Below are 135810 nucleotides of genomic sequence, written 5' to 3'. Positions count from 1 at the left end.
AGAATCGAGCTCCATCACCTACCAGTTGATGGGCAATCCTCTCTGGGCCTCAGTTTCCCCATCTGTAAAGTGGAGCTCGTGATAGACTACCTCCTAGGGTTGTTGTCAAGGTTGAGTACATTAATCTACATGAAGCACTAAGAACAATCGGTGCCTAGTAGCACGTTAGCATTCCACAACCGTGAAGTTCGGGGCGCCTGGCGGGTGCAGTGTGTAGAGCGTGCGACTCTTGGTCTTGGGGTCTTGAGTTCATAGAGTTTACTCTAAAAAAAAAAAAAAAAAAATTAAAGAAATGTGAACTTCTTTCAAAGAGCCAGGTGATCAGAGGACGTGTTAGGACTTTGGATTTCCTCCTGTGAGCGGGGGATTTCGAACAGGGTCTTCTCTAACCATGGAGAGGAGGAAGCACAAAGTGAAAGGCAGGGCTCTTTCAGGTTGCTGGCCTCCTGGATTCTGTCCCAATCCTCCCTCCCTCCCTCCCTGTGGGAAGGGAGCCCAGGATGGCTGCAAAGGCCAAGGGGGTTCTGAAGATGGAAAGCAGATGAGAGCCAATCAGAAGCAACTCTGAGGGGCTCCTGCGTAGCTCAGTGGATTGAGGGTCGGAATCTTGGTTTCAGCTCAGGTCATGGTCTCAGGGTCCTGGGATCGAGCCCCGCATGGGGCTCCCCGCTCAGTGCGGAGTCTGCTTAAGACTCTCTCTTCCTCTACCCCTCCGCCCCCCAAATAAATAAATCTTTTTTTTTTAAGATTTTATTTATTTATATGAGAGAGAACACAAGTAGGGGGAGTAGCAGAGGGAGAGGGAGAAGCAGGCCTCCTGCCGAGCAGAGAGCCCGATGTGGGGCTCGATCCCAGGACCCTGGGATCATGACCTGAGCCGAAGGCAGCCGCTTAACCGACTGAGCCACCCAGGCGCCCCATAAATAAATCTTTAAAAAAAAAAAAAAAAAAAAAAGGAAGCAACTCAGAAAGTTCTCCTGGCACCTGGGGGGTGAGCAGCTTCAGAGGCAGGCTGAGACCCTGAGAGAGCGCTGGAAGGCTGTGGGGGTCCAGGCTAGACCTCAGGGGCTCCCACACTGTGGGGGGAGGGGAGCAGCAGAGGAAACAAGGGGAGGAACCCAGCCCAGGCTGGAGGTTCTTCAGCTTTTAGGGTTACACGTGTCTTTGAAACTTTGAAAGCTGTGGAGACTCTCCCAGAAACGCATGATATGGTGCTGCACACGCGTGTGCATGCAGACACACGTATCCACGCGCACATACATACACACAGAGTTTTGCAGACAGGTTTGGGCACTTTTCGGACCCCTTGAAGCCCCACCTGGTCTGTACACCCAGGTTCTGGGGCAGAGAGCTCAGAAAAGATGGGGGTAGGCACATTGGGGGAGACAGGGTGTAGCAGAGTATGATTTGCCCAAATGTGTGGGTTTCTGACCCAGATCAAATGGCATCTGGGTCCTGGGGGCACTTCTCCCTTCTTTGACACCTAAGGCTTCTGGAACCAGGAAAACGGCCAAAGTTCCCAGGACATAAGCCCATCGGAAATAGACTAAAAGTTTCCCTGTTGGAAACTAACCCACAGTTTAGTCCTGATCCCTCCTTCCACAGGTGGGTAAACTGAGGTCTAAAGAGAGGCAGGGCTAAAAAATATAATAATAATAAAAATAAAGGGAGGTGGGGATTTATCCAGGGCGCAGGGTCTTGCCTGCTGGGATGCACCTGAGTTCACTTGGGTCTGTCCAGGTTCAGCCACCCACCTCCTGCCTTCCACCCACCCCTGATCCCCCCCAAAGCCCCCTCCCTCACTGACAGCCCCCAGCATTATTCAGACCAACGGTGCACACAGGTCCTGGCTTTCCCTTCCCTGGGCTCCATGGGCGGAGCTGCAAAGGGGCAAACTCACCTGCCAGGCTCCTTCTAGGTGAGAAAAGAGAGCTCTGTCTTGTGGAAGCTTGGATTGGGGTTTTCTGCTTCCTGCCGCTAAATGGTAGATGTAGAGGGCGGAGCTGGGCATGATGCCCCAGGGCATCAGGCCTGGGGAGGGGCAGATGGTGGGGGTGAGAACCAGGGGAGGAGAGCCCTCCCAGCTGACCTCTCACCCAGGGCTTTGTCTCCACCGAAAGTGCGCTGATCTGGCCATTTTCTTGCTGACACTGGTCCTGCCTGGCAGCCCCACAGAAAGCCAGTGGTGGGGGGGGGCTTTCATGGGAATCACGGGGGGCCTGGCAGAGGAGGCCTGGGGAGGGGCAACCACGGGAGAGGCCTGGCTGCCCTGCAGGTTGCTGCCTCCCTGGTATACTTTTTATTGTCGTATTTTATTTTTTAGGACCAACAGGACATCGGCGTGATGGAATATTTTATAGCCTCTGAATTGCTTTTTACAAGAAATTTGTAATAACATGGGGAAACAGGGGCACCTGGGTGGCTCAGTCAGTTAAGCACCTGCCTTCGGCTCAGGTCATGATCTCAGGGTCCCGGCATCGGGCTCCCTGCTCAGCAGGAAGTCTGCTTCTCCCTTTTGCTCTGTGCTCCCCGCCCCGCCCTGGCTTGTGCTCTCTCTCAAATAAATAAATAGAATCTTTAAAAAAAAAAAAAGAAAACATGGGGAAACAGCCCTGTATTTATGTCAATTGAAAAATGCCCATCACATACACCTAAAACTAAGATAACATGGTTATGTTAATTATACTTCAATTAAAAAAATGCACATCATAAAACTGTGGGTACGGTAGACTCTCAACCTTGTAAACTACAGAGGGGAAAAAAAACTGGTAACGGTGGTGGGCTTTGGGTGGAGGGAATCCTTGCGATTTTTCTCTGCTCTTTTACTGCATTTTTCCACCATCAACATATGTGTTACTTAACCAACAAAAGAAATTTAAACCCAAACCCGTTTCTGTTAAGATGATTGTTCCGATGTTATGTTTCTGTTCAAAACACAAAAAAATGATTGTTTGGATGTGGTTGCGGGCTGGGGCTGGGAGTGACATCACCATGGAGATATCAGCTGAGGCCATCACTCTGAAGGCCACACCCTTCCTTGCAAACACGTGGACCTTGCCTTCCCTCCCAGATCGGATCAGATCGAGAGGGTGGAGGATGGGGAGGATCGTGGCACCTCCCTCCGGGGTGATACAGCCCACAGGGTAATGAGCCCCAGCAGTGAAGGAAGGGCTCTGTTACTGCTTCTCTCTGTCAGGGGTTTTCAAGGTCCTGGGGGTTTTGTCCGAGTGGCTCCCCGGTTTCCTAAGGTCAGATGGTAAACTGAGGCTGGCCAAGTGAACCGAAAGCTGGCATTGCTGAGTACTTACTTATTACAGGGTAGGTTTCAAGCTAAGAACTGTGTATGGGTTGCAGAAATAAATGAAGACCACTTAGATGAGAAGAAGCAAAGGGAGTCTATCCAGACCTGGCTATAGAACAAGGGAGTCAGCCACATCACTTGCATTTTGCAGAGACTCCAGGCTGGCCAGGGATCGGGCAAGCCTCTGAGGGGGCCAAAGGGAAGGTGCTGGACGGCAGGCTGCAGACTGTGGGTCCGTTGTTTTTATATGTGGTCTGGCCCTTGTGTTTCAGAGAGGAGGGAACCGAATCATGGAGAGGTTAAGGGACATGCCCAAGGTCACACAGCTCATGAGGGCAAGGTGCTGGGCATAGAGAGAGCAGGGAGATGCCCCCTTGAACTCCAATCTGAGCTCCGCCCCCTTCCAGCTTTGTGACTGGGAGCAGGTAACATTGGGAAACCTGCTCCCTCCGCAGGACGACCACCAGAGCCACTGAGAGGAGCCTCTGCGTGCAGTGTGCCATGTCCCACATGCACCTGTTGAGCACCTACTGTATGCTGCATGTATTCTTTACTGTGTGCTGGGCATGGTTCTAAGCAATCGAGAGTCTATAAACTCATGTGATCCTCAGGATGCCGCGTTTGCGGGTGAGGGTCTGACACAGGTTCACGGGGCAGGTAGGGAGTGGGGAACCCAGGGTCCCCCCCTCCCCCAGGCAGTCCCTTTGTTTCCAACCTTCACAGCTGCTAGTCCTCATTCTTCTCTCCCTGTCCCCAAGTTTGCACATCTGTGCATTGCGTCACTCGGGCCGGAGTGGAGACACACCCTGGGGAGCGTGTTTATCCTGTGTGTCTGTGAGCCTCTTGCCCGGGGAGACCGCCAGTGTCTTTCTCCCCAGGATACTGCCCACTGGCCTTTTCTTCCCCAGGGCTGCCCACCCCCTTCCAGGTGGCCCAGGTGCACAGGGACATCTCTTTGGGGTCTTGGAGTCCTTCAGAGAAGTCACACCCATCACCCCCACCAAAAACACACAAGTAGAGACCCGCAGAAAGGTTCCCAGTCTGTTATTTTACCAGGAGAAGTCACTGGAAAAATGACTCCACCCGCACCATTTCCTACAAGAAGGGATCTTTTGGCACCAGGAATAGGTAAGGGCATCCTTTGGAATCAAGGACAGCCCTTTAAATTGAGCACGTCTAGCTTTCTGGAAAGCTCTTGTTTTGCTCACTTTGCTGCGGAGGGAGGAACACTTGGTCGAAGTCGACAGCTGTTCCTGGAGCATTTGGGACCGGTGTCCTGCCAAGGCTCTCTCTGGCTTTGAGGCCCAGGGTGGTGACTTTCCTGGTCCCCGCCTCCCCCCACCCCCCTCACCATCCTGGTGTCCTAAGCCACCTTGGTTTCCTAACTGAATGACACTGCCCAGTCTGGCTTTTCTTGGACCAGCTCAAGCATCCTTCCATCCCCCACTGCCTGCTGGGGCCCTTGGAGCCTTGGATGTCATTACCCCACCAGGATCTGTGGGCCAGATGTTTGGGGAGAAGCGAGGAGGTCATTTGTCCAACCCCTGTTCCTTTTCAGTGGCAAAGATAAAGTGCCATGAGGCCAAGCACCATCAGGAAAGCTCCCAGCCCTCTCAAATATAACAGCAGCCTCCTTCTCTACAGCTAGAGCTCATATTCAAACTGCTGTTGTCCCAGCCACAAAACCCCTTTAACTGCCTTAAAGCCTTCAGCCCCTTTTCTGCCCAGTGTGTGGCTACAGAATTGCTTTGCAAAAGCATAAGCAGGTGTCCACAGTATAAAGCAAGAAGGGCTCTGATGGAGGTATGGGCTGGGTGGTTTGGGGCCCGTCTAATGCTCAATGGCCGCTTCCTGGAGGAGGTGACAGCCCGGATGTGTCTTGAAGGATAAGTGTGTGGCAGGCAGAGGGGGCAGCCTGAAGGGCACTTTGGGAGGAATCTCGAGCTCAGGTGGCAGGAACACAGGGAACCAGGGCTTACTTAGATGCGGGCGGAGGGGTGGCTCGCCTGTCAGCGAGGGCCTCACATGGCAGGGCTGCAGAGTGGACTTTTTCTTTTCCTTTCTTTTCTTTTTTAAGATTTTATTTATTTATTTGACCGGTGGGGGGGAAGAGCATGAGCAGGGGGGAGGGGCAGGGGGAGAAGTAGACTCCCTGCCGAGCGGGGAGCCCAATGCGGGGCTCGATCCCAGGACCCTGGGATCATGACCTGAGCTGAAGGCAGACGCTTCACCAACTGAGCCACCCAGGCGCCCCGAGGTGGGCTTTTTTCCAAGGACAACAGGGAGCCCTGCAGGGTTCTAAGCAGGGGAGGGACATGAATTTTAGAACTGAAGCCTGGCTCCCTAGGCCATGCGGGGCCAGCGCAGTGACAGGTGGACAGGCAGGAGGAACAGGGGGGTCAGGACAAGGGGCTGGGGCAGTGGCTGGGTGGACAGAGAGGCATGGCCGCTCAGCTGCCCGGGGCCTCAACCCCTGGCCGGGACTGGGCTGAGAAAGCACATCATTGAGGACGGGACCCCCCTCAACTCTGGGCTCCCTGCTCCTCCCAGCCAGAGGAGACACCCCAGCCCCCCATGCCTCTGAGCAGGGGAGGGTTTTGCTCCCTGCAGTTGGGGCGCAGGGTGGGCCCCCGCTGCCTGCCTAAGAAAGCTCCCAGGGGCCTGGGCAGTCATGAGCCCAGCCTGGCGGGCAGGGACAAGGCCACACTTGTTTTTGCAGACCTGCTGCCCCACCGTGACAATCCCCATCCTCCCCAGCTCTTGAAGGGATGCTGTGTTAGAATCCCACTCTCTACGGACAGAGCTCCCTGTGGCCCTCAGGACCGGAGGCTGGACCCAAAGAAAAGTGGTGCCCCAAACAGGGATGCCTCCGGGGGGTCCCGACCAGGGTGATCAGGGTGGGGAGCACCTGGCCAGGTATCCCCAATACATCCTTCACTTTGAGAAGCAGCCCTGGGGCGGGGTATGCAATGGAGGACAGAGGCACAGGCCTGGGAGTCCGCAGGACCCGAGGGACCTCGACCTGCAGGCAGCTCACCAGCTGCATGACCCTGGATGAGAGACACATGGCCCAGCCTCAGTCTCCTGGTCTGCAAAATGGGAATGACTGCCTCTTCCTCCCCACAGACAGACAGACTCAGTCCAAAGCCATGAGCACTCCGCTGGAGACACGGCCCGGGTGCTCGGGGCTCACTCTCCACCGTGGGGCTAAGTAAGGGGGCACCAGTGCCAGGCAGGGCCGCGGGGCTGTCTCCCGGCAGAGCGTCGTCACTCCTGTCCTTTCACGTTGGTGGGGCGAGGAGGGGCAGGAGCAGAGATGGGGGCTGAAATGGTCAGCTCTGAGCAAGGATGCGGCAAAGGAGAGGGGAAGGGGCCAAAACGAGCCTCCTCCTCTTTGGCAGGAGGGAGGGTGTCTGTGAATGTCATCAGCAAGCTGCTTCCTCTCCTCCCCCAGCCTGGAGAGCTGGAAGCGGCCTCTGCATAAAACTTCCATGGGGCTCTGTGCAAGACATGAAATCGCCCCTGACTCAGTTTCCCTGTCACGGCACTGCGTCTCCTTTTCCTCTTTCAGTCAAGCTCCACGGGGTCTCAGGGCTGGTGCCCTGTGCGGCTAAGGGGGGTGCTTCCGCTTCAGCCCAGTGCAGGGGGGGATGCTGACGTGGAGCCAAGGACCCACAGCTCCCCCGCACACCCCCTTCCCCTCTACACCTCAGACCTCCCCTCTGGCCAACCAACACTGAACTGAAATTTCCAGAGGCCCCGGAGCAAGTCGGAGGGGCTGCCACAATTTTGGACGGTATTATCTACCAAAGGACCCCCACCTGTTGAATCATGGGGTGCCTCCCTGCCCACCCCTAGCCTGCAGCCAGGTTTCTTGTCCACCGGGATCTCTGTCTGAGGCCCGGAGAAGAAAGCCAGGTGGCCTCTTCCCACATTTGTGCCTGACGACTCGCCACAAGTAAGGGACCGTTCACCAGCTGGAGTCTGATTTGCCCCCTGGCCTTTTCACCCTGGGTTTGGGGTCAGCGCATTGACCTGGTCTCCCCACTGGAGCCTCCTGGAAACATTTGAGACCAGAGTCACAGTGGAGCTTCTAGATCGGGGGGGGGTCCCTAGGTCAGGATGGGCTGGGGTGGGGGTCCCTAGATCAGGGTTGGGTGGGGGTCCTTAGTTCAGGGGGTGGGGTGGGGGTCCCTAGATCAGGGTGGGAGTGGGGTGGGGCCCCCTGGGTCAGGGTGGGAGTGGGGTGGGGGTCCCTAGGTCAGGGTGGGCTGGGGTGGGGTCCCTAGATCAGGGTGGGGCTGAGGTGGAGTCCCTCCATCAGGGTGGGGATGAGGTGGGGGTCTTTAGATCAGGGTGGGGCTGGAGGTAGAATCCTGGGCTCTACCCCCAACTCCCTGTGTGATTTTGGTCAGGTTTCTCCCCCCACCATCCTGGTCCTTGGTTCCTAAGATGAAGGAAAGTGTATGGGGGGTAAATTGTCTTCAGTTTTGATGATATATAAAGCACGTTTATAGGCATGACTTAAAGGTAACAGAATGAATGCTTATGTTAAAAACGCCTGGCTTTTTTGGGGCGCCTGGGTGGCTCAGTCGTTAAGCGTCTGCCTTCGGCTCGGGTCATGATCCCGGGGTCCTGGGATCGAGTCCCGCGTCGGGCTCCCTGCTTGGTGGGAAGCCTGCTTCTCCCTCTCCCACTCCCCCTGCTTATGTTCCCTCTCTCGCTGTGTCTCTCTCTGTCAAATAAATAAAATCTTAAAAAAAAAAAAAAAAACGCCTGGCTTTTTTTTTTTTTTTAAGATTTTATTTATTCATTTGAGAGAGAGAGCATGAGCAGGGGGCAGAAGGCAGAGGGAGAGGGAGAAGCACAGGGCTCGATCCCAGGACCTGAGATCATGACCTGAGCTGAAGGCAGACGTTCAACCGACTGAGCCACCCAAGCCAAGAACGCCTGGCTTAAGAAATGAAATGTTCTCATTCCCTTTGAATCCTCTACAGGCACCTCTCCATCCCGGCCACTCCGGAAGGCAGGGCTTTCCAGAATTCTAGTCCCTCCCTTTGCTTTGCCTTTCTTTATATGTATATATACCCCTCAACAACGCTGTTAGTTTTGCAGGCTTTCAACCTGAGTGTAAATACTGGAGGTATTCTTTTCATTTGGTGGGTCTGGCCATTGTAAAAACCAAACCAAACCAAAACAAAACAAAGCGTGATCACGGATGGGGTTAGGCATCTTTTAAAAGTCCATGGGCCGTGGGAGTCTCCCCTTCCGTGAAATAGGTCTCCACGGATTTGTCCGTTTTCTATCCGGTGGCTTGTCTCCTTCCTTAAGGATCTGTAGGCTTATTTAAATATCCTAGACGCTCTTCCTCTGTCGGTTGGAAGGATGACCAGGACCTCTCCTGGTTTGTGACTCATCATTTAACGTTGTTGATTGCGTCTGTGAACGGACAGAAGTTTTTAATATGAACACAGTCACGTTCATCATAATTTTCTTTTTTTTTTTTTTAAGATTTTATTTATTTGAGGGGCACCTGGGTGGCTCAGTCGTTAAGCGTCTGCCTTCTGCTCAGGTCACGATCCCAGGGTCCTGGGATCGAGCCCCGCATCGGGCTCCCTGCTCGGCGGGGAGCCTGTTTCTCCCTCTCCCACTCCCCTTGCTTGTGTTCCTTCTCTCACTGTGTCTCTCTCTGTCAAATAAATAAATAAAAATCTTAAAAACAAAACAAAACAAAATTTTATTTATTTGAGAGAGAGATAATGAGAGACAGAGAGCATGAGAGGGAGGAGGGTCAGAGGGAGGAGACTCCCCGCTGAGCAGGGAGCCCGATGCAGGACTCGATCCCAGGACTCCAGGATCATGACCTGAGCTGAAGGCAGATGCTTAACCAACTGAGCCACCCAGGCACCCCCATCTTAATTTTCTTCACTCTTTAAATCAGAGATGTTTGGTTGACTTTTTAGCAATGTGGCTCTTTGTTTAAAAGAAGCCACGTATGTACTCCATTACAGAACGTTCCTTAAAGAAAATTAATTGCCATGGAGATTAATGTTACCTATATATATTTTAATGTTACATATTTTTTAAATAGTGAACAAAATAAACACATAATGTTCGGTGTTTAAATAATCAAATCTTGGGGCGCCTGGCTGGCTCAGTCTGATGAGCGTGCGACTCTGGATCTCGGGGTCGTGAGTTCAAGCCCCAAGTCGGGTGTAGAGATTACCTAAATAAACAAAACTTCAAGTGAATGAATGAATGAATGCATGAATGATGAATGAATGAATCTTCATTGCAACAACAATCCCAGACAGGTAAAGCCGAAAGAAATCAATGAGGACCACAAACTCTGCCCATGGTCACCCAGTATTCTTTCTGGCAAAGCCGGCGCTACCCAATCCAGGCCAGGCTCTAGGCCCCCTGTCCTCTTGGGCCACTTTTATTGTTTTTTTTTAATAAAATTAAGTTAATTCACTTTACAAAATAATTTTTTTGCTTTGCAAAGTAATTTCAGAATATTGATAAATAACCAACTCTGCTTACACATTTAAAATATACATTTTGGGGGGTGCCTGGGTGGCTCAGTCGTTAAGCGTCTGCCTTCGGCTCAGGTCATGATCCCAGGGTCCTGGGATCGAGCCCTGCATTGGGCTCCCTGCTCCGCAGGGAGCCTGCTTCTCTCTCTTCCACTCCCCCGCTTGTGTTCTCCCTCTCACTGTGTCTCTCTCTGTCAAATAAATAAATAAAAATCTTAAAAAAATAAAAATAAAAATAAAATATACATTTTTTTAAAGTAATCTTTACGCCCAATGTGGAGCTCAAACTCACGATCCCGAGATCCAGAGTAGTGCGTTCTACCAACTGAGCCAGCCAGGCTCCCCTAGATTTATTTTTAATTCATGCTTTCAGGAAAAGTAACTTTGGAAAGCTTAAAAGGACAAATGTATAAATAACACAAAATCACACTCTTTGGGAATGTTCTAGACCTTGGAATATTTTGACCCAATTTCCTTATTTTATGAAATTGGGGACTAAAGTTCATCTTCTGAGAATCTTGATGGGCAAGAAACCAAGATGAAGAGTTGCCTGGGGGCGCCAGCCTGGCTCAGTCACTTTTCGATGTCTGGGTCGTGAGTTCAAGCCCCACAGTGGGTGTAGAGATGACTAAAAAAATAAATAAACTTAAAAAAAAAAAAAGAAAGAGTTGCCTGGAAGTGAGGGGGAGGTTGGTAAAAGTGAAGCCCCTCCATTTGGATGGGCTCCTCGGACATGGGCCGCATGAATTGACCCCAGCTTTGCTTGAGGGAAGCAACCAGCTCAGCCTAGACCATCCTTCCACCTGGGTCACACTCCAGCTGTCTGTTAAAACGTGGGTACGGCCGTTTGTCTTCCCGCAGGATGGCTCAGCCTCCCTGTGCTGCTTGCCAGGGGGTGGGGGCCGAGGGGGTGGAGAGGGCACCTGCCCACTGGGCCCCCTCAGCTTTTCAGCCTTGAAGCCCCAGCCCAGGGAACAGGGAAAGAATCCGTGAACCCTATTTCCCCAGGAAGCGCCCTCCCATGGTTCTCCAGAGTACTCCTGCCTACAGTTGAACCAGATGGAGGCCCCAGACATTTGGGGACCCTCACCCCTGCTCCCCCACTTTTGCCTCAGGTAGGGGATGACACCCCAGACCCAAGTCCTGGGGTGTTTCCTGGAAAAGCAGACACATAGGGGGTCCACGGGGGTCTTTCTAAAGATGAAGGCCATAAGGTGGGTCGTGCAGCCTCTGGGGATCAGCCTCCCTGGTGTAGAATCCTGGTGCTGCCATTTACTGCTGTTCATGGCTCTGGGCCTCAGTTTCCCTCTCTGGGGGAGCAAACTGAGATAGCATTTTATCTAGAGTTCACAGGGCACCTGGCATGCTGTGAGTACTCTGCAGGAGCAGTAACTGTGCTCTCTCCGAGTGGGGGATCGCCAGGGATTTACACCAGAGGCAGGGAACCAAGGGGCAGGGCTCCCTGAGACAGAACATTCCAGTGCATGGCAAGTGCTTACCAGCCCCGGCCAGGCAGGCTGTCCAAACACCCCCAGGTTGATTCACCCACCCTCGGGGGCCTGATGTCAGCCCCCACCCCGAGCACTGGTGCCCATTAGCACCGTGGCTGCGTCCTCAGCTCCTCCCTCCCTGGCTTCTCTCTCTCCTGTGCCCTGCGCTCCGGTCCGAATGTCACCCCCACCCCTCACCCCCACGACCTCCAGCCGCTGGGAGGGCAGATGGGCCAGTGCTGTGTGGAGTCTTGAGCTCTACTCCTCTCTCCTGTGAGCCCAGGCTGAAGCAAACTGCCAGGCCCCCGGCAGGACTGATTCTAGTAGATTCCCAGATGGTCCATTGAAGCCGGGAATGCTCGACTTCCTGTTTGGTTTTAGGTCAGCGTTCCTAAACCAGAACTCTCTTTCCCATAAAAAGTATTTCTTCAGGTTACTGACACTGTTACGCCACTGTGGAAACCAGGGAAATGTGGGACGGTTTTTTTTAAATTTGGATCAAAATGAAAACGAAGGCCTGCCCAAGGAAGGGGTAGAGGCTTAGAGCTCTGGTCTGGCCTGGTGACCTGGGTTCAAATCCCCCCTTCCCCCAAGGCACTTGCTGGCTGCCTAGCTTTGGGCAAATGGTTCACGGCCTCGATGCGATGCTCTTGTGTATTAAACATAGGAATAAGGATTTCTTCACTAATGACTTGTAGAGATCAAATGAAATGTCACAGGAAATGGCTTCTAGCATACACCTGGCAGAGAAAAAACACTCAACGTGCAAAGAAACAGAATTTCTCCCTGACCCAGGGCCACTCAGCTAATCACCAGTGAGAACCGTCAGGGTTCCCCGCCATCTGGTCCAACATTCTCTCCAATGGAGGTTGTACACAGTGGTCAGAAGAGAGGATAAGACCAAGTGAGAGGCAAACAGTCATGAGAAAAACGGTTGGCGAAGAAATGGTTTGAAGAGAAGGCATCAGAAGGACTAAGGAAAAAAAAAATCTCAGAATGTCCAAGAAGCAACGCCAGGCATCAACCTGAATCCTTCCCTAATTATAATTAAGAAAGAAATTTAGGGGCGCCTGGGTGGCTCAGTCGTTAAGCGTCTGTCTGCCTTCGGCTCAGGTCATGGTCCCAGGCTCCTGGGATTGAGCCCCCGCATCGGGCTCCCTGCTCCACGGGAAGCCTGCTTCTTCCTCTCCCACTCCCCCTGCTTGTGTTCCCTCTCTCGCTGTGTGTCTCTCTCTGTCAAATAAATAAATTAAATCTTTAAAAATAATAATAATAATTAAGAAAGAAATTTGTGTCGTTTTCCAGGAATTTCCACACCTTTGGAAGGCGTGCGATTGGACAAAGGAGGTGAAATATTCAACCAACCTATAAGGTCCCCATTACTCATGATGGAAATTTCTATGGGTTCTCGAAAAACATGTGTAATGCATTTTGCTAAGTGAAAGAAGCCAGTCTGAAAAGGCCACATACTGTTTGATTCTAACCCTATGACATTCTGGAAAAGGCAAAACCGTGGAGAACATACAAAGATTAGTGGTTGCTTGGGGCTGCGTAGTGAGGAGGAGGTAGGAGGGATGCATAGGTGGAGCGCAGGTGATTTTTAGGGAGGGGAAACTATTCTGTATGATACCGAAATGGGGGGATACACGACATTATGCATTTGTCAAGACCCATACAAGTGAACATAAAGGGGGAACCTTAATGTAAACAACAGGCTTTAGTTAATACTAATGTACTGATACTGGTTCATTAATTGTAATAAATGGGGGCACCTGGGTGGCTCAGTTGGTTAAGCACCTGACTCTTATTTTTTTTAAAGATTTTATTTATTTATTGGAGAGAGAGCACACAAGCAGGGGGGAGGGGCAGAGGGAGAGGGAGAAACAGACTCCCTGCTCGATCCCAGGACCCCAGGATCACCACCTGAGCCAAAGGCAGAGGCTTTAACTGACTGAGCCACCCAGGAGCCCAAGACGTCTGACTCTTGATCTCAGCTCAGGTCTTGATCTTAGGGTCATGAGTTCAAGCCCCGCACTGGGCTCCACACCCAGTGGAGCCTACTTTAAAAAAATAAATAAAATAAACCAAAGCATTTATTTAAAACAAAAAATTGTAATAAATGTTCCACATTCACCTAAGATGTTACTAATAGGGGAAACTGTGTGCCAGGGAAGGGGGTATATGGGAATTCTCTGTACTATCTGCTTAATTTTCTGAAAACCCAAAACCATTCTGTAATATACCATCTATGAATTCCAAAATTTTGTACTTGCCGAAAGTGTGATGTGGTGGAGAGAATATTGGACCAGGTGACAGGGAACCCTGACAGATTATCACTGATCAGCCTAAGTGGTCCCGGGCAAGCCCCTTGCCCACTGAGCCTGAGTTTTCTCTTCCTGAAAGGGCAGCTCAGTCAGTTAAGTGTCTGCCTTCGAGGGGCTTGGGATCAAGCCAGTCGTTGGTTGGGCTCCCTGCTGGGGAGGGGGGTGTCTGCTTTTCCCTCTCCCTCTGCCCCTCCTGCTAATGCTGTCTCTCTCTCAAATTAATAAATAAAATTTAAAAAAAATTTTTTTTAAGGAGGGCATTGGGCTGTATTATCTATGAAATAATCCTATGAAAAGCCTGGACTTTAACAACATTTCAGAAGGATAAAAGAGTGACAGTCTGGGTGTCTCAGGAAACAGCCCTATGAATAAAGTTCAGGGGATGTGCACCGCCACTGGTTTAGTTCCTAGAACCCCCAGAAGGTATAGAAAATGCCAAATCTCCCGCCCTGGGTCACCTTGATCGGCCAATTCAAATTTCCTCCAAATACTACGCGGGAGGCGACAGCAACCGAAACACGAAACTACCTCTGGTCCCTACCAGCTGGCGGGGGTTTCTTCCCTCCTTGGCTCGGCCTAGAAACTCATATTTTATTCATGAAAATTTGAGGCCCTGGGAGGCCTCCGCGTAAACAGGATGTAAATATTTGCGGGTGGTGGGGGAGAGGTGGTATTTGAGCAGGGGCTGTCCTAAGCGGGGGACCTCCGGGGCGCTGCTTACTTGGGACCCGCCCACCTCTATCTCCCCTATAGGTTGGGCGTGGGGGGCATGTGCAGGCTGTACCCCTGATTGGAGACCGAGTTTGGGACTCCAGTACCCTCCAAGTGAGACGGGGTGTGCCTTACCCTTCTGATGTCCCCCCCCCACACACACCATCTCCCTAATCATCAGCGTTCCTTCATCCCGCCTTTCTCAGTTTGAGGCTTAGGACTGGCTTTCTGGCACTTGCAGGGGTGCGTGGCCCCCTCTCCAGCCCCTCACCTGCCCTACCTGCACCTGGACACCCTTTGTCTCAGCTGTGTGGGGTTCCCGCCACCCCCCGGGCTGTACCTTTGCTATCACTGGTTGCTCGTCCTGCAGTGAACTTACCTCTTTGAGCTTTGACTTGTCCCGGAGACCCCCTCCCCGTGTTTGCACGGACTACACCCTTTTCTGGCACCTGGGGCCGCCCCACCTCTTGGGCTCCTGCTCCGTTCTCAGGGCCTGGCCCTGGGCATCACTTCCTCCAAGAAACTGTCCCTGATGCTTCTCCTCCAGGCCTGGGCTCAGAGTGGCTCTCCTCCACCCAAGGCATCTGCCCTGCTGAGCTGAAGCCCTTCCTCATCTGCATCCCACACTCAGATAGGGCCCTGACTTTCGTCCTGTTCGCTAAATAAATACCTGTTGAATAGATGAACGGGTGCATGGATGGGTGGATGGATAAAGGCATGGCCCCATTACCACCTGTGTCTCTGGCCATTTGTCTCTTGCTGGAGTCCCCCACCCCCACGCCACCCCACAGCCTGTGCACTACATCCCCGCACCTAGGACACTTCCTGGGGCATAATAAGCCGCAGTCTTGGTGGAATCTTGCAAGGGTATCGAGGATTGCCAAAGTTACACCCTGCACGCCACCACCTTTGGTAGGAGGCAAACATTTCAATCTGGGTGACGCACCTTCTTGGAATTGACGCCCTCGGGGCTTCCCCGGAAGAATGCAGTGTGTGCGCAAGCGCACATGAGTGGGCACGCTCGGGCTAGGCTTCCCTTCGAATGTTCGTGATGCCTTCTTCAGATAGTGAGACCCATGCCTGGCTATCTCTGAGATTCGGGAAAACAAAATACACCCCCAAATTGGACCCAAGAGGAGCACCCTGTTTCCGGTGGAGGTGGTATTGAAATGGTGGGCGTGACCAATGTCCTGGGGAGATTGGTACAGAAAGAAAGGTCAGACTGCCTAGGTGAGGTTTTAAAAATGCAGCGAGTCAACCCCTAATTGATCCTGTGTGGACATGTAGTTTTTCTCAATTATAGGGCTTCTTAGCTTAAAGTGGGCTCCCTGATCTAGCTGTCCAAATGTTCCATGCCGCAGAGAAGCCAATAGGAAGCAAAAGAAAGAAAGAAAAAGTCCCACAGAGCAGCCTAAAGGGCCTGGGCTGACGCTCACGTTCCTGCCGGGAGAGTCCCCACACCCGCAGTCACACTGCGGTCCCTGCGTCTATCCTTTTATCCGGGTCTTAGGGCAGAGGTTCATTCCTGCTGCGTGCCCAGGCCCCCAGACCTACATCAGAACCTCATGGTGGCCCCCCAGCCTCAGCATTTGTGTTGAACCCTCTGGGTGATTCTGTGCAGCCAGGCTTGAGAACCCTTGACCACTGCTTCCTCAGACCGCATTTGTGTCCTGCTCCCAGCTCATACCCATGTCGTTCTGCCGCACCTGACATAGCAAGACTTTAGAACAGTTTTTACTTCAGGGGCGAGCCCAGCTGGCTCAGTCAGTGGAACGTGGGACTCTTGATCTCAGGGTTGTGAGTTTGAGCCCCATGTTGGGCGTAGAGACGACTTAAAAATAAAATCTGAGGGGCGCCTGGGTGGCTCAGTCAGTTAAGCGTCTGCCTTCGGCTCAGGTCATGATCCCAGGGTCCTGGGATCGAGCCCCGTGTCTGGCTCCCTGCTCAGCGGGGAATCTGCTTCTCCCTCTTCCTGTGCCCCTCCCCCCGGTCACACTCCCTATCTCTTTCTCAAATCAAATCAATAAAATAAAATAAAATAAAATAAAATAAAATCTTTAAAATAAAATAAAATAAAAAACTTAAAAAGAAAGTGACAAAGCAGTAATGATATACACATACATGTAATATGTTACATATACTATGTATGTTACAGGTAATGTGCATATGTGTATATAGATTTGTACACCACATTGACAATCAAGCAGAAATATGCACTCCTGGGGAGCTTGGCTGGCTCCATGGGTGGAGCGTGCAATTCTTGATCTTGGGGTTGTGAGTTCGAGCCCCACGATGGGCGCAGAGGTGACTTAAAAATAATAAAAAATCTTAAAAAATAGAAATCGGCACTCCTATCTCGCACCAGCCACTGCCAGAGGGATAACTGGACAGAACTGGAATGAGCTGGGTGCTCTGGTCCCCCCGTCCCTCAGAGATGAAGAAACAGCCACAGGAAGGCCAGGGTGGACATGCTGACCGAGAACAGGAAGAAGGGCCAGCTTGGATGAATAAACAACCGGAACAAAATTAGAAGTAAGGAATCCAGACAGCCTAGCGGTCCAGGCTCCACAGTGTGGGGCCAACAGTCCATCGGTGCTGCTCGTAGCCCGGGGATCAAGCCCACATCGCAGCACACAGATCCCACGGCCCCAAAGCGCTAGGAAAAATTCTGTACCTTTTGTTTCTCCCCAAGAAGGCAAGGAAGTGTGTGGAAGCGGCTTTCAAAGTTTCCCAATTGTTAAAATTTAACAAAACAGTTAAAACAAAAAACTTTGCATACAAAAGGCCCTTAACCGGAACGTGTACTTCCGTAGAACAACCTGTCCTCTGAGGTGTTATTAGAGCATTGCTACTCCAAATGTGCTTACAGCAGGCAGGATCTCCTTGAAATCACCAGGCTTACCCACCCTAAAATGCCACCTTGGGAGGAAAAGTCAAGGTCTTTTTTTTTTAAAGATTTTATTTATTTGACAGAGAGAGACACAGTGAGAGAGGGAACACAAGCAGGGGGAGTGGGAGAGGGAGAAGCAGGTTTCCCGCAGAGCAGGGAGCCGGATGCGGGGCTCGATCCCAGGACCCTGGGACCATGACCTGAGCCGAAGGCAGATGCTTAACGACTGAGCCACCCAGGCGCCCCAAGTCAAGGCCTTTTAAAAGATGCATCTCAGGGGCACCTGGGTGGCTCAGATGGTTAAGTGTCTGCCCTTCGGTTCAGGTCATGATCTCAGGGTCCTGGGATCAAGCCCCGCATCGGGCTCCCTGCTTGGTGGGGAGCCTGTTTCTCCCTCTCCCTCTACTGTTCCCCCTGCTCGTGCTCTCTTGCGCTCTCTGTCAAATAAATAAAAAATGTTAAAAAAAAAAAAAAAAGATGCATCTCAGGGTCAGGTGTAGATATCTGCCCCCGCCCCTCAAAGTCCAGGGGATCAGACTGGAGCTTTCCTGCTGAGGGGTGTAAACATTTAAAAATCAAGAGTCCTGGGATGCCTGGGTGGCTCAGATGGTTAAGCGTCTGCCTTCGGCTCAGGTCATGATCCCAGGGTCCTGGGGTCGAGCCCCGCGTCGGGCTCCTGGCTCAGCGGGGAGCCTGCTTCTCCCTCTCCCACTCCCCCTGCTTGTGTTTCCTCTCTCGCTATGCCTCTCTCTGTCAAATAAATAAATATAATCTTAAAAAAAAAAAAAATAAATAAATAAATAAATGAGCAGAAGAGAGAATTAGTGATATAGAAGACCAAATGATGGAAAATAAAGAAGCTGAGGGGCGCCTGGGTGGCTCAGATGGTTAAGCATCTGCCTTCGGCTCAGGTCATGATCCCAGGGTCCTGGGGTCGAGCCCCGCGTCGGGCTCCTGGCTCAGCGGGGAGCCCGCTTCTCCCTCTCCCTCTGCCTCTCCCCCTGCTCATGCTCTCTCTCTATCTCTGTGTCTCAAATGAATAAATAAAATCTTTGAAAAAAAAAAAAATCAAGAGTCCTCTCTGGACACGTTTGCTCAGGTGTGGCGGATTTCCTTTGAAGACCTAGCTCACAGGGCATCTCCCTGGGGGGCCACCCCATCAGGTCTCCAGGTGTCGCCTGCAGCTTGGGGGACACCTGTACACCTGCCGGGGCGCTCGGACCATGAAGCTCCCGTCAAACTCCCTTTGCATGAGCCGCTGTGGTCAGAAGAGCGCTCACACGGGGCTGGTCCTTGTGGACTTTCCGCACGAGAGTCGCATCCTGGCTCCACAGTGAGGACTGTCATTGTCAAAGGGGCTGCCTTCTCTGGGATGCCTGTGGAGAGAGGCCAGCCAGAGGTTACCCTGTGACCTTGTTAACCAGAATGACAGGAGCAAGTCACACACTCAGTGACACACACCAGACTTGGGGGGAGACTCCGGGAGAGGCAGAGACGGGCACAGAGGGAGGGCCTTTCAGGTAGTAGGTGGGCCTCCTCTGTGGCCTCCTTCATGGACAGAGTGACCTTAACCAAGGCCCCCAGGAAGCTCCTGGAGAGGCCAAGATGTCCTCAGAGGGGCAGAATGGGAGCAGCTGCTCAGACACAGTGAGGAGCACTCTGGGTCAGACCACCGGGCTGGATCCAGGCTCCACCTCCCACTCACCAAAAGACCTGGGGTACCAGGTGCCTCAGTTTCCCCGTTTGTAATGGGAAGGACAATAGCCTCAGAGAGGGTTGTATGGAGTCAGCGTCACGCCCTTTACTCAGGCCAATTGCTAGTTACTATTACTGAACCTCAGTGGGGCCTGAAGACTGTCACCGGCCCCCCACACACTGCGGGGACTGCAGGGACAGCAGGCGGAGAGACGGCTGTCCAAGGTGGAAGGAGCAAGGCCAAGTGGGGAGCTGGGACGCTTAAGTGGCCATTTGTGGCCCAGGCTCACAGCATCTCAGCAGCCCGGGATTTTCTCATCTGTAATAACAATAGTACTTGACCATGGAGTAGCACTTTACTTTTTATTTTTATTTATTTATTTATTTTTGACAGAGAGAGACACAGCGAGAGAGGGAACACAGGCAGGGGGAGTGGGAGAGGGAGAAGCAGGCTTCCCTGCTGAGCAAGGAGCCCGATGTGGGGCTCGATCCCAGGACCCTGGGATCATGACCTGAGCCGAAGGCAGACGCTAAACGGCTGAGCCACCCAGGCGCCCCTACTTTTTATTCTTCTTTTAAAGATTTTTTATTTATTTGAGAGAAGAAAGAGCATGAACGGGAAGAGGGGCAGAGGGAGAGGGACAAGCAGGCCCCCCATTGAGCAGGGAGCCTGGCAGACACAGGGCTCGATCCCAGGACCCCGAAATCATGACCTGAGCCGAAGGCAGACGCTTAACCTACTGAGCCACCCAGGCATCCCTACATGTATTTATTTATTTATATTATTATTATTAAGTAATCTCGACACCCAACATGGGGCTTGAACTCACGACCCTGAGATCAAGAGTTGCATGCCCTTCTGACAGAGCCAGCCAGGTGCCCTTTGATACTTTTAAAGGTCTTTTTAGATACAGTATAATTAAAATCTCTTAAACATTTTAAACTACATTTATAAATTTAATATGTTTGATTTCCTTTAAGTATCTCAGTTTTCTGACAAACCTAAGTTCTTAAATGTATCTCAGAAGTCTATTAAACTTATATGTTGAATCTCAAGTTCCCTTAAATATTCTAATACTGTGCTCGCTTCGGCAGCACATATACTAAATATTCTAATACCATTTATAAGTTTAGTAAGATTTTAACCTAAAATCACAAGTTTAACTTAATTCAATTTTACATTTTATTTTATTTTTAAAGATTTTATTTACTCGAGGGAGAGAAAGAGGGCACGCGCGCGAGCGTATTGGGGGGTGGGGAGGAGCAGAGGGAGAGGGACAAGCAGACTCCATGATGAGCAGGGAGCACGATTCGAGGCTCCATCCCATGACCCTGAGACCTCGACCTAAGCTAAAACCAAGAGTCGGGCGCTTAACCGACTGAGCCACCCAGGTACCCCTCAATTTTCCATTTTAAATGATAATCATAAAGTTCCCTTGGTAGACACTAGTATGCCAAGTTCTCTTAAGCATTTCAAATCCTTAAAATACCAAATATGTAATGATTATACATGAGTGCTACGGAAAAAGACTAATGTAAAATTTTGACTTACCTCATCATGTCTGTATTTCTGAAACACCCTGGGATTATTCATTTATTCAAAAAACATTTATCAGGCGCCTGGGTGGCTCAGTTGTTGAGCATCTGCCTTCGGCTCAGGTTATGATCCCAGGGTCCTGGGATCGAGCCCCGCATCGGGCTCCCTGCTCCGCGGGAAGCCTGCTTCTCCCTCTCCCACTCCCCCTGCTTGTGTTCTCTCTCTGGCTGTGTCTCTCTGTCAAATAAATAAATGAAATCTTAAAAAAAATATTTATCAATGACTCCTGAAACTAAAGGAACATTGTGCATCAACTATACTCAAAAAAAAAAAAAAAAAAGGAAAGAAAACTTATTCTTATTGCCAAAAATTATCTATCATCTATCTATCTATCTATCTATCTATCTATCTATCTATCTATCTATCTATCTCAAAGTCTGCTAAATGCCTGGCATTGTTCAAGACACTGACAATAGCAGTGGCTAATATGGAGAAAACCCTTGCCATCATGAAACATACTCTAATGGGGGATGCAATACACAAAACATGTTTGATACGTATTTATCAACTAGAGTTATATGTTATAGAAGAAAAAGGAGAGCAGGGTAGGGAAAGGGACTGGTGGGAAGAAGGGAACAGGGAAGCCTCAATGAATAGATAACATGGAGAAGAGACCAGAATGAGGCAAGGGAGTAAGCCATGTGCACATCTGAGGGAAGAGCATTCTAGGCCAAGGGAATAGCAAGTGCAAAGGTCCTGAGGTAGGGATGTGCTAAGCCCTTCTCATTTACAGCAAGGAGGCCCTTGTGCCTGGAATAGTGTATGAGGGCAAGGGTGGTAGAAAGGAAGGTCAGGAAGATGGCCTTGTGGAGGTAAAACATATAAGGCCCTGTAGGGTTTGGGTTTTTCCCTCTACCTTGACCCTGATTATTCTGTGAGGATTTGTCTGGAGATCTACTTCGTAAGGTCATTCTAATGACCCTTATTAAATTGCTCTTGCTTGGGACCCAGCAATTCCATTTCTATCTATGCTGCTAGAGAAATTATCTCAGAAACACAATGGAGGGACACCTGGGTGCCTCAGTCTGCTAAGTGTCTGAGTCTTCATTTCTGCTCAGGTCATGATATCAGGGTTGTGAGCCTGCTTAAGATTCTCTCTCTCCCTCTTCCTCTGCCCCTCCCCACCCCTGCCTGCTTGCGTGCACTCTTAAAAAAAAAAAAAAAGTACAAAGCATATAAAACATACAGGCTCGGGGCTCAGACCTAGTATAGATCCAGACTCCCCGCTACTCGCCAAAAGACCTTGAGGACAAAGCTTGACCTCTCTGCCTCGGGTTCCTCTTCTGTAAAGTGGGGGTAGAAGAGAGAAAAGGAAAGAATGGGGCAGAGAACTTTAGCAGTATCCATAATGTTTTCTTTTTAAAAAAGAGGCAAAATTTTAACATCTGTCTTGGTGGATGAGTACATGAATGTTGGTATTATTTTCAGTATGTTTCATATGTCTTGTAATTTTAAATTTAGAGATTAAAAGATCACAAAACAAAACAAAGCCTTCGACACACACTTTTCTTTCCTTTTTTATTAAGTTTTTAGTTTTAATTCCAATGTAGTGAACACAGTGTTATATTAGTTTCAGGTATACAATATTGATTCAACAATTCTGTACATTACTCAGTGCTCATCATGATAAGCGACTCACACTTTTCCCTACAAGCACCCTTACCTCCCTCCACGCCACTTACCACATGGCAACCAGAGACCTGAAACATAAACTAGGCCTTGTTGGGGTGCTTGCGTGGCTCAGTTGGTTGAGCACTCGACTCTTGGTTTCGGCTCAGGTGTTGATCTCAGGGTCCTGGAATCGAGGTCCGTGTCGGGCTCCGTGCTCAGCAGGGAGTCCGCTTGAGGCATCTCTCTCTCTCTCCCTCTGCCCTTCCCCCTGCTCGCATTCTCCTTCTCTAAAATAAATAAATCTTTAAACAAAACAAAAACTGGGCCTTGTTGCTTTTACCTATATCCTGCACAGTCTGGCCCCCACAGGCCTCCTTCCTTTCCAACCCTGACTCGCACTCACCCTGGATCCTCCAGCCACTGTGTGCTCGTCATGTCTGTCAGGCCTTGTCAGGCCACAGGGATGCAGGCGTGACCAGGACGGAGGGAGCTCCTGTTCTTTTTTTTTTTTTTCTCTTTTAAAGATTTTATTTATTTATTTGAGAGAGAGAGAGAGCAAGAGAGAGAGCGCAAGAGGGGGTAGGGTTAGAGGGAGAAGCAGACTCCCCGCCGAGCAGGGAGCCCGATGTGGGACTCGATCCCGGGACTCCGGGATCATGACCTGAGCCGAAGGCAGTCGCTTAACCAACTGAGCCACCCAGGCGCCCGGGGGAGCTCCTGTTCTCAAAGAGCTGCTATGCTGGGGGGAAACAAACAATAAGCAAGGCAATAAATCCAGACAGTTGTGAGTAAGGACAATACAGAAATAAACAGGTTCTTGAGGGAGAGAGAGCAATGGAAGACAGGGAGGGCATTGGGGGGGCACCTTCCAGGCAAAGCCAATGGGCACCCAGCTCTCAGATTCAGGTTCAGATCTCAGGTCAAATGCTCCCTCCCCAGCAAAGGCCTTCCTGACCTCTCAGGTGGGATGGTACCTTATCGATGCTATACTAACAGTCATTCATTCTAACACTTAACCATGGTTATAATTAAATATATGATTGGCTGCTTGGTGTCTGTTTCCCTCCCTACAATTTAAGCTCCTCGAGGGTGGAAGCTTGCCCTGTCCACGCATCCCGTGCCCATCACGGTGGTTGCAGGCACTCAGTCAATATTTGTTTTTTTTTTTAAAGATTTTATTTATTTATCTGAGAGAGAGAATGGGAGACAGAGAGCATGAGAGGGGCAGGATCAGAGGGAGAAGCAGACTCCCCGCTGAGCAGGGAGCCCGATGCGGGACTCGATCCCGGGACTCCAGGATCATGACCTGAGCCGAAGGCAGTTGCTTAACCAACTGAGCCACCCAGGCGCCCTCAGTCAATATTTGTTAAAGATGGAAACCCACAGTCGGGCTCTATGATTTCTACCAGATTCCAAATTCCGCAAATGTAATCAGAGCAATTCCTGAGGACAAATGTTACCCAAATAACAAACCCTTATACTGTAGGTATGTTTTCGGATACATGCTTTTTCACTACATAATAAGCCTTTTAATATTGAAAATGTTAATGAGAATGTTAGAAAAATTCTAAGGGTGATGGAACATGGTAGCATCTGAGAGCAAACAATTATTTCAGTGGTAGTATCACCACTTAAAAAAAAACAAAAAACAGCTATAATTCATCCAGAAACCCACTGGAAAACAACACATGAATTTTTAAAACTTCAGTGTAAGCAGGGCAAACAGCAGCAAGTAGGTTTGCTATTCCTGGCCAGTGGAGGCTACCAGTGGGTGAAAAGCAGGTGTCTCTGGTACTCCTGGTCTTCAGACGCCACCCCATTTTCAACTCTACAACCTGCACTGTGACTTGAGAAATGGGCTGCACTCTAGTGGTCAAAGTCAAGGTGTCATTCTAACCAAGATTTGTTGCCTGTCCCATCTGATAATTTGATGGGAATGCTCTGGCTTTTGGTAAAAGACTTTTTTTTTTTTTTTAAGAGAGGGAGAGAGCAGGGAGAGGGGCGGAGGGAATCTCAAGCAGATTTGATGGTCAGCACGGAGCCCGACACAGACATCAATCTCACGACCCTGAGATCATGACCTGAGCTGAAATCAAGAGTCAGAGGCTTAACTGAGTTAGCTACCCAGGTGCCCCAAGGATTTTTTTTTAAGATTGATTTTATCTTTTTTTTATGTATGTATGTATGTATGTATGTATTTATTTATTTATATGATAGTGAGAGAGAGAGCACAAGCAGGGGGAGCAGCAGACAGAGGGAGAAAAAGGCTCCCAGCTGAGCAGGGAACTCGACACGGGGCTCAATCCCATGACCCTGGGATCATGACCCGAGCCAAAGGCATATGCTTAATGACTGAGCCACCCAGGCATCCCAAGGATTTTGTCTTCTGTTTTCTCTCCTTTCCATGTCCTTCCTCTTTTGCATAACTAATTGCCCTCGTGAGGTGAGAGTCAGGGGGCTTAGCCTAGGTGCAGATTCCATTTCCTAGGATTTCGCAGATTTGTTAGGAGAGAAGAGGAGGAATTCACTTTGGGTTGTCCTTGACCTTTCCTTTGGTTTGTTCCTTGACCTGTGGTTTCCCCAACATATCTGAGGGTCCCCCAATGTGGCTGTTGTGTGGCTCTATAGGAATGGCTGGAGTTTTTAAGCTCTGAGCTCTCTCTGGGACCAACTCAAACAAGGCACAGAAGGCTCAATATAAAAAAGCCCTGTTATTAAAAAAAAAAAAACAAAAAACAGACAAGCCCTGTTATGCAGTTCTGCCCCAAAGGTCACCTCCTTCTCTGATTCTCCTGGCATTCCAAGTGCATCAGTGAACACAGAGTCCTGGGTGCACCAACAAGCCTCCTGTAGAATGGGATTTTGGGAAAAGAACCACAAAAGGGTTAAGAATTATATACTGTTTTCTGTATTTATTGAAAATATTTTGTTTTTAAGCTGTGTATGTGGTGGAAGGGGGTGCGTGTATGTGATAGCTGACTATAAGGAAAATATTAATATTGCCACATGGAAAACATTCCAAGGGAAAACCAAGAAAAAGACATTTCCAGAAGAGTTTATGTTTCAAGAAAATTTGCATCTTCTCCTCCAGAGAAATAAAGGATCTGTGAACAGTGATTTTCGAAACATGCAAGACAGCTCTTTTAGTTCAAAGGAAAATGGAAGGAGAGTCAACTTCAAGCATCCCCCCGCCCCCAAATCATACAAAAGGGGAAAAGAAAACCACTGAGTAACTTCTGAACCTGGAGACTTTAGGAACTACCACCAGGAGGACAAACTGCTTCAGAATTTGAGTCATTTGTGGTTCCTGCTCAACTGGCAGTAAGTTAAACAGAATGAGAAATCACGTGTTCCCGTCCAGTTCACAGAAGACAATTATAAATTGTGCCCACTGCTTCGAGCTCACTAGCCTGGCTGCAGAACTGGGATGAGCACTTAGCAGACACGAACTCTGCGTCTAAAGTGTGCAAGGGAAGGAACCAGGCATTAGGCGGCAGGCACCTCGTTCTCAAGGAGCTGACCACTCAGGTTGGGAAGATGACGCACAGTCCTTACACAAGAAAAATGAATATAACAGCAATACCGTCTTCCCCAGTAAATATCTGTAACTGGGGAAAGAAAACTGAAAGGTAAGGATAAAAAAAACTGAACACAATCACTTGCGATATAGATTTTGGAGCCCATGTTTACCTGAATGACTAATCAATCAATCACCTGGAAGACGAGGTCTTCAACCTAAAATATATAGAGAATTTAACTGGTGATGGAAGGAAAACAGCCAATGGGGTTCTGAAACGTCTTCTGGTGAAAGCAACCCAGTTCCTCACAGCGGACCCAAACTGTTCTGGAAACATGGATCCTCACTGTTCATTAAAGACACTCAACTGGAGTATTTACAGCGCCCCAGGCCTTGTGCTAAGCAATAAGGACAGAGACTAACGGGTCCCAATTCTTACCTTCGATTTGGACATGAAAGCCAGTTTTTAACCCGAAATTATGATGCAATACGGTAAGTGCAATACAGCAGAATTTTATACGAATTGCTTTGGCAGCCTGGTGGGGAATGAATCCTGGCTCCACCACTTACAGCCTAAATGACATTGGACAAATGATTCAATCATTCTCAAGGCTGTTTCTGCGGATAATCATGAGTATCTGCCTCAGGTCTCGTGCACAGTAAATGACAGTCATGGTTTATTATTTTTATTTATTATTCACATTATGACGTTTGGGCTATGCGAGGAAAGCTTAGTTCAATAGGGAGAAAACGAGCCCAAAACAATGCTCAAAGCACTTGTCAATATGGAGTACCTATCTTTCCGGAACGAAACCGAGTCACATCTTCCAGAGGGACAGTAGCCTCCTCTGCCAAACCGGAGTAATCCCCACTGTACAGCATCGTGAGAACTTCCTGACCGCAAGCACCAAGTTCCAGGGCGTAGGAGGTGCCCACCCCACGGGAGCCGGCGTTGCCACCCGGACACCTGAGCGATCCGGACAACTGGGCACGGTCAGGTCCTAGATGTCACCGCCCAGGCGCCAGTCCCTGTCCGAGTCCGCCGTCGGTCCCGCACCTGGGCGGCGGCGGGATGCTCCAAACCGCCCCCAGAGCCGCCCGGGCGCCGCCGCCCCTCCAGACCCGCCGCGCCGCGAGGGCTTCCCACACAAATCACACAAAGACGAAAACCGTCCAACGTCCCTTCCTGGAGCGACCTGCCTTCTCGGAAGTCGATGCGGTCGGGCCTCGCTTTCCTCTCGCTGGCCCGGCTGGACGCCAGGCCTTCCACGACAACCGGCGTTCCCCCAACCTCTGGCCAGGTCGGTGCCTTCTGCGCAGGCGCGAAAGGGGGCTGGCCCACCGCTTCCGCTTACGGCCGGCGTCCCCCGGGTGCTAGGGGCGGGCTCTGCGTGATGGCGTCGCGGGGCGGGGCCTCCGGCGCGGGAAGAGACGGCGGGAGAATGGAGGTGCGGGAGAGCGGTGGTGGCGTCGGCGAGCGCGGGGCCCAGGACCCTGCCCCCGCCTCCAGCAAAGTCTCGGGCAGCGCCGGCCACTACGAGCTGCCGTGGTGAGGGCCCAGGCCATGAATGATGGGTGCTCTGGACGTGTGGGTGGGCGAGTTGGCGGGCCGTGTCCCGGGGGACCCTAGGGCGGGAGCTCGTTCTAGGGGGTCCTTAGCGGAGCAGGAAGCCTCGGGGTGGCATCGAGTAGATTAGTATTTGGAGAGGGCGAGGGACGCGCGTCGTTGACCCCCCCGGGCTCAAGAGTGGCGGGTCTGAACTCTGGAAGCGGGATCATGGTCAGAACAGTGCTAATTCTGATCATAGCTGCCCGCTGTGACCACCCACTCGGCGCCTGGCGCTGTGCCTGGGGCTACTCTGATGGCGGGAAGCGTCGGACGCAGGTTCGGAACTCGGGGTTGTGCGCAGAAGGCGCATCCTGGGTAGCTGAGAGGAGCTGGTGACGTGGAAAGTCACCTGGCGCGGGCACAGGTGTGGTGTGGGCGATCCGCTCTGGTCCCACTCCCTCTGCGCGCGGTTATGGTTTACTCTCCGTCCTCCGTGCATGCCCATCCCTCCAGCCCACCCCTCTCCTGAGCAGATACCTAAATGGAGCGCAGTACAGCTTACTGGAACATCCACAGCAGCACTGGTCAGTCCCCCAGCTACTAGCCCCTTGAGTCCATTGACAGCCCTGGAAATGAGGCTGGTCCCAATTGAGATGGGCTGTAAGTGCACAAAATACACCGGATTTCCAGGACTTAGTATATAAAAAAAATCTCATTCGTAATTGTTATATTGATGACATGTTGAGAATGATAATATTAGGTTCAATAAATTCTTAGGAAAATTAACTTTCACCTATTTTCTTTTTACTTTTTTTTAAACATTTTTACTCATTTATTTGAGAGAGAGAAAGCATGTGCGCACGAACAGGGTGGGGGGTGCTCAATCCCAGGATCCTGAGATTATGACCTGAGCCGAAGGCAGACGCCTAACGGACTGACCCACCCAGGCGCCCCTCTTTTTACATTTTAATGTGGCCACCAGCAAGTGTAAAATTACATATGTGGCTTGCGTTACATTTTTTATGTATGACACTACTTTAAATGCTTAGGATATTTTATTATACAAAACACACTCTGGTGTCATGAGCTTCCATTTGATAGGGAAAGACTAAAGAACAAACCAGGAGATAAGTAGTATATTTGATGATGACAGGTGGCATCGGGTAAATGACTCTGGTGGTCAGGGAAGGCCTTTGATGAGATGATATTTCAACAAAGACGGCAACTCAGGGAGTGAGCCAAGTGGCAATGTGGAGAAAGCTTTCAGGCAGGGGGAGCCCCTATGGAGGCCCTGGAGGAGGAGCATGTTTGCCATGTTCAAAGTCTAGCTCAAATTTCAGCGCCTGACATTCCTAGGTGCTGATTCCACAGCCCTTGGTTTATATAACCAGTTTAGCACTGTAGGAGGATTTGCTAAGCTCTCTGTGCTTGCTGATAAGGAAGGCCTTTAGAACAAGAACCATGTCTTGCTCCTTTCTGTACCTTCCACTTTCCTCCCCCTAAGATCTCAAACTCCTTATACAGTGCTCGGCACCTGGAAAGGACTAAGTATGAACAGGAAATGAGTAGCAACAAGCATGCTCCATCTGCTGGTCTTGGAGGAGAACTCTATTTACTGTAGGATGTGGCAAACAAGCTTCTTTGCATGTAGCTGCTTCTGGAGCAGAACCAGGCCCTGTAGAGCGTGCAAGCTGAGGGTAACTCAGAGAGTATAATAAAGGGCAGAGGAAGTGCTGATTGCAAATCTGCTGCCACTTCTGTTTTCAGCTAAAGAAAGTCATTTGCTCACAGCATCGCTTGCTTTTATTCATTTAAAAAGAGAGAAGTATTGGGGCGCCTGGGTGGCCCAGTCGATTGAGCGTCTGACTCATGGTTTTGGCTCAGGTCGTGATGTCAGGGTCATGGCATCGGGCCCCGAGTTGGGCTGTGCGCTCAGCGGGGAGTCTGCTTGAAGGTTCTCTCCCTCTGAGAGAGAGAAGTATTCATCTGAGTAAGCCACTAGCCTGTCCACACTTCCCATAGCCTCATAGGATCACAGGGCAGGCCTGTGGTTTCTGTCTAGCCAGCCCTGCGGTGCACCTGGCACCAGTCATAGAAACTGGCAGGTAAGGGACAAGAAGGGGGCTCGGTTGCACTCGTGTCTGTCAGATCAGACATCAGTGCCTCGTGTGCTGAGCTTCTGTTGTGACGGGCAGACCGTGCGGCCGCCCAGCGTCACAGCGCTCCAGATGGCCCGCTCTGGCCCCTCTCCAGCAACAACAGGTGCATCTCGGCTGTGGCCGGTTTAAAGCCCTCGGTGTACAGTTCTTAAGCGCTTAACTTTTCAAATGGCCCTTGGGTTACCTCTTCGAATTTAAAACCTGCAACATTTACTATATTTAAATTGCCTGTATATAATTTTCTGACAGAGCTCTCGGGATTGCCCTTTAGGGCTTGCTCTTGGGAGCGTGAAAATAGTTACGTCACCGTCTTTATGCGTTTTCTTAAAAACAGGGTTGAAAAATATAGGCCAGTAAAGTTGAATGAAATTGTCGGGAATGAAGACACGGTGAGCAGGCTGGAGGTGAGTGATTTTTTTTTTTTTAATATTTTATTTATTTGTGACAGAGAGCGAGTACAAGCAGGGGGAGCAGCAGGCAGAGGGAGGGGGAGAAGCAGGCTCTCCGCTGAGCAGGGAGCCTGACGCGGGACTCAATCTCAGGATCCTGGGATCATGGCCTGAGCCGAAGGCAGACGCTTAACCGACTGAGCCACCCAGGCGCCCCTGATTTTTTTTTTTTTTAAGAGATGATCCTATGTCACATTATGTGGTTTTGACAAGCTCGAGGGAGGCATTTGGAGGAAGCCGGCCAAGATAGTGAGGGGTGGAGTGAGCCATGAATTCCGAAGAATTGAGGGATTGAGAGCCAGTCAGTTTGGAGAAGACTAGAAACTGTAGTGGTTAACTTCACATGTTTGAGGCGCTGGCTTATTGGAGAGGGGTTCTCTGACCTATGATTCTAGAGCTGGGATGGCAAACCTTTTCTGTAAAGGCCGACTAGTAGATACCTTAGGCTTTGTAAACTGTATAATGTCTTTGTCCAATATTCTTAATTTTTTAAACAATCCTTTAGAATCATAAAAATCATTCTTAGCTAGGGGGCTTATAAAAACAGGCCCCAAGGCGCCTGGGTGGCACAGTCCGTTGAACATCCGACTCTCGGTTTTGGCTCAGATCATGATCTCAGGGTCATGGGAAATCTGCTTGGGATTTTCTCCCTCTCCCTCTGCCCCTCCCGCTTGTATTCTCTCTCTCTCAAATAAATAAATCTTAAAAAAAAAAAAAAAAAAAACAGGACTCAGGCTGGATTACCCCCCCTCTTCCCGCCAACACCCCTCCACCATGGTTTGCCAACCCCCGCCTAGAGGGACTGAGTGACAGGGCACAGCCGTCTTCAGGACAACAGGACCAGGAGTGAGTAGAAGTGTGCACCATATGGCAAGCTTTGGAATCCTAGCCCTAGAGGTCTTTAGGCAGAATCTAGAAGCCCAGCTATTTGAGACATGATGGAGGCAGTCTCTGCAGTAATGGGGACTTAGACTCTAACAGCTACCAAGGTATTTGTTTATTTTACAAATCAGTTCATTTTACAAATATTTGCGGGCCAGATATGGTGCGGTGTTAGGAGCTGTTGATGTAACGGTGAACAAAATAGACACGACCCCTGCCTGTGTGGGCTTTAGTCTTACAGGGGCCAAAGTCAACAGGTCGTGTGATGAGCACTGTGACAGAGGCAGAACGGGGTGCTGTGGAAGCACATGGGGGGGTCGTGTTAACGTGCTCACAGTATCTTAGTTCTCAGATGGAAGAAGGGACAGCAAAGCTAAGTAAGTGGGAGTTAGCCAGACTTGGGGGGCCAGGAGCGGAGGGAGGGAAGGCAGCAGGAATAGCATGTGCAAAGGCCCAGAGGTGAGAGGGCTTAGCTTGTTGGCGGGGGCGGGGGGCGCGCAAGGGTTATGCCATCTGATTGGAATACAGAGTAGGGCTTTCCAGACATTAATATGTGTATGAATTGCCTGGGGATCTTGTTAAAAATGCAGATCCTGATCCAGGGAGTGGGGCCAGAGTCTGCATCTCTGCCTCGCTCCCGGGGGATGCCGATGCTGCGGGTCCATGGAGCCCACAGCGTAACAAGGCTGTAGAGTGTGTGTATTGGGGTGTGAGAAATGAGCTGGTGAGGTGGGCAGGGCCTCCTGAGCCCTGTTTGAGTTGGGGCTCACAGGGCAGGAAGGAGTCTTCCAAGGGCTTCATCAGGTGCAAATGTTTTAATAGCTGGGGCGTTCTAGAAAGTTGGTTGTGGTTACAGTAGGGAAAATACATGGGTATGGGGCAGGATTAGAGGCCAGGAGACCAGTTAATGGCCAGGGTAGGGTTGATGGCATCAAGGGCCCAAGTGAGGGGAAGCATGGGTGGACCCTTGGGTGGGTATGAGGGGGAATGAGGAATTCGGTTCGGAATATGCGAAGGGGAGAGTTCCGTGGGGCATCCACATGGAGAAATCTGTGGCCACCTCACCACATGGGCCTGTGTGGCTGGGGAGGAGGCTTGGCGCCTCGGGTCTGCAAATTAACCAGTTCTGATGCCCCTTTCTTCCTCCAGGTCTTTGCAAGAGAAGGGAACGTGCCCAATATTATCATTGCTGTAAGTCCCTGGTCCTGGCCCCGTTGGAGGTCTTGGAGCCTCACTTTCCCTCCCTCCCAAGAGCTTAAGTGCTCAGAGCTTCCTCGTCAGAGAGGCCCATGGTCACCAGAGCCCTTGCTGCTCCCCTTGGCAGAGGGAAGCATTCTGCCCCAGTTGGTCGGGAGGCCTCTGGGTGGGTGGCTGTGTTGATTCGATGTGTGCTGTGGGTTGCAGAGGAGGTTCGAAGGGGAGGTGAGCGCAAACAGTGGGGAGCAGGAACTCAGGAGCTAAGGGCAAGCTCATTCTGTCGGCCTCAAGCCCTTGCCGTCTCCTCCCTAGGGTCCCCCTGGAACCGGCAAGACTACAAGCATCCTGTGTTTGGCACGCGCCCTGCTGGGCCCAGCATTCAAGGATGCTGTTTTGGAGCTCAATGCCTCCAATGACAGGTACACCTGGGAATTTGGACTGTGTGAAGGGTGGCGAGTGTTTGAAGTTTGAGTTGTCATAGAAACCGCCTTTTTGCAATTCTGTGTTGTACTTGGGGTTTGTCTCGCCAGCTTTGTGTTTTCCTTTGATCCTTCCCCTTGAACGAGAATGGGCGTCACTTCCCTGTCGGAGTGGCAGCGTAAGCACTGACTTGCTGGTTTCCTTTTTTTTTTTAAATGAAGGTGTTTTTTTGTTTTTTTAAAGATTTATTTATTTTAAAGACAGAGATAGAGTGCATATGCACACGTGCGCAGGAGAGGGGCAGATGGAGAGAGAATCTTAAGCAGACTCCCCGCCGAGCGTGGAGCCTGATGCGGGGCTTGATCCCACCACCGTGACACCACAACCTAAGCCGAAACCAAGAATTGGACGCTCAACTGACTGCGCCACCCAGGCACCCCTTTAATGAAAATTTTAAAAATTATTTTTAATTGTGGTAAAATACACATACCATAAGATGTACCATCTTCAGCATTTTTAAGTGCACTGTTCAGCGGTGTCACACGCATTCCCATTTCATTTGCGGAACTGAAACTGCATATCCACGAAAAGATAACTTTCTGTTTCCCCCTCTCCCCAGCCCCGGCAACCACCATCCTACTTTCTATTTCTATGAATCTGACTCCTCTAGGGACCTCACCTAAGTGGAATCGTCCAGTATTTGTCTTCTTGTAACTGGCCTACTTCACGCAGCATAATGCTCTCAAAGTTCCTCATGTTGGAGCAGGTGTCAGAATGCCCTTCCTTCCTAAGGCTGAATCGTGTCCCCCTGTGTGGAGAGACCACCACAGTTTGCTTATCTGTTCATCTGTTTTGGACCCTTGCGTTGCTTTCATCTTTTGGCTGCTGTGAATCGTGAATCATGCTCATATGAACAGGGCTGTACAAATAGCTCTTTGAGACCCTGCTTCACGTATCTCGGACACATACTCAGGAATGGGATGGCTGGATTATTTTTGGTAATTCTGTTTAATTTTCTGAGGAAGCGCTGTCTTCCCCGGCGGCTGTGCCACTTGACGGGCTCACCAACAGTGCGTGATTTCCCCACATCCGCACCAGCACTTGTTTTCTGTGTTTGCTGGCAGTGGTGGGCATCCTGATGGGCAGGAGGTGCTGTTCCCTCTTCAGATAAAACCAGCAGAGGACTAGGAAATGAGGAACCGTTGAATAAAATGTCTGCAGAGTCTGCCTTCGGTGATCCCTTAAGGATGTGGGTCTCGGCGCCTTACTGTTTTCCTGGTTTCGAAGAGCCACACAGACCTGAAACAGACAACGCCCTTCGTAGGCAACTCCCTGCCCATCCGCTGTCATGGACGAGCCTGGGAGCGACCCATTTTGTAAACGCTGATTCCAGACGTCAAATACAAATAGGTTCTAGCTTATTGTTACTTCTTGTTATACTCACCCTTGACTCATCAAACTATTTATTTATTTGAGATAGAGAGTGTGCGTGAGCGTACACACGAGATGGCGGGTGGGGGGCAGCAGAGCGAGAGGGATAAACCGACTCCACACTGAGCATGGAGCCCACTGAGTGGCTCGATCTCATGACCCCAAGATCATGACCTGAGCCAAAATCAAGAGTCAGATGCTCAACCAGCTGAGCCACCCAGGGGCCCCCAAAGCACCCAGGTGCTTTTTTTTTTTTTTTTTTAAAGAGGGAGAGAGAACCCGCTCGAGGCGAGAGGAGGGGCAGAGGGAGGAGGGAGAGAATCTTAAGCAGGCTCCATGCCCAGTGTGGAGCCTGATGCGGGGCTCGATCTCACCACACTGAGATCATGACCTGAGCCAAAATCAAGAGTCAGAGTCTTAACTGACTGAGCCACCCAGGTGCCTCCAAATTCACTACTTTTTTTTTTTTTTAAGATTTTATTTATTTATTTGACAGAGAGAGACACAGCGAGAGAGGGAACACAAGCAGGGGGAGTGGGAGAGGGAGAAGTAGGCTTCCTGTGGAGCAGGGATCCCGATGCGGGGCTCGATCCCAGGACCCTGAACTCATGACCTGGGCTGAAGGCAGACACTTAACGACTGAGCCACCCAGGCGCCCCTGCCTTCAGCTTTTGATCACTTCCAACTCCCCTGTAAATGTTGATGGGCCAGCAAGCATCTTAACAGACGAGAGAATACTGTCACATGAACTTCTAGCAAAACAGGGCGGTCCACGTTCTGGTCAGAAGATACTGGGAAATGAAGTCCTTCCTGTTGAGTGACCAACCGCATGGAAATGTATTTATTTTTTGTCCTTAGGTATATATTGTTCACTCCTTGATGCTAAAGTTTGAGAAAATTCACCCACGATTTTGGCATTGGAGGACCCCGTAGTCTGAGACAGTCTGACTGTGGTCGGTCTCACTGTCCTCGTTAGCGTCATTTTCTGATTTGTCTAATAGTATGGAATGTTCTCTGTCATTTGTTTTCATCTTTTGTGAGTGGAAAATGAAAAAGTTTTGAATTTTCAGCTGCGATCGATGAATGCTTTAAAAAACAACAAAGGTGGTGTATTTGAACTTATATCTTCTAGAGAGAGAATGCAGGGCTCCTAGCGACACAAAACATTGTCGGACGGGGCAGTAGGGACAGTTTTCCCTCCCTTCACACCATCAGAGGCAAGTGAGACGAGTCTTGCATTTTCTTAGGACTTTAACGTTTTGTGTTTTTTTTTAGCATAGTTGGGAATAATTGAGAAGGAACAAGGAAATGGTCACTAGGATGATGACATTGCCATTTCGTTTCAAGACACAGGAAGAATAAGGTCACTCAGACCTCGTGATGTATTTCAGATTATCCAAGGGTCCAGTGAACTCGCAGGGTAATTGCTAGATAAAATGACTCTCATGCTGTCAGGAGGAATAAGTACATTTTATCTTTTTTTGGGGGGGGGAGGACCTCCACGAAGGAATAAAAGTAATGCAACGTCAATCCTTATACATAGTTAGAATTGCCCCGAAAACCTAAAAACTAAAATTGTGTGTGTGGTGGTGTTCCGGGGGTTAGAAGCCCCCCGAAGGTACGTGGATGTGTCTGGGAAGGTGACAGTACAGTGACACCTTGTCGTTTCAGGGGCATCGATGTGGTGAGGAACAAAATCAAAATGTTTGCCCAGCAGAAGGTCACGCTTCCCAAAGGGCGGCACAAGATCATCATCCTGGATGAAGCAGACAGGTAGAGCACTTTGCCAAGCACACACTGACCTCGATTTCTCAGTCTCTTGTCAGGCTTTGTTAAAGCAAAAGCTCTCTCCCCTCTGCACTTTTGTGCCAGACCAGCTTATCACATCTTCCAAAAGCAATTTAACAGGCACCTGAGTCTTACACCTTATCTTTATTAAGTAACTTACAAACATTTGTAGAAGACAGTGTCGGTTAATGGGTTCGTTCCAGCTTCCTGTGGATGACTTAAATGATATCTCTTTATTGTGGTGAAATACACACGACATAAAATTTACCATTTTAGGGACGCCTGGGTGGCTCAGTCGTTAGGCGTCTGCCTTCGGCTCAGGTCGTGATCCCAGGGTCCTGGGATCGAGCCCCACGTCGGGCTCCCTGCTCTGCGGGAAGCCTGCTTCTCCCTCTCCCACTCCCCCTGCTTGTGTTCCCTCTCTCGCTGTGTCTCTCTCTGTCAAATAAATAAATAAAATCTTTAAAAAAAAAAAAAAAATTTACCATTTTAGCCATTTCTTTAAAAAAATATTTTATTTATTAGAGAGAGAGGGAGGGAGGGAAGGAGCACGAGTGGGGGGAGGGGTGGAGGGCGAGGGAGAAGCAGACTCCCCGCTGAGCAGAGAACCCCACAGATGCAGGGCTCGGTCCCGGGGCCCCAGGACCATGACCTGGACTCGAGGGTGCCCAGGCTCTCTGGGGGAGGGATTTGTGTCCAGGGGGCCCTGGGTTCCAGTTGCAAACTGCCCCCATGTGTTTTTCTTTTCTCAGCATGACTGATGGAGCCCAGCAGGCCTTGAGGAGAACCATGGAAATCTACTCCAAAACGACTCGCTTTGCTCTTGCTTGTAATGCTTCAGATAAAATCATAGGTGAGAGTCAGCTCTAGGTGGCTTGGGGTCCACCCGTGGTGCTCACATTGGCTCTTTAGCCACAGAAGAGTAGGGGCTTTTTGATTGCCTACCACGGGCTGAGCACTACAGAATCTACTTTTTCTTTCAATCTTATATAATTCTACGTGAAGGTATTCTTAGCTCCACATTAGAGAGGAGAAAACTGGAGCCCAGAGAGGTTGAGTAGTTTGCCCAGGGTCACACAGCACATGGAAGAGCTGGGACTGGAACCCCGATTCTGTCGGACTCTTGCTCCGTCGCGGGCACATGTGACATTTCGATGTCCTTTGTACAGTGTCATGGTCACGGCCTTGCACTTTGTGTGCGCGCTGGGCATTTGGCACACACTCCGTCTGTACACGGGGCTTTGTCGTCACCAGGGACTGCCTCCCCTGTTGCAGGCTCACCCGTCAGTCCACTTGGACCCGGCACCTGTCCCTCCGTCCCCTGAAGTCTTGTCTGCTTCCTCACTCCTTTGCCCCCCTCCTGTCTCAGCTTCCTGCTGGTTTGCACTTTCTTCCCTTTTCGATACCCACGGCAGACCCAGTCCCGCTTTGTTTCTTTTTTTTTTTAATGAGATTGGAGAATGATTTCTTTTTTCTTTCTTTTTAAAGATTTTTATTTTTTTTTATTTATTCATGAGAGGCAGAGAGAGAGAGAGGCAGAGGGAGAAGCAGGCTTCCCGTGGCGCAGGGAGCCCGATGCGGGACTCGATCCCGGGACCCCGGGATCATGACCTGAGCCGAAGGCAGACGCCCAATCGACTGAGCCACCCAAGCGCCCTCCCACTTTGTTTCCTTCTCACTGTTCCTCACCCCTCTCTTGCATCACACCCACACTGCTAACCCCCAGCCTGTGTGAGCTCAGCCCTGGGACTCGCCCTTCCGCACCCAAGCCACAGTCGCAGCTGCAGACCGGCGTGTGGCCAGCCACACTGCGCCGCGTGGTCCCAGTTCCCAGCCTCGGCGGGCTGGCCGTGGCACCAGGAACCCTTCGTGTCCTTCCACCTGCACCAGATGCTCATTTCTTCATTAATCTGTTCAGCTATCACTCAGCAAACATTTACTCTTGTTCTGTACGGTCCTGGTGGGGAACATATGGTGTTGAATGAGAACATTCTTGACCTTCAAGATGGCACCAGTGTGGTAACACTTCTTTGAGGGCAGGAGTGGCATCCTACTTAGAGACCCCCTCCCCAGATGCATTTCGCATAGGGCTGTGCATCCACGAGGTCCTTTAGTGATTTGACACAGCAGCTGTGGGCAGAAAAAGGGCCGGCCCTCCCTTGTCAATTTTTCTGATCCATATAGTACCCTGACTTTTTTTTTTAATTTCTAAAGAGCAACAACAGATATGTAAATGGAATCACTAAAGAAATTTATTTCTGGGGCGCCTGGGTGGCTCAGTCGTTAAGCGTCTGCCTTTGGCTCAGGTCATGACCCCAGGGTCCTGGGATCGAGCCCCGCATCGGGCTGCCTGCTCAGCGGGAAGCCTACTTCTCCCTCTCCCACTCCCCCTGCTTGTGTTTCTGCTCTCGCTAGCTCTCTCTCTGTCAAATAGATAAATCTTTAAATAATAATAATAATAATAATAATAATAAACTCTGCGAACTTAGCTTCCGGTGTTCTGCACAAGAAGAAAATCTGCTAAAGGAAACATCTAGTGTAGCTGGAACATTAATTGCTTTTATCTTATCTTGTGCTGATAAGCCAAATACGTAATTAAGGGTCTTGGTGGAGATTCCTGATTTCAGATAAGTTGAAATGGACTAACTCTTAGGACTCCCCGGTTTCTTTAATGCACATAAACTTAGAGGAGTGCATTCCTTGAAAGTGCGTGTGAGCACAGAGGATGGAACACAGAGCAGATGGGGGCTTGGAGATCCAGAAGAAGCTGTTGTCACAGTCTAAAAGGAGGGTCAGGGGCAGCTTCCAGAATTCTGCATCCGTCTCTCTAGTGGCTCTCCGCCCAGGCTGTGGTCAGAATGTCCTGTGGAGCCTCAGAGAAACCCCGCACACGTCCCTGCTCACCCTGGACCGGCCGGGTGGGGACACCCAGCACACACGGTGACCGGGAGCCCAGCACCGACTCACCTGCGGGCTGTGGCACGTGGGTGTCTCGATCCTGGAGGGTCTTTTCCCCTTCTGGAAGCTGAGGCTAGCCAAGGCCATCGGGGCAGTGCTGGGCAGGCTTACTGGTTGAGGCTTTGAGCTAGCGGAGGGCACCTGCTGGGGAGGGAGCTGTCGGTGCCATCATGGCCGGTGCGTGTCCCGCGCAGCGGCTTCCTAGCACGAGGGGCTGTCGGGGATGCGCCGGCCTCTGCGCGGCGCCTCACCCTTCTGTCCCCGTCAGAGCCCATTCAGTCCCGCTGCGCAGTCCTCCGCTACACGAAGCTGAGCGACGCCCAGGTCCTCGCCCGGCTGCTGACGGTGCTGGAGCAAGAGAAGGTGCCCTACACCGACGACGGCCTGGAAGCTGTCATCTTCACGGCGCAGGGGGACATGCGGCAGGTGCGTGCCGTCGGGGCCCCTCGGCGCCCACCTCCTGGGCCGCGTGCGCCTCGTTCTGGGGGGGGAGGCTGCGCAGAGACCGTGGACCCCGCTCACTGGGGCCTTGGGCTGGCCGAGGACAGACCCGGGAGGAGGGGGCTCCGCTTGGACTCGGGGGGTGGGGGTGGGGTGCTCAGGACTGAAAATCGCCCCCAACGCGCACTTGATTCTCCACAGGCGCTGAACAACGTGCAGTCGACTTTCTCGGGGTTCGGCTTTATTAACAGCGAGAACGTGTTCAAGGTACAGGAGCCGCCGGGGCCCCTGCGCCCCGCGCAGAATTGGGAGGGTCTCGGGAGCGCCCCCGCGCGTGGGGAAGTGGAAGTGCTCGCGCGCCCCAAAGGGCCTCACGCCGCGCCGCACCCCAGGGCTCTCCGATCTGGTGGCAGAGGACGCAGGCTCCCCGCTGCCCCCTCCCCGGGATGGTCCCACTGCTGGGAGGCAGGAGGGGACGCTGAGCCCCTGCTCCCTGCCTCCCACACCCACCAAGCTGAAGGACGAAGTTTCCCACTCTCCCACATTGGCCAAGGCTTTTTCTCCTGGGAACGCTTTTGAAAAGGGGCTGCCCCATCCTAACAACTTGGCTCTTTTGGAGGCCAGTTAGTTTCCCCCTTATTTGGGGGTAAAAACTGGATAGGGCTGTCCATGCGTTCAGACCATAGCTGTTTCTTAGCAGGTTTGTTTGGGTAAAGAAAGCTGTGTGGAAAGCCTGTTTCGGCCCTGGTGGTGACTGTGTTTTCAGGGATACTCCAGGAACTTGCTTAGTTTCCTCTGGATAGTTCAGGCTCTGAGCCATCCTGGAGCAGACCTTCCAGGGCTCTGGAAAGCAGGATTTCTGGGGGAAGTTAACTGAGCTGGGAAGAGAAGTTCTAGGGCACTTGGGGCTGTGGGAAAGAGCAGAAGGCTCCTTCAGAAGTTGTAAACGTGGTTGGGGGCACCTGGGTGGCTCAGTAGAGTGCCGACTCTTGATCTCAGGTCTTGATAGGGTTGTGAGTTCGAGCCCAGCGTCGGGCATGGACACTACTTAAAAAAAAGAAGAAGTCGAAGTTTTAAATGTGGGTCCCGGGGTGGAGGATGGAGTGCGGACTCCAGGCCAGTGGAGGGAGGGGCCGGGGGGGCAGCCCCAGGCTCGGGGACACCTGTTCCTCTTCACGCTGACATGCTGGGGTCGGGGGGAGTCTGTCCCTGGAAAGCCAGTTTCTATTCCAGGTGGGAGGCTGGTCGAGTTCGTAAGTGGATTGTGAGTGGTTCTGAGCAAGCGGTCCTCCAAGTGTGGGGCTAACAGCTTTTCAGAAGACAAGAGATTCCCGTGGGCCCTTGTTCACTCCGCTCGTGCTTGGGCAATCTGTAACCGCGGTGTCCGAACTTCCTCCCCAGTGAGGAAGGTTGACGCCACACTCTGGTGACGCGTTTGGTAGTGAGGGGGGCGTTCCCAAACCTGGTTCTGTTTGCCGGGGAGTTCGATGGGAAAAGCCCGCTGAGCGGTTGGTTCCGCTGGTGTGTCGGGGCTCCTCCTCAGGTGGGCCCCCTCAGCTGCTGACAGGCCTCTCTTTCCGGTTTGCTCAGGTCTGCGACGAGCCTCACCCCTTGCTGGTGAAGGAGATGATCCAGCACTGCGTGAACGCGAACATCGATGACGCCTACAAGGTTTGCGTCCCTCCTCCTCCCTGACTCGGGGGGAGACTGTGCTTCTTCGGCAGTGCAGAGGGGGCCTGTCTGTGTGCTGGGGACTTCGCTCACAGGCACGGCTCCCCTCGATTCTTGCTTGGAATGAGGCCAGGAGCTAGGTGCACACCAGAGGAAGGAACGGATTCCGGGAGACTGGATTCCTTGGTCTGAATCACACTGCTGACAAGCACTCAACCTGCAATTCAGAGTCATGTCCTTGTCCTATAATTATATCCTCCACAGGGGAACTTTGTCCACCCAAGAGCTGAGGAAAGACCAGGCCAACTCCTTACGTTTCCGTGATGCCATCTGTGTCCGCCAAGGGACACTTTGCCCTCCGTCCCCCTGAGGAACATGGCAATGGCGTTCAGGGACCCAGTGGTCCCTGGTCATCTGGGAGAAGCAGGACACAGGGCTTCCAGCCTCGTTATGGAGCCTGGTCCCATGTGCGCATTCCAGGGGGCATCATCACAGTTCAGGTGACCCTCAGGTCCACAAGGGTGGCAATGGTATGATTTAAGGCCACTGGCCTGGTCCCAGCCAGTTTCCCTCCCCCTGCTCCCACCAAACTAGGCCAGAAGTGGGCTGGGTTTAGGGCAGGGCCAGATGTAACTCGAAACCAAAGGGCAAGGCGGGGAGACCAAGGCAGAGACCCAGACACAGGGCCCAAAGGTAGCCTTCAGATTTAGGGACACAGAGCTTCCGTGCCCCCTGCATCCGCCGCGAGATGCTATAGCAAAGGCAAAACAACTGGCCCCAGACCCCGCTGTCTGAGTGGGCTGGGTGGGATTGGAACTGGGGCCTGTGCTTGAGACCCGGCAGGAGGCTGAGAGGACTCTGCTCGGTGGAGATCTGGTGGAGGCTAGGCCTGCAGGGGGGCCTCTTCCCCTTGGGTGCTCACTGGGATGATTAATAGTTTTTTTAGGAGCCTTGGATAAAGACACTACATGGGTGTCATAGGAGACCATGCAAAACATTTTAAAGATTTTGTTTTTATTTATGAGAGAGAGAGAGAGAAAGAGGGCGCGAGCGGGCAGGGGGAAGAGCAGAGGGAGAGGGACAAGCAGACTCTGCGCTGAGCTCAGAGCCTGACACGGGGCTTGATCTCAGAACCCTGCGATCATGATCTGAGCCGAAACCCAGAGTCTGGCGCTTAACTGACTGCGCCCCCCCGGGTGCCCCTTACCACGCAGTACATTTTAAAACATTTGCGATGTTGGGGCACTTGGCTGGCTCATCAGCCCGTAGCGCATGTGACTCTTAATCTCAGGATCCTGAGTTCAAGCACCACATTGGGCATGGGGCCTGCTGTAGTAAAAAAAAATTAAAAAAAAAAAAAGAATAAATAAAAAAATAAAACATTTGTGATGTAATCTCTCCCTGGTGGGAAACTCCAGTGACCCCCAGGCAGGCTGGATGGCTGGGTCGCCAAGGGTGATCTGTCTGCTCCCTGCTGTGTGACAGACCCAAGACTGGTGTGGCTTCAGCCTCGTCCCTGCTCCACCCCCCCACCCCCCCGGACCCTTGTCACCCAGTGTATCTTCCTCTGTCTAGATTCTCGCTCATCTGTGGCATCTCGGCTATTCGCCGGAAGACATCATTGGCAACATTTTTCGAGTGTGTAAAACCTTCCAAATGGCAGAGTACTTGAAACTGGAGTTTATCAAGGTCAGTGAGGGTATAACAATGTCTCTCCTGGGGAGCGTGGGCCACGCCACGGTCTCTTCGTGTGGCTCCCGGGCCCGGCCCCCGGAAGGTGCTCAGTGAGTGTCCCACCGCCGGATCGTCCTGGGGCTGGGAGTTGGTCTCAGCTCTGCCAGTCAGCGGCCTGGAGTTCCTCAGGGCGGCTCTCTTCACTCAAGATTTGTTTGTTTGTTTACCCTTAAGTTCAGGTTAATTGAGGTATAATCTACAGAGAGTAAAATGCCTTCTGCTGACTGGTGTTCAGTCCTGTCAAGGTCGGAACAGCTCCGTAATTCCCCCGCCCCCTAAATGCATGTGCCCCTTGGTAGTCGGTCAGCTCCTCCCCCAGCAGCCAGAAACCACCGCTTTGTTTTCTCTTTGGGGGGACACAATTTTCCGGAAGGTTGTCCTGTGGGCATGACAGCGGAATCAAGGAGAAGGTAGCCTTTTGAGTCCGCCTAGCTTAATGCACTTGGGCTTTGTTCGTGCCGTCGCATCTGTTGGTGGGTCGTTCCTCTTCTTTGCTGAGCAGCGAACCACGGTTTGTGTGTTCACCACCTGAAGGACGCCGGGGGGGAGGGTCTCGGTTTTGGTGACGATTAGTGAGGCCACTATAAACATTTGCGCATGCGAATCGGTGTGAACGTGAACGTAAGTTTTTATTTTTCTCGGGCAACTTCCCAGGAGGTAGGATGGCTTGTTCTAATGGTCAGGGTATGTTTAACTTTATAAGAAACTGCCAAACCGATTTCTGAAGCGGCTGTAGATTGTGCATTTCTCCCAGCAGTGTGTGAGCATTCCAGATGCCCCCCAAGCCTAGCCAGCACTTGCAATGTTCGGTTGATTCTTTTTTTTTTTTTTAGATTTTATTAGAGAGAGAGTCGGGGGGAGGGGCAGGGCAGAGGGAGAGGGCATCTCAAGCAGGCTCCATGCCCAGCGCAGAGCCTGATGCGGGGCTCGATCTCACAACCCTGGGACCACGACCTGAGCGGAAACCAAGAGGTGGACGCTCAACATACAGAGCCACCCCGGGCGTCCCCTCAGTTGATTCTGTTAAAGCCATTCTAATAGGTGTGTCATAGCATCTTCTCCTGGCTTTAACGTGCATTTCCCAACAGCTGATGGCGTCGGGCACTTTCGCATGTGCCGATTTGCCATCCGTTATCTTTAACGAAGCATCTGTTCAAATCTACCGATTTCTTAATTGGGTCATTTTCTTCTTACTGAGTTTTGAGACTTACTTATATACCCTGGCTTCAGGTCCTTTATCAGACATGTGTTTTATAAGTATTTTAATATTTTCTCCAAGCCTGGCTTTTTGTTCTTTTTTTTTGTTGTTATTTTCTTAACAGTACCTTACAGGGAAATAGCCAAATAAACTGAACTCTAAACACAACTCATGACAACTTAGAGTTCCTTTTCCAGCTGAAGTTTGAGTTCATTGCGTCCATTTTAAGTAAACTGCTAGTTTAAGTTAAAAAACATAAAGTCCTCCCTCACTTATTCTTTTTTTAAAGATTTTATTTATTTATTTGACAGAGAGACACACAGCGAGAGAGGGAAGACAAGCAGGGGGAGTGGGAGAGGGAGAAGCAGGCTTCCCCTGAGCAGGGAGCCCGATGCGGGGCTCGATCCCAGGACCCTGGGATCGTGACCTGAGCCGAAGACAGACCTTAACCGACTGAGCCACCCCGGCGCCCCCCTCCCTCACTTATTAACCAGCTTGACATGTGCTTTGCTTTTCAGGAAATCGGATACACGCATATGAAGATAGCAGAAGGCGTGAACTCCCTCCTGCAGATGGCAGGGCTCCTGGCCAGGCTGTGCCAGAAGACAATGGCCCCGGTGGCCAGTTAGGGGGGAGAACTCGTTGCTCGGGGTGACAGGGGTCCTGAGAGTCCTCGTCCAGGAGAGACAGGAGTCAGCGCCTTCTGATTTGGAAAAAAGGCCGCCCTCGACCGGCATGGGGACACGCCTTCCCCTGACACGACCGTGGTCTTCACGCCGCTCCCACGCGTGTCTGCAGTCAGCTTCAGCCTCACGGACATGGTGGCAGGGTGACAGGGCCCCAGAGAACCTCAGGGCTTGGCACCCGATCTGGGCACGTGTGGCATCTTAGTTAATAAAAACGTTGTACGGTTTGGTCGGCGCTAAGCTGGCGTCGCCCGGCCACAAGGAAAGCCAGCGTCCCGTCTCTGAGCGTCCCCAGCGTCTGACAAGTAGAACAGGTGATGGGGATAGTAGACCGATGAAGCTGATCTCAGTGCTTCTAGAAGCCTGGAGGACAGTTCCATGGGGTAAGGGATGGAGAACAGCCTGGGACAGTAAGGACTTCAGAGAGGACCGGCAGGAGTCACCTGCCGGGGACAGTGGTGTGACGCCTGCCCACTGACCGGCCTTTTCTGTACAACCGTGTATGCGTGTTGCTTTAGAATTCCCCAGTGAATTTTCTATTACTTTGTATGATCGTTCCTCCCCCACAAGGTACTATTTTTTCCCCATTTTCTTAAATTATAAAAAAATATCAGTGTACATAAAAGAAAGAATAGGGCGCACCTGGGTGGCTCAGTCAGGTGAGCATCCAACTCTTGGTTTCGGCTCAGGTCATGATCTCAGGGTCCTGGGGATCGAGCCCCGCATCGGGCTCCCTGCTCAGTGGGGAGCCTGCTTCTCCCTCTGCCCCTCCCCCTGCTCATGCTCGCTCACTCTCTCCCTCTCTCTCCAATAAATAAAATCTCTTAAAAAGGGGGGAGGGGGGGAAAAAGAATTAAGGTCCTCAAAAACGGCAATGTGAGGTTTTAAAAAACATTTTAACAAACATATTTCCTCAATCTTATTCTTCATCTGGAGCCTCATGATCGTGGTGAGGTTTGCAGGGGAGGACCAGGGCCCAGAGGCGTGTGTCTGTGCCACACACCCCAGAACCGTGTTGCAGGACTCCTCCCGCCTGGAGCCCCCACCACAGCCCCACTGCACCCCGCTCCGTCTCTGAGCCTGAGGTCGGGACTCCCGGGGCTGAAGGAACAAGTGGCCAGCAGCTGTGTTCTGGTTTTCCTTCTCATTTCCTAACTGATGGCATTAAGTTGGAAAGTTAGTGTGGCATCCTGGAAAGTGTGGACTCCAGGACCAGGTTCCTGTCCGCAGCTTGCTCTCTCCTTTCTCTCTGTCTCTCTCCCCCTCTCTTGGGGCCTCAGGGTCTTTTCCCATTAAGCAAGAGGCTTGACTTCCACTCCCTTGGAAGGTTTTGCATGAAGCAGGAAAAACAGACATGAGAATTGCTAGTCTTAGAAAATGCTTTATTGAGATGTTTCAGTTGAAGGAAACATCTTGCCTCTCCAGCTGTGGCTTTTCTGGCTCAGAAGGTCCCTTTGGGCCCCTGGGCTTCCCATGACACAGCTGTGTCCCTGCTCAGTCAGCTCAGCCGAGTCCAGTCCTGGGGCTGGGGAGGATTTGGGGACGACAGGGGCGCCACTCAGCCACTCCTTGCTGCTCCTTCTCCAGAAACGGTGTGCTCTGCCCGCAGCAGACGTTCCCACTGAAGGGCACCCGGGTGTCCCGTAGCCTCATCTCTTCCAAGTGAACTGAGGCCCGAAGAACAGAGCACAGGGGCTCCCCCTCTCTGCTGAAATGATGTGTAATCCTCACAGGAGACGAGATAGACGAGACTCTGTACCCGGAGATGGAGATTATTAAATAGGGTTCCACCTACATAAATTAACTGTACAAGTTTATGGATCAGGAAAAAGATCCCAGCAATTGACGTTAGTAAGCAATTTGGAACCTGAGTCCAAAGCAAAAGGCACACGAATACCAGCGACACACAATGTTTTCAGACGTGGGGATGGGGGTGCAGCTTGCCCTGACCCTCGGGCATCGGATGAGGTCAGAAGCCACGCTGCCCTCAGCCTCGGGCTCCCGCAGAAGCCAGGCTGGGGCCTGATGCCCCGTGTAACTGTCCTTTCCCCGGCCCGTCCCCCACGGCCGGCCGGACGGTCCTCCGGACGCCTCGGTGCATCTCCCAGGGGTAACCGTGGGGGGTGTCGAGGTTGGGCAGCTCCAGAGAGAGAAGTGACCCCTGGGGGAGGCAGGAAATAGCCTTCAGCCTGGTGGTTCCCTGGTGGTTTCTGCCACCCCACCTTCCAGCTCAAAACCCTGCACACCCCTCCGGCTCCTGCCCCATGTCTCTGCTCCCCTCTGAAGTGGAACTTCTGGAATGTTCTCTACTCCCTGTCTTGGGACTCCTGTGTTCTGAATATAAGCAGGCCTTCTCCCCACCACCATCGAGTCTCACCAGTGCCCACCAGTGCCCAGGGCATCTCCGCCTGCCTGGCGCCTGCTCACACCCTCCCCAAGTGCCTTTCTCGGGCCCAGGACACCGCCCTTTGCCGCTTTGCCTCCCAGCCTCGGGCCTCAGTGCTGGCCCTTCTCGGCCTCACTCCCCGGGGGCTGACAGTTGTCACTCTCAATGACGACGCCCCGCGTCTGTCTCCAGCCTGGCCTCGCCCTCAGTCCAGGCTCAGCTGTCTAGCTGCCCACTTCATATTTCTCCCCACGCGCGCAGCTCGAGCCGAACACGGCCAGAAATAAGCTGGCCTGCCCACAGGGCCTGCTCTGCCCACAGCCTCTCACACCTCGGCTGGGGACAGTGACATCCTCTTGTTGCTCAGCCAAAAAACCTGCAGCCCCTCAGCTCCTCTCTACCTAGCCCCCCAACACCCAGTGCATCAATGAGTCCTGTGCGCTCCACCTTCAAAACCAACTCCCGATTCGGACATAACGGGTAAATACAGAACATTCCATCCCAAACAACAGAATACACATTCTTTTCAAGTACACATGGAACATCCTTCAGAACAGACCACATGTCAGGCCACCAAACAAGCCTCAATAAACGTAAGAAGACTGAAATCATACCATACATCCTTTCCAACCGCAGGGGTACGAAACTAGAAATCACAAGAAAAATGGAAAAATGCAGACACGTGGAGGTTAACCAACACGATACTAAACAACCAATGGGTCAACAAAGAAATCAAAGAAAAAATTTCAAAAAATACACGGAGACGGGGCGCCTAGCTGGCTCAGTCGGGAGAGCGTGTGACTCTTGATCTTGGGGTCGTGAGTTCGAGCCCCACGTTGGGTGTAGAGATTACTTAGAAATAAATAAACTTAAAAAAAAAAATCTAAGACCAAACAAAACCCTATTCATGTTTGCCTCCACCCCGAGCCAAGAAGTGACCTTTTACCTGGATTCTCACTGCTCTCTGTGCATCCCTTTCTGCCCCCTGAATTCATTTCCCTCCTCAGCAGCCAGAGATCCCGTTCCTAGGCTCCCAGGCTCCCAGGCTGCGCCCCCTCCCATCTCAGAAAACCCAGGGGCCGCTGCGTGGCTGCCCCCTCCCCTGTTGTCAGACCCTCTGTGGCTCCTCCAGCCCTGTTTTTACCCGGGATGGGGCCCCTCAGGTCTGTGAGGTCCAGGACCCTGGGCCGAGGCAGCTGTACCTTCCTTCCAGATCCTTCCTAGGCTTCTGTGGCTGCCACATTCTGATTCACGTAATCGGGGTCCTCGCTGTCCTCATCTGGGCTGCCTGCCAGGGACAGAGGCTCTTCCCTCGGGACTCGCTCTGCGGACCAGCGGGCAGATGGGCAGACGGTGGGCAGACGGTTCATGCGGACACACCCACACCTGTTCCCCCAGCCAGAGGCTCGGGCCCAGGCCCCCGGACGCCACAAAACAGCCTGCAGGAAACGCTACACGGAACACTGTGCCGGTCCCCATCTCTGGGGTTTGCCGGAGATTTCTGCCCCGGGGGCGGCTGAGCGGGCGTCCTGGTCCTGGCACGGTTCCAGGCCGCTGTGGCCACTGATGGGCCAGAGGTGTCCCTGTGAAGTTAGCTGCAAGGGCTGCAGGGGAGCCTGTCCCCCGCTGACTGTCCCTCCCTCCCCCCCCCCACTGCCCGATCCTCCCAGGCCAGGCCCTCCGCAGCCTGCTGAAGCTGACCACCCGGGAACCCCTGCTCTCCGGCCACGCACCCACGGCCCTCCTGGACTCCCGCCACTGCCGGATGGATGCCGAGTTCTGGTAATCCTCGGATCCCTCGTCACCTGCAGGGAGACACCGGGAGAGGGGCTGGTAGAGGTGGCAGCCGCCGCGGCTAGTCCTCAGGCCCCCTGCATGCTCACTAAGGCCGGGACCCCCGGGGCCTCGTCCAGGTACTCGAGCAAACGGTGAACCTTCGGGCTTCGAGGCAGGGGGTGCCTTTGAGCGGTGTGGGCGGGCCTGGCCGAGGAGGCCTCTCCGCCCAGTTCCCGGGGCTGGCGGCCTCACCTGACTCGGGGTCCTTCGGCTTGCAGATGAGCACGTTCTCGTACGAATTGGCATCATCATCATCATCATCTGCCAGGGAGGGGGTGAGGGTCAGGTTGGTGGGGGGCCCTGCCTGGCGGGCCCGGCTCTTCCTCCCTCCCTCCCTCCCTCCGTCCTGCCTTCCCTCGGCAGGTGACCTGTCCTGCCAAGCCCCCAGCCCTCTGGGTCCCCCACAGGGTCTCCGAACATTCTCCTGGACAAGATTCTTAGCGGACGCTGGCCTGGCTCCAGCTCCTTCATGGTCCTCCGAGGTCACCCCAAATGCACTGGGGAGGGGAGATGTGGGGACGGGCTTGCAATCAGGGAATAGTTGGAAGGAGGGAGGCCCATTGCTATCAGGCAACGAGGGGCAGGGAGAGCCGCTGGGGGCCGAGGAGAGACGGGAAGCAGGCCTAGGCTGGTCCTAAAGCCGTACCTTCGGGCAGGGCAGGGTGGGCCTAGGCTGGATGTGGCCCTAGCAGAGCCTGGCACCCCCTCATCGCCCCTGCGAGCTGAGCTCTAACCGCTGCCCCACCCCGCAGCCTTGTGTGTCAAAAGGGCTCCAAGACACGAGGGTCCCTCCCATATTCAGCAGGGGCAGGGGGGAAGAAGAGGCCCCCTCTCTCTGCCCGCCATGCGCCCCAACCCCCAGCCCAGCGTGGCCTCCCCAGACCTCTCAGCAGGCCCGGCCCACCCTCAGTCCTCAGTTTCTTCTTCTGTAAAGCCAAGGTGTTAAGGGCCCAAGATCCCAGCCTCCTCAGAGCCTGCAGGGCTCAGCGTCTGTCAGCAAGGCTGCCCGGCCCAGGCCCTTCCTCCGAGGTCCCACATGTACTCATCAGTGGCTGCCCAGCCCTGAGGGGGGTCTGCGTGACCAGGGGCTCAGCCTCCCCCGCTGCCCCTGGCCCCAGCTCCCCTTCTGGTTCCCTCAGCTCTGTGGCCCACACCCCCTCCCCTCCCTGCCTCCCACACATCCCTTCCCTACTCTGCTCCCTCACCACCAGCCTCCCCCGGCTCCCCAACTCCACCACCCATCCAAACCTAGGCCCAGCCTCCCCCTCTTCCTCTACGGCCTTGGCCTTCTGCAGCTCGCCCCTTCCTCCCCTCCTCCTCTCCTCCTCCTGCACCTCACCTTCCCTGGGCTTCTGGATCTGCCCCCAGTTGTAATAGTCCGTGGTGATGGGGTCTCTGGCAAGAAAACACAGACCCAGGGCAGTTGCTGGGTAGGCCGGGGCTTGGGGTGGGGGCATCGTGGGGGACACAGATGACAAGGCTGCTCCAGCCATCACCCCCCGCCCCCACCCTGTTCTTCCCTGGTCCCTCTGTCCCTCTTCCCTGGGCCCCTAAGCCACCCAGCCTGGTTCCAGCCATCCTGACTTGTGACTCTAGGCAAGTCCCCATCTTCCCAGGGCCTCGGTTTACCCATCTGTGAGACATCCCAGAGGGCCCTTCCTCCCTTATCTCTGGGTGATGCAGACAAGCCCTCCCTAGAGCAGGGCCACGTCCTGTCCCCACAAAGCCATGGCCAACTGAGGGGAAGTGATGCTACTGAGCACCTGCCTGGGCCAGTGGGTTCTAGGGCCGGAAGCTTTCATAAAGGGGGAAGCCCGGCAGGGGTGGATGGGGGCGGGGAGGAGGTGCCGGCCCTGCCGAAAGCCACTCACATGTAGGCTGCATCGGATCCGGATCTGGATCCGTGTCTGCTCCCTGCAGGAGGAGGCGAGGATTAGGCCCGAGCACTGGGCCCTGGGCCCCACCGCAGCCCACCTCCCAGGATCCCACCCACCTTTGCTGAAGTTCTGGTACCTGGAGGACTCAGAATCTGGAAGAAAGTCCGGGCTCATTGCTTCCTCCCGCCCCTGCCCCCCCTCCCCAAGGGAAGGGCCTTCAAGGACCCAGGCGTCTCCTACCTTCCCACCTTGACACCTGCTCTCCATCCCCTCCCCCGCTAGGCCAACCCAGGGGCCTCCTGGCCCAGCTCCCCTGGCCCCCCAGGCCTCCCCTGCACAGGTACTGTCCCACCAGGTATTCACCTGTCTCAGTCCCACCTCACCCCTGCCCCCACCCCTGTGTCTGGGGGCCACTCACCCTCGAGGCTGGGGGAGAACCTCAGCAGCTTGTCCTTCCTGCAGGAAAGGGGGAAGGGAGGGGCTGAGAGGGGCCGGATGGGGAAAGGCCTTGGGGTTTCTGAACCACAGTCCCACAGCCCTACAGCCCCCTCGTGGGGCCCTCGCAATCCAGCTCTGGGGCTCTGAGGTCCAAGGTCTTGGCCTGAGCGCAGCCAAGTGGGGCCCCCGGGGCTCTCCTTCCCATGGCCTCCTATGGGGCTGTTGACCCCTCCGGGCCTCGGATGGGGGGCTTGTCCCTACCTTGTTGGCGCCATGTCGGAGTCTGTGTCCACCAGGGGCCCTGGCCAGGCCTGTCTGACCACTGCAAAGGACAAGGGGCTGTTGGCTGGGTCTCCAGGCCAGCCTGCCAGTGCCGTCCCCCCACTCTACCAGATCGGGCCTGGCCACAGTCCCCATATGGACACCCCCAACCCCGAGCCCAGTCCCTGGACCCTTCGGTTCGGGGACTCACAGGAATAGGTCCGGGCCACCGCAAAGTTCTGTTGATTCTCTTCCCTGGGAAAACATGGAGCTGCGCTGAGCCAGGGCCCAGCCTCCCACAGCCCAAGGGACAGAGAGACAGGAGAGACGGACAGACAGGGCCGAGGAACAGAGAGGGGAGGGACAGACCAGGGCGAGAGTGAGGAGCCGCCACCCCTCTGGGCCTCAGATCCAGGGTTCCCCCTTTCTCTGAACTGCCCGCCAGGCGCCCACCCTTCTCGCGTGGCCCCAAGCCAGAGCCTTCGCAGCCTCCCCAGGAACCCCAGAGATGGTCCGGAGGGTCTGTGGGCAGGGCTGGGGAGGTGGCCCTCGGATTCTGAGGTGAGGGGTGGGCGGCTCTTCAGGGACTTCAACCAGAGGGTAATTTCAACCCCTCTTGAGATGTCCAAACACACCATCTACTCCCAAGTATCTGGCAAGGTAACTTCAAGGCTTAGCAGACACAGCAAGGTACCTGGCCATGCATGGCGTTCCCTTCTTCCTCTGAAATGGATTTTTATTTAGGCCCATCTAAAAGACTGTATTTTCCAGCCTCCCTTGTGCCTGAGTATGGCCATGTGATTAAGCTCTAGTCAATGAAATGCCAGCCAAGACTGTTGGGACTTCAGGAAAACTCCTTTAGAGGAGACACTGCCAACAGGGGTGCACCCTTTTTGTCCCTGTCCTCATTCTTACTACTGCCTGGAACACAGAGATGAGGGCTGGAGCTCTAGCTGCCATTATGGATCATGAGGTTCCCTTGAGGATGGAAGCCACTGCTAAAGATGGTAGAGCAGATTAGCTAAACATTTAAAGCCTTTTGGGTCCCTCCTCTGGACCAGAATGGGTACCTAGCCCAGCCTTCCAGGAGCTTCCGGGGAGGAGCGGCTGGAGGGGTCAGGGTGACCTGATTTAGGAAGGATGCCCTTAATGCACGGGCAGGACTGAACCCAAGTGAAGTGGGGAGAACCCAAGTCTCCCCTCCCACCTCCTCCTGCCCAGGCCCAACTTCCCACTTCCCACTATGAGGCAGTTTCACTTCTGGCTCAAACAGCTTATGTTTCTAACATCAATCAGAGGCCCAGAGTGGGCAGGCACTGAGAGAGGAGGGGAGAGAGGAGGAGATACTAGGGAGGCCTGCCTCGGGGCAGAGGCGTTGGGGGGGCACCAGGGGAGCCCAGCCCCCTCACCCCTGGTGGAGGCTGTGGGCGGGTCATCCAGAGGACCAAGTGGCCAGAAAAGCCCAGCCCCAGGGGTGGGCATGGATGGGGACATTCTATTTTCATATTTCATTGTGGTTTTTCAGTTGCAAAAGGAAATGAGAAAGGGTGTGTGTGCGTTTGTACGTGAGTTCCTTCCCCAGGCAGGCACACACAGGGGTGAGGAGAGGAGTGCACGCCTGAGCAGGAGTGCGGGGGGGGGGGGGGGGGGGGCGAGTGGGTGTGAGCCGGCGGGTTGGCCCGTGCGTGCGCATGTGTGCACGCAGGTCTGAGGGGCCCCCGGGCGCTCCGTCGGTCACTTTCCTGCTCAGCGCAAGGACACCAGTGGCCGCCCCCCTCCCTCCCCGGGGTTGTCCTTGGGCCACACCGTGGTCTGCAGCGTCCCGCACGGCTGACCCTCCCAGGGCTCATACATAGAGCAGCTCGCCTGCCCCCGAGGTGCCTGGAGCTCCATCCTGCCGGATCCAGCTGCTCGGCCTGGGGTCAGTGACCCCCCCCAACCCCATTTCCTCTCTACCCCTACTTCACTGGGCCCTTAGGACAAAGGTCATGGGCTCTCCCCACAGTCAAGACTCTCCTCCCTCCTCATCCAGCTCATGCCTCTCAAGATACACCCACACGTGCCACCTCATCTCCAGAAGAAAGTGTCCGCCCCAGTCCTGGGGGACCACCCACCCTGTTCTCTCTCTGGAATGTCCCCTTTTGCCTTCTTTCTCTCTTAACATCCTCCCCACCTCCTCCATCAGGCCTTCCCTACCCCCCAAGGACATGCCCACATCCTCCCGGAGGAGCTCTGTTAGCATTTTCCAGGGGACACTTGAGCATGGCTCACGTTTTGCTTTGTGCCCAGTCTTTGTTCCCCACATTGCCGGGGAGGGCAGAACTCTCTGTCAACCCCCAGCACCAGCACGGTGGGCTCCCCTGGGCGGGGGGCAGAGGGAGGATATCTGGAGATGCAGGGGGGCACGCTGGAAAGTGGCACCCCCTCCCCCCAAAGCCCTCCTGGACCTGGTCGGGGAAGCGCATGGAGAGCCCCAAGGGTCCCTCCCTCCCTGGACTGCTTGGGACCCACTAGAGCCCAGTGTGGAGGAGGTGGGAGTGAGGGGTGAGGGAAGGGGTCGTGGACACACGAGGGGACACCCATGTGGATGCCCATAGTCAGGGCACACGAAATCACGGGGCTGGGGACACCGAGGCACTCACAGGCTCCTCTGCTCATAGATCTTCTCGGACTTCTTCACGGCTGCAAGAACAAGACCGGATTAGCAAGCATCCCCAAGCCGGGGTGGGAACTGAGATCCAAGGTCCCCGTCCTCTTGTCTCCCCTGTGCCCTGGGCAGGCCTCAGACGGGACGTGGGGGCCGGACCGCCAATCCCTGTGGGCCACCTCTCATGGACAGGGTGCTTGCTCACCACCTATTAGGAGAGCGGAGTGTGGAGAAGGTGGATGCTGCGGGCAGCACAGCAGCCCCCCCAGCCCCGTTTTTCCAGAACATTCCCCTGCCCCAGCAGAACCAAAGCCCCACGGTGAGCCAGACCCACCGTCTTCAGGGGTGGTTTAGGGGCTTCCTCTCTGCCTTGTGAAGCTTCTCCGACCGCCCTTGGACCGCAACCAGGGCTGGGGACCCCGCCCTTGTCCCCGAGCGCCCCTTACCTGGGCGGGAGCAGCGCACGCACAGGCCGGCCACAGTCCCCAGCAGCAGCAGCAGGGCCACCCCGGGCCACAGCAGCTCGCTCTCCACATTCATGTCCGCTCCTGGCCACGCGCCCTGCAGCGCTGCAACGTAGGACCCCCTGTGACCAGCCCTCTGGAGTCCCCCCGGAGCCCCACACTGTCAGGTGTCTGTCGCCCCCATCTCCTGACAGCCCGGCAGTGGAGCCCAGACCACGGGAGCACCACCTCCCCTCCCTGTCCGAGGACCGGGTCAGGCTGCAGCCAGCCCTGCTCCCCGATCTGACCCCAGACCCGCACCCCGGGCCCCCAGGGCCATCCCCCACACTTGGTAAGTGCTAGAAGGTTCTGGGGACCCACCAGACAGCACCATGTGTACGTGTCCCAAACGTGCCTTTGCTTAATCCACACAACCACCCACGGGGGGCGGGGGGAGGCAGGGAGAGGCTCCCAACATTTCACAAATACAGAAACTGAGGCTGGGGATCCCAGCTGCGAAGGAGAAAGACAGGATTCAAACTCCGGCCTCTGGACCCTAACTCTGGCTCACCTGTGGCCTCCTGTAAACCCAGCTTTGCTCCCTGAGCTCAGTCCTCGGCCCCTTCCAGAGGAGCCCTGGCTGCCCCCACGCACCCCAGGGTGCCTCTTATCCATGGGCCCCCTGGGGGAGCTGGGAGTGGGATTTCTGTTCTTTCTTTTTTTCTTCAAAAATATTTTATTTATTTGTCAGAGAGAGAGAGCACAAGCAGGGGGAATGGCAGGCAGAGGGAGGAGTAGGCTTCCCACCGAGCAAGGAGCCCGATGTGGGACCTGATCCCAGGACCCTGGGATCACGACCTGAGCTGAAGGCAGATGCTTAACCGACTGAGCCACCCAGGCGCCCCGGGGTTTCCATTCTTTAAACACCGAGGGGTTCCTGAGGGCCTAAGGGGGAGAAGGGTACTCTGGGCGGAGACCTGGTGGGCTGCCCAGGGCTGGTGGAGGTGGGATGTGCTGGGAGGGGGGACTCTGTGGCGTGAGGAGGCTCCGAACCCCGCCTGGCACTGGGCCACTGCTGGGTCAGTGACTGGTCCCTGGGGTGGAGCCGTGCTGTGATGGCCAGTCCTTGGCAAAGCCACAGGCAGCCACACACCAGGGCCTGGGCGGGGGACAAGTACAACCCTCTTGAGGGGGCTTCCGAGGAGAATCACTGCAACTAGAGAGACTCAGTCTCCTGGCAGTGGCCGGGGACACAGCTGAGGGCCACAGTGGGGTCTCCAAGGGGGCCCTGCCCACACCCCTGAGCATCCCCTCTGTGCATGTTGTTTTTCCCGGCTCGGCCACCTGGGAGGAGGGCTTCTCTCCATTTTACAGCTGGGGAAGGCGAGGCTCAGGGAGAAGCTGAGCTCTGTACTGCCCAGCTCCTGTTTTGGGCTCCCCCAAGGCCTCAGCCGCACCCAGCTGTCCCCCTCACTTCTCCGAGCTTCCCGAACCCTCACGGCACAAATGACAAAGAGCCTCTGAGCAACCCTGAGCCTCCATCGGGGCTGTCCCGGAGAAGCCGCCTCTCCTTCCCCAAACGCCAAGTGAGTCAGTGGAAATCTCGTGATGGGATGGCCCTGTCACCCCAGGAGGACGTCCGTGGGGAGCCCCCTGCTCTCGGGGCCTGGGCCCTGCCCTTCCAGCCCGCACAGCCTCCTCCTTCTGCCCTCTCTGCTGTGCCTCTAGCCCAGCCCAAGGCCGCTTCAGGCTGTGTGGGGTTGGAAGCACCGGGTCCTGGAGGGAGGACTCCTGCCCATGCCTCAGGGTGTGTTGGCCTCAGTCTTCTCATCTGTAAAATGGGGATCAACCCGGTGCCTTCCTCAAAGAACTACTGGCCGATGAGAAGCAGCCTGGCTCAGTGTCCGGGCTTCCCGGAGAGAAACCTGCTAGGGCTCGTATTTCTGGCCAGCTGGTTTGGAGAACTCGCTTGTGCTCCAGAGGCCTGGCACTTGAGGCCCCAGGACCCGGCCTGCCGACCTTTGCAGCTGTCCCGGGGAAGGGCGGCCCTCCATCCCAGGGGATCCTGGCCACCAGAGAGCCCTCTTGCTTCCTGGCCCCCCGTCCTCTCCTGGGTCAAGCAGCACAGTCGGGGTGCCCCCAGCCCCGGTCCACCATATCTGCCTGGCACTGGGGGAGGGTGGGGGACGAGAACGCCGAGTGGGCCTCCGCTGTTGAAGCCCGGCATTGCTGGCCTTCCGTAGCCCCTCGGAAATGGGGAAATAAGGACACTCATCCCTCGGGTTTGTCATGAGGCCCAGCATTGAGATGATGCATGAAGGTGGGGGAGAGACACAGTTGCATGACTACCGTGACTTGCCATCTCAGGGTCCCTGTGGAAGGAGAAGGGGCAGCCTTTTGGGGGTGGTGGGGGCCAGCAGCGGACAGCGTGGAGCAACCTTACCAGGGTCTCCCTGCCTGGTGCCCAGGGTACGCGGGCCTGAGCCTCCCTCCACCGCCCTAGCGCCCCGCGTGCAGGCCCTCGAGCCGGGACCCCCAGGGCGGGCTGGGATCCGCCCCAGCCCCTCAGTTGTCACAGACACGCCAAGTGTCATGTGGGAGATGCCAGGGAGGAGAGCGAGGCCCCGAGAGGCGGGCACTAGTCCAAGTTCATCCAGCTAGCCACAGAGCCAGGATCCCCAAGCTCAGGCTGGGCTGATCCCCAAGGCCCTCTCTGCTCTTTGACTCCTGTTTTCTATTACCTTTTTAAGAACCATGAACTACTTTTTAAAAGAGAGACCAATTTGAGGAACAGGCCCGCGGCTGCCCCTAGACTGACTACATCTGCCCTCTGGCTGGGCTTTCCCAGCCAGGATCTGAGGGCAGGCGGAAGAGGGTTGGGGGAGGAGGCTGAGACCCCAGGAGAGGCAGGCCCAGCGGCCCCGGGAGGGCCCCAAGGGGCAGGCAGGGCTGGGTGGGGTGGGGAGGCAAGGAGGCCACAGGCCGAGGTGCTGTAGGCCAAAATAGCACAAAGGGAAGTGCGCAGTTTTCAGATGAACAAAGTTTGCCCCAGCCTGGTGGGGGGAAAGCCCTCGGGGCTGGGCTGGGCAAGCCAGAAAGGCCCTGGGAGACCCTCCTGCCCAATCTCCCAGCCGGCCTCCGGCCCTACAAGGGGAAACGGAGGCCTCCCAGGGCCACAGGGCAGGCTATGGGGTAGGAACAAGAGGTTGGGTCCGAGCCCTGGGGAGGCTTTATCTGCAGGGCTCTGCTCTGGTGCCCGTTCCGTTTTCCCGTGTCATCTTGGCCTTCAGATAAGGCCGACCCAGGGGCCTCTATGGAGGATCCTAATGCTCAGGTGGCCAGTGAGGGGGCCTGGGCAGCCCTGGTCCTGGGCAGCGGTGGGGAATGGTGACGGCCAGGGTCAAGGAGCTCCCCAGCAGAGAGCTGGTGGGCCAGGCTGGGGGCTGGGTGGGGGGTGGCGGGAGGGCTGCTTCGGCCTGGCCTGGCCTGGGGGCAGGCCCTGGGCACCCTTGCCTGGAGAGTCTCACCCATCCTCCCGTAGCCTAGTGGCAGGGATGTTACAGTCCCATTTCACAGATGAAGAAACCAAGGCCCGTGGGTCTGGCCCCTCACCGGTCTCTGGAAGCAATGAGCCCACCCTGGAGGCTTCCCCAGGCCTGTGAAGGCTGGGCAGGGGAAGGCGACGGTGGGACAGCGCCGGAGCCCCAGAAACAGGCTGCCCTCTGAGTGCTGCAGGGTCCGGGGAGAGGGCTCCCTAGCCAGGGGCGTCAGGGCGGGACTGGGGCCCAGCGAGGGAGAGCCAGGTGGCCTGGCATCTTCCCGGCCCCCCAGCCAGGGCCACCCCCCCCAACCTGAGCCCTCCTGTGGGCCCAGCAGGGTCATTCCCACCCCGGGGGGGGGACAGCCTTAGGACCCCCTGCGCTGGGCCAGGCTTACCTGAGAGTCGGGGGCTCCTCACTGCGGCCACCTCATCCTGAGCCCGCACACCTGCCCGAGCCGACGCCACCGCCACCGCCACCGAGACTGGCGGGCAGCAGGCGAGGCGGCGGGCTTCCTGTCAGCCCCCGAATCAGCCCTCGCACATCCGCTGCTCGGCCGGACCGGCCCTGCCGTGAACAGCCGGGGACCCGGAGACGCTCGCAGAGACAGGGAGAGGCACTGAGCGACAGACACGAACGAACACAGGCTCGGAGAGGCCAGAGACACGGACGGACACACACTGCATACATGCGCGTGACCCCAAGTCACACAAAGAGGAAGAGACACACAGAGGGACAGGGAGCAAGGGAATGAAGTCGGGTGCTCACACGGACACACACACACACACACACACACACACGGGCAGCCTGCGGGGGGGGGGGCAGGAAGACATGGAGAGACACACACACACACCCAGGGAGGGAGAGGACCAGAGACAGACACACACACACACACAGAGGGAGAGGCTGAGTCACAGACAGACAGACAGACACACTCACAGACACCCGTGCACGCTCCCACGGAACACGGGGCAGAGGGATGCGGGCAGGTGTGCGCCTGGGCAGGCCAAACAAGGAAGCAGGACGGGGAGGCAAGGTGAAGGGCAGAAGGGGTAACGATCTACGAACCATGGTCCCCCCTGCCCCCCTCCCCCTCAGTTCCCAGAGGCCCCCTCCCGCAGCTGCTGCTCCTGCCGTCACCAGCTCCTGGAGGGGGCCCATAAACATACGGGGTGCTTCCGTGCCTCCTGTTACTGGGCATTAAGTGACTGGCCCAAGGCCATCAAACTCCTGGTGGCACCTCCACTCCCAGGGGACCCCAGGGAAACCCCCATCAGTCTGGCATTTCAGAACCCGGGCTTCCTGGTCCCAGGGGTCCCTCTGGGCAGGAGACTGGGTTTCTCTTTCAGCCCCAGGGGCCCCTCTGGGCCAGAGGACTGGGTTTCTCTTTCAGCCTGTCTGGGGTGGCCAGGGCTGAGACAGGAGGCCCAGCCCCGAAGGCACAGTGGGCCAGGGCTGCCCGCGGCTGCCACCCCGTGGGGAAGAAGGGTAGTGCGCCAGCCAGGCCTTGATCCTGTGGGCCTTGCCGCCAGGAGCTGGTCCCCATCCCCAGGCACGGTCAAGCTGTCTGACTCCCAGACCTGGGCCTGTGCGGGCACCACCACACTCCCTTGGGCTGGGCAATGCTGCATTCAGTTCTCTTGGTAACTGGCCCCTTGGATGTCACTTACACAGGTGAGAAGACTGGAGGCCCATGGAAGCTATGCTGGATTTGAACCCAAAGTCTCCAGTCTGTTGTCTTCCCAGCACCCACAAGTGCAGGGAGGTTGGTGGGTGCGCACCAGCAGCCCTCCTTGCTGGGACCACCTGCCTGACCCCCACTCGCACGACCGGGCCGGGCCGGGCCGGGGTTGGTGTCCGTTGATCCCTGGACTGTGCACCTGCCCGGGGGTTTCCAGCAGGCAGAGACCGACAGAGCCTCCACCCGCCCGATGGGAAGGAGCTGTCCTACACCTGGCTTCTGTCTTGGGCCTTGGCAATGGCAGAAGTGACCTCCGACCATTGGCAAAGTCTCCAGGTCAATCTGCAGCGGGACCTAGGAGCCCTCAGACCCTCTCTGAGCCCATTTCCCATCTGCAATAATGGGGGCTGGTCAACCCAAGGACCCTTTTTGTACTTGAGTGTGAAAAAAGGATGCCGTCCCCCTTCTAGGCAATTTTCAAAGTCCTCCAAGGTTCTATTTTATTTATAAACCATTGGGTTGTGACTCAGAAAATAAGCTTTGAAAAACTACACAGTTCATGTCCAGTTGCGTCAATTCTAGTGCACTTAAGGTTAAAAAAAATTTTTTTTTATAATTCAACAGTTTTTGTGTATTACAAGTTTCTCATGACCATTTAAACCACTTTTAAGTGTGTGATTCAGTAGCATTACATTCACAACGCTGTACAACCATCACCATGATCCATCCCCAAACCTTCATCATCACTCCAGACACCTGGCTTTTTTCAGTTCACTGAGTATGTGCTGTGTGCACATCTGTGACCCAATGAAGATACCCAGGTAACAGTGCGACAGCTCTAAAAACAATTCCAAGCTGAGAATCTTCTGGGGTCATACATATCCTAAAGCCTGATGGGAAGCTATGCATTTCCTTCAGAAAAATCACCTGGAGAAGTGTGTACGACATTCTAGAAGCCCCTGGAGCCCGCATATGTCATCTGCCACCCTCATGTCTTAAGGTGCAAATGAGCCTCCCTTCCACCCCCTCCCTCCCCAGCTGGTTCTAACATTTATTCTTGGTTGTGAACTCACTACCCAAAGGAACCCAGAGTATCCTCATCTTTCTGCCTCCCCCAACCTCAGGACCTGCTTCTTTTGCTTTGTCCCCTATGTGTATGTAGATTTCTAAAGTGTTTTGTATTTAATAAAAGTACCATGCTGTCTGTCAGCACTTGGGCTTATTTTCCATCTACTGTGTTGTGATCCAATACCGTGTGCCTTTGGCTCATTCCGTCATCTGAATACAGCTTTTGCTGCTCTTGTGAATGTTCTTTCTCTGGGGCACGTACCCAGGAGGGGAACCACTGGGCTATAGAACATGGACACATGCCATTTTCAAGTTAAGTCCCTAAGTGTAGTTCCCACTTACACGCTCCTCTGTAAGACACGAGACCCACAAACTCTCTAGCAACTGGTCTGTTGGGTCGTAATGTCTGCCATTTGAACGGGCGTGCGGTAATTATTTTTTTCTCTTTGTGATCTTGTGCTAGCCAGGACTGCTAGTGAGGCAGAATATCATTCTTCATCCTCATTTTGATAGAGTACTTAAAAAAAAGGATCTAGTGAGCACACTCTTAATTTCAAGAGCCTAATGCACATGAGCAAACCTCTACCAATTCCAAGGCATCTTGGTGTTATTTACAGAATCCCTGGGCTACCTGAAAAGCTTCTCTCATTTCTCTCCCTCCCCATCCCATTCAGAAAGTAAGCTTCTGGGCCACTAATGATTTACGAACGTTTACCTTGCTTCCGACAGTCAACAAAAGAACAGGTACAGGAAACAGCTCTCTGTAGGGCTCAAACGGAATACCAAAGAGCCTGCCATTGTGAAATCGTGTGCTTTTATTTGTATATTTGGTATTTTACACCTACAGGGGGGTTACAGAGGGAGGAAGAGATTAGTAGTAGGTTATAGTTAAGTACATTATTTCGGTTCATGTTCATGGCAAAAAACTGCCTCTACGATGTGTGGATTTAGAAGCCTCTGAACCTCATGTAAGCATCAAACCTCTCACCGCGGTTGTTAAAGATTGGCCAGGAACACACAAGAGGCAGAGCAAAGCGCTCACCCAAAGGGCAGACGCGGCCAGGCAAGGGAAACACCAGGAGCCCTGCCCAACCAAACTATCAGCCACGCAGTCTCCCTGCAGCCAGGGGCTGTTTCATGGCCCTGCACGCGGGGCAAACCGGGTCTGGGGAGCATAGGGCAAGACAGCCACCTCGGACACACCGAGGATCGCTTACAAGGCCCGGGATGGGACACCCTGTCCGCCTCCCCTCCTGACTTCCCAGGAAGAGCGCTGGTGAGAAGTCCGCGGGGCAAGCATGGAGGAGTGGCTGGTGGCCGGCACAGACCGCCTGGCCCATCCTCTGCGAGACCAAGGAGCCCCACGCACAGCACTGGGCCTAGCAGGTCCCACTGCCGGTATCACTCGGAGAACAGACCTTGCACAGGCTAGTGGCCCTGCGTGACCCCAGCAGCCGGGCGGAATCTGAGAAGAGGACAGAGGGAAACAACGGAGTATGTGAAGTACTCCTCGTGAAAAGAGCCTATTGTAAATAAGGCTTTAAAGAAACGAACAGGGGCGCCTGGCTGGCTCACTTAGTGGAACGTGCGATTCTTGATCCCAGGGTCGTAAGTTCGAGCCCCTGGTTGGGCATAGAGTTTACTTAAAAATAGAAAGAAACAAGCAGATGCAAGAACCCCTAGGGGCCGCAGAGCGCCATCTCACTGCCCGCACGGCAAAGAGATGCTGTTTCTAGTGAGTCTCAAGCAGGAGCTGCTTTATAGGCTGCTGGTAACTGACTCTTCCTGTTCTCGACGAATTGCTCGACCAAGTAACCTCCTTCAACCAGAAAGCCAGGCCATTCCTTAGAGATCCTAACTCGAGCGCGGAGGCCAGGCAAACAATCCCAGCACCCTCCTCCGTGACCCAAACGCACTCCTCCTGACCTCTTCCTTTCTGCCTCCTGCTAAGACCTCCCTGAAGAAACAAAGCTATTTCGGTCAGGATGGGAAACCCCGGCTTCTGGAAGTTGGCTGTGCAAACTTCTCCTCTCCTGGGACCTGGAGAGACAATCTGGCCCCTGACAAGATGGGCTCCGAGGTAAAAACATTCTCAGAAACCTGAGCCCCTTAAAAAAAAAAAAAAGAAACCTGAGCCCCTTATTAAAAGGGCCCCACTTGGCACTCCATTAGATTTGGTTTCTCTGAAGGCAGTTCAAGAATAGCAGGGACAAAAAAAAACAGAAACCAGGCATCAACTATCTAAACCTATCTCTGGAACATTCATAGTGGGTGCAAACTTCTAGGAAAATGAACCTATTTCTTTAGGCGCTTATCTGGGCAAAGATGTGCCCTCCTCTCTCTTTTTTTTTTTAAAGATTTTATTTATTTATTTGAGAGAGAGAGAATGACAGAGAACACATGAGAGGGGGGAGGGTCAGAGGGAGAAGCAGACTCCCTGCCGAGCAGGGAGCCCGATGCGGGACTCGATCCAGGGACTCCAGGATCATGACCTGAGCCGAAGGCAGTCGCTTAACCAACTGAGCCACCCAGGCGCCCCGTGCCCTCCTCTCTTAATTCAGTTACTTACGATGGGAGGCAGGTATTAGGATGCCTTCTGTAATATTTAGCACTGCACAAACACTACGGCCCAAGGAAAGACGTGCAGGGAGAAGGAGGAAGACAGCCGAGCAAGAGTGGCGTCTCAATCCAGAGAAACCTCTGGAGACCCAGATGACCCCTCCAAGGGTCTGAACACGCCACAGGTCCTTCAAAGGTGGGATCCAAGGGACCTTTGAAAAGAAGCCTCACTGAGTTGGACTTCAAGCCTCTGGCCACCAGCCCGACTCCACGTAGGGCAGAGAGTTTTCGGTCTCAGGGACCCTCTCCCTTAAAGGAAACACCAGCAGGCACCAAGTCCTCTCCTCCAGGCTCGGTAGGGGAGCGGTCCAAGTGAACAGCCATGCATGCTCTCACCAGAATAGCGCCTGCCCTCCCCACCCTCCCCCTGCAGGGTAAGCCGCAGTCAAGGCTCACCTCCCAGTAAGCAAATCCCTCACTGTGCCAGGTCCTCCACCACCACTGTCCCCGCCAGCTGGGCCTCTCCCAGACATGGCAAAGCCCTGCACCTTGTCTGCTGGGCCACAGAACCGCCCAGCACTGCCTCCCGACAACACATGATCTGCTTGCCATGAAGGAGCACCCACCACTGTCCCCAAGAGCACCTGGATTTCTGCGAAAAATAAGCAGTTATTAAAAGCACGCACACCTTTCATTCTAGGGGGAAAGTGCCTTTAAAACCCAAACACGGGGCGCCTGGGTGGCTCAGTCGTTAGGCATCTGCCTTCGGCTCAGGTCATGATCCCAGGGTCCTGGGATCGAGCCCCGCATCAGGCTCCCTGCTCCACAGGAAGCCTGCTTCTCCTTCTCCCACTCCCCCTGCTTGTGTTCCCTCTCTCGCTGTCAAAAACAACAAAAAACAAAACAAAACCCGAAACACTATGGCCCCACACCTGTGTATGCAAGGTCTGTTTAGAAAATCACATTTTTAGGAAACGAGAGAAAAAAGGCAGGAAGACCCCGGCGTGCTGTTTCTAATCATCACTGGCTCTGAAAATAATTTCACGAGGCCTGTAAGTTCCAGAAGCAAGATGCTTGTCTCACTGCAGCTGTAGGCCTTTCTGGGAGATTCGGGTGGGTGCTGCTTCCCAACTTTAAGATTGCACAATTTCAAGTGAGGGCAGCTAAAAAAGAACTCAAAAATAAGGACAAGCATTAAATATTACGTAAGGTTTTCTTTTATTTAAAAGATCATTCACAAAATACCGTATCCATAGATTTCCTTTCTGTCATATAGATGAATGTGTGAAGTGTTTGGAATTCCATTCTTACGTTTAAAAGTCAACTGGATGGCCCAGAAGTTTAGATGAATTTGTTTTGTTCTTAATCTTTCCCCCACTGAAGGTGTAAGTAGGTCATCTGAAAGCATCAGGTGTGATTACAACCACATAATGCATGTCTTTCTTAAGTGAAGTATTGGTGTCACACAAATGGTTCTTATTCCAGAAGCAGAGATGGCAGGGGAAGGAGGGACAGGAGACAGAGTTCTGTAGCTGCTGAGACCCGGGGACAGAGCCGGGGGTAGGAGCCGGGGACGCCGGCCAGGGACAAGCAGTGGCCCTGCATGCGGCACTGCCTAGGCCGGGCCGCACCCCACAGACCCCCCCACGCACGAGGCTCCCCTGCGGCCGGAGCGGGGCGCAGTGCGGCAAAACGAAGCTGTTCGCACACGGGTGTCCCAGCTCAGAAGCCTCGGCCCAGCAAGCCCCCCACCCCGCCCCCGGGGAAGCGCCGATCGCGAGGTGTGGCAACGAGCAGCTCTGCCCAAAGAGGAGACCCAGTGACTGACAGCCACCTGCCAGCTACCTGGAGGTCCCTGACAGCTCTGCATAGTAAAATCCTCAATTCATCAAGCGAAACAGTAAAGTGCCAGGTTGTAGGCCCATTTTCATTATAAAATCCAGGGAAGGTGGGAAGCACAGTAGCTCACTGTTACTCACACCAAGGAACAGAGAGATAAACCCAAGGGAGAGATGTGGGATCCACACACAGCAGGGACTGGGGGAGCGGCCGCGTCCACGCAGTCGGGGCAGCCTGGGCACGGCTCTGCCACCACCGCCCTTCAGTCCCCCCCAGAGCACCCTGGCTGGCAGAAAGGAGACCAGACGGCGGCTTTCTGCACCCAGCCGCCCAGAGGCGCCTCTACCACGGCCAGGGAGGAGGGAACCAGCCTGCGCCATGTGCTGAAAGAGCGACACTAGCGGGTGTGAACACAGCGGTGTGCTCAGCTGGTCTTCTCTGACACTTCACACCACTACCCCCTTCTTTCGGGTTCCACGTTTGAAATGAGAGCCTCTTCTGCTTGAATAATCCATTTGGGGCGGGGGTAGCAGAGACAGGGCTGCTTATAAATAGGGACAGGAAGGAATCGGCAAGGATCAACAGATATCTTACCCTTGCTTTGAAAACAAGGTGCCTCAAATTCTGTATGTTGATCACAGTGGAATAAAAACAAGATGCTATCCAATTTGTGACTTCTTTCCCATTTTCTTCCCGCCCCCCCTTTCTTCTTTTCCCCCCCTTGGAAGCCACAGCAATACAGAACTCAACATGCAGGTCGGAAGAGAAGTGCTGAGAAAAATCAAAGAAATAACTGGGTCTGGCCAGTGCGTCTAAAGTAAAGAGAGAAAGCGAAGGAGAAAAATGGAGCAGCACCTCCATCCAAAGAACGCCCATAGGTGGCTGCCTTTGTCCCTCGGGAGACACTCATGTACTGGAAGGAAACAAGGAGCAGGAAGGAGAAAGGACAGAAGGAAAAGGGGGAAGGAGTGGCAGGGGGAAAAAAAAAAAAGCACGAGACAGGCACTAGATAGGTTCAGCAAAGCCAAGAATGTACTAAAAACCACTTGTTAACTGCTGACATGCGCTCACAAGCTCTGTGTTTCCGTTGTAAGAAAGGAGGACAAAGGTCAGGCGCAGGAATGGTGGCTGCAGGACCGCCGGCCCAGGGGGCTGGCCAGGCTGTGGTCTCGCGCTAACTCCCCCACACCCCATTCCCTCCCAACCGCAAGCTCATTCTTGCTCCTTCTGAACGACTTCCTCTCTGGGCCTGGCTCCCCCGAAGATAGCAGAGTTGGGATTGGCTACTTGATTGAGGGGCGTTGCAACTGTTCGAGGCTTCAGCTGGAGCCGTGGCCTCTGTGCTCTTTCCTCTGCGGGAGAAAAACCAGTGTGGTTTATAAAGAATGGACCCCCTTCCCCATCCGGGTGAAATGACCAAAATGATGGCGGCCCCTGTAACCCAGCCCGCTTTCTAACTAGCAAGCCGGCCTCGAAGACCTACCCCACCCCCAAACACTCTAACAAAGGTAAACGTCCTAGTTAAGACTAAGGGGTGGTCCAGGGCACGAGAAGGCACGGGGGGTGGGTATGGCTGGCGTACCAGGACAGGACACCCTGCAGTGAGAAAGCAGCGCCATACCTTCTGTTGGTTCTCTGAAGTCCATATTGGACCCTCGAAGGGGAGGGCCATCTCTGAACCGACTCCCCATTGGGGGGCCTGTTCGCCGGTCACCGGGGCGACTCCCTCCCCTGCCTCCTAAGAAGTCATCCCTGAAGCCTGAAGAAGGAAGAGGACACTGGATTACTTTTTAAGCCACTGTCTCAAAGCTGACCATGCAGCCGGTGTAGACAGTTTGATCTGTAATTCTTTAGTTCGTCCGACATCAGAAGCTTTTGCGAAATCAAGTGCACTGCAAGGAGTCCAATGTGAATGTGCTGGGTAATCTCAGTTATAACAGACTTTTAACATTTCTTAGGAAAGAAAAATAGAATGAGCCGTTCAAACTTTGCAGAAAAAGGGAGGAGGAAAACATTACGTAAGACTAGAATAAGGCTTGTTTACAACAAAACAAAAATCCTCAAAGCCCATTTTATTCCATCTCCTAATATAAACCTCTAATTATTAAAAGGATAAACCTGAAATTGAAAAGTTCCAGCAAAACCTAACAGAAAACCAGACATGACGACAAAATAAAAACACGACGCCACCTCTGGGTGACACCCCCCGTCTGTGTCTCTGCTGTGTCTCAGGTGTGGGTCTAAGAGTCAAGCACCCGTGTGTATGTGGCTGGGCTCACTCCCTTCGGGGGTGGGGGGGCACGCCTCACCCCCAACCCGCATCACCTCTTCCACTGTGAAGGAGAGGAAGGGCTTTCTCCCCGTTCCTAGGGTCCCTGCTAAAACCGTTACCAGAGTAAACTGCGCCTCATTACGAGTGCTGAAGAGTGTGACGATGCTCGTCTGGGTGGTGAAGATGATTTTCTCCATAGGCTTTAATTTAAGAACCTTAAGTTTTCTTTAGTTTTATATTTTACTGAAAAGACTTCCATTTAGAGGGGGTTCAAGCCTTTTAACAGTACAGACCACTGAAGTGAGAGTTTACTCTTGGAAAAAATTTAAGAAATAAAATTGTAGTCAAACAAATGAGCCTGCCCCCTCTCAGCCCCCAAAGGTGGCTGGCTACTTCTACTCCAAGGATTGTGCCATCGCTCAAAGCTCCAGAGGAATCTATCTTTAAGAAGAATCCTGAGCCCGCGGAATACTTTATATGTGGTCTGACCCCCATTACTCACAGATTTCCTATCTGCCAATTTTGTCTACTCGCCAGCATCTTTACGTGACCCTAAAATCAGTACTTTTAGCACATCTACTTTTCCAGACATGCACAGAGCAGCGGAAGATGGGAGTCGCCTGACATGCGTGTTTTGCAGCTAAGGTTGAACGAAGCAACACTCAGCTTCTTGTTTCAGCTCAGACTGTGAGTGTCTTTTCAATCTATTAGGTGCCAGGTTTTTTGCTTTTGTGCTTTTCCTTGGCGACTGCACTGTTTAAAATGGCCCCAGAACGGAGCACTGAAGAGTCGCCAGGTCTTCCTAAGTGCAAGGCGGTCCTGTACCTTATCCGGAAACGCGCATTAGTTAAGCTCCATCCGGGTCTAGTGCGGTTGGCCCTGAGTTCCCGGTCAGCTGAATCAACAGTATACATGAAATAAAGTGTCTTTAGAACAGAAATCCACCCAAGAAGGTATGTACTGATCGGCTGACAAAAACGTGACCAGAGACTCACAAGACTCTGACCTTGCTGTTTCCCCCAGGAGCAATGGTTTGTGGTGTCTGCTCATCTGGTGTTCTCAGTGCTTTTAAACTTAACTCCCTTGAATATGGAGAATGCGCTCTGTTTGCAAGGGTGGTATTTTTCTGTTCTTCAAGGGTGGCCAAAGAATTTGGGAAGAGATCAAGTTATCTGAAACCCAGCTCAGAAATGGAGCTGGACAATACCGATTTTAACAAAACAAGTAATGAAAACAATTTCAAAAAGATCCAGGCCAAGAGAAGCACACAGTTGGGGAAAACACACTGGGAGGCATACAGTCGGGTGTAAGGTTCTTTACAGAATCTTTTGAACCAGAGCCCACACCGTTCGTTAAATGAGCTTAACTGGTATTCAAACATTTAACCTGACATTTTCCCCCAATAAACTAAGAAGTGTACTTTTCCACGTGGGTATAGAAGTTACTTCCCCAAGCGAATAATTCTTGCTACCAGTGTGTAACATAGATCAGCTCACACTCACACTGACAAGGCAGATAAACACAGCTGCTGCCCTGTCCAGGTGCACGACGCAGAGTTTGGTGGAGGAAAAAACCAGTGCACAGTAATAGCAAGTGACAACCTCGTTGCGAAATCTCTTATGAGCGGAGCAGGGGAAGATGATGAGGGAAAAGCAAGGTCTGAGACTTTTTAGGAGGCACAGCATTCATGAGAACCTTCTAAGGTTTTTTGTTTTTTGTTTTTTTTGGTCATTTTTTCACAAAGTTTAGTTTAACACACAGGCTACTTCTGGTGGTGGGACTTTATTTGCTTTCTTGTTTGTATTTTTTGTTATTGCTTCAGTCTTTTTTTTTTTTATAATGAGCGTGTATCACTTTAAGAATAGCATCATTCTTTTAAAAAGCAAAAAAGATCTATTTTCACAAATAATGTATATAGGCATTAACCCCACCACGTGGGCACCTGTGATTTTAGAAACCACCAAAATCCTGCAGGGGACACCGGAACTGGCAGGAGTCGAGGTAGCCTCTGGCTGTGTGCTCAGCTCCGGAAAGTAACAGCCCAAGTAAGGCAACCGCTCCTCAGGTTACTTCCACATTTCCAGAGCTGTAAGCTCAAGTGCCATTCCTCCAGTACCGGGAATTCAAAACTGGCAGGTCCGAGACCGCCACTCCTCAGGCCGCTAACAGCTGCACCTGGACTGACTCTGAGAAGACATCTGTTGCATGTTTCAATCAGAGACCAGCTTATACATAAAATTACAGGTTTACTGGATCATACTGTACTTTTATGAATAAGCTCATTTCTGATTGGCTATAGGACTCTAAGGAACTGAGTTATTCAACAGACATAAGCAGTCATCTGTTTAGCTAAATAGTACTGAAAAGAGTTTTTAAGAATTTTGGTCTACAACAGCTTGTCCTACTTCCCATACTTACCAAATACTTTATGCTGAATTTGGTCTGATGGGGGGAGGGTGACAGGGTGGGTGGGGCTGCTGATGGTATCGTCTTATACAATATGGAGGAGAGTACAGAGTTTATAGGAAAGATAACAGACTTGTTTTTCATGGTTTTACCTTTCTGTTACAATGGCCATTTTTAAAACATATATGAACTACTTTTACTTAAAAAACAACAACAACAAAAAACCCAAACGAAACAACAAAAAAACAACATAAAGAGTTTAAGAACTGTTTAGGAGATCAACCCTTCAAAGCAGAGGCCTGACATGCAAACTGACCCCCGAGGTGAGACAGGGAGGCACCTGACAGGCTGCCTTGGTCAGTTAAGAAAAGGAACAGTAAAATGGATCATGTCCACCATGAAGGGATAGGAGTTCCATGCCCTTCAAGAAAGAAACCCTGGGGGGCGCCTGGGTGGCTGAGTCGTTAAGCGTCTGCCTTGGGCTCAGGTCACGATCCCAGGGTCCTGGGATCAAGCCCCGCATTAGGCTCCCTGCTCAGTGGGAAGCCTGCTTCTCCCTCTCCCACTCCCCCTGCCTATGTTCCCTCCCTTGCTGCGTTTCTCTCTGTCAAATAAATAAAGAAAATCTTAAAAAAAAAAAAAAGAAAGAAAGAAAGAAACCCTGGTCACCAGGACTTCAACCATGCAAGAGGGAGCCACCAAGAACCACAGTGATGAGGCTTTTTGTAAGCTTCCAAAACCTCCACGCTATTTCTAGAAGTAGCAGTGCTTCCACGTGTACCGTGCACACCAGCGCCGCCAAGGGGATTCCTGAGCTGAAGGCCCAGATGAGAACTGTAGGCCAAGGCAAGGTAAGACAAGACGGTGGATGAGCCTACCTTGCCCACAGTAGGGAGCCCCTCAAGTCCTACCCCGAACACTCAGGTCCCAACAGAGGCTTAGTGCATGCCTGGGGACCGTCCAGGACAGTTTCATCTGTGCAATGAGCTAAAGGAGCGGTCTGGCCAGGCTACTCACAACAAACGGACAACAGCACCAAGGCCACTGAAAAAGGTTAAGTGGCAATATTTTAAATGCTGACACCGGAATTGAAGTCATCCCGGGAATCCCATCCACCTCTAGATTCTCCAGGGCCACCCATTCCTGAGGATACACAAAAAAGATAAAGTTGAGGTCGTACCATTACCTTGCTGCACAAACACGGAAAAATTCATTGGAAAGATGGACAACTCATGAGAAGTTCACAGGAATCGTTAAGAGTTCTTGCTGCCAATAGAAAAAACAAAACAAAACAAAAAACAAAAAAACCCAAAACAAAACAAAAAAACCCCAGGCTTACAGAAGCACTATCCATTCTCTCTTAAGATTTTTACATGTGTTTTAAAAGCTCACAAAAACCTATCAGACCTGTGAGACAGTTCTACTAATAACCTTCGAAGAGTTGTAATTAGTGGGTGTACAGCAAGTTTTATGTTCAGTTTTAGAAGAACCAATCACCTCTGTCATCTGGTCCACCTTTCCTGAATCCAAAGCCACCTTTATCTTGTTTTCTGCCTTCTGCAATGTCCACACGAAGTGACCGATCACCCAACAGCTAATGATAAGGGGAAAATAGTGTAAGTATTGGCAAGAAAAAAACATCTCAACTTCTAACATGACACAGAAAACCTGAAGATACTTACTGCACCATCGTATGTCAAGGCTTCCTTAAGTGAATCCACCTCATCAAATTCTACATAGCAGAATCCTGTAAGAGAAACAAACCCCAATTTCCTCAAGGAATTCTGGGTTAAGACACGGTGGGATCCCTGTCTGGTCCATTTCCCCACTCTTGTTGCATCTAGGGGACAGCAGACTAGTAGAGCCTAAAAGAGAGACTGTATTTTGTGATAAATAGAAAAGACCTGACTGGCATTCCTTCCTCTCAATTATACTCTGTCCGAATGTGCCAAACAGGCATTGAAATATTTGGCAGCTGTGTTTTTATAAAGCTTTCTTTTTATGAGTTTTAACCACAATATTAAAACCTTTCCTGGGTCATTGTGAAGAGCTGTTAGTTCTGACTTTTGAATAACTTTAATATAACCCAACTGGGGCTTTAAGACACAGATTTCAAATTCAGTACCAAACACGCTTTGAAGGAACCGGCTGAAGGTGCCTACTACTTACTACTCAGGTAGTTGGTATAAAATCTGCTTTATAAAGCTAAAAAATACACCCTCAGTAACAAGAGCATCCTCCTTGGGATGCTAATTAAAAGACAAATAGCCTAGGCCCAAGCACATGTTACCGACAACCTGTGTCCCTGATGCTGGATTCTGCCACAGGCCTGCAAACGGGAGAACATTCCAGGCAGAGGAAACCACACCTTCTCTCACCTCGAACCTCTGCGTTAGCTTCTCCCTCTACCTCCAACACTCTTTCCACGCCCCTTCCTTGCCGCCTGGAGACCAAATCTGGGTTAAGCACTCCCCCTGCCCCAATCTGCTTACACTGCACCCTGTACTACACCCTTCCACCCCGCATATCCCCATCCTGTGTGGTGATTACACTTCACTTTCAAAGCCCACTAGACCGCAAGTGCTCCGAAGGCTTGGGTCCAAACTTGTCCTGTTCACCATCTGCTCACCAACTACTGACAAAAAGAATGCACTGCTTGGCTGGAAAGCCCCCACCTTCCCCGCTAAGTGGATTCAATGTCTAGAGTATTTGAGGAAACCACCCTGCAGGTTCAAAGAGGCCAACAAAAGCCCACTCACCCACCTCACCCTTCAGAGCTGCCGAAACTGAGGATGACCCTCTAGGAGATAAACTAAAACTTGCTTCTACGGACTCAGCCCGAAGGCTGCCCCCCCCCCAATTTCCCCTGAAGGCTGGAACTCCTGGTGCCTCAAATAGGGACACTGGGTGGGCCTTACTTTCACAAGCTGAACGGATATGTTTGTTTTCATTGTTTGGGCACTTAATTATAACAAGGCTTCAGGTTCTAAAGCCAAAAAACTTTCACAGTGAGAAAAGTACCACCTATACACAGAACTGTTCAGATGAACGAAACCTCGGCTTCTCATACCTCTCCTCATCGGACGTCACTCTACTTTTCCTGGATGTGCTTCTGGATAAATAATGTAAACCAAATGCTCTTGTACCTTGCACCATGCCCTCAGAAAGGGAGCACACTTCCCCTCAGGGAATCTTGAAAGCCAGGAGATAATGCTGGCAGGATTCTTCTTTCTTAGGCTTCCCTGCTCAAGTGCCCTAAAGAGACTAATCTACAGACACTAACTTTATCTGAAATTTGAGCCAACCCTCTCCCCCACACGCTCTAAAGTCACCAAGGTAGAGTGACAATATGTATTAGGTTCTCTTTTGAATTCTATACAAATACCTAGATTACAGGAAAACAAAGAAAAATGCCATGAGTCGGGCCAAGGTGAAATGCACCTGCAAAGTCTTCTGTTTTATCTGTTCATTTCTCTCCCAGGGAACTCCCTGACTGGCACAGACAGGATAGATGGGTCAGGCAAACAGCAGACTGACTTGGGCATATTTATACTGCATATTTCTACAAATCAGATCATGTGTAAAACATTTTCCCCCAAGTAGAACTGAAAGCCTATGGGTTAAAGGGCCATGTTTATTTCAGCTACTCGGACAGACAAATATTTAAAACACTTTCATAACTGGAGGCTTCTGGTTCCCTAACATTTTGGTTTCGACCCTCCCTCTACAATAATACACAGTAAGAATTCTCCCAAACTCACCTTTAAATTTGTCTGTGTCTTTGTCTCTGACTAGCCGTACACTCCTTATGCTGAGATCCTTAAAGATAGCATCTATGTCGCCCTGAACTGTATTAAAAGGTAGATTTCCTACATATGCCGTGTAGGGGGGCTCTGTGGGCAGCTCCTTCTGGCTGCGGGAACCATGGCCACCAGCACTGCCGCGGGACCTGGAGGGGAAACAGACAGGATTCAAGTCTACTCGCCCCAGAGCAGAGACGAGGAAAATGTCTTCCGCTCAGCCACACCACCCATGTGTTACTCCACTTGAATGTATGATAACATCTTGAAATTATCAAGAGTGTTCCAAAATATCATTCATGACCAGGGTGCCTATTTTTTGGTGACAGAAATGTCCACGGAAACACAGAATCTATGTAAACATACATTTCCCTTGCAATTCAAATCCAAACAGAACATACCCTCCTTGTACAGCTGGTTACCTATTTACGTAGACTCCATATCTGCAAAATGTTTATATCCTAAAACCTTAACAAACACCCTCCCCCTCATGCCTGGTCATCCTCATACATGCCGAAATGGACTATCCAGAGTTAGCACACTGTATTCAGGAAGGCCTTCTAAAGCTGCTGAAGTTAACCCGTTCATAACACACCTGCTTCTTGCTAATACGAATGCTCTAATAAAAATTTTAGATTTTGTACAGCAAGTGCTATGTACGTACTACTCTCCATCACTGCCCATGCACAACTTCACCTGTCCTCAAATGCGTATTACAAATCCATTTAAACCTCAATGCCAAGTCCTCCCCGGTAACAAGAGGTGGTTATGTGTCTACGGTTACGGGGCTCAAAAGTGGCAAAGGCAGGACCTTGACTCTACCACATCTCATTGCTAATGTGTAGAGGTTCTGGTTTGAATTCCAGCTCAGCTGCAAACTTACTCCACCATATGATCTTGAGGAGTTACTCAATTTCTCTAAGCTTTATTTATTTGTAAAACTGGGTTAATAAACACAGAGCTTGAGCTACTGAGAAATAACAAATATAAGGCGCCTAATACACTGACACACAGTACACATGGGTGGAGTAACAATTACCAGTATCATCACACTTACAATCGAGGCTCAAAATGTTTTAGAGATAATTAAGAAATAATTTGGGGCCATTATATATTTGTCAAAATCCACAGAATGTGTAATACCAAGAGTGAACCCTAATGACACTGTCAGTGTAGGTTCATGGACTGTAACAAACGTACTCCTCTGGCGTGCGTGCTGATAGCAGGGCCACCTGTGCTGTGTGTGTGTGTGTGTGTGTGTGTGTGTGTGTGTGTGTGTGAGAGACAGAAGGCAGGGCAAATACAGGAACCGTATTCCCCCCCAGACTATTTATTTATTTATTTGAGAGAGCGAGCGAGATCTAGCGAGGGGGGGAGGGGGAGAGAGAAGAAGAGGAGAAAGAGACTCCCTGCAGGGCTCGATCTCCTGACCCTGAGATCATGACCCGAGGGGAAACCAAGTGTCGGAGACTCAAGCAACTGAGCCACCCAGGCGACCCTGGAAACTATTTTCTGATCAATTTTGCTGTGAACTTAAAATTGCTCTAAAAAATAGTCTATTAAAATGAATGAATGGGAAGGGGAGCTCTTCTTTATATTAATAAGAATGTCAACTAATAAATGTAGAAGGAGTCATATTAAGTAGAAAATCACTACTTTTGGGGCGCCTGGTTGGCTCAGTCGGTTAAGTGTCTGACTTCAGCTAAGGTAGTGATCTCAGGGTCCTGGGATCGAGCCCTGCATCAGGCTCTGCGCTCAGTGGTGAGTCTGCTTGTCCCTCGCCCTCCGCCCTCCCCCTTTCTTGTGCTCACTCGCTCTCAAATAATAAATCTTTTTTTTTTTTTTTTTTTTTAAAGATTTTATTTATTTATTTGACAGAGAGAGACACAGTGAGAGAGGGAACACAAGCAGGGGGAGTGGGAGAGGGAGAAGCAGGCTTCCCGCCGAGCAGGGAGCCCGATGCGGGGCTCGATCCCAGGACCCTGGGATCACGACCTGAGCCGAAGGCAGACGCTTAACGACTGAGCCACCCAGGCGCCCCTCGCTCTCAAATAATAAATCTTAAAAGAAAGAAAGAAAATCACTACTCTGTACCCATCAAAGAAGCAGGGGCTGTTTCAGGCAAGGCTCATCAATGGACCCAGCAGTCACCATGTTAACCAGGTAACTGACAAACTCACACCACGTGCCTTGTGTTTTGGCACGGATTCTTCAAACGTATCAAAAAATCACGAAAGACAGAGGCGCCTGGGTGGCTCAGTGGTTAAGTGTCTGCCTTCCTGGGGTCCTGGGATCGAGCCCCGCATCGGGCTCCCTGCTCGGCGGGAAGCCTGCTTCTCCCTCCTCCACTCCCCCTGCTTGTGTTCCCTCTCTCGCTGTGTCTCTCTCTGTGTCAAATAAAAAAAATAAAATCTTTAAAAAAATCACGAAAGACTTAGGCAGGGGGGACCAATGAAACACGACAACCAATGCCACATGTCACCTTTGATCCTGGAACAAACAGCTATGGAGAACTCTGAATATGGCATGTACAGCTATCACCTCATCAGCCTTCGATTTCTGAGGAGTGGTAACTGATACCGCGGTTGGAATGGCCCTGTTCTTAGGAGTGGCCCAGAGGGTTCAGCATAAAGGACGTGGGTGCAGGCACCCCTAAAGATAAAGCAAACATGAACCTTGTGACTCTAACAGTGTCCACTGTGGATCTGAAAATGTGCACAGTGTTTGCAGAACACAGGAAGAAAATAAATTCAAAAGAGGGAGGTGGTGCTTCTTTTTATGGAGACATTTAAAACTCATTTTAAAGGAGTCTCCTCACAACAAAGATCTGCTCAAAGTCGTCCTTTTCGCAGGGCAAGCATCAATACACGTCACAGAAAGTAACTTAGTTCTTGATCCATATTTTGCTAGAAATACCATAAGAGATTCCCCATCTTTCCTGGGATAAATATCATTCTTTAAGACACATTTTTAGCAGAAGAACCAAATCATGACCTAATTCTTAGGTGGCTATATTTTTTTAAGTTTAGTGACTCAGAATTCTCCTTCCAGGAAGCAAGGGCAAAAATGAACTATTGGGACTTCATCAAGATAAAAAGCTTTTGCACAGCAAAGGAAACAGTCAACAAAACCAAAAGACAACTGACAGAATGGGAGAAGATATTTGCAAATGACAAAGCAGATAAAGGGCTAGTATCCAAAATCTATGAAGAACTTCTCAAACTCAACACCCAAAGAACAAATAATCCAATCAAGAAATGGGCAGAAGAGTGCCTGGGTGGCTCAGTCGTTAAGTGTCTGCCTTCGGCTCAGGTCATGATCCCAGGGTCCTGGGATCGAGCCCCACATCGGGCTCCCTGCTCCACGGGAAGCCTGCTTCTCCCTCTCCCACTCCCTCTGCTTGTGTTCCCTCTCTCGCTGTGTCTCTCTCTGTCAAATAAATAAATAAAATCTTTAAAAAAAAAGAAAAAGAAAAAAGAAATGGGCAGAAAACATGAACAGACATTTTTCTAAAGAAACATCCAAATGGCCAACAGACACATGAAAAAGTGTTCAACATCGCTCAGCATCAGGGAAATCCAAATCAAAACCTCAATGAGATACCACCTCACACCAGTCAGAATGGCTAAAATTAACAAGTCCAGAAACAACAGATGTTGGTGAGGATGTGGAAAATAGGGGAACCCTCCTACACTGTTGGTGGGAATGCAAGCTGGTGCAGCCACTCTGGAGAACAGTATGGAGGTTCCTCAGAAAGTTGAAAATAGAGCTACCATACAACCTAGCAATTGCACTACTGGGTATTTAGCCCAAAGATACAAATGTAGTGATCTGAAGGGGTACGTGCACCCCAATGTTTATAGCAGCAATGTCCCTAATAGCCAAACTATGGAAAGAGCCAAGATGTCCATCAACAGATGAACGGATAAAGAAGATGTGGTATATATATATACAATGGAATATTATGCAACCATCAAAAAACCCGGAAATCTTGCCATTTGCAACGACGTGGATGGAACTAGAGGGTATTATGCTAAGCGAAATAAGTCAGAGAAAGACGTGTATCATATGATCTCACTGATATGAGGAATTTTTAATCTCGGGAAACAAACTGAGGGTTGCTGGAGTGGTGGGGGTGGGAGGGATGGGGTGGCTGGGTGATAGACACTGGGCAGAGTATGTGCTATGGTGAGTGCTGTGAATTGTGTAAGACTGATGAATCACATACCTGTACCTCTGAAACAAACACATTATATGTTAAAAAAGAGGGGGGGAGCACCTGGGTGGTTCAGTTGTTAAGCGTCTGCCTTTGGCTCAGGTCATGATTCCAGGGTCCTGGGATTGAGCCCCACATCCAGCTCCCCGCTTGACCAGAGGCCTGCTTCTCCCTCTCCCACTCCCCCTGCTTGTATTCCCTCTCACTGTCTCGATCTGTCAAATGAATAAATAAAATCTTAAAAAAAAAAAAAAAAAGAGGAGAGTAGGAAGGGATAAATGAAGGGGGGAAAATCGGAGGGGGAGACGAACCATGAGAGACTACGGACTCTGAGAAACAAACTGAGGGTTCTAGAGGGGAGGGGGTGGGGGGATGGGTTAGCCTGGTGATGGGTATTAAAGAGGGCACGTATTGAATGGAACACTGGGTGGTTTGTTTTTTTTTTAAGATTTTATTTATTTGTCAGAGAGGGAGAGAGAGAGAGAGAGAGCACAAGCAGGGGGAGCTGCAGGCAGAGGGAGAAGCAGACTCCCCGCTGAGCAGGGAGCCCGATACGGGGCTTGATCCCAGGACCCTGAGATCATGACCTGAGCTGAAGGCAAACACTTAACCAACTGAGCCACCCAGGCGCCCCTGGAGCACTTGGTGTTATACGCAAACAATGAATCATGGAACACTACATCAAAAACTAATGATGTACATAACATAATAAAATTTAAAAAAAAATTCTTCCAGATAAGAAAGCCTATTTTGGGGGTGCCTGGGTGGCTCAGTTGTTAAGCGTCTGCCTTCGGCTCAGGTCATGATCCCAGGGTCCTGGGATAGAGCCCTGCGTCACGCTCCCTGCTCGGCGGGAAGCCTGCTTCTCCCTCTCCCCTCCCCCTGCTTGTGTTCCCTCTCTCGCTGTGTGTGTGTGTGTGTCTCTCTCTCTCTCTGTATCAAATAAATAAATAAATCTTAAAAGAAAAAAAAAAGAACTCCTGTTTTGTTTTCCAGAATTGCATTCCACTTGCTCCCACTCTCCACCCCCTGCCCCACAAAGTTTAGTAAATAGACTTATTTTTGCACTTCAATACTCTTTGCAACACCACTGTTCTTATCTCAATAACCTTAAACCCTAAAATATATTTTTTAAAGATTTTATTTGGGGGGGGCAGAAGCAGGCTCCCTGCTGAGCCACCCAGGTGCTCCTATATTTTCTTTTTTTTTAATATTTATTTACTAGAGAGAGAGAGTGTGTGTGTGCGCGTGCACCCAAGAGCAGAGGGAAGGGCAGGGAATCTCAAGCAGACTCCCTGCTGAGCGAGGAGCCCAAAGTGGGGCTCGATCCCATGACCCTGAGATCATGATCTGAGCTGAAATCAAGAGCCGGCTGCTTAACCTACTGAGCCACCCAGGCGCCCCTAAACCTTAAAATATTTTCAATAAGATACTCTTTGAGACTGAACACTGAATATGTAAGATATGGCGTAAGTATAAACATTTGGAAAACTGTCAAAACACAGGATGAATTACAATTTTAATAACCTTAAATTCATTTATTCAACATTTACTAAACATCTGGCAGAAAACAGTCCCCTGTCCTCAAGCAGCTCACAAGTTAGCAGTACATATAAACACAAATAACTCTATAAGCACTCATGCATGCATGTTTGTGTATATATGTACACACACACACACACACGGCAAAAAGCTACAATGATTTTTTAAAAAATTTAAGGTGAAGGTGAGGATGGAAAACTGATAAATTCAGCAGGTGTACGTTTGAGGAATCAGGAAAATGGAGGTAAGAAGGCTTGCTCAAAGGGCGCATGAAACATTTACACAAGCTCTTCCGTAGGATGCTGGATGCAGGCCCAAGAAGGCAGGGTCCAGGCTGAGTTCCAGGAGCCAGGTGAGCCTAGATAACGACGGCTGCCCGGGGTGGCTGTGCTAATCAGATGACAGGGACACTGAGAAGAACGCAGCAGGATAAGAAGCCAGCCCTGGCTCTGGGAAGATGGAAGAATCCCTTTTCAGGCAAGCAGGATTTTATTTTTTTAAAGATTTTATTTGTCAGCGAGCGAGAGCAAGAGCGCGCGCATGCACAAGCAGAGGGAGAAGCAGGTTCCTTGCTGAGCCCCTCAGGCATCCCAGGCAAGCAGTATTTTAAAAGCCAGAGATGTGGGAACAGCTAACCCAGCCCATTAACCTGCTCACTTCACCTGAGCCTCACAGAACTGCCAGTGGCTTACTATTCCAGACTTTGTCCAAGAATCACTGCAGTCACCCTAAATACTACCTGATCTGACGTCGTCAGTTCTATGGGACGTAAGTGTGTTTCAGCTTTTCACTGAAGACACGCCAGGGCGGCTAGTGCAGCGGGACGGGGGCCCTCTAGGTAGATTCCAATTTACTGGCTCCAACAGTTACGACGTTAGAAAAGTGGGAGTCTACAGTGTGCCAGCAACTTGAGTGACAAGGGTGAAGGAGACAAACCAGAGAGCACACGTGCATGTCATAAAATGATCCATCCTGTTAGCAGCCCACCGAATAAAAAAACCCCCAATGCCAGGAAATCCTGAGCTAAAAGTCCTAGGACACCTCTGACGCTACAGTTACAGGGGACTATCCTCTACTTGAACAAGCTGTGTTACACAAAAACACTTTCTAGAAAAGGTTAAAAATAACGGAGAGAAGACGCATTTGACGCCTTAGCTTGGTGTAGGACCTCTTCCAAATTATCTCTGTGCCTCAGTTTTCTTGTCTGTAACTGCACAAATACTTCAAATCTTTATTTTATAAAGTTTAAACTGACCATAAAAACACCTCATAAATCTTGATTGCTTTATAAAAGTTTAATAAGAATTCTAAAACGTTACAGGGAAGTCTAAACATGCTCAAGGTTATGCTGCTCCGGCAGGAAGAGATGAACAAGGCAGCAGGCCACAGCAGTCCCCCCACGCCCCCCAGCAATGATCCTCCCTGCTCACTGATTGCTGCTTTGGACTATCCCTTAGGGACAGTCCACTGATTTTCAAAACAACATATGCAAGTTTTAAAGTAATACATTACATTCTCAGTAACTCAGGAAATCTTTCAACTCCAAGGATGACCAAAATCCTTTAGAGACAAATCACTTTTCTTCACTCAAATCGACTAAATATATGCAAGGTCTATGAAGTACAGAGCACAGTATAGAGGGCTCACACCTCAGACTCAGTCCCTGCCCTTAAGAAGCTGATAATTCAACTGAGGGGGTCCAGGCATCTGGAAAGGAGAGAAGCACATCCCAAGCCAAGGACTGCAGACAATTCGGAAGACGGCCACGAGAGCAGTCTCTGCAGGGTGGAGCGACAGGAACCGCAGCTCCACGTTTCCACAGCACACAGGGAAACCCTGAGCTCTTAACCAGACAGTAACTGGGACCAGTAGGAGGAAAGGAGCCGGGAGGGGAGGGGGACTGTAAGAAACAAGTTAAGAGTAGAGGGTATTAGGGCTGGGATTAGATCCAGTAAGTGCCCCAGACTTACTTCCCAAGTATAAAAGATAAGGAAAAAGGGAGGACTCATGCTAAGCTATTTTCTGGGAGATCTCTAGGTGCCATCAGAAGCTACACAGAATTTAAGCCCTGTTCCTGCCACTCATGAAAATTCAAGACCAATGCCAAGATACCCTGTACAGAGCATTAACCTCTCTCTGGTATTTGCAACATCAGGTGTTCTATTACTTCTAGGTTAGGGACATAGCAGTGTTAGGGCTGATCAACAACTCTGGTCTTTCATGTGCCATCCAGAAATGCTTACTAGGGTAGATTATGTTGTTCAACGTGCTGGATCTTATATAAAAGTCATAAGCCTGTGTGGCTCAGTTGCCTAAGCATCCGACTCGATTTCAGCTCAGGTCTCGATCCCAGTCTTGAGTTCCAGCCCCTAGTTGGGCTTAAAAAAAAAAAAAAGAAAAAGAAAAATCACAAAAAGACTGCAAGTAAGCAACAAAGTTCACTAAACATGCATAAAAAGAGAAAAAAAAAGTTAATAGTCGTAATGAGAAACCTATTTGGTTTCTAGAAAATAACCAAAAAAGGTTGAACTCTCGAAAGCCAAGCCCTCATTTCACATACACTGATTTATCTTACCTGTTACTAACATCTTACATTAGTAAAATACACTGATTAAAATCACTGAACCCAGATCAATACTAACTAAAGTTGTTTATTCAGATCTCCTTTTTACCTTATGTTCTTTTTCTTTTCCAGGTCCCCATCCAAGGCCACGTGACATTTTAGTTGTATCTTAGGTTTTTTTTAAACACTAGCCCGATGCAGCATGGATTAAAAGCATTTTATTTCCATGTAGATCTCCCTCTGCTAAATGTACGCATTCTCCAAGGCCTCCAATCAGCATTCAGAATTAAACCCCTTTATCTTGATACCCGGCATTACTATAGGATAGGCAAGAAAGCCTCTGAATGTTTCTGATCAACCCTGGGGGCGGGGACAGGATCAATAGTGAATTCTTCAATGAACCGTATTTCAAGGAGCTCTTTTCTGCTGTGAATGGTATCTTCAGAAACCAATCTCATCTGCAGAATTAAAAAAAAAAAAAAAAAAGCCTTGCAGGGAAATGCAAAGTAGTTCTCAGGCAGGAATTTGGTCTTATCTTCAGAACTATTACATTAGCAGGGGTGGAAGGAATGAAGACACAGACCTAGCAACTACTCTTAGGATCACAAATAACTTCTTCCACTAATACAGGTATTATATTTGGAAAAAGAAAATATGAAAGTTACATATATTTAGATGACCTCTTCAATTAGGTACTTAAGTGTCTTCCTTGTTTCTTTCCTTCCTTCCTAGATTTTATCCATTTATTTGAAAGAGAGAAAGAAAGCACAGAGGAGAGTGAGAAGCAGACTCTCTGCAGAGCAGGGAGCCCTACATGGGGCTCGATCCCATGACCCTGAGATCATGACCCGAGTGGAAGGCAGATGAAAACATTTTTGGCTGTGACCAACATGACTAAAAACATGTACACATATATATATCTGACTGCATAATAACTATACAAATAACAAAAAGCTTGCCCAACAGTAAGGCTATAAACTCGTAACACACACGATTCTCTATTCTATTTCATCTTTAAGAAAGTCTGTCAGGACCCCTAATAAACTGACTTCATTATCTACCAACAGGACAGGACAGGCATTTTGAAAGCCTTGTTATAGGAGAACAGCAAACACAAGGGGGACTTCTGCTTTACATGGTCTTTTAGAAAATTTGTCTTACTAGGCAAAAAGGCATTTATAATGTACTAAGATTTTGGACTCCCACACATTAATGAAAGCAAATAAATGGGTTATTAATTTAGTAACTTCACATGGTGCAAAAGGTTATTCAATCCAAAGTTCCAGATTTTTCAGAGGAAATAAAAACTTAAAACCTCAAGCTGTTTATTGGTCCTCAGAGAATACTGCCACGAAAGACATCTGTCTTGAAGCTATGATGTAAACTATTTCTATGGATTAGTTTTCAACTTTATAAGCCAAGGGTTCTTTTTCTCTAAATTAGAATGCTTATTATTTGAGATTTGACATTCCACATCCTATCAGCTCCAATTCATTTTATTTTTTTAAAGATTTTATTTATTTATTTGACAGAGACACAGCAAGAGAGGGAACACAAGCGGGGGCGGGGGGTGGGAGATGGAGAAGCAGGCTTCCCGCTGAGCAGGGAGCCCGATGCCGGGCTCGATCCCAGGACCCTGGGATCATGACCCGAGCCCAAGGCAGACGCTTAACGACTGACCCACCCAGGCGCCCCAGCTCCAATTCATTTTAAAGAAAACTTCACATTTTCATGCGATGGTCAATTTCATATGACCTACAAATAACCTACAAGTTTCAATTATTTAGAGAAGTACAAAGTGCCACAGATAGACTACCAGTTAAAATCTAGAATTCAAAGGCATACAAAGCTAACAGTTCTTCTCTTCTTCACTTAATATCTGAAAAACCATGAATATAAACTGTATGTTAATTACACTTTAATAAAATTAAAAATATTTGAAAAATCATAAAAATTTAAGTTACTTGTACTAAAACACATATGTATTAAGATGAATACTTGATATTTACTAATAAGTATTTTTGCTAATATCAAATTCAACTTCTAGCTTCCCTACACATGGTAGTTGCAAGAATTAAATGCTTTAAAAGTACCTGGAAAGAAGCTACATTCTCCCCCCTACTTAACAACAACCAACTAAGAAAGAGAGGAGGAACCTATCAGGAGATTCAGTGGGCATGTCAACCAAATGCCATGTGCAAACTCTGGTTTTGATTCAAACAAATCAGTTGTACATCAAAATGCACGAGCTAATTAGAGAAATCAAAATATTTATTGGGAGGTTTTCAGATGTGATAATATTGTGGTCACACTTTTTAGAGTCTGTACCTTTGAAACTCATACTGAAGTACTTACAGTGAAATGAAATGAAATGTGACATCTAAGATGTGCTTTAAAATAATCCAGAAGTGTACGGGAGGAAGGTGGTGCAAGGAGGTACAGATGAAATAAAAGTGGTCACTTGAAAAAGTGGGTCAGGGGCACGTGAGGTGTGTCATTATACCAGACTCTACTTTTGTGCTTTAAATGTTCTGTAATCAAATTTTTTGCAGATTCAAATAGGCCAACTCTATGAAGTAATCCTTGAGGCAACTGCGCAAAACTGAGCACGAACCGGGTGATAGAAAAACCGGTGGTTAGCAAGAAACCCCTGATCAATTTGAAACGCATACTCAAGTTTAAAAGTATTTTAAGAAAGAATGAAAGGATGGCTGCAATTGGCTTTAAAATATTCTATCCCCTCCCCACAATGGGGAAGACAGATGAGAAGAGGAACAGCAAAAAAGGTTTATAAAGTTATTAAATGAATGGAAATGAATAAGAGTTGCTTAATGGGTTTGTTTGGGAATGATGAAAAAGTTCTGGAAACAAGACAGTGGTGGCGATGACACAACATGGTGAGTGTCACCAAACTGTACACTCAGAAAATAGTCAGGAGCGTCTGGGTGGCTCAGTCGGTTGGGCATCCAACTCTTGATTGATTTCTGTTCAAGTACTGATACCAGGGCTGTGAGATTGAGCCTCACACTGGGCTCAGGTGCCCAGTGGGGAGTCTGGCTCCCCTCCCCCTGCTTGCTCTAGGGCACTCTCTCTAAAATAAATGAATAAAAAATCTTAAAAAAAAAAAAAGAAATGGTCAAAGTGGTAAATTTTATGGATTTATTTTAACACACACACACACACACACCCTGAAAAAAAATGAAACCGGGGAATGGCTACATGGGTTCAATATACTAGTCTCTGCCTCTGTTTATGTATGAAAATGTTCAGATTCATTTTTAAATGTCACATAAAACAAGCAACTGGTAATTCCAGCCTAATCTAGACCACACTGACGTTCCTCCGTACACAGAAAGTTGCTCAGCTCAAGGAGAACTGCTCCATATTTCCAGTCTGTGAAAGCATACTCACATGTACTTTCCTCTGGTTCTAGCTCTGCCTTGCAGAGACACACCTCTCATTGAACAGTCCCTCAGTCCCTGACTAGCAGCTATATCCTGAGACCTGACTGATCTTGCACTTGATCCCAGCATAAATCAAGGCAGGGGCACCAAACTGCACTATTACTCATGCTTCATCATGCAGTATTTGCAAAGACAGAGAAGTAAGCCAACAAGCTTCAAAAAACAATGTTGATAAAGCAGTAAAAATGATTAATTTTATTAAATCTTGACCCACTTTTTAATATCCCATGTTTCAAAATAGGGCCAAACACTTCTGTGGCTTATAGAAATGTGATGGTTAGGGGCACCTGGGTGGCTCAGTCGGTTAAGCGTCTGCTTTCAGCTCGGGTCATGATCTCAGGGTCCTGGGGTCGGGCTCCCTGCTTATCGGGGAAGTCTGCTTCTCTCTCTCTCTCTCCCCCTCCCTCCGTCTGCCCCTCCCCTCCGCTCGTTCTCTCTCTCAAATACATAAAATCTTAAAAAAAAAAAAAGTGATGGTTATATCTAGGAAAACACTTGGGCAAGTGAGTTACAAGCTGAACTAGCTATTCTTTTCATGGAACACCATTTTTACCTGAAGAACTGACAAACTATGGTTATTCAGACTTAAGTATTAGGCAGACATTTCCTTTTCTTTAAAAGATTTATTTGAGGGGCATCTGGGTGGCTCAGTCGTTAAGCGTCTGCCTTCGGCTCAGGTCATGATCCCAGAGTCCTGGGATTGAGCCCCGCATCGGGCTCCCTGCTCAGTGGGGAGCCTGCTTCTCCTTCTCCCACTTCCCCCTGCTTGTGTTCCCTCTCTCGCTGTCTCTCTCTCTGTTAAGTAAATAAATAAAATCTTAAAAAAAAGATTTATTTGAGAGAGAGAGCACAAGCAGGGGGAGCAGCAGAGGGAGAGGGACAAGCAGACTCCCCACTGATCTTGGAGGCCGACCTGGGGCTGGATCCCAGGACCCTGAGACCATGACCAGATGCCCAACGGACTGAGCCACCCACGTGCCCCCCTAGGCAGACATTTTCTTGAAAATGAAGTGAGCCTGTCACTTCAAGGAAAACAGTGGGCGCCCCAGGTGGCTCAGATGGTTAAGCATCTGCTTTCTGCTCAGGTCCGGATCCCAGGGTCCTGGGATCAAGCCCCGCATCTGGCTCCTGGCTCAGCGGGGAGCCTGCTTCTTCCTCTCCCTCTGTCTCTCTCCCTGCCTGTGTCTCAAATGAATAAATAAAATCCTTTAAAAAAAAAAGGAAAACTAACAGTACCTGTTACAATGATAAAATGCAGACTGGGCTTTTAAGCAAAAAATAAAATTTTAGGGGCGCCTGGGTGGCTCAGTCGTTAAGCGTCTGCCTTCTGCTTAGGTCATGATCCCAGATTCCTGGGATCGAGCCCCGCGTCGGGCTCCCTGCTCCGCGGGAAGCCTGCTTCTCCCTCTCCCACTGCCCCTGCTTGTGTTCCCTCTCTCGCTGTCTCTCTCTGTCAAATAAATAAATAAAATCTTTAAAAAATAAATAAATAAATAAAATTTTAGAAAACTTGTATCCATCAACGTGAGCTTGACAGCCTCACAATACCTGAAATTTTTCTGATAAAATCAATGGTGATATTAATAAACATGATTTTTGATACTGTATAATGAAATGTGCCAACATTTGGAAGATCTGCGTAACTCAATAATAATAATAATAATAATAACCAATCCATCATGTTACAAGATCATGCACTGGTAAAGAATCCATTTGAACTATGTACCCTGTACTCTATAGGTACCATGTACCCCATACTGGAATACAAGGCTTAACTGGAGGTGCCATGTTTTCAATGGAGTATCAACATACTGGAGCACATCCAGAGGGTCCCATCAAGAACATTTCAGAAATCATGACATGGGGAAAACTTCAAAGAACCAAGGACATTCAATTAAAAAAGACAACTTAGGTCTTACAGCTGTTAGGTTCTACCAAAATCAAGCAATCACTTATTTCGTGGCCTGAGTACGCAGGTCTAACCAGCTGTACAAATGAAATGCAGAGGCACGACATGCTCTCCTACCCAACCCTCTCTTCTATTTCTAGGGGGAGCTGGAAACTGGATGATGGGAGTCTAAACTAGGACTGATACCCCTCCCGCGCCAATGTTTTACATGTTCCAAGTTTCTGGGAAGACTACTTGAATTTGCGTGATGTCCTCCCAGAACACTAAAGGTTAATTTCAAATAGAAATATTAAGAAAGCTTTTAGAAATCTCAGAAGCACTTACACTGAATATTCCAAGCATAAATTCTGTAACAAGCCAATAACCTTCAAGAACAAATACTTTATACCTATAAACTGAATAGATTTCGCTTACTTGGCTTTAGAAATACAGCCAAGAAAGTAAAAACTCACTCGTTAACTCAACAGAACTTTTCCCATTCTTACTGATGCAAGGGAAATATTTTAAGAACTAAAAAATTATAAATCAAGAGCTACAAATTATTAAGTGTACCAGACACTGTGCTGCATGCTTGAGACATTTCACTGAATACTCCCAATAGCCTTAGAGGAGTTTCTATCTTACATGTGGGGAAAATGAGGCTCAGAGAGGTAAAGGAACTTGTTCCAGATCCCACAGCTAATTCGTGGCTCAAAGCTCAGCTGACACTTGACCTCTGTCCTGTCTGCCTGATTCCAATCCAAAGCTAGGACTTTTCCCCAAACTGTGTCAGAGGTTCTTGGTAAAACCATGTATTTCATAGAAGATAATGATTTAGAATCAAGCACTGGGAGATTAGGGAGTGGAGAGGAAGATGACAATAACCCCAAACTACTTGTCATTTGGTAGGCAAACAGGATTTTAAAATAAGCTTTTTAATACCTTTATGAATTCTACCATGATCAGTGCAAATAGCTACTGGTTTTATACACTGCTTTCCCCTTATTAGTCTTAAAATATGCTTAGAGATTTAGACAGAGATGCCAAGCTTAAGTCTTAAAAAAAGACTCAAAAGTTAGAATTCCAATCCCCGCCCCACCGCCCCGAACTGGAACTTGATGAATACTTAAATGTGTAGTTTTACTACTTTTCAGTTGGTACCATTTTCAGCAATCTCAATTCTTGCTACCTCCAAGTTCCAATCTGATTCTCAGAATTGATGTAAAGTTTTAGGTGGAGCACTCAAAAGCATGTTGTAGTCAGAAATGTAAAAATCACTGTTACTCGGGCGCCTGGGTGGCTCAGTCGTTAAGCGTCTGCCTTCGGCTCAGGTCATGATCCCAGGGTCCTGGGATCGAGTCCCACATCGGGCTCCCCGCTCGGCGGGAAGCCTGCTTCTCCCTCTCCCACTCCCCCTGCTTGTGTTCCTGCTCTCGCTGTCTCTCTCTCTCTGTCAAATAAATAAATAAAATCTTTAAAAAAAAAAAATAAAAAAATAAAAAAAAATAAAAAAATAAAAATCACTGTTACTCTCTACTTAATCGCCAATGGCAAATGAAAAATTAAAACCCAGGAAAGAAAATTCAGCAAACTGCAGAACAAATACACTCCAGATCTAGTACAATCAACTACATAATTTGGAATTCTGATTGGACTTGGTTTTTTGGGCAACAACGCAGTCCCCAGGTCTCTCTTTGGCTGGCGGGTCATGCCTCTATATGTTGAGAAAGTAAAGCAGTAGCTTAACATTGCTTCCTGACAACAGCACTGGTTACTACATACAACTACAAAATAAACTTACAGGGAACGTATAATTATTAAAACCAAGTTTTTAGATTATGACCGTGCATTTCAAACCTCCTATTTCTTTCGTCTGTGACCCAAGTGGCTTAGAGTTGAGATCTCTTACTTAGCTAAGGTGTTTTAGACTAGAGGGAAGATCTCTTGGTACAAAAGTACCAAACACAGCAATGCAAGACTGGCTTTCCGCAAGTGACAATCTTCTAAAATGCCTAAGCATTATATCTGAACATAAGCAAACAGCACTGAGACATTTGTTGACGTAAAACATAATTCACGTAACAGTAGAAATGATCACTGAAGGTTATCAACTGGCCTACCATCTTGCTAAATTTCAGAGAAACCAGTAACTGATAACTCCAGATCTAACGAAATTAAAATCAACATTGATGCTGGAATAGGAAAGCTTTGGCCCGGACCAAACGCTGCATGCCTGGTCCTCTGTGAAGTTTCTGGACCCACTCCAGACACTGTTTACATGAACACACAAACTCACCAATAGGTTTTTAGAACTACTTTTAGGAATCTGAGTAGTTATTTCCCATGTAGTTTTACAGGGATTTGAAGTCAAATGGAAAACAACAAGATCAGATGTAGAAGATTTTTAACAGTAAAGTGACTTTTTATCAGAAAGCTTAGGAGATGCAGAGTGGCTAGCTTATTTTCTCACACCAGTTGTTGGAGTACATCTGGACACATGGCTAACATTTTTTGTCTTTTGATGTTTGAAATGAAAAGCATCGTGAGAGAATTTTGACCACTTGCTATTGTTCAAAGCATCCCAACTGTCAAAATGTGACATCCACTAAAAGTCTGACTCAAACACCTCAAGTCACCAGAACACTTCGCAAATCTGTCAAAAGGCAGAATAAGGAAAAAAACTCAAACCAAACTCCAAACCCCAGATTCAGTATAATATGACTAACTTATTGTAGTCCCAAAACAACTAAAACTCCTTGGATCTGCCTTAAATCAAACCACTGTTTAAGCGTTTTCCTGGGCACTTCCAAATGTTTCTTGAAACTGGAAAAAAAAAAATCCCGGTTATTAAATTTCAAGATGACTGAACTGCAAATTTGATGTCTAGAAACCTACCCCAAAGGCAATACTTTCACATGTCATCCAACATCCATTTCTTTTTTATTAGCAAATAAAATATTCTTTGAAATAACAGGTGGCTCCACCTTCCCCAACTTCCATGTTCTAGTGTCATTAATATTAGGTACATTCCCGTACCCAAACAAGCCTTTGTTTGAGCCAGTCCCAAACCAAGGTATTAAAAGATCATTCTTCACCAAACAAAGATACGTTTGGGATTGAAACCCAGGAGACTGGACACCTCAGTAGGTACTATTGTGGTGTTATCCTGGGAAAGTAATCCTTTCTGTTAAAAGTACACAATGGCCAAGTGTGTCCTTGACAAACAGCAAGATGTTTATAGCCTATCTTCTAAATTCTGTATGAGGGAACTTGTATTAAAAACACCAAAAACCTAGTACGGATTCCTGAAATTAAACACTATAAGCTTCTTATTCACCAGTCAAGAATTTCTCTTTTAAACGAGGTGTCTCAATTACATATAGTCTGTGTAAGACCAAAATCAGAACGAGGCTAACTGCGATTCCTTCTCCAGGTCAGAAGGAGAAACTAGGGAGAAATAAAAAATTTTCCGCCGGCAAGCACGCAGCACCTGTCAATAAGGCACTCTGACCCAAGAGACAGCAAAATAAAAAATGCTATTATGTATTTCCTTTTCGGACCATTCCCGAGCTCTAGCCGCCAAATCCCTGCTTCACACGTAAGGGAAGGGACTCACCCCTCTCTCGCCCTCCCGACCTTACCCAGTCCGCTAGCCTCCCGGCGAAGCAGGCCAGGGAACCTGCAGATCAGGCGGACCACAGGAGGCCGGGACCCCGACCGAGACCCGAGCGGGGCAGGCCGCGGCCCCCACCCCGCGTTGCAGCAGAGCCCCGCGCTGGCCCTGCCGTACTGGGGGATGGGGTTGGAAGCGGGAGCTCGTCCTCCGGGGCGCTCAGCGCCGCTGCGGCCTGGCCCTGCGGCCGAGGCAGGGCAAAGACGACACGTCGTCGGCGGCAGGAGACACAAGGACGCATCTGCGCCGCAAGCAAGACACCGGGGAGCCTAACCGCCGCCGCCCCCTCCCGGAGCGCGCCATTTCCAGGCCCCGGCCCTCCAGGCGCCTCTCCCAGGCCTCCGCGGGCCCAGCCGGGCCCCCTACCGCCCGCCACCCCGGGTGAGCGCGGGAAGGCCGCCGCCCCGGGGCCCCTGACTCCGCCCGCCCCCCGCGCCCGGCCGGGGCCCGCGCACGCCCGCCTCACCCTCTGCCGCCGCCGAAGCTGCTGTAGGCCCGATCGTCGTAGGTATCAAAGTCCGCCATTTGCCGTCTCCGCTCCGAGAGGAACCAGGGTGAGCGAGGAAGGACCCCGCAATATAACTCCCCCCCGCCCCGCCGCCGGGGCTGTCCGCCGCGCCGCCTGATCGCAAATCGCACGCACGCACGCGCGCGCGCGCGCACGTACGCCGCGCCGCGCCCGGCCTGGGCCGACGGGCCGCTTCTGGCCCGGCGCGCTCTGCGGCCCACGTGGTGCGGCGGCGAGTTGGCCCGGCGCCTGGCCTCGCGCCCCAGCCCATTGTGTGCTGGCCCCGGGGCTTCACCCGCGGCCGCCGGCTGCCCCCGCCCCGCCCCGCCCGTGCGCGCGGGCCGTGCTCTCCCTCGGGAAGCTCGGGTGGCTGGCTCGGCACGCTCCGACGGCCCCTCCTGGGGCTGGCCCGGGACCCTGCGCCCGGCTCGCTGCGCTGCCTGCTGTCGCTTAGCATTTTGTACTCCAGACCTGGCAGGGCCCCCGGAGGCCTGCTCCGCTTGGCCCCACTCCGACACCCTCTTCCTGGGCAAAGGGTCGCCCGCCTACACCAAAGTAAGGGCCACCTCCTCCAGGGAGCGCACCGCCCCCCCCACCCCCGCCCCGAGCTGGGCACTTGCTGAGAATGCACAGGGACGAAAGGCCCGGAAGGGGTGAGGATCCGAGCGTGCGAGGCGATGGGAGTGCAGCTAGGAATCCCGCCTTCTGGGGCCTGTCTACTCGCGGCTTCGGTGTTGGTGGTGGGTGGCGGTGTTGAGATTAGAGCGTAGTTTGCTGAACTAGCAAGAGTCGGCGCATCTCCCTTTTGCAGAGGTCATCGCGCTGGGAAAGAATTCAACACTGACTTGAATTTCATCTAGCTGTAGCACAGCGTGGATATGCAATGAGGATTAATTACACTGGTGCTTTCTCAGGTTTGTGATCGAGATTGTGTCTAGACACAATTTAAAAGAACCTCGGGATTTTTGCACTGTGTGCTCAGTACTTTTATATTTAGGCAGTTTTTTGCTACTTTATCCCGGTGCTGGGATTGACAGCAGGTATTAAGTCATTTTGTGCTTTCATCTCTTTTTATCTCCAAGTGATAAAACCACTTTACTGTGCGATAGACCCCAAGTTACTTGGGGTCTGCCTCTTACTAGCTGTGTGACTTTGAGCAAGTTACTTAGCCTCTTTAGTGTCTCAATTTTATCATCTGTTAAAGGGGAGGATATCGCCCACTTCCTAAGCGTTGTAAAGATTAGATGAGGAAATGTTGGGAAGATTCCTGGTGCACTATAATTTGTATTGAGCACTCATCTCCTATGTGCCTGGCATCCTTGTGGCTACTTGGTTTCTTCTCTCCTTGCAGAGTTTGAACTTGGACCTTCCCTCCACCTCTCTGCCCCATAACTCCATTACTCTTAAAACGTACCTAAATGCACTTGACTAAATGGAAACCTTATTATTTTTATTTATTTTCTTGCAGTTTTACTGAGACCTTAATATTTATTCTCGAGTGGCCTTACATTTTTTTATTATGAAGTCTCCCAGTGTGAAATCCTGGGGGACAGGAACCCATATTGGGAGTTCTCTGTCATCTCCCACAGGGCCCTACATGAGAGAGAAGGGGGGTAATCTATCATTAATGAAATAAAAAGAGGGAAGACTTCTAGAAAGGCCGATGGCTGGGGCTCTCCCAGTACTGGGACCATCCAGGGGTCATCCCCTTACTTCAGGCTTAATCCTCCTTTCTCTATCCAGCCAGCACCCAGGGCCAGTCTCGGGCCACACTACTACTAGCTGAAACCCTTTCCCTTCTTTTTGGGTCTCCAGCACACAGCCTGCCTCCCACCCAGGATCCAGAGGATGGAAGCCAGCCCTAGAAAGTTCCATCCACATGGCAAATGCCTCCCTGACAAAGTTAGACGCACAGCCTCTCTTGAGGTTGTCCTCATGAGCTTTGGTCCTAATTTGCTCCCTAACTCCTTCTACAGAGTGCATATCCCAGTCTTTACCAGTTCTCGGGAGTCCTGGGAGTGGGGGCTGCCCCTGAAGGCCCAACCCAGATGCCACTTTCTCTGGGAACCTTTTGTGTTAGTGGTGAAGCCTGTGCATTGCATTTCAAACTGCTTGTGTTTAATCTTGGCCAAGCCACTAACTACTAGTGGTGTGACCTCAGGCAAATTGTGTCAACTGTCAGGTCTTTGTCTCTAAAACAGGAATAATAGTCAGTGTGATCTCAGTTTTTAGCATTCGGCTATTTTTAAGTTCTGAAATATTGTTTTGTTGATGTGATATTGTTACCTTATTTAAAATAACCTGAGTATGAATCATTTTTACGTTGAGATTGAGATCAGTGATTTAAATAGTCAATTTCTGTGAAAAGACATACCGATACTCTGCAGATTTGTACAGATCCGCTCCTGTGTGAATCTCAGTAAGCATCTATGTTCAGCTACTGCAAAGCTTCCGTTACAAGCATGTTACTCTGGGTCAGAGACTTTCCAAACAAGTGAATCTGAGGATGAGGAAAATGGAAATTGACTCGTGGAGTGCTCCATCTATACATGATGAACATAACAAAACAAAGCACTGAATATGCTGTCTTTGTAACCAAAACTATAGCCCACTAACACTAGAAGCTTGCGGACTTGGTAAAATTACTGAAAAAAAAAAAACCTGTTTAAAAAGATCTCGGGATGCCTGGGTGGCTCAGTCGGTTTAGCGTTTCTTGGAAAACTGAGATCAGGGTGTGCTATTGTCTCTGCTCCCACCCGCCCATCCTGAATAGGAGCCAGAGCCCCTCCTGTGGTCTGCTCCCCTCCCAGCTCTCTGTCTCTCCTACAGCTCTCAGCCCAGCCACGCTGGTTTCTTTGCTCCATGCACCTAACGCCCCAACCTTCCAGCCTTTGCACCTGCTGTCCCCTTAATACCCACATGGCGTCCACCTTCGCTTCCTTTAGGCTTCTGCTCAGAGAAGCCCTCCCTAACTGCTCTACTGGAAATAGCAGCAGTCCCCAGTTCCCGCCAGCTCTTCTCTCACTTGAGATACCATCTATCGTTTTCACATTTAAGGTCTGTCTGTCCTGAGAGCAGGGAGTTTTTGTTTGTTTGTTTTGCTTGCTGATAAAGTCTTAGCACCTGCAGCAGGGCCTGCCTCATAGAGGATGCTCAGTAAATACTGGTTGCTTCTATGGAGACAGGAATCCGATGAAAATTAGATTAAAAGCCTTTCTTCATCATCCCATTTCCTCCCGTCCGTCAACTTGGGTAGCATTGCAAAGAGCTTCCGCAGCCACTGGAGCTCCGTGGACCCAAAGACCCTGTGATTCGATAATGGCACCACTCATGTGCTCTATTAGGATTGTTTTTGACAGTTTTATTGAGATGTAATTCATATACTATATAATTCACCCATTAAAGTATATGATTCAGTGGTTTGTAGTATTATGGAGTTGTGTAACCATCAACACAATTTTAAAACATTTCCTCCCTCCCTTCCTTCCCTCCCTTCTTTCTTTCTTCCTTCCTTCCTTCCTTCCCCCATCCCCCTCCCTCATTTCCTCCCTCCCTTTTTTCCCTCCTCCTTCCCTCCCGTCTTTCTTTCTTTCTTTCTTTCTTTCCCTTTCTTTCTCTTTCTTCCTTCCTTCCTTCCTTCCTTTCCCTCCCCTTCTCACTCTCTCTCCCTCCCTCTCTCTCTCTCTCTCTCTTGCCACATCCAGTGTGGAGCTCAATGTGGGGCTTGAACTCCTGACCCTGAGATCCAGACCTGAGCTGAGATCAAGAGTAGAACACTTAACCAATTGAGCCACCCAGGTGCCCCAGAACATTTTCATTACCGAAAGAATGGGCAATGCTCCCCTTAGTCTTAACTCCCAAATCCCCACCTCCTCCCCAGAGCTAGGGCCCAACTAATCTACCTTCTACCTTTACAGATTTGCCTATTCTGGACATTCCATATAAATGGAGTCCTACATTATGTGGTCCTTTGGGACTGGCTTCTTTCACTCAGCATAATGTTTTCAGGGTTCCTCCATCCTGTAGCATGTTATCAGTGTCTCGTTCTTTTTATTGCCAAATAAAATTTCATTGTATGAGTAGACCCCATTTTATTTATCCATTCTGCAGTTGATGCACGTTTGGGTTGTTTCCATTTTTGGCCACGTATGAACAATGCTGCTGTGAACTTTTGTGTGCAAGTCTTTGTGTGGACTCATTTTCCCTTCTCGTGGGTATACACCTAGAGGTGGAAATGCTGGGTCATTTGGTAATTCTGTGTTTAACTTTTTGAGGAACTTCCAGACTGTTTTCCTAAGTGGCTGCGCCATTTTACATTCCCACCAGCAGCGTGTAAGGGTTCCTGTGTCTCCCCATCCTCGCCAACACTGGTTGTTAACTGTCTTTTTGATTATAACCATCTCATGGATACGAAGTGGTATCTCGTGGTTTCGATGTGCATTTCCCTGATGGCCGGGAACATCTTTGCATGTGCTTATTGGCTGTTTATAGATCTTATTTGGGGAAATGTGTATTCAGGTCCTTTGCCCATTTTTAAATTGGGTTGTTTATCTTATTATTTAATTGTAGGAGTATTTTATATAATCTAGATACAAGACCCTTATCAGACATATGGTTTACAGAATTCTCCCATTTTGGTTTTTTTTTTTTTCACTTTTTTAATGGTGTCATCTGAAGCATAAAATTTTTAAATTTTAATCCTGTCCAATTTATGTATGTTTTATTTAGTTGCTTATGCTTTAAATATCGTGTCTAAGAAACCATTGCCTAATCTGGTCACAAAGATTCATGCCTATGTTTTCTTCTGGAGATTTATAGTTTCAGTTCTTTTTTTTTTTAAGATTTTATTTATTTATCTGACAGAGAGAGAACAAGCAGGCGGAATGGCAGGCAGAGGGAGAGGGAGAAGCAGACTCTCCTGCTGAGCAGGGAGCCTGATGTGGGGCTTGATCCCAGGACCCTGGGATCATGAACTGAGCCGAAGGCAAACGCTTAACAAACTGAGCCACCCAGATGCCCTGAGTTAATTTTTTTTTAATTTAATTTTATTATTTTTTTTATTTTTTAAAGATTGTATTTATTTATTTGACAGAGAGAGACACAGGGAGAGAGGGAACACAAGCAGGGGGAGTGGGAAAGGGAGAAGCAGGCTTCCCGTGGAGCAGGGAGCCCGATGCGGGGCTCGATCCCAGGACCCTGGGATCATGACCTGAGCCGAAGGCAGACACCTAACGACTGAGCTACCCAGGCGCCCCTTAAATTTTATTTTAAAGTAGTGTCTACACCCAATGTGGGGCTTGAACTTAACCTTGAGATCAAGAGTTGCACGCTCCAATGGCTGAGACAGCCAGGTGCCCCAAGTTAATTTTTATATATGATGTGACATAGGGCTTCAACTTCATTTATTCGTGTGTGGATATCCAGTTGTCCCAGCACCATTTGTTGAAGACTGTTCTTTTCCCATTGAATTGTGTTGGCACCCTGATCAAAAATCTTTTTTTTTTTTAAGTAGGCTCCACACCCAGAGTGGAGCCCAACATGGGTTTGAACTCATGACCCTGAGACCAAGACCTGAGCTGAGATCCAAAGAGTCGGATGCCCAACCAACTGAACCACCCAGGCGCCCCGGTCAAAAATCATTTTGTCAACTCTTTGAGGAAGACGCGGTCGCAGCCACAGCGGAGGTTTGGACGCCCCACTCCTGCTCCTGACTCACCGCTGTTCGCTCTCACCGAGGAACAAGTCGGTCAGGAAGCCGCGCCGCAGCCATGGCTTTTAAAGACACCGGAAAGACACCTGTGGAACTGGAGGTGGCGATTCACCGAATCAGAATTACTCTCACCAGCCGCAACGTAAAATCTTTGGAAAAGGTATGTGCTGACTTGATCAGAGGCGCAAAGGAAAAGAATCTCAAAGTGAAAGGACCAGTTCGGATGCCTACCAAGGCTCTGAGAATCACTACAAGAAAAACTCCTTGTGGTGAAGGTTCTAAGACCTGGGATCGTTTTCAGATGAGGATCCACAAGCGACTCATTGATTTGCACAGTCCTTCTGAGATTGTTAAGCAGATTACTTCCATCAGTATTGAGCCAGGAGTTGAGGTTGAAGTCACCATTGCAGATGCTTAAATCAACCTTTTTAATAAATTGATTATCAGTTGTTAAAAAAAAAAAAAAAAAAAAAAATCATTTTGTCAGGCTCCGTGCTAGGTATGGAGTCTGGTTGAGGATTCTTTCCCTCTGCCTCTCCCTCTGCCCCTCCCATTTGTGCCCTCTCTCTCTCTAAAATAAATAAATAGGGGCGCCTGGGTGGCTCAGTCGTTTAGCGTCTGCCTTCGGCTCAGGTCATGATCCCAGGGTCCTGGGATCGAGCCCCGCATCGGGCTCCCTGCTCAGCGGGAAGCCTGCTTCTCCCTCTCCCACTCCCCCTGCTTGTGTTCCCTCTCTCGCTATGCCTCTCTCTGTCAAATAAATAAATATAATCTTAAAAAATAAATAAATAAATAAATAAATAAATAAATCTTTAAAAAAATAATTTGACTGTAAATATGTGAGTTTATTTCTGGACTCTCTATTCTCTTGGTCTATGAGTCTAGCCTTATACCAGCACCTCAGTGTCTTGATCACTGTTGCTTTGCAGTGAGTTTTCAAGAAATGTGAGTCGTCCAATTCTGTTCCTTTTTTTTTCAAGATTGTTTTGGCTATTTGAGGTCTCTTGAATTTCCATATGAATTTTATTTTATTTTATTTTATGTTTTTAAAGATTTTATTTGTTTATCTGACAGAGAGAGACACAGCGAGAGAGGGAACACAAGCAGGGGGAGTGGGAGAGGGAGAAGCAGGCTTCCCGCCGAGCAGGGAGCCCGATGTGGGGCTCGATCCCAGGACCCTGGGATCATGACCTGAGCCGAAGGCAGACGCTTAATGACTGAGCCACCCAGGCGCCCCTCCATATGAATTTTAGGATCAATTTGTCATTCTCTTGAGAGAAGTCAGCTAGGATATCAGTAGGCATGGCATTGAGGCTGCAGATTGATTTGGGAATATTGCCAGCTTAAGTCTTCAGATCTGTGAACATTTATTTAGGTTGCCATTTATTTCTTTCACCAACGTTCTGCAGTTTTCAGAGTACAGTTGATGCTCAAACAACACGGGGGCTAGAGGTCCCGGCCCCCCTGCGTGTTTGAGAGCCTGTGTATAACTTTTGGCTTCCTCAAAACTTAACTACTAGTAGCTTACTGTTGACTAGAAGCCTTACTGATAACATAAATAGTCGATTAACATATTTTAATATACATATTATAGACTGTATTCTTAGGGTAAGCCAGAGAAAAGAAAATGTTATTGGGAAAATCATAAGGAAAATATATTTACATTATTGCACTGTATCAAAAAAAAAATCCACGTGTAAGTGAACCCACACGGTTCAATCTGTGTTGTTCAAGGGTCAATTATATGAGTTTTGTACTTCTTTTGTTAAATTTATTCCCAAGTAGTTTTTGATGCCATTGTAAAGTGGAAGTTCTTTTTCAGTTTGCTCATTGTTAATGTATAGAAATACCATTGACTTTCATGTGTCGATCTTGTAAACTGCAACCTTGCTGAATCCCACTTGGTAGTTTTAATAGCTTTGAAGTGGATTCCTTAGGGTTTTCCCTGTATAAGATCATGTCATCTGCAAATAGAGGTCATTTTACTTCTCCCTTTCCAATCTAGATTCATTTTTATTTCATTTTCTAGCCTCATTGCTCTGGAAAAAGATTATAATTTTGAACAGAAGTGGTGAGAGTAGGCATCCTTCTTTTGTTCCTGATCTTAGGAGGAAAACATCCAATCTCTCACCATTGAGTATGACATAGGCTGTGGGTTTTTCATAAATGCCCTGTATCAGAAAGACCGTTCTCTTTTGTTGATGGTTTTGTTATTGTTGTTATTGTTTGTTTGTTTGTTTTTAAGTAGACTCTATGTCTAATGTGGGGCTAAACTCAAGACCCCGAGATCAGGAGTCTCATGCTTTTACCAACTGAGCCAGCCATGCTTTTACCTCGTGTTGCTAGCTTTTGAGTGACTTATCATGAAGGGATATTGAATTTTGTCAAATGCTTTTTCTGTGTGTTTTTTTTTTTTTTTTTTTTGAGGTTTTGTCCTTATTCTATTGATGTAGTATATTACATTAATAGATTTTTGGATGTTAAAGCAACCTTGTATTCTGGGTATAAATCCCACTTGGTCATGGTGTAGAATCCTTTTTATTTATTGCTGGGTTTGATTTGCTAGTACTTTGTTGAGGATTTTTTTTTTTTTTTTTTTTAAAGATTTTGTTTATTTATTTGACAGAGAGAGATACACAGCGAGAGAGAGAACACAAGCAGGGGGAGTGGGAGAGGGAGAAGCAGGCTTCCCACAGAGCAGGGAGCCCGATGCGGGGCTCGATCCCAGGACTCCGGGATCACGACCTGAGCCGAAGGCAGACGCTTAACGACTGAGCCACCCAGGCGCCACCTGTTGAGGATTTTTGTATCTGTAATCATAAAGGATATTGATCTATGGTTTTCTTATATCTTTGGTTTCATATGCTTTATTTTATTTTCAAGATTTTTTTTTAAAGATTTTATTTATTTATCTGACACAGAGAGAGAGAGCACAAGCAGGGGGAGCAGCAGAGGGAGAGGGAGAAGTAGGCTCTCCACTAAGCACAGAGCTCCACGCGAGACTTAATCCCAGGACCCTGGGATCATGACCTGAGCTGAAGGCAGACGCTTAACCGACTGAGTCACCCAGGCACCCGTCAAGATTTTGTTTTTAAGTAATCTGTACACCCATAGTGAGGCTGAAACTTACAACCCTGAGATCAAAAGTTGCATGCTCCAGCCACTGAGCCAGCCAGGCACCCCAATATGCTTTATTTTTTAAAAGGACTCTTTTTTTAAATTTTTTTAAGATTTTATTTATTTATTTGACAGAGAAACAGCGAGAGAGGGAACACAAGCAGGGGGAGTGGGAGAGGGAGAAGCAGGCTTCCCGCGGAGCAGGGAGCCTGATGCAGGGCTCGATCCCAGGACCCTGGGATCATGACCTGAGCCGAAGGCAGACGCTTAATGGTGGAGCCACCCAGGCGCCCCAATTTTTATCCTTTTTAATCTGCTAAACATTAATGTTTTTTATAAATATAAGTTTTAACTTAATATTTTGTTAAAATATTTGTATTTGCAATACAATAAATGTTTAATTTCACTGACCTTAGCTCATGCATCCTAAACACTTTTTAGAAATAAATTTTGTGGGGGCACCTCAGTGGCTCAGTTGATGAAGCGTCCAACTCTTGGTTTCAGCTTAGGTCATGATCTCCGGGTCATGAGATTGAGCCCTATGTCGGGCTCTGCGCACAGGGTAGAGTCTGCTTAAATACTTTCCCTCTCCTTCTGCCTCTCCCCTGTGTGCACATTCTCTCTCTCTCAAATAAATAAATAAAATCTTAAAAAAAAAAAAGAAAGAAATTTTGTGAAATAAATGCGAAATGCCTTTGCTGGAGGGGTGGGGGGATGTGGTAAGTGGGTGATGGACATTAAGGAAGGTACGTGATGTAGTGAGCACTGGGTATTATTATATAGGACTGATGAATCACTGAATTCTACCTCTGAAACTAATAATACACTGTATGTTAATTAATTGAATTTAAATTAAAAAATAAAAAAATTGGGGCACCTGGGTGGCTCAGTCATTAAGCGTCTGCCTTTGGCTCAGGTCATGATCTCAGGGTCCTGGGATCGAGCCCCGCATGGGGCTCCTTGCTCCGCAGGAAGCCTGCTTCTCCCTCTCCCACTCCCCCTGCTTGTGTTCCCTCTCTCGCTGTGTCTCTCTCTGTCAGATAAATAAATAAAATCTTTAAAAAAATAATAATAATAAAAAAATAAATGCAAAACCCTAGCATTGTCTGTATCATCACGTTCTACCTCATGAGGTTTGGTTATCAGGATTAAATGAGCTCCGTCATAGAATGCTCTTAGCATAATGCTAGATGTGCCAATATGTATTTCACATAGTACTTATTACTGTGATTATTACAATATGAAAACTTCCTTGTTTCTCCCAGGTGTGCCCCTTTGATCGCGTCGTCAGGCAGTATTGTGGCAGCTGGTCATTTACGTTACCTCCCTTCCCCACTGGACAGTTGTCTCCTTTAGCACAAGACTGATTTTAGCCTTTTGGCCTCTGGACACCTGAGGTCTGGCTCCCTAGGCCTCTGGGTCACAAGAGGGGGATGGAGCAGGGAGAAGAAGTAAGGGATGCCCAGGGCCGTAGCTGGGGGCCCCTTGGCTCTGAGGACCCTAGCCAAGGAAACTGTGGTCGTGTAGTCTGGCCCCGTGACGCCTGAGGTCACAAGGCTGGAGTCATTTACTCACTGGGCAGAATCGAGGTTGCTCCCAGGCTCACGGATCGGCCGGTCCTCCCCAGAGCTGCTTCTCAAACCTAGACCTGACTTCTTGTGGCTTGGGCCAAAGTCACAACCTGGGGATCCATGGACCAAATTTACCCTCCTACAGAAGACTCTCCACCCCCGACATAAGTCTTTCAAAGAATTGGAACATAATTCGCTCAAATGTCTTGATTTCTTGTTTGTCTTCAAACACTGGGAAGATCTGATGACTGTGGGCTTTTATTTGTTTGTGGCACCAGGCACTGGAGCGGAGTATCAACCCCCTCAGGCCATGCTGGGCTCCATGGCCCCCACCTCTCCCTGCTGACTTACATACAGCCTTTTCCTCTCTAAGGAACCAGGATGGCCACTGAGTTTGTATTCTACCATTTTATACAGTGGTATCAGACTGTACCATTCCTTTTTGGTTCCTTTTGTACATTTCCATCCCAAAGTATATTTCTCGGATTGACTCATGTTGATGTTTGTGGAACAAGTTCATTCTTTTGAACAGCTATATGGTATTCCATTGTATGAATAAACCACAAGTATTTATCCATCCCCTCACTAGAACCAGTGGGTGGTTGGGTATTAAACTACCCATTTCAGAAATGGTTACAGATTTGAGTTTTCGATTCCTTTTTTTCTTAAAGATTTATTTATTTATTTTAGAGAGAGAGAAAGAGCAAACAGGGGCAGAGGGAGAGGATCTCCAGCAGGCTCCCCGCTGAGCTTGGAGCCCGACATGGGGCTCGATGGTTCCTGAGACCATGACTTGAGCTGAAACCAAAGTCTGACGCTCAACCAACTGAGCCATCCAGGTGCCCGTGGTTTTTCAGTTTCTTAAATACGTCTTGGTAAGTTACTTTTTTTTTTAAACATTCACTTATCAGAGTTTTCTTTTTCTTTTTTTTTTTAAAGACTTTATTTATTTGAGAGGGAGAGATAGAGCACGAGCAGGATGGAGCGGCAGAGAAGAGGGAGAAGCAGGCTCCCCACTGAGCAGTGAGCCTGAGGAGGGACTTGATCCCGAGACCCTGGGATCATGACCTGAGCTGAAGGCAGATTGCTTAACTGACTGAGGCACCCAGGCGCCCTGGTAAGTTATATTTTTAAGACATATTACCTATTCCATCTGAAACTAATGATGTACTATAAGTTGGCTAATGGAATTTAAATTAAAAAAAAAGACATATTACCTATTCCATGTAAGATTTAAAATTTACTATCCTGAAGTGGTTCATAGGGCAACCTCTCCTGTATCTATAATATGGTCCTTTTTCCTTCCAATAGTTTTTATTTCTATTCTCTCTCTCTCTTTACATCTTTTGCCAAAGGATTTATTAGGCTTTTAAAAGACCCAATTTTGGGTTGGAGGCCCCTCTTTCATTTGTTCTCAATTTTATTGTTTCTTTTATTCTTTCTTTGGGATTTTTCTGTTTTGTTTTATCCCCCTCTACCTTTCTGAGTTGACTGCCCAGCTCACTGACTTTTGGTCTTTATTTCTAACATGTGTATTTAAGGTTATGAATTTTGCCTTACGTATTCCTGTAGCCATATCCTCCCAGTTTTGTTATATGGCGTTTTCATTTCTTCTTTGACTAGTAAATGCTGAGAAGTGTATTTTCAAGTTTTTTTTTTTTTTTTAATTTATTTATTCAAGAGAGTGAGAGCGAGAGAGATCAGAGGGAGAGGGAGAAGCAGACTCCCCGCTGAGCAGGGAGCCCGATGTGGGACTCGATCCCAGGATCCTGGGATCATGACCTGAACCGAAGGCAGCTGCCTAACCAACTGAGCCACCCAGGTGCCCCTATTTTCAAGTTTTGAATGCATGGGGATTTGCTTATGTTTTGTCTCACTGAGTTCTCTCTATATTGTAATGTAGCCAGAGAATATGATATGCATGATAGTAATTTTTTGGTATTTATTTATTTATTTATTAAAGATTTTTATTTGTTTATTGAGAGAGAGAGTGATAGAGAGAGAGCATGAGAGGGGGAGAGTCAGAGGGAGAAGCAGACTCCCCACCGAGCAGGGAGCCCGATGCGGGACTCGATCCCGGGACTCCAGGATCATGACCTGAGCTGAAGGCAGTCGCTTAAACAACTGAGCCACCCAGGCGCCCAATTTTTTGGTATTTATTAAGAGTTGTTTCTAACTTAGCATGTGGTCAGTTTTTGAAACTGGTCCATGTGTATTCTGTAATTATCACATATGGAGCTTTATGAGGGTAGTTTATTTCTATTTTGTTTTTTAGATTTTTTATTTTTTAAATACTTTATTTATTTATTTATTAGAGGGTGGGGGGAGATTGAGAGCCTGAGCAAGGGGAGGGGCAGAGCGAGAGTGAAAGGGAAAAGCAGACACCCTGCAGAGTACAGAGCCCACCGTCAGGCTCCATCCCAGGACACCGAGATCATGACCTGAGCTGAGATCATGACCTGAGCCAAAATCAGATGCTTAACTGACTGAGCCACCCAGGTACCCCAGGATTTTTTGTTTAAGTAATCTTTACACTCAACATTGGGGTCAAACTCACGACCCTAAGATCAAGGATCCCACGCTCTTCCGACTGAGCCAGTCAGGCACCCCTATGAAGGTCGTTTAAATCTTTTTTGTCCATACCAATTTTTGTCTGCTTGATCTAGCTCTCAACTGGTGGGGGAGGTATTTTAATGTCTTTCACTGTGATTGTGGATTTGTCAAATTTATTTTCATAAGTCTAAATTTTTGCATTCTGTATTTGGAGACTGTTGTTATGGGCATACACGTTTAAATTCTTTTATCTTCTTGGTCAACTGATCCTTTTAACATCATGTAGTGACCCTCTTTATTCCTACTAGGGTTTTGTTTTGTTCTGTTTTTGACTTAAAGTCTGCTTGACTATGTCCATACTAATGTGTGGGACACACCTGCTCACCAGCTTTCTTTTGCTTTGCATGTTTTTCCCTCATTTCCTTACATTTAGCCTTTCTGAATCTTTGTATTTTTAGGTGAGCCTCTTGCGAATAGCAGATGGTTAAATATTATTAATAGCATATAATCATATAACCCTTTAATTGGCAGGTTAGTCCATTTGCATTTATTGTGATTACTGATGTATTTGAATTATTTATGTCATTGTATTAAATTGGTCAATACCTTTTATTCCTTCCCCCAACCTTTCTTATAATAATTCTATTTAAAGTATTTTAGAAATTGTCATTCAGTATCCAGCATGCATTTTTGATTCAACAAAGCCTAAAATTAATCCCAAACAAGATAAGGACCCTAGAACTCTTTTTATTTTTTAAGTTAGCTCAAACTCATGACCCCGAGATCAAGAGTTGCACGCTCCATGGGGCACCTGGGTGGCTCAGTTGGTTAAGCGACTGCCTTCGGCTCGGTTCATGATCCTGGAGTCCCGGGATCGAGTCCCACATCGGGCTCCCTGCTCAGCGGGGAGTGTGCTTCTCCCTCTGATCCTCCCCCTCTCATGCTCTCTGTCTCCCATTCTCTCTCTCTCAGATAAATAAATAAAATCTTTAAAAAAAAAAAAAAAAGAGTTGCACGCTCCTCTGACTGAGCCAGCCAGGAGGCACCCCTCTGCTGTCAGTCTTACTGATGTAGTTTTGGAATATTGGTGAGGTCCCGAGCCAATGGCCAAGAAAGAATTCTTGAGACATCTTTGGTGCAAAAAGGTGATTTTTATTAAAGACCTGCGGGCAGAAAAAGCTGCCACCCTGGGGTTGTGAGTAATGGCTGGTTATATACTTGGGAGTTGGGGGAGGTAAGGAAAAAGGGAGGTGCCCAAAAGGACTTTCATTTGCTAAAGAAGACCCTGAGGACACTGGAGGCCTTGCTATTGTCAAGCTAAGGTGGTTTTTCCCTCTAACAAAGCATTAACGTTAAGACAGCCTGGAGGGTCTCCTGGGTGGCTCAGGTCATGATGTCTAAGTCCTGGGATCGAGCTCCACCTTAACCGGGGGTCTGCTTCTCCCTCTCCCTCTCCCTTTGCCTCTTCCCCTGCTTGTGCTCTCTCTCTCAAATGAATTAAAAAAAGACAGTCGGGAGTTTCCTGGAGGAAAGTCACACATATCCCACCCAGGAGTTGGGGGTGGAGGGGCTGGGGGGCTGGAGGGTGGTTGTGGGGTGTCAGCTGTGATTTGTCCTCAGCTTGCCTTCTGCTCCCTCATCATTATGGTTAGATAATCAGCATTTTTCCCCTCTGGTAGCTTTAAAGTTTTGTTTTTTTTTTCCCGTTTTTGCTTTTGTTTTGCACATTCACTGTGATGGTTTCTTTTTTTTTTTTTTAAAGATTTTATTTATTTATTTATTTATTTTTTAAAGATTTTATTTATTTATTTGACAGAGACAGAGTGAGAGAAGGAACACAAGCAGGGGGAGTGGGAGAGGGAGAAGCAGGCTTCCCGCCCAGCAGGGAGCCCGATGCGGGGCTCGATCCCAGGAGCCTGGGACCATGACCTGAGCCGAAGGCAGACACTTAACGACTGAGCCACCCAGGCACCCCTAAAAGATTTTATTTATTTATTTGACAGAGAGAGACAGAGTGAGAGAGGGAACACAAGCAGGGGGAGGGGAGAGGGAGAAGCAGGCTTCCTGCGGAGCAGGGAGCCCGATGCGGGGCTCGATGTGGGGCTCGATGCGGGGCTCAATGCAGGGCTCGATGCGGGGCTCGATCCCAGGACACTGGGATCATGACCTGAGCCGAAGGCAGACGCTTAACGACTGAGCCACCCAGGCGCCCCACTGTGATGGTTTCTAAATGAAGACTTAACCATTTCTAAGCATGGGTCGGGTTTGTGCTTCTTGAATCTTTAAACTTGTGTCTTTTGACAGTTCTGAAAATATAGTCATCGTTATGTCTTTAAATATTGCCCTTCCCCTGTTCTTTCTTTCTCCTTAGAGGATCCTCCTAGACCTGTGTTCACTTCTGTTATTCTCTCTTCGATGCCTTCTAACTTCCCCTCATTTTAGCTCTCTGTGCATTCTGGGCATAGAGAATCTGTTCCACAGACATGTGTCCCAGCTGGCTAGTTTTGATTTTAGCTATTTTAACTTGCTATGTAACTCATTTCCTTTTTAAAAGTTTGTTTCGAGGCATCTGGGTGGCTCAGTCAGTTAAGCATCCGACTCTTGATTTCGACTCTTGATTTTGATCTCAGCATCATGAGATCGAGCCCTGTGTCAGGCTCTGCGCTGAGCGTGGAGCCTGCTTAAGATTCTCTCTCTCCTCTCCCTCGCCCCCTCCTCCCCCCTCGCTCTCTTGCACTCTCTCTCTCTCAAAAAAAAAAAGTTTGTTTCATGGAGTGCATGTTTCATTTTTAAAAGTTCTACTTGGTTCTTCTACACATCTGCCCCCCTATAATGTCTTATTCTTTGGAGTTCTGATTCCTAACATTTTTCCTTTAATCATTTGTTAAATCATTAAAAAAATTTTTTTTTAATTTATCTATTTTAGAGAGAGAGGCGGGAGAGACACCAAGTGGGGCAAGGGGCAGAGGGAGAGAGAATCTGAAGGGACTCCCTGCTGAGCGGGGAGCCCGATGTGGGTCTCGATCCCACCACCCTGAGATCATGACCTGAGCCGAAATCAAGAGTCAGGTGTTTAACAGACTGAGCCACCCAGGCACCCCTTAAATCATTTTAATTGAATTATAATGTACATCTGGAGAAGTATGCAAATTATAGGTGTACCCCTCACTAAATTTCCAAAAGTGAACAAACCCTTGGAATCAATGCCAGGGTTAGGACTGAGAACATTCCAGAACCCACAGAAGCCACCCCAGTGCCCACTCCCAGTTTCTTCTTCCCTCTAAAGGCCAACACTTCTTATAGTCCTTTTTAGGACTCATTTGATGTTGTCCTTCAGATCGTTGTGTGTTCAGGAGAGCTTAGGCTTCTCATCTTCTGTTTGTTGTGTTCTCTGAGTTTCAATCCTAGGGCGTTGTCCCCCCAGGGATTTTGACATTTCTTAGTGTGAGCTCAGCCTTAAGGTGGCTGGTTCTTAATGATCCTTTCCTCCAGTAGAATCTGCCGTGGCCTGGATAGAATGGAGCATGGCTTCGGAGCTTTTCCCCTTTGCTTATTATGCCCCAGGAGAACCACCAGACTGGGCTCAGTATTTATGTCAGTGTTTGGCCTGGGAGTTTCTGGACCGTCCTAGTCCGGTAAATTGACATCTCCAATCACGTGGTGCTGGGTTGGGAGTTTTGGATTCTCAGGCTGAAACAGACAAAGTGTGCTTGTTACCTCCCTATAGATTTTCTCAAGGTCCCCCATTCACTTCTCAGAGATCTCAGGACCCCTCTGGCCGTGGGTGTGCCCCAAGGCTGTCTCCTGTCCCCACCTGGGCTCTAAGCCCAACCCCTGCTGCTCACCCCTTCCTCAGCGCAGGGCAGAAGCAGGGTGAGCTCGTTAGCTGTCATCTGCGGGGGACAGGGGCCTCTTGTTTCTGGCATCTGGGGATTTCTCTTTCTTTTGTGTGAATGCAGCTGTGCATTTGAAATAATTTGTTTCACTGACCATTTGAAGGAGTTTGTGATGAGAAAAATTTCAGGTCACTTTGGTGTGCAAAATCAGAAACACCTCAGGGGGTATTCACTGAGCTGTCCAGCACTTGAAAGGTAGTAATGTGGCTGTGGAGCTGATTTTTAATTTTCATTAATGGACACTGAAATATAAATAGTGACAGGTAGCTGGTGGCTCCCATATTGGGCAGCGCAGCCTTAGAAAGGAAGGAGTTGCTCCCCAAGGCCCCATGGGCTGGGCAGGCTCGGGTCAGACTAATCCCAGGGTGTGGACAGCCTGCATTCCGGCCTTGGTCCACGTCTCTGACCATCTTGGCTTAGATTCCATTCTGTGGATTTGGACCTGCCAGTGCCTGATGAATGGGCCAGTCGGCCTGGAGGACAGGAGGCCTAGGTGGTGCCCCAGGGATCTGTATTAGGCCCCACCTGTTTATCTGTTGAGGGTGTGGCACAGAATTGAGAAGGTTTAGGAACACCTTGAGTGACAGTCAGGACCCTGATGGCCTCTTTTGCTCCTTAAAGCCTTGGCTTTCTTTCTTCATCCTCCGTCCTCCCCCCCGCTCCCCCCACCCCATTCTGTTTACAGCCCTTTCTGACCCTCAGGCTTTCCCTGCAGGGCTCCTCCTCTGGCAGGGCTGCCCACCGGAGGGGCTCTAGCTCCCTGGGGAGCCTCGGTGACAGCCTTACGCAGCGCAGGATCCCCCAGACACATCCCGCTTTTTCCTGCCTGGGTGTCTGTACCCATGCCCTTCCTCCTTCTGAGCTGTCCCTCTGTCACCCCCCCCCTTCCTGATGGGCTCATTTTTTCTTTCTTTCTTTCTTTCTTTTTCTTTCTTTCTTTCTTTCTTTCTTTCTTTCTTTCTTTCTTTCTTTCTTTCTTTCTTTCTTTCTTTTCTTTCTTTTCTTTTCTTTTCTTTCTTTTTCTTTTCCTTTTCTCTTTCTTTCTTTCTTTCTTCTCTTTTTTCTTTTCTTTTCTTTTCTTTCTTAAGGTGTTATTTATTGGGCGCCTGGGTGACTCAGTTGGTTAAGCGACTGCCTTCGGCTCAGGTCATGATCCTGGGGTCCTGGGATGGAGTCCCACATCAGGCTCCCTGCTCGACGGGGAGTCTGCTTCTCCCTCTGACCCTCCCCCCCTCATGCTCTCTCTCTCTCTCTCAAATAAATAAATAAAATCTTAAAAAAAAAAAGATGTTATTTATTTATTTGAGAGAGAGCAAGCAAGACAGAGCAGGAGTAGGGGGAGAAGCAGAGGGAGAGAAGCAGACGCCCCGCGGAGCAGGGAGCCAACGCAGGGCTTGATCCCAGGACCCTGGGATCATGACCTGAGCCGAAGGCAGCTGCTTAACTGACTGAACCACCGAGGCGCCCCTCATTCCCTTTCAAAACCAATCTCAAATGTCACCTCCCCCAGAAAGCCCAATTTCTATACTCCCCAAACACTCCTGACGCATATACTTTTCTGACAGGTAAGTGTATGTATAGATGTGTACATGTTCACGTATATATAAAGCGTTTATAAAAGCATACTTGATGTGCACAATGGACAAGATTCAGACCTTATCCATGAGTAGACAGCGAGGTTTGTCTCCCCCACACCCTGGATTCCAGCCCACCCAGTTCCCCTTTCCCAGGGCAACTGCTGTCCCTCAACACCAGGAACACCCTTCCTCAAGAGGAGCCTCGGGATTTCTTTTGACCTGCCAACAGTCAGCAAGTGCGTGGAGGGCAGGGCTGATCTTGTCCATTTTCTGCAGGCTCTCTGGGCACCGCAAGGCGCTGATGCTTGGGCAAACCACAGCCATCTGCAGACAAGGTTCCGGGGCAGTAAGACGGAGAAGAACGGAGCCTTAATGGGGGTCTGTGAGCCCCTGATCGAAGAGTGGACCAGAGCACTACTGTGAAACTACCCCCCTACTAGCTTCCCAAGGGCTCAGGGTGGGAGCTGGAGCTTGTCCTGGGCAGCACGGGCATCACAAACTGTAGCCGCGGCTCCTGCCACCGCCTTGCACGGAAGTGACGTGGCTCAGTGCAGATGTTTTGGGCTGGGATGTTCCCACTTTCTCTGGCCTACCCTTGGAAATGCAACTCCCTTGGTAAGGCATCAGGGAGACCCAGCAAGGCTCGAGGGGAGGGAGGTGGGAGAGGGGGAGGCCCGCAGAAACCATCAGCTTGGAAATCGGGTGCCAACTTCTCCTTTCCAAGAATATTCTGACTGTCTGATCAAGGAAGATTTCGATTCAAAGGCAGCACATTTTGGGGCGCCAGGCCAGGGAAGGACATGGATGCTCTCGCCGCGTCCCTACAACAGCCAGATATAGAACCGAATGGGGAAAGCTGTGCAGGGAACACCGTCCACTCCTCGGCAAGTAGGGGTTGGACGATTACTTGAAAGATGGACGGTTTCCATATCCAGGGGTATGGGGATGAATTTTGCTTTTGTTCCTCTTGGGACTGGCTCAGAGGTTTCCAAACGCACAGAAAAGCAAGTGTCGGGGTGGTACACACAGAATGGGGCAGACTCCTGCAAAAGCTGCCCCACTCGGAGCACTGCTGAACTTGTTTTTTATCCTAAATTTGTTTTTCTAGCAAAGAGCTGAGGCCAAAGGGAAGGGAGAGGTGGCAGGCTGTTGAGGGGTGGGGTCCTGAAAGGTACGGGATGATGGGTGAGGATCCATGCCAGGGGGAGACCCTCCGTATGCACTTCCGGTTTTCTTTTTGGCCCCTGGATTCTGCTCTGACAGCTCAAGCCTTGGGGAGAAAGGGAAGGTACACATTGTGGGGGGTGAAGAGGATCAGAGAGCCAGAAAAAATGGGGAGAGCTAGAAGATCATCTGAAGCAGTGGTGACAAGGGACGAGGTTGGGATGGAACCCCTCCCTGGAGCTCTGGGCGGTGTCTGTGTCGCCGCCAGTGAGGTTTATGTGAGGGGTGATTATTGCTAATTGGAAGCCCTCCCCGGGAGACCTCAGTGGCACTTGGCGGGGGAGACACTGAGCTTCCTGAGTCTTCTGGCCCAGGTGCTGGATGGCTACTTGTGTCGTAAAAGCCGGGGGAGCTTGGTGACCCCGGGGCCACAGGTGTCACTGTGCTTGGTTGGAAGTCACCATCTGGTCCTACCTGACCAGCCCCATCCCCAGCCTGTCCCCCACACTGAGTCCTCCTCCGGTGCCAGGCACTCCCAAGTCCTTGCTCACCTCTGTGCCTTTTCCTGTGCTGTTCCCGCTTCCCAGAATGCCCCTCCCTCTGTGTCCCCATTGCTCCCACATGCCCACCAGACAACCCCCTACCCCTTTTCTATGCTCCCTGCACATGCTGCTTCCTCTGGCGAGCCCCTCCCAGCACGGGCTGTTGGCATGTCTACCTCCCCAACTGTGCTGTGGGTCGTCCGGTCTGAGGGCCCCACGGGGTTCCTTTCTAGCCCATCCATCCCCCGAAGCGCAGGCAAATGGCTGGGCCGCTCATGCTTGCTGAAGAAATGAATTTTTGAAAAGCTAGTAGCATTACTTCTGGATAAGTGAGGCGCGTGGCTTTAAACTGAGCTGATGTGGAATTTGTACTCAGCTGGAAAAGTCGTTTTGAGAGGTGGGGAAGCAAATGCCACCCATCTTTAAGGTAATGTCAACAGACATCCACTGGCTCTGCTCTACCAGCATTGCGGTTTCTCGTGCACACACCCATCTGCCCCCCCACCGTCAGCGAGGACAGAGCATCCATGCCTGCACAGGCATGGTCCCCAGCTTCCGGGGGACGGCGATCGGTCCAGATGGCGTGCACACGACCCAGCAGGTCAATCAGTCGCCTTCCTCGCGATCGATGCCCGTTTGCAGGAGGCAAACCCTCCCTTGCCGTGGTTGCTCAGCTGGAACTGCTTGGTGAGCCACTGGATTTGATTTGTGCTTTGCTTCGTTTTTCTTAAGCCAGTTTGAGTTGGTTTGCATCACTAGAAACCACAAAAGGCCACGTCAGGGCAAGTGCATGCTTCTGACTGGTCAGAGAGGCGTATCAGGCCTGAGCAGTGCGGTTTTAGAGGTAGGGAAATAAAACGCCGCTCGTTCCCAGTGTGGGGAGAGGTCTGGAGACTGCGTCCTATATGTAAAATGAGGAAGACCTGGGGACTTTTAGCCAGGAGAAGGAAAGGCTCCTGTGGCTGCAGAGAGGCATGCCAAGAGGACCGGACTTGGGTAATAGCTGAAAGATACGAGAGGAGGGGCAACCAGACAGTGACCACAGCTGTCTGACAATGGAGGCACTGCCATGTGAGGTAGTGAGATCCCCGTCACTGGAGGTATTCCAACAGAGATGGAATAGGAATCAAGAATACAGAGAGGCAGGAGGCACCTGAGTGGCTCAGTCAGTTAAGTGTCTGCCTTCGGCTCAGGTCATGATCCCAGGGTCCTGGGATCGAGCCCCGCATCAGGCCCCCTGCTCAGCAGGGAGCCTGCTTCTCCCTCTGTCTGCTGCTCCCCCTGCTTGTGCTCTCTCTCTCTCTCTGACAAATAAATAAATAAAATCTTAGAAGAAAAAAAAAAGTCAGGGAGAAAAGGGTTGGTGGGGCCATGTTTCAGAGTTAACAGAGAATTAAAAACCCGAGCAGGCAAAGTAGCCCCAGAGCTTTGACTGGTTCCTTATGGGACCAACAAAACAAAACAGCTATAAAATACTTTTCTGAGACAACTGGGGAAACTTAACTAGGGATTAGATATCAGATAATACTGGGAGTTACTGTTCTCTTGAGTCTGATAATGGAATTGTAGGGTTTTTTTTTTTTTAAGATTTTATTTTATTTTTTTAAAGTAATCTCTACACCCAACATGGGGCTCGAACTCATGACCCCAAGATCAAGAGTCACATGCTCTACTGACTGAGCCAGCTAGGTGCCCTGGGGTTGTGGTTTTTTGTTTCTAAAGATTTTGTTTATTTATTTGACAGAGAGAGAGCACAAGCAGGGAGAGCAGGGGGCAGAAGGAGAGGGAGAAGCAGGCTTCCCACTGAGCAGGGAGCCTGATGTGGGGCTCAATCCCAGGACCCTGGGATCATGACCTGAGCCGAAGGCAGATGCTTAACTGACTGAGCCACCCAGGCGCCCCGGGATTGTGGTTTTGAAGAGGACGTAGTTTTGGGTCATGCATTTTGAAGTATTCAGTGTGTTCAAGAAGTGAAATGTTACGATCTTTGGGAATTAATTTCGACTGGCTCAGCAAAACCAACCAACCAACCAACCAACCAACCAAGCCTATACACACCCAGGCAAATATTGACAATCATTGAATGTAGATGGTGGGCCTAAGGGGCTCATGAACCCATTATTTCAACTTTTCTTAATATTTGAAATTTATCATGATACAAAGTTTGGGGAAAATCTCAATGACAGCCCAGTGTATTCACTTCTGTGTACAGTCATTTGTAAACTAAGCAGAACCAAAAACCCAGGTGATAATCAGAAGGGCCCTGGGACAGTAGGGTGGGCTTGGGATTTCCGGGATCTGGGAGGGTTTCAGAAGCACTGGGGTGAGGCTGAGAGGGGGCCTGGGTGGAATGAGGAAGGGCCCTGAGTGCCAGGTTAGGGAGGCTGATTTTGTCTGCAGGGGCTTGAGCAAGCCACCAAACCGCGGGGACAACCTGGGACAATGTTGGCATGTCAGTGGGAGCAGTGAGGGCGCTGATGGGCTGGAGAAAGGAGCCTTAGTCTAAGTGCCTTGAGGGGCAAGGCAGCCTGGGTGGGGTCTGTGATCATCAGGAGAGATAGGAGTCCCCTCTGAAGGGAACAGCTGCTACTTGGGGATAGCTGAGAGTCCCTCCAAGGGGGCAAAATGCATGTGGGTCCAGAGAACTTCTCAAGAGCATCCAGAATTCTTTCATTGTATGAGAATCCTCTAGTTTATAGCGTAGGCACATTTAAAAGTAGAAGCAAAACAAAACCCTGTTGGAAGCAGACAAAGCCCTGGTCAGGTTCTGGGGCCACCGTCCCTGGGGGAGTGAGGAGGTGTGACAGTCCAAGGTGGGGTGCTGGGTCTGACCTCAGGTGACGGTGCGGAGGCCAGATTACAGAGGCACCCAGAGGTGGACTCCATCCAGGAGACCTGGTGACTAAGCAGATTCAGGAAGGGGAGGGCGGAGTCCAGGGCGACTCCCAAGTGTCCAGCATGGGCCGCTGCTGGGCGGGGAGGACACTCCAGAGGCAGAGTCACAGGAGGAGGGCAGGATGCTGGGGGTAGGGGAAGTCGGTGTCTGGGCTGGAGACCTGGAGAGCGAGCCTGAGGCCCTGGGGAGGGCGGCCGTCCCGGAGAAGGAGCCCTCCAGGGAGAGTCTTAGAGTCAGGAAAGAGTCTGAAAGTCTGAGGACAGAATGGGGGAGGTGGGAGGGAGTGGAGAAAGAAAGCCAAGGCTTTAAGGGGCAAAAGAGGCCACGGGGTCCTGACTGTCACTCAAGGTATTCCTAATCCTTCTCAATTCTGTGCCACACCCTCAACAGATAAACAGGTGGGGCCTAATACAGATCCCTGGGGCACCACCTAGGCTCCTCCAGGCAGACTGGCCCATTCATCAGGCACTTGCAGGTCCAAATCCACAGAATGGAATCTAGGCCAACCCACGTGATTCCCACTTGAGCTCCATCAAGATGGTCAGAGGCATGGACCAAGACTGGAATGCAGGCAGTCCACACCCTGGGATTAGTCTGACCTGAGTCTGCCCAGCCCATGGGGCCTTGGGGAGCAACTCCTTCCTGTTTTAGGGGAAGGGAAAATGGCCTTTTGGGCTGTCAGGTACGACCTGGTTTGATCGCATATCAGACCTGAACAATGGACATTATGCTGACCACACGTGTCGGCCGAAGTGTCGGACATTCATTCATTCAACATACATTTATCCAGTATCTCCTGTGGGCCATTAAACTGCACTGGGTGTTGGGGATACAAAAATCTAAGACACTAGGAATTGGATCAGGAATCAAGTTGTGTGTTGCTTTCAAATTACACAGAAACGATCCCCACCCCCACCCTAATTCTGGCCCCAGCTCCATCCAGATTTTGGCATACTCCCTAGCAGGCTGTATCAGAATTTTGGCAGGACAAGAGGGGCTATGAAGCTTGTTCTCCTGAAAAACCTCCCCATATGTCTCTGATTTGGCAGGCTAAGATAACCAGAGAACTCTGCTAGTGAAATTCTTTGAAATGTTTCATAAAATTTATTTTAAATGCACAGCTGAGCTCCCATGACAGAAATCCCAGGAGTCTAGGAACAAAGAGAGGACTAAACACAGTAGATGATAGCCAATGAGTTGATAATGTTGGTAATTCCCTTAGATGTCAGTGAAGGTCATTAGCGAGGAGTGACGGGAGATAGACCCCGCGCTAGGGTTGCTAGAAAAAAAGTACAGGATAATACAGGATGCCCATTTGTGTGTGTGTATACAGACAGACAGGTGCATTACATGCATAAACACACATATACGTAAATACATTTTTTTTTGGCTAAATATGGCAGCCTGGACCCACCTAAAATGGAAATTGTAGGGGCTCCTGGGTGGTTCAGTTGTTTGAGCGTCTGACTCATGATCTCAGCTCAGGTCTTGATCTCAGGGTCATGAGATCGAGCCCTGTGTTGGGCTCCATGCCTAGCGAGCCCCCCCAAAATGGACATTGTACCCAAGAGCCCTGTTGAGTTGAGTCTTGAAAAGCCACTGTCAGTGAAAGGACTAAGTAGAGATAATGTGTCAGGGTGGGGGGTGACAAGCAAGCTTGTCCACCTCGGTGTGAGAATTCAAAACCCTTGACCTGGTTTCACATGTGCGGGATTCCAGATCACTCCACAGGAATGGTTCAGTCACTTGCAAGCCAAGAAACCAACAGAGATAAAGATACTCTTGAAGAAGAAAAAAAAAAAAGTAAGGATGGGGCTTGATGGGGGCCCTGAACATGTGCCCCTAGACTGTAAGTGATTCTCCAAATAAAATGAAAACAAAAACAAATGATGAGTTTACAGTTAAAAAATGTCAAAATAATATGAAATCAGAGAGGGAGACAAACCGTAAGAGACTCTTAGTTCTAGGAAACAAACTAAGGGTTGCTGGAGGGGAGGTGGGCAGGGAGATGGGGTAAGTGGGTGATGGGCATTGAGGAGGGCACTTGATGTGAGGAGCACTGGGTGTTATACACAACTGATGAGTCACTGACCTCTACCTCTGAAACTAATAATACACTATATGTTAATTAATTGATTTTAAATAAAAAAAATTAAAAAAAAAATGTCAGAGCCTTGAGGAGATAATTTCCCACATGACTCAGAGGCACAACAATTAGGACAATCAGAGCCCCCCCCCCCCGCCCCCATCTTGAGATTATACAATAACAATATGAAAGGGAACGTAAAGTTCAATATGTTGATTATGATTAAAGACATAAAATAAGAAATCCAAATCCTAAGAAAACAAACACCTTAAACCCCCCCCTGGATTTGACAAAGAACCAGAGTTTCTAAAAATGAAATATGTAGTCACTGAAACAAAGATCACAGTGAAACCTTCAACATGTGGATTGAATAGCAGCCTGAACACCGTGGAAGAGAGGATGAGTGAGCTGTGATAAGAGATTTCAAGGAGTACAGAGAGCTGAAGTGATGAAAGAAATATGAAAAAGAAGTTAGGAGACACAGACAATAGGATCAGAATATTCAGCATCTAATAGAGTTTCCAGAAAAAGTATGATTCAGAGGACAAGGTAGAGGTAATATTCGAAGATAGAATGACTAAGAGTTTTCTGGAATTGTTGAGTCCTGATTTCTCAAGAAATGAGGAAACACTGTGAATCCTGAACATAATGAAAGATAGGTCCGTGTAGATTTCTGCAGTAGAAATATGCAGAAAAATGTATAAAAAAAGATTTTCTCTCAGATCCTTTCTGAAACAGTTGTTAACGATACTTGAGGAAGAAGAAACTTGCGTTTAGAGTATTTTAAGAAGGAATGAGGAACAAGGAGGGCAAGTGACCCAGGCAAGACCTTAGTGAAGGTCTTGGCTCAAAAAAGCAATGGTAAAAGCTGGTAAAATTATCAAAAACAATCATTTCAGTACCCTGAAGTTAACCAGAGGCAGACAACAAATTGAAAGGCATTTATTCGACAAAAATTCGACAGCCTCATTAATAATGGTGGCGTCCGTGACATTTTATCTCCAGGTGACTCCCCCTTCCCACCCCCCACCCCCAAAGGCCAGGACATGGTGGCCATTGAAAACTGGCAGCCTCCTGGCCGCTGGAGGGGCTGACCTGATTTGGAGCTCTGCAAAAAAACTCATGGTGAGAGGCAGTGTTGAAAATAATATCAATTAGTGGCAAACAAATGGAGGAAGGCCAATGTCATGGCCGCCTAAGGCTTCAATGCCGTTTGGGGCAAGCAAGTGACTCACTGCAATTTTGAGGAGATCTAGGGCACAAGATAGCCATGGGGGAATTTGGGAAGCTCCAGCATATAGTCAAGAGTTGGACGCTCAGCTGACTGAGCCACCCAGGCACCCCAAGACAGATCTCATTTAATCCTTCCCACAGAGGAGTTTCTAGCTCCCATTTGGGAAAAATGAGGCTCAGAGAGGTAAAGTAACTTGCTCTAGGTCACACAGCTAATACATGGCGGAGCTGATACACCAACTCTGGTGTGCGTGACATGCAGAGGAACAGGAGAGGAGAGTAGCCGAAACACAGGAGAAAAGCAGTAACTAGAAACTGTCAGAGGGGGCCCAGATGCTGGACTTAGTAGACAAAGACTTTAAATCAGCTATTACAAATATGTTCAAAGAACAAAAGAAACACGTGTTTATAAAGAATCAAAGGAAATACTCATCAAGTAGAGAATATCAAGAAAGAGATCCTGATTTGGGTTTTTCAGAACTTTGAGAGAAAAAAATTTCTGTTGTTTTAAGCCACCAAGTGTGCGATCACTTGTTACGTTGTCAAATAATAGTCTATTTGTATGGGTATACCACCTGTTTATCTCTTCACCGGTTGATGGCTTAGCTGGGTTATTTCCACTTTTTGGCTATTATGAATAATCGTGCCATAAACATTTGCATACAAGATTTTGTGTAGGGGGCCCCTCGGTGGCTCGCTCGGTTAAGCATCTACCTTCGGCTCAGGTCGGGATCTCGGGGTCTCGGGATCAAACCCCTCATCAGGCTCCCTGCTCATCGGGGAGCCTGCTTCTCCCTCTCCCTCTGCCCCTCTCATGTGCACTCTCTCTAGTTCACTTTCTCTCTCAAATAAATAAAGTCTTAAAAAAAAAAAAGATTTTGTGTAGACATGTTTTCAGTTCATTCTGAGGAGCTGCCAAATTTTTTCCAAGGTAGCTGCATCATTTAGCATTCCAGCCATCAGTGTATGAAGGGTCTGTCTTTTCTTTACAACCTCACCAATGCTTGTTATTGCCTGTCTTTTGAATTATAGCCATCCTAGTGTGGGGATGAAGTGGTATTTCATTGCAATTTTTTTTTTCTTTAAGAAGCTTATTTTTTCTTTAGTAATCTTTACACCCAATGTGGGACTCGAACTCACAACCCCAAGATCAAGAGTCACATGCTCCTCTGACTGAGCCAACCAGGTGCCCCATGTGTGTTTTTTTTTAATTCAATATCTACCTTTAATGATAAATGCCCAAAGATCCATTATTACATGTAATATTTAACTGGTTAACACAGCAACAACAAAGTAATAAAAGGTATGCTATATTTCTCTTTATCCTACTGCCTACTGCCACCATCTTGGCTTAAGTCACCACTGCGTTTCTCATGGATTATCGTAAAAGTCTCCTACTTGATTTCCCTGCCTGAAGTTTCACTCTTTGCCAGTTTCCAACACATTCTCCACTTAGTAGTCAGAGCGGTTTTAGTAACTGGCACGTTTGCTTATGTCATCGTCCTGCTCAAAACCCTTCAGTTCAAGGGCTCCTCATTGTTCTCGGCACGCTCAGTTCCTTACTCGCCAAGTGTTTTAGGATGCAGACTTCGCTGTCATCTCCTCTCTTCCGCCAGACAAAATGACCCCTGCTTCAGAGGATGAGTCCTGTTCTCTCGTATCTAGGTCTTTGCCACTTTCTCTGTAGGACCACCTCCCTCTTTTATTTCATCTACACTCCTTTTAGGTTTCTTTTAGGTATTTCCTCTGCTGAATCTGGGTTAGGGGTTCCTCCTTTATGTGCTGTGGTCCTCTGGGCTCATTCCACCAGAGCTGTTGACTATTTACCCATGCGTCCTTTTTTTTTTTTTTTAAGATTTTATTTAGTTATTTTGAGAGAGAGAGTGTGTGTGTGTGAGCAGGGGGAGCAGCAGAAGGAGGAGAGGGAGAGAGAATTAGAAGCAGACTTGGCGCTGAGCGCAGAGCCCCATGCGAGGCTTAATCCCAGGACCTGGAGATCATGACCTGAGACGAAACCCAAAGTTAAATGCTTAACCGACTGAGCCACCCAAGTGCCCCGCCCCCCATCTGTCCTTTTCAATGGGAGATGGAAATCCACTTTAAAGAGAGGGACTGTTTCTAGTTCACTGTCTTGTTCTTGAACGGCATTTTAAATCTTCCTAAAATGACAACACTCACAACAGCTTTACGGATGACTTCTGCTAAACATTTGTGGAATTACACAAAAGTGTAATACATACGCTTCCAGAAAATAGAAAGAGAAAAAGGAAAAGGAACAGTATGCATAGATTCTATTAGGTTAGTATAACTCAATGCAAAACAAAGCAAGGACCACAGGATAAAGGCAGAGGACCATCTTCCGAATTATGGGTGTAGGTATCATAAAAAACATCTCCACCAACAGAATCCAACTGCATGCATAAAAATGAATACATTAGGGGCTCCTGGGTGTCTCAGTCAGTTAAGCCTCTGCCTTCGGCTCAGGTCATGATCTCAGGGTCCTGGGATCGAGCCCTGCTTCAGCAGGGAGCCTGCTTCTCCCTCTCCCTCTGCCTCTCCCCCTGCTTGTGCTCTCTTGCTCTCTGTCAAATAAATAGATAAATAAATAAATAAATAAAATCTTTAAAAAATATTTTTAAAAATGAATACGTTAGAGCAAAACTGGGCTTGTTCCAAGAGTGCAGGGTTTTTTTTTTTTTTTTTTAAGAATGCAAGGTTTTTAACATTGAAAAAATGTTAATCTAATTCATCACATCATCAGTTTATTTTTTTTAACAAATTGTCAACTTTCTCTTTCCTAATTTTTTTTTTAAGATTTTATTTTTTTATTTATTTGAAAGAGACAGATAGTGACAAACAGCACAAGCAGGGAGGAGAGGGAGAAGCAGGCTTCTCGCCGAGCAGGGAGCCCAACTCAGGGCTTGATCCCAGGACCCCGGGACCATGACCCGAGCTGAAGGCAGATGCCCAACCTACTAAGCCACCCAGGCGCCCCTCACATCATCAGTTTAAAGAAGAAACCCCAGGGACCCCTGGCTGGACAAGTGACTCTTGATCTCGGGCTTGTGAGATCGAACCCCACGTTGGGTGTGGAGATTGCTTAAAAATAAAATTAAAAAATAAACCTTTAAAAAAGAAACAGCACCTGAGTGCCTCAATAGATGAAACAAGAAATGTTCCATACTTTTCAAAATCTATCCATGCTATGAGCTCCTAGCAAATAATAAATAGAAGGGAACTGCTTTAACCTGATAGAGTATCTACTGAAAAACTTTAATAAATATAATTTTCAAAAGAGAAATTTTTTTTTAAAGATTTTATTTATTTATTTATTTATTTGAAAGAGAATGAAAGAGAGAGAGAGAGCACATGAGAGTGGGGAGGGTCAGAGGGAGAAGCAGACTCCCCGCTGAACAGGGAGCCCGATGTGGGACTTGATCCCGGGACTCCAGGATCATGACCTGAGCCGAAGGCAGCCGCTTAACCAACTGAGCCACCCAGGTGCCCCTCAAAAGAGAAATATTGAAAGCACCCCTTTAAAATTAGGGACAAGAAAAGCATGCTCACCATTGCCACTTCAGTTCAACATTCTCTAGGCAGTACAGAAAAGCAAGAAAAATAAGCCAATGATATTTGAATTGGAATAGATTATGTTGGTTCAAAAAAAAACACAACAAACTACATATGTGATCATCTACATTGAGGGTTCCCCTGTTTATGGGAGACTTACCAATATTTGAAAACATTAATTTGTTATTGGCATGTTTGAGCTTCTTAAAGTAGAATTTTAAAGCCTTTCATGAGTGGTCTGGGGCCAACCTCGGCAGGAAACGGAGCACATTTTTATATATACATAATTGCTCTGCTGTGTTAACTCAGCAGCTAACAAGGTGGAATGCAGTCTAAAAGAAGGAAATTACATAAATTTAAAAACCATCCTAATTTGTATAAAACAACTGGCTCTGTGATTAAACTGTTGAAAGGACAGTAATTTGATTTCATGCTTAAATGGTTATTTTTGTAGTCGAAATGATCATTGAAGTGAAATGTGATTCCAACAATTGCAACATAGTTTTATTGGATTACAAAGGACTGAAAAAAAAGTATTGTATGGATTTGCCAAAATTTTGTAATTTGGAGAAGGAATTGCCTTCTTTAGATTTGTATTTCCAAAGAGTCTCTCCGACTTAGAATGCTGTATTAGACGCTGATCATGTTCATTGAAAACCATTACTTACATTTTATTTTTTTTTAAGATTTCATTTATTTATTTGACAGAGAGAGACACAACAAGAGAGGGAACACAAGCACGGGGAGTGGGAGAGGGAGAAGCAGGCTTCCCGCGGAGCAGGGAACCCGATGCGGGGCTCGATCCCAGGGCCCTGGGATCATGACCTGAGCCGAAGGCAGCCGCTTAACAACTGAGCCACCCAGGCGCCCCACCATTACTTACATTTTGCAGCACTCTAAGCTCCAACAGAGGAACAGTTGTGCCCATCTTTTAGCATTTTAGATTTGCCTAACTTACAAAATTGCCAGTGTCAAAAATCACACTTCCGTAATTGCTAAAGCATATGTCAGATTATTTGAATGTAGTTGCGCTTTGAAGTAATTGTGGCCACGAAGCCTTCTTTTTAAAAGGAGACTTGTGCATCCTTTGACTTCTAAATCAATTCCAGCATAAATCCCAGGTCCTTAATGCGTTTAATAATACGGTGCCACAGACGGGAAAGACCGATTGACTTAAATTAACCACTAAGTGCCCTGCCGTGGTTTTTATTTATGGGAAATCCTTATTTCTGATTACCAAAGGCCGGGTGCCATCTGGAAAACAACACAGTACGTGAATTTTGTTTCATGGTTCAGCGCATGTAATTAACAACCGCTAAAGAGCATTCCTGATACTAGCAATTGTGTATATCCTGCTGAAAGACTATTAGCTTTTGCCTTTATTTTATTATGCTTCATGTAAGCAGCCAACTTGTCAGGTTTCCTGTGAAAGAGGAAGTTAATATGTATGTGAGCCATAGAAATAGTATACTAAACCATTTGAAAATTAGTGAGTTTTTTTCCATTTAAAAGATTGTCTACAGGGGCACCTGGGTGGCTCAGTCTGACTTTGGCTCAGGTCATGATCTCAGGATCCTGGGATCAAGCCCCACGTTGGGCTCTGCACTCAGTGGGGAGTCTGCTTCTCCTTCTCCCTCTGCCCCTCCTCCCACTTGTGCGCTCTCTCTCAAATAAATAAAAAAAAATTTTAAAAAGATTTTTATTTATTTATTATTTGACAGGGAGAGAGAGACAGTGAGAGAGGGAACACAAGCAGGGGGAGTGGGAGAGGGAGAAGCAGGCTTCCCACCGAGCAGGGAGCCGGATGCCGGGCTCGATCCCAGGACCCTGAGACCATGACCCGAGCCGAAGGCAGACACTTAACGACTGAGCCACCCAGGCGTCCAACCAGTTCAGTTCTTTTATCTGCCTTGACTCTGCCCTTGTGTGCACAGTGTAGGGATCCGCCAGAGATTTGGGAAGACTTATACCAGAATCTGGGACTTCCCTGGATCTTTTCTTTTCACGATGCTCCTTTAATTTCCACCAGCTGTGTTTGTCCCAAATATTGTCTTCAGGTTCTTCAAGCCAGAAAGATTAATTTTAGATTGGATAGAGCACTTACTATATGACACTGTCTTGACCTCAGACTAAAAGCTGTAACATATGGGAGACACATTGTACCAGTGTCCTCTTAAAATTTTTAACTCCTCTTCAGAACCTGCCTTTGTTCACCCTTCAGGTGCCTTTGTGCTATTTACAAATATTTGTCTAGAGTTTTCAGTTGTTATCTGTGGGAATGTCAAGTTTGTTAAGTGCTTACTTGGCTATCCTGGAAGTGAACCAAATTTTCCAACTTCGATGAAAAACATTAATCCATTGATTTAAAAAACTTCATGAAGCCCAAACTGAATAAATACACAGAAAATCACACCTAAGCTGCTGAAAACCAAAGGTAAAGAGAAAATCTGAAAAAGAGACAAAAGGAAAAAGACAGAACATTTAAGAGAACAATAAGAATAATGGCTAACACCTAATTAGAAATAGTGGAAGCCAGAAGACAATAGGAAGACATGTGTAAAGGCTGAAAATACAACCTGTCAGCCTAGAATCTATGCCCAGTGAAATAGCTTTCAAAAATGAAGGTAAGGGGCACCTGGGTGACTCAGTTGGTTAAGTGTCTGACTTGATTTTGGCTCAGGTCATAATCTCAGGGTCGTGAGATCAGCCCCGAGTTGGGCTCCACACTGGGTGTTGAGCCTGCTTAAAATTCTCTCTCCTTCTCCCTCACCCTTTGCTCATGTGCATGCTTTCTATCTCTAAAAAAAGAAAAAATGAGGGGCGCCTGGGTGGCTCAGTTGGTTAAGCAACTGCCTTCGGCTCAGGTCATGATCCTGGAGTCCCAGGATCGAGTCCCACATCGGGCTCCCGGCTCGGCGGGAAGCCTGCTTCTCCCTTTTCCACTCCCCCTGCTTGTGTTCCCTCTCTCGCTGTCTCTCTCTCTGTCAAATAAATAAATAAAATCTTAAAAAAAAAAAAGAAAAAAAAGAAAAAATGAGGTAAAATAAAGACTTTTACAATGAAAGTAGAGGAATTTTGTCTCTAGCAGACATGCAGTATGAAATTGTAATAGGCTGTTTATCAGAGGGGAAATGATACCAGATGGAAACTCAGCTCTAAAGGAAAGGGATGAAGAGAACCAAAAATTGTAACTCTGTAGGTAAAAGATTATTTTTTTAACTTTTCTTGATTTATTTAAGGAAATTGGTGGTAAAGCAAAAAAAAAAAAAAATACTAACATTGTATGGTGAGGTTTATAGCATATGTAGAAGTAAAACATACTGTGATAATTGCCCAAAGGATGGGAATAGGTAGGGGAGTTACACTGGTGGGAGGTCCTTATATTATGTGTGAAGCGATAAACATTAATTCAAGGTAAACTGAGTTAAGGGTTAGTTTTGTAATTTCTAGAGCAATCAATAAAACATACAGAGAGTGGGGGTGCCTGGGTGGTGCCCAGTTGGTTGAGCATCTGATTCTTGATTTTGACTCAGGTCATGATCTCGGGGTCGTGGGATCGAGCCCTGCTTGGGATTCTCTCTCCCTCTCCCTCCGCCCCTCCCCCTGCTCATGTGCACGTGTTCTCTCTCTCTTTAAAAGTAAATGAATAAAGTATTTAAAAAACAATAACATACAGAGAGGGAGAACTAAAAAGCCAAAGAAGGAGATAAAATGCAATTGTAAAAAAAGCCAAAGAACTTAATTAATCTGAAAAAGGCAGAAAAAGAATACAGGAACGAAGATCAGATGGACAAATAGAAAATAAAAGCAATAACTATCACATTAATAAAGATATCAAATGTAAGTGGATAAAATGTTACTAAAGGCAGAGTTTGAAAAGTTGGGTAACAAAAGAAGAGCAAATCATATGCTGTTTGCAAGAGATGCAGTTTAAACGTAAAGACACAGGTTGAAAGTAAAAGCACACAGAAAGATACACCATGTAACCACCAATCCCAAGAAAGGTGGAAATGGCTACATTAATATCAGAGATAAAGGACATTTCATGATGATAAAAAGGTCGATTCATTAAGAAGACACAGCTATCCTAAATCTGTAGGTCCCCAATAACAGAGCTTCAAAATTTAAGAAGCAGGGAAAGGGTAGCTTTTCAACAGATGGATTAAGGACTTGGACCCTGAATATCTAAAGAACTCTTACAACTCAATAATACAAAGAACAAAGCCAACAGGAAATGGCAAACTTTTGAACAGGTACTTGGCCAAATGAAATATATAGGTGGCAAATAAGCAAAGAAGAAGATGCTTAAAATAATTGGTCACTGGAGCAATGCATATTAAATTCACAATGAGAAGCCAGTGGCTAAAATTAGAAAGACGGATGATACCTCCTGCCATTGTAGAGAAACAAGAACTCTGACGTTGCTGGTGGAAGCTAAACAAGGCTACAGCCATTTTGGCAGTTTCTTATAAAGTGAAGCATACACTTAACCACAGGACCCAGCAATTCCACTCCTGGGTATTTATTCCATAGAAATGAAAACATATGTCCTTACAATGATTCGTGTATGAATGTGTAATAGCCAAAGCCCAGGAACAACCACCATGTCCACTAACAGAAGAATGCAGAAACAAATAGTAGTATATTCATTCAATGGGATCCAAATAAGCAATGCAAAGAATAAAATACAACTGGACTCAACAGCATGGATACACCTGGAAAGAATTAGGTTGAACAAAAGAGGCCAGACATAAAAGAGTACATGCTGTCTGCTTTCATTTATTTGAAGTTCAAGAACGGGCAAATGTGTTCTAGGGTGATAAAAATCGTAACAGTGGTTGCCTCTGGGGTGGTAATGGTGGGGCTTGATAGGAAAAGCCCCAAGGGAACTTTCTGGAGCTATGGAAATGTTCTCTATCTTGATTGGCATGGTGGCTACATGGGTGTATACATTTATTATACATGTATTCTTCAAATTGGGCACTTAAGATTTGTGCATGTCACTGTGTGTAAATTTTGCCTAAGAATTATCTTGGCAGTTTGTTTTCCATATTTTATATTTTAGGCTTATTAGGTCTTTTTCCCCCCAGTGCTAATTAATAGAATTTTAAGGAGTAGGCTTGAAGATGCTGCCAATCAAGAAAATCTGGGGCACCTGGGTGGCTCAGTCAGTTAAACGTCCAACTCTTGATTTCAGCTCAGGTCATGATCTCGGGGTCCTGGGATCGAGCCCCGCCTCAGGCTCCGAGGTCAGCAGGGAGTCTGCTTGAGGATTTCTCTCCCTCTCCCTCTGCCCCTCCCTGTGCTCCCTTTCTCTCTCAAATAAATAAATCTTAGAACAAAATCTTAGGTATAAAACATGTGCTGTTGTCCTTCAGCTGCACAAATGCAGACATTGAGTGTTATAAAGCGGTTTCTGATAAAGTAGTAAATTGAGAGCATTCACAAAGTATCATTTCTGCACTCCTGACTGACATGAGAGTACTCAAATGTATAATCCCCTTCTAGTAGTGCAGTTTGTTTGAATGAGTCTTTTAAGACATGCAGACTTCAGGGTGTTTTGCTATATTTTGTGAACTCTAACCAGTAATCCCCAAAAGTCGGCATTCTAGTTATTTAATAACTTGTTGCCCTTGTAATGATGATTAATTTGATGTATGTACTTTTGATGTATATAAAAATACAAATAATTAAGGTTCTTTTTGTTAAGTCAGGACAGGATCATTGACACTTTTTTTCCTTTCCCCACCTGCAAAAAAAATAAAACTCCAAATCTATTGGATTTCTTATTCAAACAGAGGGTTGTGAAGTCTGAGTCTTATTGAAATTTACAGTGCTAAGAAGTGGAAATAGAAAGGGGCTGATGGACTTGTTTGATGGAGTAGTCGAGAGGTTAGCGTAGACAGAGAGTGAATGTTGAATGATGTAATTACTGAATGAATAATTCAGCTCTTCATCCTGAAGGTAAGATGGCAGCTGAGAGTCCTAGATCTTGCTCAAGTTCAATTACACATTATTTTATTCATGAATTTATCCAGCAAATATTTCAACCCCATTCCAGTACCAAGTACTGTAGCAATCAGGGACCAGTCAGGATAAGGGAAACCAAAACTTATGATTTACCAGGGCTAAGAGCTCTAAGTGGTGTTCAGGACCCTAAGGAAAGGATGCCCTTGACTGGTGCCCAGACTACAGAGGAGGTGGTGTGTCCTGCAGCTGGTGCTTGGACCACTAAAGAGAGAACTATGGGCAGCTTGGGCTATGCATCCTGCCAAGTGGTTGGGGGCAGAAGCCAAGTGGTTGCTGCTATTTGAGAAATACAGACAACCCCTGGAAAACTGGAAGGAAGTCCTTTCTCCTCTTTGTCCATTTTGCAAGGTCACTTTAGTGCCTCCCACTGTCAGAAGTTAGAAGGAAACCAGCAGGAAAGAGAAATGGACCTTCAAAGTGGGATTGTGAAATTGATTTGGTTAGATTTTCGACCTTGAACACAGAGCATCTTGCCAATTTAAATGGGATTCTGGTATCTGCTGGCATAAAGAGACCATAAAGAGCCCGGATAATCTACCCAATGAATTAGATAACCTAGTTCGATAACCCAATGTAGTGTGGAAACAAATGGCTAAGGAAGACAGTTCGGAAAGAAAAGGATTAGCTTGGGGCTTTAAATTCTCAGCTCAAGTCCTGGTCAAAGAACCAGACAGGTTTTTTGGTGGCTCTGTCAGTTGTCTATTGCTGTGTAACAAATGACTCTAGAATTTAGTGGCTGAACATAATAATTAAACGTTTCTGTCTCACAGTTTCTTCCGGCCTAGAATTCAGAAGTGGCTTATCCGGACAGTTCTGGCTCTGGGTCTCTCCTAAGTTTGCAGTCACGAGACTGGCTGGGCTCACAGTCCGCTGAGGGCTTCACTAGGCTGGAGGATCCATTCAAAGGTACTACTTCACATGGCTGGAAAGTGGGTGTGATGTTGATTTTTCCTCTTAGTTTTAGTTTTCGCTTCATGTATTTCAAAAAAATGTTTTTAGATGCATACACATTTTTTTGAAGGGTGGGGACAGAGGGAGAGGGAGAAGCCCGAAGCGGACTCTGTGCTCAGCACGGAGCCTGATGCAGAGGCGCAGAACCCGATGCCTGTCTTGGGGTGCGGAGCTGGTTGTGGGGCTTGATCTCACGACCCTGAGATCACAACTTGAGCCAAAACCAAGAGTCGGTCGCTTAACCTACTGTGCTACCCAGGCGCCCATAGGTGCACACACATTTTAGATAGTTATGCCCTCTTGGTTAGTTGGCGCTTTTATTATTATGTAAATCGCTCTTTATCCTTAATCATTTTCATAGTTCTTTTTTTTTTCATTTTCACGGTTCTTTAGACTACTTTGATATTAATCGAAGTGAATCAAATCTAAATATAGCCAAGCCAGCTTAAAAAAATTAGTGTTTGTGTGGTATGTCTTTTTCCATCCTTTTACTTTTAACGTACTCTATCATTAAATTTCAAGTTTCTTTCTTATAAACAGCATATAAGGGGCGCCTGGGTGGCTCAGTTGTTAAGCGTCTGCCTTCGGCTCAGGTCATGATCTCAAGATCCTAGGATCGAGCCCTGCATCGGGCTCCCTGCTCAGCGGGAAGCCTGCTTCTCCCTCTCCCCCCCCCCCCGCCACTTGTGTTGCCTCTCTCACTGTGTCTCTCTGTCAAATAAATAAATAAAATCTTTAAAAAATAAAAAAATAAACAGCATATAAATTTTTTTAAAAATCCAGTTTGACAGTCTCTCTCTTTTTTGGTAGGAACACTTTATATATTATAGAATTCTTTGTCACACTGTTTGCAAATATTTTCTATATGTTGCAAATATTTTCTTCTGGCTTCCATCTGCTCTGGTTAGATTTTTAAAAACTATTATTTAAAAACTTTACATAGAGTAAAATTGACTTCTTTTTCTGCTTACAGCTCAATGTGTGTTTTTTTGTTTTTTTTTTTTAAAGTAAACTCTACCCCCAATGTGGGGCTCAAACTCATGATGCTGAGATTAAGAATCACATGCTCTACCGACTGAGCCAGCGAGGCTCCCCCAGCTCTATGTGTTTTTAACACATTTAGATTCATATAACCACCACCACAATAGGATACAAAACAGTTCAGTCATCCTCAAAAAACTTCCTCTTGCTGCCCCTTGTAGTCAAATCCTTGCTTCACCTTCATCCCTGGCCCCTATTGATTTCCATCCCTATCGTCTTTAGAAAGTCGTATAAAGGGAAGTCTACTGTATGTGATCTTTTGACACTGGCTTCTTCCACTCAGCACAGTTCTTTTGAGATTTATCCATGTTACTGCATGTACCAATTACAGTCTTCGTTTTCTTGTTAAAGGGAAGTTGGGTTGTTACCAGATTTTGGCAATTATGAATAGAGCTTTTAGAAACATCCATGTACTTACAGGGAGTGTGTGAACATAACTTTTAATTTCTCTAGGGTAAATACCTAGGAGTGGGATTGCAGCGTTGCATGGGAAGTATATGGTAAGTGTATGTTTAACTTTGTGGGAATAGGGGCACCTGGGTGGCTCAGTCATTAAGCATCTGCCTTCCACTCAAGTCATGATCTGGGTCCTGGGATTGATCCCCGCATCGGGCTCCCTGCTCGGCAGGGAGCCTGCTTCTCCCTCTCCCTCTCCCACTCCCCCTGCTTGTGTTCCTGCTCTTGCTATCGCTCTCTCTGTCAAAGAAATAAATTAAATTAAAAAAAAAATCTTTGTGGGAATACAGAGTGACCATGTTATTTGGCATTCTTGCTACCACTATGCGAGAGTTCCAGTTGCTTCACATAGTCACCGACACTTGGTATTGTCAGTTCCAAAAATGCTAGCCATTCTAACAGGTGTGAGTTGCACCTCATTACAGCTTTAATTTGCATATCTCTGTGACTAGTGATGTGAAGCATCTTTTTAAGTTTTACTTATTTTTTTTGTTTTATTATTTTTTTTGAAGATTTTATTTATTTATTTGACAGGGAGAGACACAGCGAGAGAGGGAACACAAGCAGGGGGAGTGGGAGAGGGAGAAGCAGGTTTCCCGCTGAGCAGGGAGCCCGATGCGAGGCTCTTTCCCAGGACCCTGGGATCATGACCTGAGCCGAAGGCAGATGCTTAACGACTGAGCCACCCAGGCACCCCTTATTTTTTTTTTTTTAAAGATTTTATTTGACACAGAGAGAGAGAGAGCACAAGCAGGGGGAGTGGCAGGCAGAGGGAGAAGCAGACTCCCCATTGAGCAGGGAGCCCGATGCGGGACTCGATCCCAGGACCCTGAAATCATGACCTGAGCCGAAGGCAGACGCTTAACCGACTGAGCCACCCAGGCGCCCCCTTTACTTATGTTTTAAAAGATTTTATTTTTAAGTAATCGCTACACCAAATGTGGGGTTTGAACTTATAACCCCCCGAGATCAAGAGTCACATGCTCTACCGACTGAGCCAGCCAGGTGCCCTGTACACATTTACTTCTTGTTCACTTCCTTGTCTTCCTGCAATGACCAGGACTTCCAGAACAATGGTGACTAGGAGTGGTGAGGCTGGATGGACCTCCTTGCCTTTTTCCTGATCTCAGGAAGAAAGCACACATTCTTTCACTGTTAAGTATAATGTTAGCTGTGGGTTTTTCTGTAGCCTTTAAATCAATTTAAGGACGTTACCTCGTATTTTTGATTTGCTGAGATTTTCTTTTTTTTAAACCGGGAATGGGGGCGCCTGGGTGGCTCAGTTGGTTAAGCGTCTGCCTTCAGCTCAGGTCATGATCCCAGGGTCCTGGGATCAAGCCCTGCATTGGGCTCCCTGCTCAGCGGGGAGCCTGCTTCTCCCTCTCCCTCCCGCTCGATCGTTCTCTGTCGAAAACATAAATAAAATCTTAAAAAAAAAAACCAAACCAGGAACGGATGTTGAATTTTTGCCAGATGCTTTCAGCGTCACTTGATATCATCTAATATTATGATTTTAAAAACTGCGATATAATTCACACACCTTAAAATTTACCATTTTAAGTGTATAATTCAGTGGTTTTTAGTATGTTTGCAGGGTTGTGCAACCATCACCACTATCGAATTCTGGAACATTTTCTTCATCCCCCAAATAAACGCTGTACGCATTAGCAGTCACTCCCCATCCTCTCTTCCCCCATGAATCTACTTCCTGTCTCCGTGGATTTGCCTGGACCCTTCATGTACACAGAATCAACATGTGAGCTCTTCTGTCTGGCTTCTTTCTCTTAGCCTAGTGTTTTCATCCTTGTTGTAGTGTGCATTAGTACTTCACTCCTTCTTAAGGCAGAGTAATATTCCATTGTGTGGACATGCCAGATGTTTACGCATTCATCCACTGATGGACATTTGGGTTGTTCCCACTTTTTGGCTCCTAGGAACATCCACCTGCGAGTTTCCGTGTGTACGTATGTTCTCATTTCTCCTGTTCATATACCTGAGAGAATTGCAGAATCAAATGGTAACTCTGTGTTTAACATTTTGAGCAACTGCCAAATTGTTTTACACTGTAGCTGTGTTATTTTATATTCACATCAGCATGGGTTCCAATTTCTCCACATCCTCTCCCACACTCCTTTTCTTTCTTTCAAAAGATTATGGTCATCCTGGTGGGTGTGAAGTGGTGTATCGCTGTGGTTTTTCCATGGATTGATTAAAATATTGGGACTGCTAGTACATTCCCGGCATAAAGCCTGTGTGGTCATAGTATATTGTTTTTAGACAGCCCTAGATTCTATTTGCTAATACTTCGCCAAAGACTTTTGCTTTTCTATTCCTGAATATTGATGTGAAATTGTTCTCTTCTTACCCTGTATCTGATTTTGGTGTCAGGGTAATTCTGAGCTCATAAGACGAATTAAGGAGTGCTCCCTTCTCTTCTATTTTCTAGAAGAACTTGTGTAGAATTCCTCCTTTAAATTTGCCAGTAACACCTTCTGGGCCTGAAGTTTTCTTTTTCTGAACGTTTTGAACTATAAATTCAGTTCATTTGGTAAATAAACGATCGATCACATTTTCTATTTCTTCTTTGGTGAGTTTTGGTTGTTTGTGTCTTTTAAGCCATCTGCCCACCTCATCACCATTTACAACTTCCGTGCATCAAAGGACACTGTCGAGACAGTGATGAAAATGTTCTAAAATTAAACTGTGGTATGGTCGCAGAACTCTGTGAAGATATTAGAAACTATCTTGTAAGTAGGTGACTTGCATGTGAATTGTATCTCATTATAAGGGTTAAAAAATCGAATTATGACATCAGAACCGGTTTTGGGAAGTGAGGAACACAGCAGCTCTGGATATTTTCTTCTTTGCTTGTTTGTCCATCACCTAACTCCCCCCTCCCCCCGCCACTTCCCTTATTTGATGTAAACGTATTGATGAGGATGGTGAACTTCATTATTTAAGTTACACAACACTCAAGGGGAATCCGAGTGGTGGATATGGTGACCCCAGCATGCTGCTGTCCCTCCCTTTTAGGAAGAGAACAATGGGTGCACAAAGAATCCTCACTCCTAGTTGGGGGGAAGCACAAAGCTGTTAGAGTCATATGGAAATCGAATACAGGAGAAAGATGTGTACAAGTGACGAGCAGCCAAAGAGGTGGACCGTGCTACTTACTCTGTCTCAGGCCCACACCCACTCCATTCTCTGTGATGCTGTTGCTGGACAGCTGAAAACTACATATCCCAGGCTTCCCTGGCAGCTGGGGGAGACTGGAAGTGAAACAAGGGAAGGGACTTTCTCGTTCTCGTGCTCTCCCACACTAGTCAGCCGTGGCGGATTTTGGCTCCAGCAATGACCATTTTTGCACCCACCTTCTCAGAAGTTCCAGCATCAACTGCTTAGAATCCAGCCTTTCCCCCCACAACACACATCAAAGATCCAAGCACTGCAGGGACGCCTGGGTGGCTCCGTCAGACTCTTTGATTTTGGCTCAGGTCATGATCTCAGGGTCGTGAGCTCCCTGCTGGGTTGGAGCCTGCTTAAGATTCTCTCTCCCTCTGCCCCTCCCCTGCTTGTGCGTGCTCTCCCTCTCAAAACAAAAATTTTTTTTTAATAAAGATTATTTGAGAGAGTGCACGGGGCGGGGGGGGAGGGCAGAGGGAGAGGGAGAAGCAGGCTCCCTGCTGAGCAGGGAGCCCGCCATGCAGCGCTCGATCCCAGGACCCTGAGATCATGACCTGAGCCAAAGGCAGACGCTTCACCAACTGAGCCACCCAGGTGCCCCTCAAAAAAAAAAAAAAACCTTAAAAAATTCAAGCACTGGTCTCACAGGGCTCCTCCCTCCAAGGTCCTAGCCAGCTTCCCAGATGAGCCCCAGTGATCCCTTCTGGTACAGGTATTCGTGGCCTTGTGTAGTCCCGTCCCACACTGAATCAGGGTTGGCCCGTGTGACCAGTGGAATATGGTGGAAGTAATGCTGGGACTTCTGAGACTAGGCAGTGGAGCTTCTGCTTGGCTCTGTTGGGATGCTTGCTCTAGAGGATGCTGCAGGGACACTCAGGGAGCCCTGTGGAGAGGCCCTGACAGGCACTGAGGCCTCTGGTCAGCAGCCAGCAGCGACCTGCAGCCATGGGAGGAAGTGGACCCTCCAGCTCCAGTCACATCCTCAGAGGACTGCAGCCCAGACAGTATGTGACCAAAACCACTCACCCAAGCTGCTCCCAAATTCTTGACAAAGTCACGAGCGATCACTGTTCTTTCAAGCCACTGAGTTTAAGGGGTGATTTGATATGCCAACCCCAGCTGGCTAAAGTAACCAACCCCCTCTTTTCCTAAATGCCCCTGCCAGGGGCGCGGAAGCTGCTTCCCGAAGTTCACCATCTCTGGTTAGCCCAGTATCTGCTTTCTACCCTTCCACCGTCTTTCAGCCGCTGCGTTAAACAATCCCCTGTATCAAACGCTATTTCAAAGAGCTAGTGCGATTTGTTTTCCTGACTGGATCCCTTAAGTTTTAGAAAGAAGAGAACATTTACTATTATATGAAAGCAATACATTCCCTAGTATCTCCCCGCTCCCAAGCCCAGCCTTGGAGAAGTCTCCACTTGAGTGGCTGGGCGGTCCCCCCCCTCCCGCCCTGCGCCTGTCCCCACCTGCCCTCCACTCTTGTCTTCCCATCGGGCTTCTAGTCACAAAGGGCCGCTCTCGTTCCTGGATCCTCGGGGGCCCCAGACACACATGGCAACGGGGAATCTGGGTGGGGAGTATGGAATTTACTTTATTGTTCTGAGTCTGGGTTTTGTTCTTTAGACATCATGACTCCTGGACGGAGGGGACGCGTCCCACCTCCCGGACTCGTAGTCCCATGGGCCTGTTTGGATTGTTTTCCAGGTTCAAAGTGCACTGAGAAGGCTTCACAGTTTTAATACTTCCTAGACGCTCAACTGAGGCAAAGTGACAAAATGGCCCCCCCACCCCCGCCCGCCAGAAAAATAAAACCCCAAGCCCCCCGACAGCAGCTGCTGCAGCCGTATGAAAAAATAATACAAATTCTTCTTAAAAAATAGATTACACAGAAAGAACCCAGAGGACAGAGGGCCATGGGTGGCGGGGGGAGCCTGGGGGAGAAGCCCGGGAGGGGTACTGAGATGAACTGCGGGGGCTGGGATGCTGGTGGACACCTGCCTCGTCGCTCGGCCCAGTGTCCCTCTGTGGCTCCGCCCGGCAGCTCTGACCCAGGGACGCGACTCCCCTCTCCCCCAGCGGACCCTCCCTTCACCCTGAGGCCTGGTACCTGCTTCTCACTAAAGTGGCTTCAAGAAAGAAATGGGAGACCCAAAGCAAGAGCGGCCTGCGGCTGAGCGACCGGGGACTTCCGTTCCACGGGGGCAGACCTCTCTGTGTTTGGGGGTTTGGGTAATTATCAATACCTGTGGCTACTGAGACACCCCGCCAGGGGGCTGACGCACCCCAGCAATGTGGCCTCTCCCCCACCCCGCGCCCTCCCCTACGTACCCAGCCGTCAGTGGGCCCGGGCCGAGGCTGTCTACCAGCCCGGCCTCAGAGGGGCTGCGGACAGATGGGGTGTGCATGGGACGGCTGGGGGGCGGCGGGGTGCAGGATGGGGTGGGACTCACGCGGGCCCTCCAGCTCATGCGAGGAGAAACGAGAGGGGTTGGCCCCACCAAGACAGAGGTAAGGCAGGGCGAGGTGACGGTGTGTATGCAGCCAGGCCAGCTCTGGGGCCAGGGGCAGAGATGGGGCAGGGACCATGGCCCCTGGGAGGGAGGAGGCCAGTCGGGGCCTGGCACTGGGGGAGGAGTCTGGGCGCCTGCCGCCTGGCTGAGTACTCCACAGCCGGCTGCGACCCGCAGAGGAGTGCGGTGCCGGCGGTGGGGACGGGGGCGGCCGGGGCTCAGTCGGGGACCTCGGGGTGGGCAGGAAGTCCGCTCTCGCCGCGCCGGTAGGTCTCCCAGAAGCCCCTGTCCAGCTGCTCTAGCTGCGGGCCCAGTGGCAGGTGGCCGGCCAAGTGCATGCGGAGGGTCTCCAGCCACTGCTCCAGCTTCACGAAGGAGGGCCTGGGGTGACGCGTGGGTGGGGTGGTGGGTTCTGCTCCGCGGGGGGGGACCGGCCCCACCCCTAGGGCTGCTCCTGGCGGAGCCCCGACCGCACTTACCTCTTCTCAGGGTCCAGATCACAGCAGTGCACGGTGATGGGGAAAAAGCTCGGTGGACAGTTTGGGGGGCAGTAACGATCCAGGAAGCCTCGCACATTGAGGCC

At 49.2% G+C, this 135810-nt stretch overlaps 5 protein-coding genes across 11 annotated transcripts in view; 2 read left to right on the top strand and 3 right to left on the bottom strand.

The window, feature by feature from the left end:
- The first annotated feature begins 27087 nt into the window (after nucleotides 1–27087).
- RFC2 (replication factor C subunit 2) lies at nucleotides 27088–44772 on the top strand. The gene is made up of 11 exons (XM_032431137.1): nucleotides 27088–27221; nucleotides 29715–29784; nucleotides 31861–31902; nucleotides 32221–32327; nucleotides 35431–35532; nucleotides 36300–36400; nucleotides 38774–38931; nucleotides 39148–39213; nucleotides 40537–40617; nucleotides 42193–42306; nucleotides 44068–44772. Exons 1-11 carry the CDS (start codon nucleotides 27115–27117, stop codon nucleotides 44176–44178), a joined length of 1059 nt encoding a protein of 352 aa, XP_032287028.1. The 5' UTR covers nucleotides 27088–27114; the 3' UTR covers nucleotides 44179–44772.
- Nucleotides 44773–45162: 390 nt separating this feature from the next.
- Nucleotides 45163–62002, bottom strand: LAT2 (linker for activation of T cells family member 2). Of its 5 annotated transcripts, none has more exons than XR_004302570.1 (14): nucleotides 58060–58422; nucleotides 54127–54249; nucleotides 53676–53715; nucleotides 51245–51288; nucleotides 51034–51094; nucleotides 50753–50790; nucleotides 50451–50486; nucleotides 50329–50371; nucleotides 49797–49852; nucleotides 48650–48718; nucleotides 48355–48426; nucleotides 47824–47945; nucleotides 47236–47267; nucleotides 45164–46396 (listed from the first exon to the last, which is right to left on the bottom strand). XR_004302570.1 is itself a non-coding variant. In XM_032431084.1 (14 exons), the coding sequence occupies exons 3-13, from the start codon at nucleotides 54218–54220 to the stop codon at nucleotides 47842–47844; spliced, it is 657 nt and encodes a 218-aa protein (XP_032286975.1). In that variant the 5' UTR covers nucleotides 54221–54249; nucleotides 58060–58281; nucleotides 58832–62002; the 3' UTR covers nucleotides 45165–46396; nucleotides 47824–47841. The 5 variants fall into 5 exon arrangements, 4 of the variants coding, with proteins under 4 accessions (XP_032286976.1, XP_032286975.1, XP_032286973.1 ...); XM_032431084.1 differs by lacking the exon at nucleotides 47236–47267 and adding an exon at nucleotides 58832–62002 and having other exon boundaries at nucleotides 45165–46396; nucleotides 58060–58281; XM_032431082.1 differs by lacking the exon at nucleotides 47236–47267 and having other exon boundaries at nucleotides 45165–46396.
- Nucleotides 62003–64164: 2162 nt separating this feature from the next.
- EIF4H (eukaryotic translation initiation factor 4H) lies at nucleotides 64165–91240 on the bottom strand. The gene is made up of 6 exons (XM_032430801.1): nucleotides 91100–91240; nucleotides 73249–73436; nucleotides 71170–71234; nucleotides 70985–71081; nucleotides 66431–66568; nucleotides 64165–66161 (listed from the first exon to the last, which is right to left on the bottom strand). The coding sequence occupies exons 1-6, from the start codon at nucleotides 91156–91158 to the stop codon at nucleotides 66022–66024; spliced, it is 687 nt and encodes a 228-aa protein (XP_032286692.1). The 5' UTR covers nucleotides 91159–91240; the 3' UTR covers nucleotides 64165–66021.
- A 5559-nt stretch (nucleotides 91241–96799) lies between these two features.
- Nucleotides 96800–97326, top strand: LOC116648654 (40S ribosomal protein S20-like). Its single transcript, XM_032430771.1, has one exon. It carries the CDS (start codon nucleotides 96910–96912, stop codon nucleotides 97267–97269), a length of 360 nt encoding a protein of 119 aa, XP_032286662.1. The 5' UTR covers nucleotides 96800–96909; the 3' UTR covers nucleotides 97270–97326.
- A 36851-nt stretch (nucleotides 97327–134177) lies between these two features.
- LIMK1 (LIM domain kinase 1) overlaps nucleotides 134178–135810 on the bottom strand; it is a 24911-nt gene continuing 23278 nt past the window's right edge. For all 3 annotated transcript variants that reach the window (XM_032430916.1, XM_032430918.1, XM_032430917.1), the window contains 2 exons: nucleotides 135707–135810; nucleotides 134178–135608 (listed from right to left, as the gene is read on the bottom strand). The exon at nucleotides 135707–135810 is cut by the window's right edge and continues 54 nt beyond it. In XM_032430916.1, coding sequence (XP_032286807.1) covers nucleotides 135446–135608; nucleotides 135707–135810 — 267 coding nt within the window. In that variant the 3' untranslated portion in view covers nucleotides 134178–135445. The remainder of the gene's footprint in view (nucleotides 135609–135706) is intronic.

This window comes from Phoca vitulina, unplaced genomic scaffold, assembly GCF_004348235.1.
Source record: "Phoca vitulina isolate PV1807 unplaced genomic scaffold, GSC_HSeal_1.0 scaffold45, whole genome shotgun sequence".
Lineage (NCBI taxonomy): Eukaryota > Metazoa > Chordata > Mammalia > Carnivora > Phocidae > Phoca > Phoca vitulina.
The sequence above is the reverse complement of the archived record's forward strand: the minus strand, read 5'-3'. Positions and strand labels throughout refer to the sequence as shown.

What these genes read in the sequence shown, in the direction of transcription:
- RFC2 (XM_032431137.1), top strand. Translation starts at nt 27,115, where the DNA reads ATGGAGGTGCGGGAGAGCGGTGGTGGCGTCGGCGAGCGCGGGGCCCAG. An exon ending in CTCAATGCCTCCAATGACAG is followed by an intron (nt 32,328 to 35,430) that starts GTACACCTGGGA and finishes TTGTCGTTTCAG; the next exon opens with GGGCATCGATGTGGTGAGGA. An exon ending in ACATCGATGACGCCTACAAG is followed by an intron (nt 40,618 to 42,192) that starts GTTTGCGTCCCT and finishes TCCTCTGTCTAG; the next exon opens with ATTCTCGCTCATCTGTGGCA.
- LAT2 (XM_032431084.1), bottom strand. Translation starts at nt 54,220, where the DNA reads ATGAATGTGGAGAGCGAGCTGCTGTGGCCCGGGGTGGCCCTGCTGCTG. An exon ending in CGTGCGCTGCTCCCGCCCAG is followed by an intron (nt 53,716 to 54,126) that starts GTAAGGGGCGCT and finishes TTGTTCTTGCAG; the next exon opens with CCGTGAAGAAGTCCGAGAAG. An exon ending in GATCCAGAAGCCCAGGGAAG is followed by an intron (nt 48,719 to 49,796) that starts GTGAGGTGCAGG and finishes CCTCCCTGGCAG; the next exon opens with ATGATGATGATGATGATGCC.
- EIF4H (XM_032430801.1), bottom strand. Translation starts at nt 91,158, where the DNA reads ATGGCGGACTTTGATACCTACGACGATCGGGCCTACAGCAGCTTCGGC. An exon ending in AGGTGGACCAGATGACAGAG is followed by an intron (nt 66,569 to 70,984) that starts GTGATTGGTTCT and finishes TTCCTTCTTCAG; the next exon opens with GCTTCAGGGATGACTTCTTA. An exon ending in CTTCAGAGAACCAACAGAAG is followed by an intron (nt 66,162 to 66,430) that starts GTATGGCGCTGC and finishes TTTCTCCCGCAG; the next exon opens with AGGAAAGAGCACAGAGGCCA.
- LOC116648654 (XM_032430771.1), top strand. Translation starts at nt 96,910, where the DNA reads ATGGCTTTTAAAGACACCGGAAAGACACCTGTGGAACTGGAGGTGGCG.